Below are 118,559 nucleotides of genomic sequence, written 5' to 3' on the forward strand. Positions count from 1 at the left end.
ACAGCCTAGGCCTAGGCCCTATTTGCTATAGTACAGCCTAGCTACACTGTAAAAAATGTCTGTGATATAACAGCTTTACACCGTTCATCTACTAAAATTAATCATGTTGTTAAAAAAAATTGTTGTCCATTTACAAAATGTATTGTAACAACATTTTCTGTATATGGGAACAAAATCTTCATAACAATACATCAACTGCTGTGTCGGAACAAAAGCATCAGGCTCGATCCAAGTTTTCATTATGCGGTCGAAGTGATCGCGAAAACGTTACACCGAATCTTGCATCATGAAACGAGAACCGTATTTTACATGTTGTTGGAATTTTAGAAAGGAGCATATACGTTTAGTCTTACGCAATCAATGAGTTTTTTCCGAAATAGTAAAGTTAACAACTGTGTCGCAAAGTTGTAGATGACCTTTGTACACTACTTACAGTTGAATGACGCTGGGCGCGCACCGATGGTCCGAAACCGCTGTAATTACGGTAAGTTATGATTTCAAAGCTTTTCAGTCCTTTTTAATCTAACATGAGTGCAACTATAGTGAATTGAGTCATATGAAACTGTTACTTTTTACGTAAGCATTTATTAAACGTTCGTTCGTTTGTTGGTTTGTTTGTTTTGAAATAAGCGGCAAAGCAAGAAGGCTAGGCCGAAAGCACAGCTCTCTGTCGGTCCATTGTGTACATACTAGCACAAGATGCTATGGCAGTTCTTTGTTTGGCGAGCATATACGATCGCTTACTTCTAGCATATCGTCGTAGCTGTTTTGACAGTCATACCAAACCTAAGCTTACATTCATTCTTTGGCGGTATCGTTTCTATTGGCTATGATATAACGCAGCCTAGACACAGGTCTCCAATCAGTGTCTATGCTTTACTATATAACATAGATTCTCTTAGGAAACTTCTTGATATCACTTTTACTGTTTAGTTTGAAGCCCCCCGATCGGCTTACACTAAATCTTGGGGGAGTCGTGCAGTCCCCTGTCCTGAATCTTGGGGGAGTCGTGCAGTCCCCTATGGCACGCCAAATGGTAAAATTCAGAAATGAACAATCTAGGCTAGGTTTATGGTTAACAAACTCTGGTCTATCACTAAAATAGATCATCGATCAATAAAATAGGTTTTTTTGTCTGATAAATCACGTTTTTCCAGTGATAAATCAGAATTTTACTAATACAACTTGTTTTGTTTTTCTCGCTGAATTTTGAAAACTAATTTTTGGTCGGTAAAACCACTTGTTATTCCTTGTTCAATTCTGAAGGATGCTACTGCATGCAATGGGGAAACCCTGTATGTACTATGTGCCTGTCATTTGATGCCTTGGCGTATAAACACGATATCACAAGAACCAAGATGTTTGAACTCGAAATTTAGTATTTATAGGTATGTTTGAGTGGGAGAGGGCTTATGTGGAAGTTAACTATACAAAAAATTCCTGAAGGAAATTTCTTTGTAAAGGGAAAATGTGAGTATTGCGGGCTAGAAAAAAATTACAGGCAAAGTCTACCTCCTAGCCCTCCTCCCCCCCCCACCCATCCAGAACTGTGCCTGAGCTGCTAATTGCCCCTAGCCTACTTTAAGTATCATGATCAGTTGATGTATGCACTGTTGTATGCTATACTAACCTGGTCTTAGCATGAATGTGTTGATTGTGGGTGTTATGAATTATGCCAAACTGTAGCCTACTTACAGTATTAACTGATAAGATTTGTCATCTGTCAATATATATGTAACCAAAAGTGTTTTATTGTTTTCCTTTCATAGGATAGGCTTCGGCTAAACCTGAGATGGAATAGTCAGGGGCACCGGATTTGTAATGTATTGTTGGAGAGCCTGACCCATTTCCGAAAGGTTTTAATTTCCATATGTTTTACTCTCTTGCAGATGGTTACTTGTTCATGTGGTGTTCACTCTGATACTGCAGCTAGAAAGATGTGTCACTACAGGCTTCATCAAAATCAACCAAATTTTCAATTTACGTGTCATGAAGAAAGTGCAACAGAATTTTTGTAAGTTATTCAGACTATAATAAGACTATGATTGGTCTCACATATCTATGCACTAGATCATCGGGTTTCACTTTTTTCGTGGTAAAGTGCGTCACGGTGACCACTGGACTCATCCAGAGTGCAAGAGTTTCACTTGCAGGCTACTCTTGCATAATTTCTGAAAGAAATTGCTTTTAAAATTATAATCCATGGATCTTTATACTCTAAGATATTCAAGGGCATAGGAATCGGGGGGCTGGGGGCGCCAGCCCCCCCAGTGAAAAATATGGAGGGGCGGAAGTATCATTCTGCCCCCCCCCCACTTCGCAAGTCAGAAAACCCCTTTTTCATTTCCAAATGAGAAAAAAATCTCATTTGGAGCACCAAATTGCATCTAAGGCCAGGTGAAAATGCAAAATTATATACAAAATCGAGTGGGTGGGTTGAAGTGTGCTATATTGCACCAAATTGCATCTGAGGCCACCTTGAAATGGAAAAAAAATTCCAAAGGGGAGGGGGACACCCCCTCCCCTTAGACCCCTCCCCCAGGCCGGCAATCAGTCTTCAGCCCCCCCACTCAAAAGTACCTTCCTACGCCACTGAAGATATTAATAAAAAATGCTTTTGTTTTTATGTAACAGGTTGCAATCCATTTCTTAGAAACAGAATGGCAATAACAGTTGATCGGGAACCTCTGCTGTATCCTACATCCATTATTGCTGCGTTGAAGATGTTGTTCATGAGCTACTATGTGTTCAACATATGCTATCCCACAGAGGTTCAAGCAACCATGGAATACATACAGAGGTACAGTTTAAACCTAGTTTCTTGACAGATTAACAAAGGAGGTGCATTCAAACTACAGTTCCTCCATCTTGTTGAGATCATGCAAGAAGAACTGCAAAGTCATGTTCAGTTTGTTCAGTAATAGCTTTATGTCAGTGTCAATGCCAACAAATGTTGTGCAACATTAAATGTTTTCTTTAAACTACTAGTGCACCTGTCACGGCATGCAAATTACAACAGTTTATACATAATAAAACGGATAAAAACTTTTACTTATATACATATATATATATATATATATATATATATATATATATATATATATATATATTATATATATATATATATATATATATATATATATTAATATATAAATTTTGTGTGAAGTTTTACTAATTTTGGGGATACTTTTACCAAAATTAAATAAATTTAGGTTTTAAGCACTGGGATGTTTTTGGTAAACAATGATAGATTGGACTCATGAAACTTTTTTCAAATTATTCCCTACAGAATACTGTTCGAGATTGATCCAGGGAGAGGGTCTAGGGCAAAGAAATCTTACAGATGGTGTATAAATCCGAAAGTAACTTCTCTTTATGAGTGGATGAAGGAAAGTAGAGAGTGAGATATGCAGTGAATGTGGCCAAAAGTATTAAGCTACTTGGTTTAACTGCATTTAATTTTGTTTTGTTTAATGCCGTATACTTTTTGTTTTTTGTTTAATGATACCTCCATTTCAAAAGCACTGACTCTGTGAACTATTCTGCTATAAATCACTAAATTTTACAGATTCATGTTACAATGTAACTTAAAGTTGATTTTTAAAATACTTAATAAACAGTAAGGTAATCTGCTTGCTTCAGAAGTATTTTAACCAAACATTGTATATTCTGAAATACAAAATATGATTCTGTACAGAACAACCTCATAGCTTTTGCAGTACAAGTTGGATGTAACTATATAAAAATATCCAAATTTGAGCACTGTCAAGTAGATTTTCTGATTGTTCTATATATTGGAAAGGGTTCATTTTAGCAAAAAAATATCCCAGTTTGCCTGAGCATTTCAATGGAAGTTTCATCACTTTGACATTGACCATCAATCTAACTGTTTTCTTTTTTCTTTCTATTGATTTGGGAGTTGTTCTGATAGCAGTAAAGCTTATATTATTTCCAAGAGTAGCAACAGTTGTCCTCATTCGAAACAAAGTATTTTTACTAGAAGAAATCCTTTTAAGTACTCTAAGCATATAAATAGTATTTGAGTTTCACACTGTTTATAGCTTTTTGTTTCAGGTTCAGTTTCAATGCAACTTAAGTGGTTTCCAGGTTCATGTTATTGTTTTGTTTCTTATTTCTTTAGTACATATGTCATAGAGTAGTATTTTTTAGTCGTTGCTCTTTCATTCTAGACACTATCTCTTTGTAAGAGTGCTAATTACAATGGACAGCAGTATCCTTGGTAGGTTCATAAGGTAAATTGACCCCCTGCTATTCAGCATTTATCAATCTTGCTTAAATAGTATTTTACCTTTGGAAGTCTAATATCATCAGGAAAGTCCAGATTAATATGCTGAGATAGTTTAGTAGTAGTATGATAATATCACTGTTTTTCAACGCACTGGTAGACAAATTCACACTTTATCCCTGTCTTGGAATGATATCTAAACTGTCCATGTTAGTGTAATATATTGTTACATTGTTGTTTGCAGTGCTAATTCCACATTTGCTGTATATGATGTTATCCTAAAAGTCTAAAACACCTGTCAAGATTGCATGTTGGTAAATAAAGATATGTGTGTTTGGTAAATTTGACTCTCTCAATGTGTTCCTCTTGGTATAACGTTTATTTTTTCATCTAAATCTCTTTCATGTACAACAAATTCCTCTCCACATATGATTCGCCCAGGATCACAAATTACTTTACCCATATATAGCAGCTTCATTTGAATAAATAATTTTTACTTTCAACCACAACTTTTTACCGTGTATACAAACTGTTATTTGGTAAATTAACGGAAACATTCTGTCTAGAAACGAAAAAAGTTCGACCAATATACAAAGGGTATTTTGAATGTTACATCACTTTTTCCATGTTGCCACATAAAATTCTACCTGAATAAATAGAAATGAATCTGTTTCTACACAAACCGTAGTTGTGCATTTACAGTTACTGTTGTACACTGATGAAAAAACAGATGGAAACTAATTGACAGCTTTTCTTTTGTAAATATACAGAGAAATTTTTTACAGTGTAGGCCTACCTCGCGCACAAGCCTAGAATAACTAACGTTACGAACTGCCAAGCTTTTATTCTGTATTAATTGGAAAACAACAAAAAACATACATACATACCCTGGCCTGACTTTAGAATCCGTACCATATGAATGTGCAAGCTTACTTCGAATCGGCCGAAGAACAACTATATAATCCGGCTGAACGTGTGTGCTCGCACCGGCTTGGTTCAATAGAATAACAGTCGGTGAATAGGTGCGTCGCGTGAATGATTCGCTTGAATGAGTTAAAGCGGTATAGTAGGAAATAGGGTTAGGGTTAGGAAATAGGGTTAGGAAATAGGGTTAGGAAATAGGGTTAGGGTTAGGAAATAGGGTTAGGAAATAGGGTTAGGAAATAGGGTTAGGAAATAGGGTTGGGAAATAGGGTTAGGAAATAGGGTTAGGGTTAGGAAATAGGGTTAGGAAATAGGGTTAGGAAATAGGGTTAGGAAATAGGGTTAGGAAATAGGGTTAGGAAGTAGGGAATAGGGTTAGGGTTAGGGTAAGCTGGCTATGGATTAACAGAAATAACTATCTAGGGTGACATTATCTCGCTGGAATTAAGAAAATAAGAACGTAGTGAAGACAAATTGTTATTACCTGTAGCCTTTCATAAACACTCCCTTGGACATTTACCAAGCTAAAGTCGTCAGCTTCTCCTTTGTGGAGTCTGTCATATCTCATTGGCTTGGTTATATTTGCTATAGAACGACTATAACTTGGATTCCAAGAGGGCATGGAACTTAACCCATTTTATTAGTTAGGAACTTGGCTACACATTTAACACTAAGGTGTGTCTTTAAACAGAGCTGCTACAAGCTAGGATTATTGAGGTTTAAGCACCTGCTTAAGTCTTAATGCAGTAGACCATCACAAAAGAAGACGTTTCAATGGAAGTCGTTGTCAATTAGAATGTTTATTGGTCGTAAGTTATTACATATTCATTATGTGCTCTTATTTGTGTTAAATATTCATGTTATTTATTACATATTCATTATATATTCATGAAATACTTGCATATTCATTATTTTGCTTTTGTTATATGGTAATGAATATTCAAATATGGTAATAAAGGAAAAGTTAAGGTTTCTATTTTTCTTCCAAACGCCAAATCTTCATCCGGCTCACATGGCCTGATCGGTTAGGAGTATGCGCTATTATTAATTCGCATCCTAACATCCCGGGTTCGATTACTGCTATGTGTTACTCATGTTATTAATCATGTTTTCTCCTCTCTTCTCTTCTCTTCATAGATATGTAGGTCTCATCCGAGAAAACGAGTGAGGAAGACAGAAAGAATAGAGAGAACTACGGTTGAAGGTGTGGGGGATGTGAAACGGGTACAATGAAGTGAAGCGAGTTTACTACTTTCATGAAAACCGCCAAACTCTTTTAGTCCCCCAAAAATATCCAAGCCCCATTTAAAAACGCTCACCCCATCAAAAAGAGCGCCCTCTTTTAGCCTGTCGGATATCGGATGGTACGGATTCTAAATTAGTACCCATACCCTCGAACACTGTTATCACTTCTTCGTGGAAACCTTTATTTGTAAGAAAAGTTCTTAAAGACTCAGCCATTGCTAATTTATAACCTTTACTCTAGCTTAGACATACGGTCGTCTGTCTCGTTCATGCCTAGCTGTGTGTACGGCGTGCGTACGTACAGTACAGCGAGTACCTGGCTAAGCGAAGAATATAGTAGTATATATGTACACAAGTTGTAGCGCTCGTTGTCACACTTATTTTTGTGCAGCGTATTTGCAAGTTTTCGGATGACGTAGGCGCATTTCTGTTCTCTGATTGGATACATTTTTCAGTGGAATACAGAGACTGAAAATGGTAAGATGACATGCCACATGTGATTAGCTGATTGGTTAATAAAGTCAGTCCAAAACAGCGACTGAACGGTGTAACTGATAATACAGTCTAAGTAGAGTGTTTCTCAGTCTAAACTCAGTGTATAACACTGAAAAAAATTTCAGTCTTAAAGAAGACTGAATTCTTCAGTCTAACATTTTAAGAGAGTACATGTTTAAAATTGGCGTTTAATTTAATTATTTTTTTCTCTCTCTTTTTTTTTCTCATTTTTTTTTTTTGGCCAAGAGCAGGGGTGTCCGGACCCCCTGGACCCCCCTCTGGATCCGCGCCTGCTTACTGGATCGGGACTGCCGCGAACGTACGTTAAAAGTGCATCGTGCTCAGTGCTTCCACACTCAAAATTTGTTTTTCCCGAAATGGAATCCAAAATTTCCCGAATCGGCTCGGTATTTCCTGAAATTTCCAAAGTGCCGTACGGCTCACCCTACCCAACACCTACACTTTTGTATACAAATAATTTTCACACTTCGAGGCTCCATATGATTGTTTTTCTTTTAATTTTTACATCACGCATGGGGCCCTTTCCCTCGAACGCGGTAAAAAAAAATCAGGATTTTCAAAAAAGGGGGGGGGGCCGGGCCCCCCTGGATCCGCCCCTGAAATAACTGTATTATTGTAAACAATAAATAAGGGATTAACAGGTAGCCTGGATGTGATAACTGATAAGAATAGATTTTGGACCAGTGGAGCCATCGGCGTACATTCACCCCTTTTTCCAAGAGGGTGCGAAGGCGTCAAGTGGTGTCGAGACCGACTAGCATTATTTAGATTGACAGGCCGAGCAAGCTTTTGAAAAGTAAATCCCCCCAAAAAGCAGCAGTTTGTTTGTAATTACAACTGCACACTGAGATTGAAATACAGTTGGTGGGGCGAAGTCGCCAGCTGCAGCGATTTAAAGTATTTCTTGTTCTCACCGAAGTACATGTGAGGTATACGAAATTCCATTTCTCTTGCATGTATTGAGTCAAACGCCCGGTTGGGGTCCAGGGGGAGAAGCTTTAGCGTTCACCATGATAGCATTTGTTGTTCTTTAGTTTCAATTTTGAAGCACCAAAACAAAATTAATTTATTTTATTTCAACTTTCAAGGGTAAAATGATAAAAACAAAGAAACCGCCCTAATCTTACATGAGGTCCTGAAACCAAAAATTAACAAGTATTCAGAAATCAAAATGTATCAACATTTATATAACAGTGAGCAAAATAAGAATAAAACTCAAAATAAAATCATCAAGAACTCTGAAAAAAAAGAAGTACAACGAGTAGATTAAACATATGAAGGTCTGGTAAATACACCATTACAAAAAATTAGCAATCATTTCTCTAAAACTTACAAGAGTTTTAGCATGTTTTATTTTAGGACTTAGCTCTTTTCATTCTTTGCCGCTAACTGTACTAATCTATGGTATTCAGTATGTCCCCGGTGATGTAGAAATTCTTTGACGATGAGAATCTATAACAAATGGTTATGGAATTCCGTTATCGGGGTAAATAATTCCTTTTAGTAAGATGGGGTAAGATCATTTATAATTTTGTATACCATTATTATTCTTTTATGCTTTATATATCTATCAAAAGTCTTCCATCCTAATTCATCACAGTGGCGGCGGAACCGGGGGGGGGGGGGGGGGGCTTGGGGGGGCTCAGCCCCCCAATAAAAAAGTTGAGGGGGCAAATGCATGATAAGCCCCCCCAATATTTACCAAGGCTCCGAAACGTATACATCTGCCCATTTTTCAATGCATACTTGTCGATCTGTCCGATGCACACGTATACTCTAATAATGTGTAATAATTTTAGTAATTGCTGGGGGACCCTCGGCCCGTCCCTTGGCTATAGACCACATTGTCACCCCAACCGCGTCTTCACGCCCCGTGAAAAGTGGAAACAGTGAGTGTGAGTACCGGTAAGCGTAACACAACTTCGTCTTAGGCCAATGACTTGCCTCATTTCAGCCAGTTCTCCAACATCCCCTTACTTAGTGGCGGATCGAGCGTCCATATATACAGTCAGGGGCGGATGCCCCCCCCCCTGACGGACTCAAATGGACTGCTGGCGCCTTTTTCAGCTTTTCACTACTTTTTACTTATTCGCGATTTTTGACTATTTTATTGCGCTCTCATATACCTATTGACATTTGTCATATTCTGTCGGTGTATTTTCCGACAAAATGGCGACGACACCTATTTATTCTACGTTTATCTGCAAATTAGCAAGGCCCCGGAAAGGGTCATTTCCTGCAATCTCGGGAGTATCTTTACTCAAAAATTTTCTGTACGCTCCGCGCCAACCTGTGGTGGCGCTCCGCTTAAATAGTGTCGAAAGCGCCCCTACAGACCATTCTTGCCCCCCCCGACCAATACCCCTAGCCCCGCCACTGCCCTTACTACACTCAAAAACGTCTTTGCGAGTACACTACGAGTAATAGCTACTCTCTTAAAACACCATCGAATATACAAATTACAATGTTTTTACAGACTTAACGTGCAATCTGAGAAATTGCAGGCTTGAGACCCATATTTTAGGGCCAGGTATTCGCAGCATAAAACACTCGGGAAGTGCCGTTTCCGGCCATCTGGGGGTTTGAAAAAACCCAAAATTTTCTTGTACGCTCCGCGCCAACCGATGGTGGCGCTCCGCTTAGATAGTCCCCACACATTAGCCCCCCCCCCAATAATTTTTCCGTTCCGCCGCGCCTGATTCATCAAATAGCAATGTCGATCTGTCATGGTAAGGAGCATATTTTAAATTATCCTTGCAGCACTTTTCTGTAACTTTAAAATTCTTTCCTTGCTCCCAGCATTGCACGCTCCCCATACGAGACAACAATAATCTAAAAATGGTAAAATATATCCCTTATAGAACAAAATGGAAGTATCATTTTCTAAAAAATGGTTTTTATTCTCCTACGAAGGGCATATCTAGAACTAATCGTGTTACATACATAAGTAACTTGCTCTATATAGTTAATAGCAATATGTAGCTTTTCATCATTCATCGTTTGACGCTGTTTAGAACAGATTAGCATTCATAATTATGCCAGAAAGAGGAATAACAGTTCTTTGGAACGTATTCCAAGCCTTGGTGTGGAATCCTAGGGACTTCAGCTGCAACGTTTGAAGATATTTCTTGTTCCCTTGAAGTGACTTTCAAGCCGACAGCAATTTCTTCGAGGAATTCAAATTCATCGGAATGATTTATGATGCTATACAGTAGGGATCGATTCAGGGGGGGGGGGGGTGTGCCCGCGCTTGCCCTGTGCTGCACTAGCATTATTTAATCAATTATATTATCCATATCTGGGGAGTTAGAGGTAAGGGAGATTCAGGGAGACCATTTTTTTGTTTTTATTACTCTTACGTGAAAGAGTATGATGAATTAGGCTCCTACGTTAGTACAGATTTTGCATCGATTTCATACCAACTTTTCTTTGTGGGAAAAGGTGGTTGGGAAGGGGTGACATTCACCGAGCCTCCGTTTGTGCGTGCGTCCCTGAGTGGAGCCAATGGCGGCGGAACCGGGGGGGGGGGCACAGGAGGCACGTGCCCCCACTTTTTCCTCAGGTTAAAAATGTGCCCTTTTTCTACATAAAAATTGAGGTGTCTGAAGTTAGCAAGAGGCCAGTGTACCAGAATGAACACTCGGGAAGGGCCGTTTCCGGCCATCTGAGGGGTTTAAAACCAAAAATTTTCTTGTACACTCAGCGCCAACTGATAGTGGCGCTCCGCTCAGCCTTGGTCGTGCATACAACTTTGCAGATCTTGGCTACGCCCCTGACTTTCAATGAATTTCTGTGGGTCAAACTCAAAGCTATTTCGAATGGAGAATTTGTTAAGATATTAACAAGAAATAAACTCTAATTGGGAAGATTCCTACATTAGCAACTAGCATGGTTTCACCTCAATTTGTCTCAAAAGTTCCTTGTTTCCCAATTTGCACATTGGATATTGCAGTGCTAGTATGCATATTTTCCTTGAGGGGGGAGGTGGGGGGGGAGTGGGTTGATGGGGTTGGTCGGTGCCCCCCAGATTAAAAGTGCTTCCGCCGCCCTTGGGTGGAGCTAATGTTCCACTTGAATATCATTTGCTCATTAACTGTCCGCTAACATATTCAAGGGAACATTCACCACTAAGTATAATCTGAACATCAAATATGCTGAAGTTTGTTATTATGCCTATGATTTGTTACTAGGCCTATGTGGTTTTCAATTAGTTTCCATTTCCATCACTGGGCATGAGGTATTGTAATCTATGGAGCAATTTTTTTGTGTTCAAAATTGCTGCCTACCTCTAACCCCTTGAGGAACTGAACTGAAACTGTGTGGGTTATCTGACGCAGTTGGGGGGGGGGGGGTGTACCATAGGGCGGCAAAATGACCATGGGTGGACAAAAAAGTGTCACGAACTCCCCCAAACCGTACGACCGATTTACCTCAAAACTTGGTGTTTGTGTGTATGAGATGTAGTTTCTGCAGTTGCGAAGGATAATCATTGGCCCAGGCAGAATTATAGGTAAGTATGGTAGGATAATGGTATTATAAATAGAATGGATAATTCTATTTACCATGCACACATCTATGAATTTAATCAAATATGTTACAAGACCAAAATTATACCACAGAGAGGTGCTAAAGTTGAACATTCATGTATGTTGTCATGTGATGAAGCTCTTCTTATTTCATATACACTCATCTGTGTGGAGCGTGGTGTCGGACTCGTGATCCAAGGATTGCTGATTCGATTCCTGCCTAGTTCATTATGTTGTGTCCTTGGGCAAGATGCTTTATCTCAATTGCCTCCCTCCACCCAGGGGTTAAGTGGGTACATGTGAGGTAATAACTTGTCACTGGGAGCAGTATATAACTGCAGCCGACTGGAGGGATTGTCTCTGGGACAGGTTTTCATTGACCAGGGGTAATATAACGTCTGTAAAGCGCTTTGAGACCTATATTGCTGGTATAAAGCGCTATATAAAAAGAATATTATTATTATTAATTTAACCATAAGCATAACACAAATTTAACAAACAGTCTTCATTCATTTCTGGATAAACACTTCAAGGGTGTGTGAATACCATGATAGAGTTCGTGATCCATTGATGTGACCCTTTCTGCCTTTCTTCAATATGTTGAGATTAAGACCAGAGAGTATAACATGAGAAGTAAATTTCCATCCACCTGTATTGATCTATTTCAGAAGCATCAGTTTATATATAATTTGATAATACTTAATGTTTAAAAAAAAAAGGTTGTTTTTTCCACACTTTCTTGTCTTTTGTCCTTCTGCAGTTATTCCCTACCCTCTTCTCTTAATCCTCTCGTTGTCCCTTTCAGTTAATCTCCTCTTCGTCCTGTTGGTTTCTTTCTTCTCTCCACCCTTTGCCTACTAATCCCCTTACATCTATCTCTTTTGTGGTCACCCTGCTCATTAACATATCTGTATTCTGTGATTCTGATCATCCTGCTAGGATCAAAATGTATATATATATATAAATATATATATATAGCACATTATGTATAAATTGGCACAAACAATTACTCACCACCTTCTAGATACATAAAAGATATATTAAAAAAACCTGATATAGGTATCAGGAACTAGTTTCTTATATATGTGGTTGTTATGACCTTTGCTGGTCATATCTCAGACAAAGTGTACTAAGTCTGTTAGAGAATGCAAGACAAAGTGCATTTACCAGTAAGAAACCTACTTAGAAACTTAAAGAATAGCATTGATTTCCACGGGCGAGTACCAAATACCTTGAAAAATCAGCTCTGTTAGGTATCATTATAGTAAAATCACATATAGGATGTTCTCAGCCATTGTAGACTATCAAGGACTTCATAAGGAAGTTACCATCACAAAGTTATTATTGAAATTTGTTATCATTTACAATTAAATTTCCTTGAGTTCCATAATAAGATTACTTGTATAATAATAATAATAACAAGCCAATCGATAATAATAATAAGCCAATCAATAATGATAAGATATCCACCTTGCCAGCCTACCTCTGCTAAATAAAACACTGCAGTTTAAAACATTGCATAGATGATGTATAATATTTCATTATTTCCTATCAAATTTAATGTAGACTACTGACATTAGAAACTAGTACAGCAGGATCTCCATTATACAATACAAAAGCAACAACCATTGCATTCAAAATGTGTAAGATCTTAAAGCATATATTTTAAGTATATTGTTTGTAAAAGATCATTTCAATATGTCATTTCAAAACAGTATATTGATTTGTGTAAAAGGTTTAATATATGTCCGTTGATTGTGTCAATCACCGGTCATGTTAACACTTGCAGAAATAGCTTGTCATTTAGAAAGGCAAATTGTCAGCAAGCAATGTGTTATGGACATAGAATAAGAATGTGTAAGATCTTAAAGCATATATTTTCAGTATATTTTGGCAAAAGATCATTTCAATATTTTATTTAAAAACAGTATATTGATTTGTGTAAAAGGTTTAATATATGTGCGTTCATTGTGTCAATCACCAGTCATGAGTAACACTTGCAGAAAGAGCTTGCCAATTAGAAAAGGCAATTTGTCAGCAATCAATGTGTTATGGACATAGTATAAGAACCAAGAGAAACAATGCTTTATACAACAATGTATTTACATACAAAGACAGATATAGGCTAGGTTTAAGTAACTAAAGAAATATTAATAGAAATAGAATGTTACCATTAACCCTGATAAATAATTCACTGAATAACTACTTTCTCTTCTGCCCTGTGTTTGATTGTCCTGCTCTGTCGTTTTATCTGACAGATGGAGAGAGCAAAGAGCAATGCAAAAATTGCTATGGCAGATATCATCATTAGTAGGATGAACCAGTCAGTAGAAATCTCTTCATTTTCTGCAAAAAAAGAAATAAGTCAAGCTCAAAACATAGCAAAGTACAGTGACATATGGAGGAGAGAGGTTGGAGAAAGGTGAGGTAAAGGTATAGTGAAGGGGACAAAGACAAATATTTTATGAGTCAGAGAAGTTAAGTTTCATTAATGTTTGCATTGCTATGACTTTTCATGACACCATATAGATTCTACTCTCTGTATAACACTGCAGAATTTGTAATGTGAAGTAGAACTAAATGCACAAATCACACACATCCTACACCTTAGAAATCAGCCTGGCAGAGACATCTTAAGCAGCCTAAGCCGGGTGGCTAACAGACAGCCCTGTAAACAATACACACTAACTAATATCAAAAATTTACAAATACATAATAGTGTGTGCAGGAAGGCACAATGTACAACATACTTAATGATCTACTAGTTTGAGTAACCACACATTCAAAGCATGGCACAATGTACAACATACTTAATGATCTACTGGTTTGAGTAACCACACATTCAAAGCATGGCACAATGTACAACATACTTAATGATCTACTGGTTTGAGTAACCACACATTCAAAGCATTGCACAATGAACAACACACCTAATGATCTACTGGTTTGAGTAATCACACATACAATGGAATACAGACCAAGTCTTCATACTACCAACTCTATGTCTAAGTTAATATTCATGATTCAGAACTTGTCCAACATATAGTCTATGTATGTGCATGCCATCTTTCTCTTGCACATATCAGAATCCACCACCCCATTAAAAACTTACCCGCCACTTCTTCACATGTTTCTCCCTGCCAACCATCGGCACAACGACAAAGTGGATAGAATGAGTTTTCATAGACATGAATGAAGCATTCACCGCCATTGGCACAGTTCCAACCACTGCAAGGGTTTTCTTCTACTGTGATGGGCAAGTCACTCACTGGAAAACGAGATGTAAAGAACAATCCTCAAAACAAGGAAATTTCACAGTCGACTTCAATTAAGCTAACAACAATAACTCTTTGGAAATTTAGCTTGCAGTAGATTTAAATATAGGAGTTAGAAAGGCATGTATACATGTATTACTGTAACTCATAAACCATGCATTCATGGATGGAGAAAATACTGACACTAATTGTATATTAAAAATAATTTGAGAAAAATATCTTACTTTTCGAATCTTCAATGGCACGTTTACCCATAACAGGAACTGCAAAGAGAATGACAAAGACAGATCAAGGTGAAACATAGCAGAAAACCTAGTTTTTTTGGCAACCACTTAACTACATATGTAACCAAATAAAACAGGATTTTCATAGCAATAAAACAAAGATAAGGTGAACCAAATCCACATTCAATATTAGGACTATTTATTGTAACATTGAAGACAAGATTTTAATTTCAAGTTTTGACCTTCAAAGACAACAGTAGCATTCTTGCACTCACTGAATTGGACCCACACACCATGTATGAAGAAATATAATAAACAGCCAATTTGATGTTAATGTCTTTTTTATACATAGTCTTAAATGTGATCTTTCTTCGCATCTGATACTCTGATGACGCAATTTACAAAATATACAAAAGTTACTTACGCTGATTGCCCCGAAACACGTTGATAGTAAATGAGCATTCTGCAGTAATTGCTCTAACTCTATACGCATATGTTAGAGGCGTTGATCCCAGTTGGAAGAATGCACTGTTTGTTGGAGGAGCTGTTAATGGCTGAATGGTGTTACCATTGAATGTAGCTGTTGGAACTGTCCATGTTACTATAACAAAAGTCTCGTTTGTTGGTAGCTCAACAGTCATATCAGTAGGACAATCTGGAATTTGGATTTGATCTGGTGGACGAAAACAAAAGTTGCATTTACAAATTGTTAGACACTATAAGGCATTTTTTGAAGTTCAATGACATAAATACTGCTGTTCTGTACCTACAATAAATGATGAGGTTTGTCTTAACTTCATATTTTGGTGCTAAGTTAACTTTAAGTTTGAAGGGTCAAAGTAACCTAGTACTTTTTTTTTTAAAGGAGTAAGAGACAGACTGGCCCCATCTATTGCTATTACTATATATAAGGTAGCCCTGGTTGTCCATTGCACTCCCTCAAAGGGTAGTCCTTGAAACACCCACAAAGTGTGTCACCATCACAGGTACATAGTGTAGCTAGTTTTTAGGCACCCTTCATGGGTAGCCTTGGTGGTATCCAAAATGGCACCCTCAAATGGCTTTCCTGTTTGTCAGACAAGACACTTGCTCATGATGAATGATTAGAAAAGCATACTTGCAATGATGCAATCAGTTGCGGCTTGTCTGTTGATAAATGTTAACATTCAATTGCACAGTGGATGCGCCAAGCTGCAGTAGTAACACTTGATGCTGTAAAACCTATGACAGGGTATTAAATGAACATTGCAGACACCTAAATATAATTGTCATATCTTTCTTGCACCGAAAAGTAACATTTTCAATGAGCAACATCTCCCTAGCGAAGATCAATATTCAAGGAGACGTACTTGCAACTGTCGTCGAGACTCTCACTTCAAAGGAACAGTTCAATGTGATGACATCTAGGACATTGAAAGAGTAAGTGACTGTTGTAACTCCAACAGGGAAGAAGTCTGCAGGATTATGTGAACTCATCTCCTCAATAGGTATGCTCCCAGCAATATTTGAAAGTTGAGGCTCAATCCAGGTAACACTAACTTCAGGGGTTCCAGAAGGTACAGACCGTATAATATTTGCAGGACAGTTGCTAACAGCGGGTGGACCAGTGACTGAAAAAAAAAATGATGTCATGAATTTGTACCACATTAAAATATACACACAATGGATATTAGATGTTGGTGAGTTTGGTGAATATTAAATTACTGAGACAGCAACTTTAATGGAAATGATACATGATTATAAAGAATCTTCAAGAATGAGCAAGGTTATTGAAAGCAAGGCAAGACTTAGGCTGACAAAGTAAAACCCTTATAGGATAGATGTAAATCAATGAGATGCAGTCAACCAATCACACACTTCATGTAAGTAACCAATATAAAGTAAGTGCTATGCCAAATAGTCTGATAGCTACACACAAAGATAATGCAAATCGCAAAGCCAAGAAGTCCTTCCACATTGTCAAACCAAATCAAATTTGAGAAGTTCTTTTATTTACTGTGCTGCAAATTTTTACTCAAAGGGAAACCTTTGTTATGGACTAACTTGTACACTTGAAATGATTAAAATTGGAAACAAAATGAGAATTTCATCACTTCAAGAAACATATGACTCATAATTGCATGCAACATGAAAACTACAACTTGAAAAAAAAAAAAAAAAAAGATATAACCTTAAGGTCACTCGAACAAATGAGAAAAACTGCAGTGTGGATCAAATCAATTGTAAATACGCTTTGGTAAGTCCAAGGCACATAACAGACACTAGTATTACTCAATTTCAGAAGAAAATGATTAAAATTAAGGAAGTTTGAGATCAATTCAACAAAACCAATCAAATAGAACATGATAGGATTAAAGGTAAAATTATAATTGTCCAATGTGTACTGCAATGGCTATTTCATTTGTCATTTCTGAATGATTGGTAATTTTTTTATTGGGTTACTGAACATCTCTCATGTACTCTGTTAACAGAAAAGGATAATATATAAAACTCTAACACAGAAAGAATATGATACTGCATGCAGCAAGCCTTCAACAAATTGCAAGTTAAAAGGAGTATAGGGAAATGGAGCAAATTTACAACTCACTTCTTATTACTGTGACAGTAAAGGAAATGAATACAGTGTTCTCTGACAAATCACTAAACACATAGAACACTTGAGTAACCCCATCAGGGAAGACACTGCCTGGTTCATGACTTCTTGTAATCAGAGTAGCTGGACCACTTTCATCAAATGCCAATGGCTCATCCCAAGTGACCACTGCTGACTCAGTGGGTGAAAACGTGGCCACAATATCTTCAGGTATTCTAAAAACTACCGGAGGAGTGGTATCAACATTATCTAGGGGGAAAAAAGGAATGAAAACCTTGTTGGAGCAACCATGGCCAAATAAACTTGTTATGTAAATTGCTTGCGTGCTTCCACTTTATGACTTAAAGGACTAGTTCAGGTGTCACAAATGTTTATCTTATATGAAAGAGAACAGTAAAAGAAACCCTATAGTGAAGAAATTATTCAAATATCTTTTTCCGTTTAGGAGATAATCAAGTTTAAATTTCTGTCTGATTGTGTAGAAACTGCTGTGAGCTCATATCCTCACTGTCCTGAAAAGTCTTTGTTATTTTATTAAAATATTTTGTAAGATTTTATGACTTACAACCCAAAGATATGTCAGGAGATATCTTATGTGTCAAGTGAAGTACTTGAGATTTGACATCTGAAGAATGTTTGATTATATTTTTTTAGATTTGTGAAAAAAAATGCAATTATTTTTTAATGAAATATATTGACACATGTTCAGGAAGTGAGGATGTGACATCACACCCTCACAGTTAGTCTTTCTACACCAGTCATTTGCAAAGAAATTTTGAAATCTTCAAAGTGTGATATCTCCTTAACAGGGAATGCTATCGTGGTAGTTTCTTCACTGTTCTGTTTGTCTTTTTAAGCTCTTTCATACAAGGAAGACATGTCAGACACCTGAACCAATCCTTTAATACTAAGTAGAAGTCAAGCACTTCCTATTATTGAAAACAAAAAATAATAATTTGAAATATAACATTGTACATATGATGGACATAGATGGAAATAGGCATTTGTTCATAACACTGAGATTGAAAGTTCAAATCAACATCATTTCATCCCCTTTAAAATTGGTTGTAAAACTCACAAAACAGGATAATAAATAATTCAAGTGTAATCCAAACAAGTTGAGATATGCCGTCTATATAAATAAATGTAATATGTAAAATAAATATAATAAATGGACAACAAATGTCATAAAAAACAAACCATTTATATCATTAACAATCACATCAAATGTAACTGTTAATTGATTCCCTGCAGGGTCAGAATACAAATATTCAACAGCAGTTCTTCCCACACTGAACCGAGATGCCCCAGAGAAATGTGACTGGCGGAGTAGTGTGACAGTTCCTGAGTTATCTGTGACCAAAGGTTCTACCCAATTAGCAGTTACACTAGTTTGTTCAGACCGTAATATTAGAACAATGGTGTCAGGTTGACTGATGACTGAGGGTGGTACATTATCACCAATCACTCCACCTAAGGCAAGAATAAAGCAGTTAGGTTAAGTGAAAAACAGGGTAGATATGATAGGGAGAGAGTGTGGGTTGGTAAAGGGCAAAGATGGTGAAATAAGGACAAACTAACAACAAGATTACAACAAACTGATCCGATGATGGTTTGGATGCTAGTCCCAGTGGAAGAGCTTGCTGGTTTTCTAAATGATACCTGACACATTGTTGGAATCATAAAATCACAACCAACTTAATAGTGACTCAGAGCCTTATGCAAATGATTGATATAAAATCAAAGCAAGCATTGTTTATTTTTCAATTGAATCCAACAAACCTTTTATCTGTCAAGTTTTCTTTCAAATTCTTTTCAAGATTATCACATACAAGCCCCAAATCAGCACAAGTTCTTTTCTGTTCAAAGAGTTTTCTTCTTGAAATTTTCGACCACTTTGATGTGAATCGAGTAACATATTTGTATATACAATGTTATGTAAATTACAAATTTTGATAAGAAAATCAAAAGATATTCACAATTTATTATGATATGGATTGTCACCCTACCACATAACAAATCAAACGGTTGTTTTCCTTGATACAAGCCCAAAATCAGCACAAGTTCTTTTTCGATCAAGAAGTTTTCTTCTTTCAAATTTTCTATTCATGACCACTTTGATGTGCATCAATTAACATATTTGTATTTCCAATGTTATGTAAATTACAAATCTTGATAAGACAATCACAAGATATTCACAATTTATTATAAATTGAATTGTCACCCTACCACATAACAAATCAAAAGGTTGTTTTCCTTGATACAAGCCCAAGATACGCACAGGTTCTTTTTCGATCAAGAAGTTTTCTTCTTTCAAATTTTCTATACATGACCACTTTGATGTGCATCAATTAACATATTTGTAAATCCAACATTATGTAAATTACAAATCTTGATTAGATATTCACAAGATATCCAAGATAATTTAAATTGAATTGTCACCCTACAAAACATATCGAAAGGTTGTTTTCCCGAAAAAGAAATAAAACAAAAACAAAGAAAAACATATGGTCAACATAAACTTTTGTATGTACAGCATTTATATGAAAGACCAATGAGACATTTGGGAGACATCAGATTGTAACTTACCAACTCTAAGAGTGAAAGTACAAGTAGAGATGTCTGTCCCAGAAATGAATGTATAGGTGATCATCAATTCCTGATTTGGGGATAAAAAGACTGGAGGATTCCTATTAGCTTGTGGAATGATGGCATTATTTAGGCTGTCAAACCCTGTGGGTGGTGTCCAGGTGAATTCTGTGCCAGCTCCTCCAAATCCCGCTGGTTGTGTAATATCATTTGGACAGTTCAATATCCGGATTGCAGCTGTAGAAACTAAAAAAACAAGTAAATGGTAAATATTCAATATCTTTCCAAAACAAAGCAATATATATGCATGCTCGAGGTAACTAATTACTGTACTTATTTGGAATTTGCAAATCAAATTTGAGTTTGCATACTTGCTAAAGGTAACTTCAGTATCTTACACGAGAGACATTTATCAATATCACAAACACGTAACTACATTTGAAGATAACAGTCTGTGATGTGCTGATCAAGTGATCTACTTGATTAGCAACAAGCTGTTCACTTTTTACCACAAAGAAGCTGTTGTACCAACATTGCAATACTAAACATACTACAAAAATCTATGCTACTTGACTTTTATAATAATACACTAAAATACAACAAAGAAATATCAAACACAATACCAAACCAGTATCATCATTTAAAAAGTAGTATGATAGTAACTTCTCTGTCATTGACCTACCAGTGACAATTACAGGGAAGATACAGGTCTCCCTGTTTGCAGAGTTATCAGTGAATGTATAGGTGACTGTTGTTGATCCCACTGGGAACGGAGTTCCAGGCCGATGGGTAGATACTCTCATCACGGGAGGATTGGCAGCAGTGCCTTCAGGTTCAGTCCATGTGGCCACTGCTCTCCCGTTAGGATCCGTTGTGGTGACTCTGACCTCAGTTGGACAGTTTCTAATAGATATGCCAGTTTCTTCAAAGAAAAAGGAAAATTGCAATTCATTCAATTACACTGGCCTTTAACACTGCCAGCTGAGTATTAAAATGCATAGCAAAAATATATCGCCTAGCTTAAAACTAGTACCAATGATTAAAACTAATTACTTGAAGATATTATCATGAGTTTAAAAAATAGTAACTATATATGAAGTACTTAGCAAACGATGCCTTTAATTATTCTATCACAGTGTATCATCATATATGTGAGTTTAGGGATACTTATACTGCAACATAAGATCTGTTTGTAGCCTGGCATTCAAATTCTTTTAATACCTTTAATTATTGCATATATAGCTACTGTGTATCATCATGATTTGCAGCTCAGGACACTTTCAATGATATGTTAGATGTCTTCGTGGCCTGATGCTCAAAGTACTTTATAATGCCATTAATCACACTAACATTGGCTATACCAAACAAAAATCTTGCTTTATGTCTTCACATAAAATGTGAATTTAAGGAACATGGGGTTTTCTTCCTTCACAATTATCTATGCCTCTGTATCTACATTGTACCAATGAGTGTTTTTGTATACAAGTCTACTACAGGACATTGCATATGTACTCCGTAACAATGTTACACACAACAACTTACACACTATGAGTGGACTGTCAAGACTTATATTATTTGCGTACTGAGAATGTATCATATAATGCAACCATAATTTGAACCCATTATTCACAAATTATCTACCACCCGAAGCTCCATCGATAGTCACTGACATTCATTGTATTCATCTTCACTGGGTAAAACACTTGACTCAGATCATGTCAATATTGGATTGAATATAGTCCCAAAACCAAGGTTTTCTTTCTTACCAAACGCTACGTTCACAGTGAAGATGCAGGAAGCTTGATTGCCTAAGCTGTCAGAGTAAGTATAGATCACAACGGTTGTTCCCAAGTTGAATGATGATCCACTGAATTGGGATTGCACAGTATTCAAAGTCTGACCACTACTGCTACTTGCTGTTGGACTAGTCCAGAGAGCAACTGCAGAACCTGTAAGAGTTCTTAAATTGATATCACCTGGACACCCAACGATTGAGATGGCTGGGACAGTCACAGCTGAGTAGGAGGAGGAGGCGGAGAAGAAGAAAAAGGGAAGATATATATTGAATTGTACAGTAGGAAATATCTCATTAGATTGCCTACTCTCATGGTTGGGTTAAATTGAAAGAGACAATTATCTTTACACTGATCAAGGATCACCTTAAGCAATGAAACATCATTCTGTTATAGATAACCTTCCTTGTGATAAATGTAAAGGTGTGCAATTTGTTTCAATCTAAGTCAACAATATCATTATTTTTTACTTTTGAATTGTGGTGCATTGGTAAGTGCAGTGTATAGGAGGAAGAGGCAATGCAAGAAAGGAATGGGGTGGGTGAGAGGAAGGGAGGGGTGTTAGCCTGTGTAATGTAAATAAAGTTAAGGGTGGAACGAAGTGCATTAATTATCACGTAATAATTGTAAAGCATGGATATTTAAGTGTCCAGCTTTTTCAGTTCCCTCGGGCTTGGGCACCACCTCGGGTTTGGGCAGCACCTCAGGTTTGGGCACCATCTGGTAGCGTGGCCTAACATTGTTTTTGAAGGTGTATCTGTTATATACTTACATCCAAGAACTGAGACGACAAAGGAGCATGCTGCTTGGTTGTTGGATGGATCAACATATATGTAGGATACAGCTGTGTCACCAGGAGGAAACAGGAAACCAGACATGTGGGACACGAATAAGACATCAACAAATCCGCTGTCATCAGACGCTGTAGGTGCTATCCAGACACCCACCACAGGCTCATTAAATCGACTGTTCAGTACTATGTTCTCTGGACAGTTCCTTACAACTGGAGCAGTTATGTCCACTGTAATACACAGAATAAAGAGAATAACAAACTTCACCAAACATATGAATACAAAATATAGTGAAAAAGGCAAAGTTCATAAAGATGTAACAATTTACAAATGATGAAAATATAACTAATCTGATGATAGTGAGATCAATATAAGCTCACAACCCATAAAAACTCAGACTAAAGAAAGCAACTATCAAGTTAACCTTACATAATACAACTTATAAAACATGAACACATAATAATAATAATAATAAGTAATATTTATATAGCGCATAATCAGCAAAGCTGCTTAAAGCGCTCTACATATGTAAAACCTAAACCAAAACATTAAAGTAGAACGATAGTGACAGAAAAAAAATCTCTCATTTTCATATATAATGTAGTTTATATGTTACCAAGCAACATATTTTTTTAATTTTCCAAATAGCACACCGGAAAGTTATAAAAAAGGGAATTGAAACATCGTTTTTTCGTCTCCATAATTTAGGAATTTGCAAAAACTGCAACGACCTTGAACAGCCCTCAGGTCAGTGTATGACGTCACTGTGATGATCTTTTCTGTTGTGCACTGTTCAGTACGGAGCTGTGCGTGCATTTCGTGTCAGCATAACTGTTATTTTCCGGCGTAATGTTCAAGACATAAATAGATAATGAATATCATGGTGTTTCTTGATTTCTTCACCACGTGTTTACAGGTTTTTTTTAAAGAAATTTGCGGCGATTTCGCAACGATTTCCCAATATCTGAAGAGGTAACTCGCAAGCTGGCCCAAAGTAACGTAAATCTCAAGATCACGTTTTTGGCGGGTTTTATACAGAGTGATGTATGAATGTGCTCACTTACCAGTCAAACTGGCATAATAACAATAGTGATGATAGTCTCAAACGTAGTTTAGTATAACATCCGAAAGAAAATCCAAAGTTCTAAACAAAGTAGATTCGCTTGTATGCACTAGGCCTACTGTAAAACATAAACGTTGCTTGTTCCGTGCGTCATTAAATCCAACAGAAAGGTTTCACTGAGCTTGAAATACAACCGCATTTGAACTCATAGTCATTAGTCTAGCTCGAACAACTTTCTCACTACATGCAATGCGCCTATTGCGTTTATTCACATGCATGCCTCGTGGTTTGGGCTTCAGGAGGAATCGTATTCTAGCGCAACTTCACGTAGGTCTGCAAACGGTACTTTCACACTGTGCACACATAAGTGACAGTGTGCGCTACCGTAAGTAATACTTACACGATGTTTTGTTTCGCTCGAGCATACATACATTTCCTATTCGTATTACATTTAAAGTGGTTTGGAGGGTATGAACACATCTCTGCCCAAAAAAACTCTGCCTAAGCGACGTCCATGCCCCAATTGAAATTTGCACGTGGATTCTCTCCTCACATAATCATTGGGTTGTTCACGTCTGACATGTCTTCCAGTTCCAACACTTACTGTTGCATTTATCGGGATATATATAAATAATGCGGCATAAAAGCATCAATCTTTCAAACTTTTTTTGCTTTAGTGACCTTGCCACACGCAAATTTCAATTGGGCCCGAGATGGCTCTATGACCGATTATTCCGTAATTTACATTGGGGCAGTCGGCTTCACTAAAACGACAAGAAAAAGCAGGAACAATAACACCTTATTAAAATTAGAGCGTTAAATGTCTCACGCAGTGTATCAAATCTCCTCTCTGGTTTAGGTTGTTTGTCGAGTCCAACATAGAGTAGGTTGCAACTAAACTTACACACTAAGTACACACTGCTGAAGTACACTACGCCGAGCTCACTTTGTTATCATCATAATGACGTCACATGTCAGTGTAGATCACGTGATCATCATATCGCTGTTCGCAAAAAAGCCCAATTTTTGTTTAAAAAATCAACGAGTTAAGGAATTTTTTTTTAAGCCTTTCCCAACATCGGATTGACTTGAATTTTCACATGTGTAATATGGAAACCAACTAGAATACTCTTGAATAAAATCGTATTTTTTCGTCGATGCTGAAAAATCACTATCGTTCATCTTTAAATATATAGAACCATTAAGGCAAAAACTGTAAAAGCAACAATAAAAAAAATATCAAAAAAATAAAAAAACACATGGACTAAACGATACTAAAATAAAAAAAAATTAAATAAAAAAAAAAGTAGCCCAAAACGCAATAGTCCAAAACAAATTTAGAAGTACTTTAATAGTAAAATAGGTTAAATCGTAGTCAATGTTTTAATATAAATAAGTATGGGAAACTATAGTATAGTTAGACAATTAAAGTAAAAGCCTAAAACAGCCTAAATATATATAATGTGTACTCCAAAACAACTGTTGAGTTGTGGGTTACTCACAGGTTGGTATATGACAGAATGTGCCCATGAAACCAACATCACAAGTACATATGAAGTATTCCTGGAAAGAAGTACAAGTTCCTCCAAACTGGCATGGAGCACTATTACAAGGATCAACATCTGATAAAAAAAAAAACAGTCAAATAAAAGATCAATTACTAATGAAGTGATTGATTTGTATTCAATGAATATGATAAACATCCGATGCCATTAATCATGTACATATTGGGTCACATCATAAATAGTATTAAACTTACAGGTAAACTCTTTTGGTCACTGGCCCATTTAAAAATTTCAACCATAGGAATATACATTTCTCGTGATACTGTTTTTTTTTATAGAATTATAGTGGACGTGACACCTCAGGCATTCTATGTTGACAGTAGGTCTGAAAATACTTTGCTTGAGGATATATAGGAATACTCAGACAATTTGCATAGAGATGGAATTAAAGCTGCCAATAACAGCTATCAATATGCTTACATGTCCTCTCACAGTTCTTCCCAGTATATGGTCTTACACAAGTGCAGACATAGTCCACGTCTCTTGAGAAGCTGTTGTAAGTATTAACACACGTTCCTCCGTTCAGACATCCAGGCCCCGTTGACTGACTACAGGGATCCATATCAGGAGCTACCAAGGCTGCAGAGAAATCAGCATCATGTATTACTCTCCATCTCAAGAAGACCTTTGCCTATGAGATTCTTAAAACATCATTGATTCAAATGACAAAAGAGAATAGTCATGTATTACCCTTAATGACAAACCATCTGAAGAAATCCTTTGCCTACCTTATTACATTAATAGCTAATAAAGTGAAAACTATTGTCAAAGCTTTGAGCTTTAACAAATGATACTACCTTAATGATAATGATCATCATATGTGTATGAAACAGTATTAGTTCCTACATGGAGTGAGTCATCTGATTTTACATGCAAGAAGTTCAAGGGCCTAAGTTCAGTTTCTTCTATTTAATCTTATTAATTGAAAAAGATAATTAGTAAACTACCCATCTAATAATGGTTCATCAAATATGCTTGCTATATAAATAGGTAAATAATCATCATTTTATTGTAATTCAATTTCTTAGGTTAACAAGTGGCACATGAATAACAAAGTTATTTTACCAGTATTACTGAAACAGTTGAATCCAGTAAACCCTGCTGCACATAAACAAACATATTGAGGTTGATAGAAAACAGCTGGACTTCCACTATCAAAGCTCACAAAACAGTTGCCACCATTCTGGCAAGTGTTGATTGAACACAAGTCAGCACCAGGAACTGAAAGAAATTAAAGTTAGGGTATGTGGTTTTATGTAGAGATGTTCACTTATTCCATTGTATGTAATGTAAATAAAATCTTATGTAGCGCACTACGCATCTGTGCCCTTTACAAACAATCTTGAATATACAATGACATAAAACAGTAAATACCTAACACAGTAAATACATATACCATATACAGATATATTCAGGAATATGAGATCGAAAAACAATTAAAAGCACTGGTGAAGAGTAAAGCGATAAAACAGATTGACTACAAAATTCACAATTTGAATGCTAAAAAGTGAAAATTCCAATTGAAGCTAGAACCTAAAAACCAACACGACAGAACATTATAAAATCTAAAAAATCCTAAAAACTATCATTATAGTGCGCTTGAAAGAGATGCGTTTCATTAACCAGTAGGGTTACTGTTAAGAACACATTTTCCATCCCAAAAAACAGATATTATACCACAGGCAGTAAGTTTGTTGTACTCTTTGGACATGCTAAATTGCCTGCAATGCTTCAAAAGTCTAATACAGGAAACATGATGAAATAGAATCTTTATTGAGTTTTGTTTGCTGAGGGATAATAAACTTGTACTTCTTATTTATTTTTGATGTTGATGTTTTCAGTGTTGAAATAACATGTGGTATTAAATGAAGCTGTAAAGTAACAACAGAGTTTAATTTAAAAAAGTGAATGTTTTTATGTGCATTACTGCTACAAACAGATGTTTGTATTGGTTCTAAAACAGATATGAGTTTGTATTGTACCTGACATCATATCGCAGTTGATTCCAGAGTATCCAGATCTGCAAAGACAGACATAAGTAGTCTCACCAGGAGCAGACATACACGACGCACCATTCCGGCAAGGGAAGCTGTTACATGGATTCGCCAGTGCTATGACCTCTGTAATAGACAAAAAGATCACTTTAATGCATTGCATTCCAACAATTTACTACATTGATTGGAAGGTAACATAGGGTCTTCTTTAGTTACAGGACAGCAGTCAGTATAGACAAAGATTTATCACTTCCTGCACCATCATTATCTCCATCAGAAGTCAACAATTGTTTTATTTAGATGGTTTAGTATCTTCTTACTCTTCAAGTGATCATCTAGCATTGATCAATACACCAACCTACGTAATTGTCATTGAATGCTGACAAAACTTACATCGAGGATCATCAGAATAATTTAAACTCAGCATAAACTGAATGGCTTACGTTGCTCACAGTTGTCACCATCAAATCCTGTTTGACATCGGCATGTGTAGGAAGCACACACTTCAATATTTCTGGTACACGTTCCTCCATTCAAACAAGGGAAATTATCACATGGGTTTGGTATGGCTGAAAGTGAGAAAAAAAGAACAGTCTTTTTTTAAAAGAATTTTAAATGTTCAAAATGGAAAATATTTGCAAAAGTCAGCAATGGATCAGTCCATATACCTTTCATGGACGTATTATAGCTCTGGATATACTAAAGAAAGGAGCATTGCTTTTAAAGCACAAGGCATTTAAAAATAACTCTAACCTCTTCCATTGTTCACTCCTGCAGGACAATCATTTGACATTTGTTCGGGATAATTTGAATGGTGTACCACATCACAATTGCTTAGGTTCCTTTCTTTATGGAAATTTACACACTAAAACCATGCAATCCGCATTAAACTCCATAATTTGTCCCACAAGTATTGAACTGTTTCAGCGTCTTCTTGAAAGTTATAAAATCTTTGAAGACTCTTAAGTGAGTGCTACCTCCCCATCCTCCCAGCTGTCACAAAGTACATATTAACACATTGTGTCAATATACTGCTATATGATCATTGCGCAGAAAAGAATGCATCGTCACCAGGTTGTATTACTGTGTGTCGAGACAACATAATGAATTGGTGAAGACTGGCGGTATCAGTGAAATGTACTACTAAAGAAATTATCAAAGCAACTGCAACATACGTAGTTCACAGTTATATCCAGAAAAGCAGCCAACGCAATCACACCGATAGGCATTGCACTCCATGATGTTAAGATTTGAACAGATTCCACTATTGACACAAGGGTTTGGAACACATCCATCAGCACCTGTACGAAGAAATCAAAAGCAGAATATATTTTCAAAATTACTGCACGAGAAACCATCCAATATCCATGGACAAACTACAATGGGGTTTGGATAGGTTATTTTGTGCTGGTCAAAACAGATCAAACAATTCAATCAAATACCGACTTGAATTATGAAAACCCTTTTTGGGAATCAGAAACAAAGAAACTAGGACACTATTCTCTGTCTTATCTATGTGATTGGCACAATTACTGCAACATGTCACATTCTCCATATACTAAGCTGTATTGAAATTTTATCTTGGCATTGGGACAAGCTATGGGGACAGGGGTTAAACAAGTGTTTCTTTTCATTTGCCCTGAATTAAAAAACAATGACCGCCTTCAAACCTTTCCTTTGATTTATACTGGCTCAATTCCGGTATCATATCCTTCAAAGTCATATATATGTTCCACCGAAAATATAACTAACATTTCTACTAAGGTCATGTTCAAGATGTTTTGCATATAAAATGTCATCATAGTTTGATGAGGATTATTGCATTTGGTTTAGAGTAGTTGTTGTTCAAACATAATAATAATATGATCATAATAATACATAATTTTTATATAGCGCCAAACAAACTATGAAATAATTCTTGTAGGGCTTAACAGAATAATAATAATTATAACATAGGTGCTTATCATTGGTAGTAATAAAGAACTGGCTACTAACGTTGTTCACAGCTTGATCCAGAAAAGCATGGTGGACACTGGCAGACATACAGAGTACAATCAACTGGATCAGGCTGGCAGACAGCTCCATTGACACAATCATTGGCATCACATACATTACCGACTGAAAAAAAAGTATGAGTTGAATACTGAATCAATTGATCGATAATTTCAACCTATTACATTAATTGCAAATATTTAAAAATGGTTAAAGCAGAGTTCACTTCACAAGCATCTTGATCAAATACAATATTTAAGAGAAGCTGACGCAATTAAGCAATAAACAAGTGAATCAAACGTGAAAAAACTTCATAAAGCTAGAAAAATATGATGATAGGCACCATGCAGCTCTAAACAAGTCAAAATAACAAAGTACCCTGGCAAAGTAATGACTTGGGGTAATTTATTAATTCATATGGTGGCATATGCTGTGACAATACCTTTCAGTTGGAAGAAGACTGTTTTGGCATCCTTATTGTCAAAACTAATACAGTGTTACCTTCTGTACATGGAATTGCTCATTTCCAGAAAAAGTCTCTTCAGTAAGATGCAAACCTTCAAATTACAAAGCAATGTTGCACCTTTATCACTAGTGTACCTTCATCTGCACACAATGTTGAACATGAATGCCAATTAGGGTTAGCGGTTCCTCGTCACATTTTTATGAGAATATTCAATAAGAAAACTGCACAAAAGACTTTTAAATTGTGAATTTATGCTGAGCAAGGATTTCCCCTAGTACGGATCTACCTACATGAACTCCACTCAAGTATTACATTTCAGTTAACTATTTGTGTTTTACAAGGTTTTCAGACTTTTGTTGACCACGAATAACAATTTTTACTAACACTGAATTTAGATTCATGTAAAGTGGACCTTAACACCAAGTATGAATATCATCAAAGGTATTACTGTTGCAGTTATCATGTTAACAATGCTTCCGGTTACATCTTCAACGTACAAAGGTGGATCAACAATCCATGAACAAAGTTTATGCAAGCTATATCTATTGAAGATATCATGTTGCGAGATTCTTAATATTTGATCACTGTTGACCTCAACTGACCTTCAACGTCCTCTAATATTAATAGGGTTCTTATTCTTACCTCGGGGGGTCTACTAACTTTGTTTTGAAGTTCCTGAATTTTACCTGAATTATATACAAGTTGCACTCAGTTCATGTTTACTATGCAACTAGGCCAAATATAGGCAATATTTCTGCTGATGAAATACAGATATCAAATTCATTAATTGAGCTTAGTTGTGAAAGAAATTACCTTCTGTGCAAAATTGTCCAGTGAAACATCTAGGACATTCACAGGTATAGAGGGTACAGCTATCTGGAACAGGGATACAGGTTGATCCTGAACCACAGAGATTACCCTCACATGGATCAATAGCTGAAAGACAAAATCGATTATGATACTCTTTACACAACATCTTGTCATTTAATGAGAAAGTTAAGCAAAATGTAACCAGCTTCTAGTATTGTTAAAGCCATGTGTCTGATACTGTAAGAGTGTGATGCCCTAAGCATCACCCTTTGAGTAGTTTCCAGTAGTTTAATCTGATATAGTATTGTTTTAATTGTTCTCAGTGGTTATGTGACACCCTCCCCCCCCCCCCAACTTTGAGTGTATAGTGTCATGCTTTGGCTTCATATGCTAATTTGTTTGTTCTCTCCTCTTGTCAGCTGTCCAGCTCTCGTGACAATATCCTTGGTAATGGATCCTATATAGCCATGTGGAATGTTCAAGCCACACTAGGACAGATGTCTCTTGAAGTTCTGTTTAGTAAGAACACTTGTGTCATTGGTCTCTAAAAGAGCATTTTCGCTGTATATGTATGAAACGATGCCCAATGATGTCCAGTGGCCAGTTCGTCATGTAACTTTATGTTTGTCATAGTTTAAGCAAGCCCAAGTCTGTGTTCTCATTGTACTATGGGCGTATTGCTCTTAAAAGTATTACTACAAACCTAAGTTTTAGGAGCCAGGTAGAGTGAAATTATCTCCATGCACTGTGAAGTTTTGTTGTGTTTGTTGACTTATGGGTGGGTTCCAGTTTGGGTTAATTAATGATTTTCATTTTAAATGAATATTATTGTTTATGTGGATTGTTACTTTGTATTGTTACTCGTGAAATATTGGTCAAATTATACAGTTGTTTGGACTGCAATACCGCCCCAAATTGTATGGCTAACTACAGACGGTATCATAAAGAGCTTAGTGTGTTGGTTAGTATTCTGGTCGTACAGTAAAAGAATGTGTTTGTGCTGGAGCGTTGTTCTATCATCATTATACAACTAGCAATGTTGTGGCTTAAGGAGCATGGACCTCTGTGTCAGCTGTGCAGTCCAAATCTATTGCATGAATTGACATATTGACTATTATTTATATAGTTGACCTAGTAGTAATGGTGCTCCTTATTACTGTTACATACATATTAAAGGTTACTGTAATGACCTCAAGATATAAAAGTTACATAGCTTCATATTTGTAGACACTTTGGTGGCAGTTCAGTATCACATTTCCTTTGTCTGTGAAATTCAATTTATTTGTTTTTGTTTTATTAGTTTGCAAATTATAATTGTCCCACTTTCATCCTGACCAAGGGTGGCCATACAACTGCTTCATCCAATTCACAACTTTTTGGCAAGTTTAACCCTGTTAGGGGCGTTACAAGAGTAATATCCTGAGACTGTCTTTGTAATATTTCATGCACACTATTTATCCAGCAAATGGTGGTAACAGGAATAACCTTGTGAAGAACCAAATGAAATAACCTACATCCTTTATTTTACATACTCACCAAACTGGCAGATATCTCCTTCAAAACAGCGTGGACAGACGCACATAGTAGTATCCAAGTCCAAAGCAATACACGATCCACCGTTCAGGCATGTATTTATTTGACATGGATTGTCTGGAGGAAAGTCAATACAAATGGACAGTTGAAGTGTGTCTTAAACAGGTGATTGAAATATAAAAACAGTTATCGTAACTTTGTTACTCACTGTAACCTTTACGCACAATACTCCAGTAACTGGTATTAGTAGCCGACTCCATCTCACTAGTTTATATCATATAATTTTAATACTTTTTTCTCGCCCAAAAAAAAAACTGGATTGTGGAATAGTCTAAAACTAAAGTCTATGGTGAGTGAACATACAAAAGAATGTAGGTTGTTTTATATAACAAAATACCAGGCGCGTAGCCAAGGGGGGGGGGGCAAAGGGGGCGCCCGCTCCCCCCTTGAGCATTTTGTGGTATGTTTTTATGATATCGCTAGTAATTTCAAGCTTAGATGCAACATACAAGGCCTGGAAAGTGCCATTTCCAGCGATCTGGGAGGCATTTTCAGCCAAACTTTTCTTGTACGCGTAGTGCCAACTTATGGTGGCGCTTCGCTTAGATAGTTTCAATGCCGAATATACGGCTCTGATAGTTTGCCTACAGGTTTGCCCCTCCCTTGGCAAATTCTCCTCGCTATGCGCCTGCAAAATAAATCTATTAAATATCATCTCATCAAATGTATGAAAATTATCAATTTTTAAAAGTGTTACCTGTGACAATAATGATGTCAAAACTGCAAGTTGCAACATTTCCAGATGGATCTTGATAGGTGTATAACACTGTAGTTGTTCCCACAGGAAATGAATCTCCTGACCGGTGAGACTGGCTTGCCAATGACACAGTGCCAGAGTTATCCATTACGACAGGCTCAACCCATGATACAGATCTCTCTGTAACTCCTTCCAGTACTGTCAATACTATGTTTCCAGAGCAAGTCAGTGAAGGTCTTTCGGAATCAACTAAAAACAACAATAACATGACAATATGATAACTTTGTAGAACAAGCACTGGGATCACAGAATATTAAAGAATGAAGGATGACAAGTAGAGCAAGCAATGGGATGAATAGAACCTTACAATCATCATCTATATATTCATACTTCCATGTTCAATATTTCATCATTGAATATTAAAGAATGAAGGATGACAAGTAGAGCAAGCACTGGGATGAATAGAACCTTACAATAATCATCTATCAATTCATACTTCTATGTTCAATACTTTAATATAGAATATTAAAGAATGAAGGATGACAAGTAGAGCAAGCACTGGGATGAATAGAACCTTACAATCATCATCTATATATTCATACTTCCATGTTCAATATTTCATCATTGAATATTAAAGAATGAAGGATGACAAGTAGAGCAAGCACTGGGATGAATAGAACCTTACAATAATCATCTATCAATTCATACTTCTATGTTCAACACTTTAATATAGAATATTAAAGAATGAAGGATGACAAGTAGAACAAGCAATGGGATGAATAGAACCAATACAATCATCATCTATCAATTCATACTTCCATGTTCAATATTTCATCATTGAATACTAAAGATTGAAAGATGACAAGTAGAGCAAGCACTGGGATGAAAAGAACCTTACAATCATCATCAATCAGTTCATACTCCCATGTTCATTTTTTCATCATAGAATATTAAAGAATGAAGGATGACAAATAGAACAACACTGGGATGAATAGAAACTTACAATCATCATCTATCAATTCATACTCCCATGTTCAATATTTCATCATCTATAGCAAACTTATTGCCAAGTTTATCTTCTCTCTGCTAGATGGTAACCTATATTTGTTTGTATGATGGTAGTCTATATTTATACATGTCAGTATCCATACAAGTGTTGCATTGATTATACTTTTGAGCCACCAATATAGCAAAAATGATCAAATTTGATATACTCACTCTCCTCCACAGTGACAACAAAAGAACACTGAGCAGAATTCCCAGAAGGGTCACTAAAGATATAGGTGACAGTAGTATCCCCAGTCCTGAAGAATACTCCAGGTGTAGCTGTACTGGAAACAACACTAGCTGTACCTGAATTATCAGTTGCAGTGGGTGCTGGGAAATCAACCACAATTCCACCGCTATTGATAGGGGCAACAGCAGTGAAGTCAATACACACAACTTGTGGGGGTTCATCATCAACTGCAAAAGATAATAATCAAATATCAATGCAAAGTTAGAATAAAAAACAACATAACTTTAGAGTAACACTTTTCACAGAAGATGACTAAAGATCAGTGCAACATCACTGCAAAGTTAAGATTACAAAACTGACCGAAATTGTATACACCACTGACCAGCATGGCAACATATTAATGCTGAGTATCTAATGTTTTACCTTTCTATCAGAATGTGATTTTTTTCATATACTTAAAGTGATACAACAAAGTGTGTTTGGATAGTTCTCCAGAAATTATTTAAAGTGCTTGGTATACTGCTACCACATTAGAAAACAATAAATTAGACTCAAAACTAGAAATTACTTTGTTTAAAATTGTGAAAATATTGTAAAAATAAGTTATCCATGCCCTAAGTGGCAGTAATTATACTTCTTATTTACTTTTCATTAATATTTCATTTTACCACTACAACAGCAGTGGACTACTATTTATAGAAAAGTACATCATGCAACATATCGCTAAAAATGTTCAAGATCAGTTGATTCTAAGGAAGCAACCTTTTTGTTTCAACCACACATTTACTCTTACTGTTTTTATCCTAACAGCTTTTTTATCTCTCATAAAACACTTTCCAATACGAGACACAACTCTATACACTGTATTGCTAACTTATCTTATTTGTTAGCAACAACGCTATTTGTTCTGCTGTATATGTTGTAGTTTAATTGGTTCTATTCTAACTTATGTACTTTCTCACCAGCCACTGTGTCTGATTTGCCTAAAACATTTCTTAAATTTCTTTTCAGGTAAAATTCTTCTCATGGATGAACCTTGATTTGACAAAAATTTGTACAAAGGGCCAGCTACAGTAGATAGGACGGATAGAAGAGATATGATAACGGTGATAGGGGACATACACATGAAGTGTGCTTCAGATATGTAAATGATACCTCACCTTGCGTAATGGTAATTGGGAATGAACAAGACATCTGAAAATTGTCACCATCAGCAAAGGTCAATGTCACTTCTGTTGTGCCAACATTGAAGGTCTGTCCAGAACGGTGGGAGGATGAAATTTCTTGAATATTGAATTGCTCAAGATTGCACACCACTACCCATTCAACAGCGATTCCTCCAGAATTCAATGGCACTTCCCGAAAAATTGGGGAGGGACAGCAACTTGTCACTGAACCTGATGAAAAAATGAATATATACCATCCACTAAATCAACTGAAAACAAAATCACTGAAAACAAACTGAAACACAGACAGATCTTCTTCCTGGTATAATAATTACAGAGCATTGTTCTTACCTTTTTATTTGGGCAGAATGATTTGCTGTTTAAGATATTTAGCGACTTTCAAAGTATACTTAGTTGTACATACATCACAGAGCAAAGACAGTAAATTGACTATACACAGATCTTTCATGGTATCAAATGTCAACATCATATTAACCTGTTGAAGTGAAATGTGGAAATTGTATATAGATAGCTTTCTCCTTCCCTCCATCCACCATGTACTGTATATGGCATACTATTATTTTGTTGTATTTATTTCCAGTTCAGCTGTCACTCTGTGCTCCACTGTATCATACATACACAATGTACAGGCTAAATGCAGTACCATTCTAACACAGATTCAGTTTTATCTAGGAGTTGAGGATAGTTTATTTCCTGAATGTAATCCTTGGGTCACTCCTTTATCTCTCAAGAAGCTCTTCTGTACAGCAAGTAGATCAGGTAGTGAGAGGAAATCACATTAATTTACATAACTCCCCTAGTCACATGACTGATGCTCTTACACAGAAGGAAAACATATTTCTCTAAGATATTGTTATTAGGGTTTCAATTCAGTAAATTTATGTTTCATTAATGTTTATTGAGAAACAGAACTAAGGAGTCATATGCTAAAACTGTCCTTTTGTCAAAGTGTTATGTTTATGGCCATGCATGTTGCAAGAGGTGTACATATTTTAATCTCAGTGAGTCAGTGCACCGGGCCATATGATCTAAATTCCTAAATACCTTTGGTGAGCACTACCTTCGTTCACTGCCATTGTTTATAGGAGATACATATTTTGCTCATATGGAAGATTTGATAAAATTGCTGTAACTTTACTGACTTGACGTATTGAGATTGGTCATTATAAAATGGTAAGTGCTTAATTATTTTACTAAGAAGGCAATGATTTCACTATTCTTGTTATTAGTTATTAGTTAGAATTATTGGCCAAGAAAAATTTACAACCATTAACAAATTTACTATTACCCGATTTAGAGCTCTTTTCAATGGAATGTCAGAATTATTTGCTCTGTGATCCCAGAAATAGTGTGTATTTAACAAATTAAACTAATTTTGATACTTGCATCACAATGTATGGCCCACTCTTGCAGAAATTCAGTCGACATGCTGGTGTTCGTGTTATGATTACGCAAGAACTAAATGTATTAGGGTATCTATCGAGAATTAAGAATCTGTTTATCAAATACTGTTAATTCTTCAAGGTGGGAATTTTGAGTGGTTTTCAACTTTTGTATCATGAGGTAACACACTTTATTTGGTTTTATCAAGATTGCAAATATTCTGTATCAGGATTATATGGACTATAAGCCTCGCCATATGCCTGTGTACTAAGAATTTGTTTGTCTATTATCATTCTAGTTTTCCTCGGGTGACAATCAAATTGTCAGTTAGGAGAGTATACTTTCACTCTAAGTGTCATGGTAGTTCTTAATTGACATTGGGATCATTCAGTTTTGTGTATGTGAGCTATGGTGTAGTAGATTTGATATTAATAATCATAAATTCTGGTATGTATGGGCATATCAGTAGGAACATATAGCATTTTTTGTTTTATGGTTGGCTGACTTAGTTTAGATTAGCCACTTTCACTATATTTAGTGTATGTTAGTAAACTGAGGGAGCTAGACCAGTAATGGAAGGGCGATGATTCAAAACGGCAACCTCTCAATATGGCTGCCCCTATTATTTAACAAAATGGCTGCCAAGTACCAATTTCCTTTTTTATGACTGACAGGTCTCGGTAAAAGTTAACATCAGCTGCATTCACAATTACTTTTAAACATACCATATCTTCGTACCAAAGCAAGACTTTGACTCATAAAAGTCACAAACATATTACCCAAGTTTATTGAGATGCAAAACTTAAATAACCAAAACCAAAACAAGATGTTCCTATATGTAAACTACATTAAACCTAAGAAGGACGTCCATCAAAAGTGTCAGATACCAGACTACTTAAGATGAGTCTAACATATATCAAACTTGTTTACAGAGTGAAGAAAAAAATTACTTGAACCAACATTGACAATGACATCAAGAGTGTCAGATACCAAACTACTTGAGATGAGTATAACATATCAAACTTGTTACAGAGTAAAGAAAAAACTTACTTGAACCAACATTGACAATGAATGAGCATACAGCACTGTTTCCAGCTGCATCAGTGAATGTATGTATAACATTAGTGACTCCAAAGGGAAACTGATCTCCTGAATTATGGCTCCTGTCAACTGCAGGTGGTTGACCTGAATTATCTGTAGCAGTAATGGGTGGCCAGGCCACACTAACTGTTTCTCCAAATACCAAGATGCCACTAATAAAGTCGGGGCAGTCTTGAATAACAGGCGGAGTATTGTCACCTTATGGGAAGAAAGGATATCAATAACAACACTCAATGAAATAAATGGCTTTTGAAAGCAAGTTATATAGAGATCTCCAACAGTTAACTACTTGTAATAGAGCTGGGGATTTAAAAAAAAATTGATGGCTGCCCAAACTGAAGTTACAATAACCTATTGTCTAGTACCACTAAATAACTTAACTAGTTAAATCTCAATATTTGCAAGATATTGTATTTTAAAGTTAACCAGGTATGCTAAATTTCCAAAGCAGATGAGGTCCTCTTTGAAAGTAGGTAGACATGGCCTGGCAAGAACCAATAAGCTTCTTGAATTTGAACTAACAATTCTAGTCCAGAGTATAATAACTGTATTTAAATCAGTTTTACTTACTGGCTATCACAGTCACTGGAAATGAGCATGTTCCTATGTTACCAGCAGCATCTGCATATATGTAGGTGACTGTTGTAGTTCCAATAGAGAATAAATTCCCAGACGCGTGCGATTGACTTTGTAAGACCACTGGTACATTAAGGTCGAATGTAACTGGCGCAGACCAAGTCACAATGACACCTGTTGTACCAATCTCAATTTCAATGTCAATAGGCGTAGGGCAGGTTACTTGTGGAGGTGTATTGTCCACTGTTTAAGGGAGTAATGAAAACATGCATATGGCAACGTAATTAGGTAAAAATATAAGGGGAAAAAACAAAACAAATTTTATTTTAAAAATAAAAATAACTATCAGCTAAACAAAGCCGGTAGCATTTGCATTGCTTCCAATCAGCTCACTAAAGTTAATGAGAGTTTTGTCTATTTTCTCTTTCATCAAAAAGTTTAGCATTGATTGGTATGCAAAGTATGCTAGACTAGGTGGACATTTACATTAAGAGCATGGCAAGTCTAGACTATGTGTGAACAGATTGGTACAAAAACTAGCAAACTTCCTGAGATGTAAACTGTCTATAATGACATTCTACCAACAGAACTAGCAATAGAGGCAATTCCAAGGTACTTTGCAATAAAATGTTCATTGTTTTCATTCAACCTAGATGTTTTAGTTTAATATGAGTTAGTTTTGCTGCCCCCTCTTTTTGTGGTAATAACCATCACATTTCAGGGCATTTTAATTTGTAACAGTAAACAATGGTGACATGTGCTCCTCTTTAAGTTATGTTGCTGTGCTCACTTGCATTTCAAAACCAGAAAGTCAAGAGGAGGCATTGTGATTCCTCACCTTTGCAGTTTATATATATGGAATCACCTGATAGCAATACAGCAACTAAGGAAAATGTGTCCTAAAGTCAAGTACCAAAAAATCAGAATAGTTCCAGATAACTTGACCCAAATGAAAATTTTATGACAGCAAGATCATTACCTGGGACTTACAGTAGGTTCCAGAAATGTTCACCAATATAGGGTAACATCTTCAAGTAGCTCCAAGTGTGAAATGTGGCAAATCGTTAATTCAAGCAAAATATGAATTTTCCAAAGAACCCCAAACAACCAACCCCTTCTCAAAACAGATAAAAAAGTAAACCATTGTGACCTGTGCAACTTTGTCGAGGAAGGTATTTTAATCTGTGGGTATTTGTTTTGCTTAAATGCAGACAGTACACATTAAGGGTAATCAGTCTCCCAACTACAATTTTTACCAACTCTGTAGTTGGGTAAGTTATTTAACTTCATTTTGCTCACTGATCACCTCAAATGGCATTTGGCCTCTGTAGAAACAGAAGGGTTCTTCTACTCAATAAGATGGGTCTACATACCAAGTATATAGTAAATCCAAGCTTTCCTTTTTAAGTTAGAGTGTATATAAAGTGCATCCATGTACTTCATATGGAGATCATCCAACTTCTGCTCTGTGAATTAACATTCTTACAAGGTTTTTGGACATTGACCTCTGTTGACCTCATATGACATTTGAACTCACAGACAGCAATGAGTTCTTCTACCCAATATTGTGCATCCACCTACTAAATATGAAGTTCATCCACTTGTTTTGAGTTATCGTGTTTTGACCTATCGGAAAACATACTCAGAACACTATACCAGACCCTGGTTGTCCCGCATCTCACTTATTGTTCCATTATTTGGTCTGGTACATACAACACCAACCTTAACAATCTTATAATACTCCAAAAGGCAGCCATTCGCCACATAACACATTCAGCCCCACGTGAGCACACCAGTCCCCTATTTAAGAAACTCAACTTACTAAAAGTGCACGATCTCATTAAAGTTAAGCTTGCATTATTTGCCTACAAGACCTGGAATGGATTACTACCAGCTGCCTTTGACAATTTTTTAACCAGTAACAGAGATGTACATAATCATAACACGAGGCATGCTAATCATGCCCACTATAATCTCTACAATACCACCATTGGAACTTTAAGCCTACAAAACCGTGCAACAAAAACATGGAATCTTCTAATGAACGATTTAAAGAGTAAAAAGTCAGTCACATCCTTTAAGAAGTGGTTTTGTAAGGAAATAATAGCTAGTTACTGACTAAAACTAAATTATACCTGTATGTAATTACTATATATATATATATATATATTGAACATTTAATTTGTACTTATATCTATGTATGTATTCATACACATATATATATTTTGTTTTTTCTTTTCTTTTCTTTTCTTTCTTCAGGGAGTCTTCCACATTGTTAAGCTTTTAAGCTTTATGGAAGACTTCCTCCACTTTGTACTTTTGTGGCAAACAAATAAATAAATAAATAAATAAATAATCAAGTAGAACACCGTTGAACGTTGAGTATTAACATGTTATCTTTTATTGTGTAACATAGTCATGCTGAACAGGCATAGGTGTAGGAGCCCAATTTGATTTGGGGGGCTGTAAAGACTTGCCCGAAAATATAACCAAAATTTTTCGCACGCTCCGGGTGCATTCAACAAGTTAATGTGCATATCACATAGGCAATCATCGGTTATTACATCATATGCCAGTAACATACAATCATATTCCATGTTATTACCTTCCATTTTGGTTATAATTATTGGGGAAGTCGTTACAACAATATTGATAATAACAATATAAGTTTAACCATTGAAAAACACATTGCAAATTATTCTTCTTTCAGTAGGTGCCCGAAAAATTCTCGGCATATTGCCCAAATTTTGCACCAAAAAATTTCAAAACACTGCAAATTATCCTTCTCTCAGTAGGTGCCCGAAAAATTCTCAGCATATTGCACGAATTTTCACCCAAAAAATTCAAAACACATTGCAATTTCTTCTTCTTTCAGCAGGTACCCGAAAAATTCTCACCATATTGCCCGAATTTTCACCAAAAATTTTGGTTGTTGGGGCTGCAGCCCCCCGCCTCCTACGCCTATGTGTACAGGACAGATATTGGACAACATGTCCAAGATTACGTGTTGACAGATGTATGTTGAAATGTACTCATAGTTTTGGCAACTGGTGACCTCAACATGACCTCTCCCAATATCTCAGCTGAGAACTCAACATAAGCGGCTATATATAACAAGTATGAAGTTCATGCAAGCTATGCCCAATGAGTCATCATATTTACAGGCCAAGTGTAGTACATGTATACATATGCACAGACTTGCAGCCAAAACATGTGATCACCTTGTATATTCCTTCTGCATTCAGCAAAGGAATCAAAATTGTCATCTTGCACAAATTCTTCTTTTGATATCACTTTAATTTATGCTTGACAATATAAGACCCAGTAGGCTGAATAAATACTGTAACTGTTTATTAACTGATTTTAGAAATTGGAAAGAGAAATTTTGTAAAGACCAAGGCAATCATACAACACACTACAGGTATAAATAAGACTTTTCACAACTAATTGCAAACCTCCAGTCCTGAAATCTCCAAATAATCCTGATTCTCATTGAGACAATCTACAGGCCATACAAACGTCTGTAAAAAATTACGATAAACTGTTCTTTGGCTAAAGTAGTGCACAGAGTCCGGTCAGCCTTTCAAAAGTTGGATACATGAATACCATCTTTCTAAACACATGTATGGCAACATTTTAACAGTTAACATAAGTAATGGAAAGAAAGAACAAATTAGTGTCAATTTCAATCTGCATTTCATGTCTCAAGTGTATTTATTCCATCTCCATGTCAATAGTAGTTAACAGGCTTTTAGGTCTAGCAAACAGCACAATCTTACACTTCCTTCATTAAATATATCTATTCAATGCCCTTACTCAACCAATGTCATCAAACTGTTCCTAACAACATATCTGAATGAGTACACATACTTTACACTTTGTCATTTCTGCATTGAGGAAGCATAGTTTTACTTACCCTCCACTACTATGATATCAAAAACACAATCCGCTGTGTTTCCATTTGGATCTGCAAAGATGTAAGTCACTGTTGTTGTTCCTGTTTGAAAGAACTGTCCGGGTCTTCGTGTAGCTGACAGAACTGATGCTGTTCCCGAATTGTCTGTAGCCGTTGGCTCTGTAAACTGTACAACAACACCGAAGCTATTTAGCGGTATCTCTCGTGTAATATCATTGATGCAGCTGACCACAGGTGGTATATTGTCCACTGAGGATGAGAAAAGAGTAAAATGAAGGATTTTTTGTGTGTATGCAAATAGTACTTTATTACTAAATTTGTAATACAGTGAGATATAAATAAAGGTGGCATTTTTTAATATAAAATAGCTTCTCTTTATGAATTGAGCTTGAAAAATTCAATGGATAGAGACCAAAAGCCAAAATGGATAGAACATTTTAATAATTGCTTGAAAACATATACATAGAAGACCCAGAAGGCTGAAAACTACCCAAATTTATTAACTGAATTTACAAATCATAAACATGCCACAAAGTAGACTATTATTACTCTGTTTAATTGTCACAAAAATTAATTACAAGAATAAAAGTTTTACTACATCTTCGATGCACAATTATTTGAACAATTTCACAAGCCTGTACTTGCTTGCAACCATAGCATAGCTCTATAGTTCAAAGCTAGTAGTACAAACTGGATAAGGGTGTCAGTTGTATTCATTACATAGAGAAAAGACAACAAAGCTATGACATACCTTCAGTAACGATGATGTTAAATGAACATTCAGCTGTATTTCCTGATAGATCTGCAAACACATATGTTACTTGTGTGGTTCCACTCTGGAAGAATTGTCCAGGAGTATGTGTTCTTGATTGGACATTTGCAGTCCCAGAGTTATCAGTAGCAGTAGGTTCACGGAATTGAACCGTGGTGCCAAATCCATTCAGAGGTATGGTCTCAGTTACATCTAGTCCTACACAAGCTATCACTGGTGGTACTTGGTCGACTGAAGATTTCAAAGTTGAAATTTTTAATCAAATTCCCAGCTAAACTTTGAAACTATTTTTGCTAAGAGCATATATTTACAAAGAGCGCCAATTGTAATATTTCATCAAGAATTTGCTTCAAGTTGACTTTGAAAGAGGAAGGAAATTGTCAATTCAAAAACAGTTTAAACTAAAATTACAGCATAAATAAATGATGAAATCAACTTAGATTTGGCTGATACAAAAACTAACAAAGTTTGCAAGCTGTTAAACTACTTCAGACAAACTGATGATGCTTTGTTCAAAATCATTACCATCTACTATATCAGCAACACAATCATTGAGTGTGATTTGTATTGTGGACCTGCAAAGCTTAGCTTTTAAATTATTCGTATGTAAAAAGACTTACTTTCAGTGACAATGACCCTGAATGTACATTCAGCAGTGTTTCCAGCAGGATCAACAAAGATATAATTTACTTGTGTTACTCCTGAACTAAAGAAGGTTCCTGGATTGTGGGTTCTTTGCTGAAGTGAAACAACTCCAGAGTCATCTGTTGCTGTTGGCTCAGTATAGAAGACGAGTCTTCCTCCTGTTCCTAATGCTGTTGTTTCAGTCACATCTGGAATACAGCTCACAACCGGTGGGACATTGTCCTCTAAAATATGGAAAGACAAAATGTTGTTTTGGAGATTGCAGATGTCTAGCTTTGATTTCAAGTAGAGTTATCAGTATAATGTTACTCACATTGATCTTGTCATTTATTAGCACAACGTTACCCATAAAGGTGTGTTTCTCTGTCAACAGCTTTACATCTTAAGCTATTACATGATAGTACACATACCTGGAGTAACTGTGACAGTAAAAATGCAAAATGCTGTTTGTCCACTTGGGTCAACAAAGATGTATGTCACTTGTGTTGTTCCTGGGCTGAAAAAGTCTCCAGGTGCATGACTTCTAGACTGAAGAGAAACAACTCCTGAGTTATCAGCAGCTGTTGGCTCTGTCCAAGACACAGTGATACCAGTGCTGTCAATTGTCACTATTCTTGTGATGTCTTGTATGCAGGTAACATCAGGTGGTGTATCATCAACTGAAAAGATCAAAGGAAGAGTCTAAAAGCTAACGGAACTGGCTTGAACTATTAAAAGTCATTTCAAACTTTCAGAATTAATGATATTTCTTTAAGTAGCTAATGCCAGGGCCAGAAGTAAAAACAGTCACAAATTGTGACAGTATTCTGATATATTTAACAAACTCATGTCAAAGTGCTGAAATGATGATTCTCAGCAATTATCTGTTTTCATAGCATACCAATGCTAAACACCAATATTTCCTAGGTGAATCCCAATGAATTCTGATAGAAAGAACGGCTTTGATTACCCCAAATGCTCAGAATAATGTGATTATTAACTGCTTCAAAATAACCACAAGGTTATTAAATGTAAGATATATCAGCTTACTTATATCCATTGTCACAACTTTAAGCTATGCATAGCATCAAGTGATATTTGCAGTTGCTAACTGATATGCATAGTTTTTACCGCCATAACTTATAGTCAACTATCTATGAAAACAGTTCTCACACTACTTCAGAAATGTTGATCAAATAGTTGAATGTAATCAACACTTTTCTGTCTGTTATTGTTACAAATGATAAATTTGACCTTTCTGATTCCAATGATGTACTAAGTTAACAGAATCATGAACAGAATTTTGTTTTCTCCTCACCTTTCTGTCTTTGTCCTTCTCTAGTTTATTCCCTACCTCCTTCCCTTAATCTTCTCTTTGTCCCTCTACTGTTTATCTCCTACCTCTCCTCTTCCCCTGTTGGTTTCCTTCTTCCTTCTCTCCTACTTTGTCTACTAATCCCCTAACATCTATCTCTTTGTGTTCACTATGCTCACTAACCTGTTTGTATTCTGTGGGTGTTTTTGTCGCTTCTGTTACTGTTACTTGTCATTTAGCCTCTGAAGAAGATCCTGCTAGGATCGAAACGTCAGGCCAACTTACTTTTACAGAATCATGTATAGTTAGAGAACCATTTAATATCTTTAGCTGCATCATCAAAGCTGGCATCTGTCAAGATTACTAAACTGTTTCTTAAGCAAATTACATGTTTGCTTGGTATAAATACTTTAACTGGTTCTTAGAACAAACAAACAGGAAGATCATACACTTCATTCATTAAACACTTCCATGTCCTGTCTTTACTCCACCAAAGCCATGCCATAAGTCAACAAACTTTCCTAACCACAACTTGGAATGAATATACATCTGTTACACTATGTAATATCAATATTGACGAACAAGCACAGGTTAACTTACTCTCCACTACTATGATATCAAAAACACAATCAGCTGTGTTCCCACTTGGATCTGCAAAAATGTAAGTCACTGTTGTTGTTCCTGTCTGAAAGAACTGTCCAGGTCTTCGTGTAGCTGACAGAACTGATGCTGTTCCCGAATTGTCTGTAGCTGTTGGCTCTGTAAACTGTACAACAACACCGAAGCTATTTAGCGGTATCTCTCGTGTAATATCATTGATGCAGCTGACCACAGGTGGTATATTGTCCACTGAGGATGAGAAAAGAGTAAAATGAAGGTTTTTTTGTGTGTATGCAAATAGTACTTTATTACTAAATTTGTAATACAGTGAGATATAAATAAAGGTGGCATTTTTTAATATAAAATAGCTTCTCTTTCTGAATTGAGCTTGAAAAATTCAATGGATAGACCAAAAGCCAAAAATGGATAGAACATTTTATTTATTGCTTGAAAACATATACATAGAAGACCCAGAGGGCTGAAAATTAACCAAATTTATTAACTGAATTTAAAAATCATAAACATGCCACAAAGTAGACTATTAATACTCTGTTAAATTGTTACAACAAATAATTACAAGAAAGAAAGATAAACTACATCTTCCATGCACAATTGAACAATTTCACAAGCCTCTACTTGCTTGCAACCATAGCATAGCTCTATAGTTCAAAGCTACTAGTACACACTCTATAAGGGTGACAGTTGTATTCATTACATAGAGAAAAGGCAACAAAGCTATGACATACCTTCAGTAATGATGATGTTAAATGAACATTCAGCTGTATTTCCTGATGGATCTATAAACACATATGTTACTTGTGTGGTTCCACTCTGGAAGAATTGTCCAGGAGTATGTGTTCTTGATTGGACATTTGCAGTCCCAGAGTTATCAGTAGCAGTAGGCTCACTGAATTGGACCGTGGTGCCAAATCCATTCAGAGGTATGGTCTCTGTTACATCTAGTCCTACACAAGCTATCACTGGTGGTACTTGGTCGACTGAAGATTTCAAAGTTGAAATTTTTAATCAAATTCCCAGCTAAACTTTAAAACTATTTTTGCTAAGAGCATATATTTACAAAGAGCGCCAATTGTAATATTTCATCAAGAATTTGCTTCGAGTTGACTTTGAAAGAGGAAGGAAATTGTCAATTCAAAAACAGTTTAAACTGAACAAACAGCGTAAATAAATGATGAAATCAACTTAGATTTGGCTGATACAAAAACTAACAAAGTTTGCAAGCTGTTAAACTACTTCAGACAAACTGATAATGCTTTGTTCAAAATCATTACCATCTACTATATCAGCAACACAATCATTGAGTGTGATTTGTATTGTGGAGCAATAAGGCTTAGCTTTTAAATTATTTGTATTTAAAAAGACTTACTTTCAGTGACAATGACCCTGAATGTACATTCAGCAGTGTTTCCAGCAGGATCAACAAAGATATAAGTTACTTGTGTTACTCCTGAACTAAAGAAGGTTCCTGGACCGTGAGTTCTTTGCTGAAGTGAAACAACTCCAGAATCATCGGTTGCTGTTGGCTCAGTATAGAAGACGAGTCTTCCTCCTGTGCCGAATGCTGTTGTTTCAGTCACATCTGGAATACAGCTCACAACCGGTAGGACATTGTCCTCTAAAATATGGAAAGACAAAATGTTGTTTCGGAGACTGCAGATGTCTAGCTTTGATTTCAAGTAGAGTTATCAGTGTAATGTTACTCACATGACATTGATCTTGTCATTTATTAGCACAATGTTACCCATAAAGGTGTGTTTCTCTGTCAACAGCTTTAAATCTTTAGCTATTACATGATTGTACACATACCTGGAGTAACTGTGACAGTAAAAATGCAAAATGCTCTTTGTCCACTTGGGTCAACAAAGATGTATGTCACTTGTGTTGTTCCTGGGCTGAAAAAGTCTCCAGGTGCATGACTTCTAGACTGAAGAGAAACAACTCCTGAGTTATCAGTAGCTGTTGGCTCTGTCCAAGACACAGTGGTACCAGTGCTGTCAATTGTCACTATTCTTGTGATGTCTTGTATGCAGGTAACATCAGGTGGTGTATCATCAACTGAAAAGATCAAAGGAAGAGTCTAAAAGCTAATGGAACTGGCTTGAACTATTAAAAGTCATTTCAAACTTTCAGAATTAATGATTTTTCTTTAAGTGGCTAATGCCAGGGCCTAATAAGGAACAGTCACAAATTGTGACAGTATTCTAATATTTTGAACAAACTCATGTCAAAGTTTTGAAATGATGATTCTCAGCAATTATCTGTTTTGATAGCAAAACTAGGTTTCATAGCATACCAATGCTAAACACCAATATTTCCTAGGTGTATCCCAATGAGTTCTGACAGAAAAAGGGCTGTTATTACCCCAAATGCTCAGAATTATAATTGATCTGGTGAAACTATATAGAAATGTCAATGTGATTATTAGCTGCTTCAAAATAAACCACGAGGGTATTTAAAAGTAAGAGGTATCAGCTTACTTATATCCATTGTCACAACTTTAAGCTATGCATAGAATCAAGTGATATTTGCAGTTGCTAACTGATATGCACAGTGTTTACCGCCATAACTTATAGTCAACTGTCTATGAAAACAGTTCTTACATTCAGATATGTTGATCAAATAGTTGAATGTAATCAACACTTTTCTGTCTGTTATAATTACAAATGATAATTTTGACCTTTCTGATACCAATGATTTACTAAGTTAACGCAATCATGCATAGTTCGAGAACCATTTATTATCTTTAGCTGCATCATCACAGCTGACAACTGTCAAGATTAAAAATGTTTCTTAATCAAATTTAACTACAGGAATGCTTGGTATAAATACTTAAAATAGTTCTAAAAACAAATAAACAAGAAAATTTTACACTTCCTTCATTAAACACTTCTATGTCCTGTCTTTACTCCATCAAAGTCATGCCATAAGACTTCAAAACTTTTCCTTACCAAAAATTGGAATGAATAAACTGTATTTAAATCAGTTTTACTTACTGGCTATCACAGTCACTGGAAATGAGCATGTTCCTATGTTACCAGCAGCATCTGCATATCTGTAGGTGACTGTTGTAGTTCCAATAGAGAAGCTTTGCCCAGACGTGTGCGATTGACTTTGTAAGACCACTGGTACATTAAGGTCGAATGTAACTGGCGCAGACCAAGTCACAATGACAGCTGGTGTACCAATCTCAATTTCAATGTCAATAGGCGTAGGGCAGGTTACTTGTGGAGGTGTATTGTCCACTGTTTAAGGGAGTAATGAAAACATGCACATGGCAACGTAATTAGGTAAAAATATAAGGGAAAAGAACAAAAGCTAAACAAAGCCTGTAGCATTTGCATTGCTTCCAATCAGCTCACTAAAGTTAATGAGAGTTTTGTCTATTTTCTCTTTCATCAAAAAGTTTAGCATTGATTGGTATGCAAAGTATGCTAGACTAGGTGGACATTTACATTAAGAGCATGGCAAGTCTAGACTATGTGTGAACAGATTGGTACAAAAACTAGCAAACTTCCTGAGATGTAAACTGTCTATAATGACATTCTACCAACAGAACTAGCAATAGAGGCAATTCCAAGGTACTTTGCAATAAAATGTTCATTGTTTTCATTCAACCTAGATGTTTTAGTTTAATATGAGTTGCTGCCCCTTCTTTTTGTGGTAATAACCCTCACGTTTCAGGGCTTTTACTTTGTAACAGTAAACAATGGTGACATGTGCTCCTCTTTAAGTTATGTTGCTGTGCTCACTTGCATTTCAAAACCAGAAAGTCAAGAGGAGGCATTGTGATTCCTCACCTTTGCAGTTTATATATATGGAATCACCTGATAGCAATACAGCAACTAAGGAAAATGTGTCCTAAAGTCAAGTACCAAAAAATCAGAATAGTTCCAGATAACTTGACCCAAATGAAAATTTTATGACAGCAAGATCATTAACTGGGACTTACAGTAGGTTCCAGAAATGTTCACCAATATAGGGTAACATCTTCAAGTAGCTCCAAGTGTGAAATGTGGCAAATCGTTAATTCAAGCAAAATATGAATTTTCCAAAGAACCCCAAACAACCAACCCCTTCTCAAAACAGATAAAAAAGTAAACCATTGTGACCTGTGCAACTTTGTCGAGGAAGGTATTTTAATCTGTGGGTATTTGTTTTGCTTAAATGCAGACAGTACACATTAAGGGTAATCAGTCTCCCAACTACAATTTTTACCAACTCTGTAGTTGGGTAAGTTATTTAACTTCATTTTGCTCACTGATCACCTCAAATGGCATTTGGCCTCTGTAGAAACAGAAGGGTTCTTCTACTCAATAAGATGGGTCTACATACCAAGTATATAGTAAATCCAAGCTTTCCTTTTTAAGTTAGAGTGTATATAAAGTGCATCCATGTACTTCATATGGAGATCATCCAACTTCTGCTCTGTGAATTAACATTCTTACAAGGTTTTTGGACATTGACCTCTGTTGACCTCATATGACATTTGAACTCACAGACAGCAATGAGTTCTTCTACCTCAAATGGCATTTGGCCTCTGTAGAAACAGAAGGGTTCTTCTACTCAATAAGATGGGTCTACATACCAAGTATATAGTAAATCCAAGCTTTCCTTTTTAAGTTAGAGTGCATATAAAGTGCATCCATGTACTTCATATGGAGATCATCCAACTTCTGCTCTGTGAGTTAACATTCTTACAAGGTTTTTGGACATTGACCTCTGTTGACCTCATATGACATTTGAACTCACAGACAGCAATGAGTTCTTCTACCCAATATTGTGCATCCACCTACTAAATATGAAGTTCATCCACTTGTTTTGAGTTATCGTGTTTTGACCTTAACAGAAACAATAGGGTTCTTCTACCAAATAAGGTGCATCTATGCACCATGTATGGAGTTCATCCAACTTCTGCTTTGTGAGGTAACATGTTTTACATAAGTTTTTGACTTGACCTCTGTTGAACTCTGACCTTAACAGAAAACAATAGGGTTCTTCTACCCAATAAGGTGCATCCACATACTAAATATTGAGGTTCACCAACCATATATACTTTCTGAAACAATCATTTCAAATAGTTACCTGTATGAAACAGAAATATGAAAAGCCCATGCAATCATTTCAGAAGTTAACAGCTAAACCAAAATCATACACTTGCAAAGGTGAATCTAGAGTGTGAATGTTTGACTTCAAGGAAAAGATTTAACAACTGAGAGGATCAAACAGTTTCTCTAGAGATTGTAATTGCATCAATTTATAAAATGAGCATGGTTGGTAACTATCAAAGGTTCATACATACTTATCATGTGAAGCTGACTGAAGAAAAATCTTTGTTTTATTGTATTTCTTGGTGTTGGCCACCACTAATTAATTTTGGTACAAAAGGTACTTCATATGAAACATATGTTCAACTAAGGCAAATCACAGCTAACAATGCTAAGACATGTACATCAATTTGGACCTTGAAAACAGGAAGAAATAACTGCCTGGGAAGCAATGATCATCACTTTAATGAAAACAAATGATCATTTGTTGAAAAAGCAATATCACTGATGATTTATTCATGAACTAAGATTAAGTCACTATTCTTTTTGCCCCCAGCATCCTCTTTTAAAAAACATTATGTTTTCAACTTGATCATAAGACAGACATAAGGGAAGGTACATAATGAAAATCTTACCTGTACTAACGATCACATTGAATGTACAATCAGCTGTATTTCCACTGCCATCTCTATAGATGTACATAACTTGTGTTTCTCCCACAGGGAACATTGAATTGGAAAAATGACTTTGTGTTACAAGTTCCACAACCCCAGAGTCATCTGTGGCAACAGGAGCTGTCCATGTAGCAGTGCCACGAGATAGGCCAAGTTCAACAGTCACACGGACATCTGGAGGGCAGATGACCTGAGGTGGTTGGTCATCCACTGCAAACCAAAATGAACAGTAACCAAAATCACATCTGATTTTGACCTTATACTTATACATACATACTTATACATTCAGATATGTTGATCAAATAGTTGAATGTAATCAACACTTTTCTGTCTGTTATAATTACAAATGATAATTTTGACCTTTCTGAAACCAATGATGTACTAAGTTAACGGAATCATGTATAGTAAGAGAACCATTTATTATCTTTAGCTGCATCATCAGAGCTGACAACTGTCAAGATTAAAAATGTTTCTTAAGCAAATTTAACTACAGGAATGCTTGGTATAAATACTTAAACTAGTTCTAAAAAACAAATAAACAAGAAAATTTTACACTTCATTCATAAAACACTTCTATGTCCTGTCTTTACTCCATCAAAGTCATGCCATAAGGCTTCAAAACTTTTCCTAACCACAAATTGGAATGAATAGACATCTGTTACACTATGTAATATTAATATTGACAAACAAGCACAGGTTAACTTACCCTCCACTACACTGATATCAAAAACACAATCAGCTGTGTTCCCACTTGGATCTGCAAAGATGTAAGTCACTGTTGTTGTTCCTGTCTGAAAGAACTGTCCAGGTCTTTGTGTAGCTGACAGAACTGATGCTGTTCCTGAATTGTCTGTAGCTGTTGGCTCTGTAAACTGTACAACAACACCGAAGCTATTTAGCGGTATCTCTCGTGTAATATCATTGATGCAGCTGACCACAGGTGGTATATTGTCCACTGAGGAAAAAGAAACATTATAAAGTCAAATATTAAGGTCACCGGTTCTTATTTGATACAATAATTACTTGCAGGGGTAATGGTAACTTTATACAGAAGGGTAATTATCATAGAAAAGAGACAACAGTGGCTAACAGCTGTTTCAAATAATCCCGTGTAAGACATAATAAGGTGTCATCTTATCTCCTTTACCCAACGGAGAGTTATAATGCACAAAAGTGTTTTTTCATCTCCTTTTCTGATAACAGAATGTGATAACTCAGTTCTTCCCCAAAACCTAAGACTGTTAATGATAAGTCATAGATCAGATACTAAAGCCGATGTACCAAACTGTGAAAGGTTTATCTATTTCAAAACTTACTCATTCCTGTACAGGCTTTAATATCAAAATAATATGAAATGAGGTCTTGTTAAAAGACAGACCCATTGATAGCACAATCTCTTAAACAATTACAATACAGGTTAAATCTCTTATTTAGCCTACATACAACATTGGTTATTTCTGTGCAACCATCAGGTGCATGCAACTGTATCTAATGCTACACATCAGAAAATGATCACTTGAAAATACTTTATCCAAAGGCTAAAATGAAGAAAAATTACTACTTACATAAAATAAGTACCAGCATGAAATCAGTACATGAACTGTCTGAACCAACTTCAATAGAAACATTAGTATCAAAGGGAAGTGTTCCCTCTTCTGCTGACCTTATGTGAGGTTTCCATGTCTTTTGTTGCTATTCATACATTTGAATAAAGTTTTGATAATATGTCCACTTTTGACTTTCATTCTCCAACAACACTCACTTGTAAATATTGAGTAATTGTTTGTCTCCATCTGATCTCAGATAACCTTCACATGCTCCCCTTTTAGCTAAGGAAAGACTTCACTTGATACATTTGAAACTGTCGTCAAGTTCAATTTACTTCATTTCCAGACAAATAGTCATTGGCAGACAAAGTTAACCCTATAGATGCTGCTTACTGTACTTTTTCTGAGACACCAATCAATGATAGTGCATCTGTATTTATATAACTTAACGCATAAATCTTTATCTTTGGCAATTTTGAGCAATTAACCATTTTTATCAAATCTCCTTGAAAGCTGACCTCAGTAGCCAGGTTGTTAAATGTCACATGTCAATTCTTGCTTGAGACCATAGCATAGATCTAGTTCAAAGCTAGTAGGAAAAACTGATACAGGTGACAGTTGTATTCATTACATAGAGAAAGGACAACAAAGCTATGACATACCTTCAGTAATGATGATGTTAAATGAACACCGGGCTGTATTTCCTGATGGATCTATAAACACATATGTTACTTCTGTGGTTCCACTCTGGAAGAATTGACCAGGGGTGTGTGTTCTTGATTGGACAGTTGCAGTCCCAGAGTTATCAGTAGCAGTAGGTTCACGGAATTGGACGGTAGTGCCAAATCCATTCAGAGGTATGGTCTCTGTTACATCTAGTCCTACACAAGCTATCACTGGTGGTACTTCGTCAACTGAAGATTTAAAAGTTGAAATTTTAATCAAATTGGCAACTCAACTTTGAATTAACTATTATGGCTAAGAGCATATATTTACACAGAGCGCCATTTGTAACATTACATCAAGAATTTGCTTCAAATTGACTTTGAAAGAGCAAGGAAATTGTCAATTTAATTACAGTTTAAACTGAACATACAGTATAATAAATGATGACATCAACTTAGAATTGGCTGATGTAGAAATTACAACGTTTGTAAGCTGTTAAACTACTTCAGACACACTGATGATGCTTTGTGCAAAATCATTTCCATCTACTATATCAGCAACACAATCATTGAGTGTGATTTGTATTATGGAGCAATAAGGCTTAGCTTTTAATTATTTGTATTTAAAAAGACTTACTTTCAGTGACAATGACCCTGAATGTACATTCAGCAGTGTTTCCAGCGGGATCAACAAAGATATAAGTTACTTGTGTTACTCCTGAACTAAAGAAGGTTCCTGGACCGTGGGTTCTTTGCTGAAGTGAAACAACTCCAGAGTCATCGGTTGCTGTTGGCTCAGTATAGAAGACGAGTCTTCCTCCTGTTCCTAATGCTGTTGTTTCAGTCACATCTGGAATACAGCTCACAACCGGTAGGACATTATCCTCTAAAATATGGAAAGACAAAATGTTGTTTTGCAGACTGCAGATGTCTAGCTTTGATTTCAAGTAGAGTTATCAGTGTAATGTTACATCACAGTAATCTTGTCATTTATTAGCACAATGTTATGCATAAAGGTGTGTTTCTCTGCCAACAGCTTTAAATCTTAAGCTATTACATGAATGTACACATACCTGGAGTAACTGTGACAGTAAAAATGCAAAATGCTGTTTGTCCACTTGGGTCAACAAAGATGTATGTCACTTGTGTTGTTCCTGGGCTGAAAAAGTCTCCAGGTGCATGACTTCTAGATTGAAGAGAAACAACTCCTGAGTTATCAGTAGCTGTTGGCTCTGTCCAAAACACAGTGGTACCAGTGCTGTCAATTGTCACTGTTCTTGTGATGTCTTGGATGCAGGTAACATCAGGTGGTGTATCATCAACTGAAAAGATCAAATGAAGAGTCTGAAAGCTAATGGAACTTGCTTGAACTATTAAATTCATTTCAAACTTTAAAAATGATTGAATTTTCTTTCAGTGGCTAATGCCAGGGTCTGACGTTAAAACAGTCACAAATTGTGACAGTATTCTGATATATATTTAACAAACTCATGTCAAAGTTCTGAAATGATGATTCTCAGCAATTATCTGTTTTCATAGCAAAACTAGGTTTCATAGCATACCAATGCTAAACACCAATATTTCCTAGGTGTATCCCAATGAATTCTGATAGAAAGAACGGCTTTAATCACCCCAAATGCTCAGAATTATAATTTGATCTGATAGAAATGTCAATGTGATTATTTACTGCTTCAAAATAACCACAAGGTTATTTAAATGTAAGATATATCAGCTTACTTATATCCATTGTCACAACTTTAAGCTATGCATAGAATCAAGTGATATTTGCAGTTGCTAACTGATATGCATAGTTTGTACCGCCATAACTTATAGTCAACTATCTATGAAAACAGTTCTCACACTACTTCAGATATGTTGATCAAATAGCTGTATGTAATCAACACTTTTCTGTGTGTTATAATTACAAATGATAACTTTGACCTTTCTGATACCAATGATGTACCAAATTAACAGAATCATATATAGTGAGAGAACCATGTAATATCTTCAGCTGCATCATCAAAGCTGGCATCTGTCAAGATAACTAAACCGTTTCTTAAGCAAACTACATGAGTACTTGGTATGAATACTTTAACTGGTTCTAAGAACAAATAAAACAAAAACATCTTACACTTCCTTCATTAAACACTTCTATGTCCTGTCTTTACTTCATCAAAGTCATGCCATAAGTCATCAAAACATGTCCTAACCACAAACTGGAATGAATATACATCTTTTACACTATGTAATATTAATATTGACAAACAAGCAGAGGTTAACTTACCCTCCACTACACTGATATCAAAAACACAATCAGCTGTGTTCCCACTTGGATCTGCAAAGATGTAAGTCACTGTTGTTGTTCCTGTCTGAAAGAACTGTCCGGGTCTTCGTGTAGCTGACAAAACTGATGCTGTTCCTGAATTGTCTGTAGCTGTTGGCTCTGTAAAGTCTACCACAACACCAAAGCTATTTAGCGGTATCTCTCGCGTAATATCACTGATGCAGCTGACCACAGGTGGTATATTGTCCACTGAGGAAAAAGAAACATTATAAAGTCCAATATTGAGATCACTGGTTCTTTTTTGAAACAATAATTACTAGCAGGGGTAATGGTAATTCTATACAGTAGAGTACTTATCATAGAAAGAGACAACAGTGGCTAACAGCTGTTTCAAATAATCCTGCATGAGACATAATAAGGTTTCATCTTATCTCCTTTACTGGACAACGTAGAGTAATAATGCACAAAAGTGTTTTCTTATCTCCTTTTCTGGTAACCGAATGTGATAACTCAGTTCTTCCCAAAAACCTAAGACTTTTAATGATCAGTAGCTCAGCTACTAAGCCGATGTAGCAAACTGTGAAAGGTTCATCTATTTCAGAGCTTACTCATTCCTGTACAGGCTTTAATATCAAAATAATATGAAAAGAGGTCATGTTAAAGGACAGACCCGTTGATAGCACAATCTCTTAAACAGTTACGATACAGGTTAAACCTCTTATTTAGCCTACATGCAACATTGGTTATTTCTGTGTAACCATCAGGTGTGTGCAACTGTATCTAATGCTACACATCAGAAAAAGATCACTCATATAAATATTTTATCCAATGACTAACCCCCCTAAAAATGAAGAAAAAAATTACTACCTATATAATATAAGTACCAGCATGAGCTCAGTACATGCACTGTCTGAACCAACTTCAATAAAAAGATTAGAATCAAAGAGAAGTGTTCCTTCCTCTGCTGACCTAATGTGAGGTTTACATGTCTTTTGTTCCTATTCATACGACCATTTGAATAAAGTTTTGATAATATGTCCACTTTTGACTTTCATTCTCCAACAACACTCACTTGTAAATATTGAGTAATTGTTTGTCTCCATCTGATCTCAGATAACCTTCACATGCTCCCCTTTTAGCTAAGGAAAGACTTCACTTGATACATTTGAAACTGTCGTCAAGTTCAATTTACTTCATTTCCAGACAAATAGTCATTGGCAGACAAAGTTAACCCTTTAGATGCTGCTTACTGTACTTTTTCTGAGATACCATTCATTTCACTTATGACGAGATCCCTAAATATAATATTCGTTCACCATTAAGTTAAACAGCATTTGGACACTTGAAAAGCGTTTTACAAAATATGACAACGGTTCCCTGCATTGAACTCAGATAACAATGACAGGATTTTATTAAACAAACTGAATTTGTTCATCACCAACTTTGCTACACACTACACAAGCACATAAACAAAATAAAGAGGTATGTCCTGGTTTAACCATTTTGGTTTAATTTAATTTTCAGTGCAGACCCCTACCATATATTGATATGGCATTATAATTAACTCTGATTATAGAACATCACCCTCTTTGAGAAACAAAAACGAAAAAGATAACAAAGGTGAAAGTGTTTCTTCGTATAAATTCTGGTGGCTATTTTTCTCAAGAGTTTTGGTTTATTTCCCACGACATCCAACTTAGAAGATATGCAGCACATGAGCCAAATTTATACACACCCATAAAGGCCCATATATGTAACTATCTTTCAACCTTACTGGATGGAAAAAATACAATATGGTTTGGGACAAAGACTATGACTAACCTTTGACATAAACATGACACTCACCTTCCACAACATCAACACAGAAGGTGCAAGTAGCTGTGTTACCAGAGGGATCTTCAAAAATATAGGTCACTGTTGTACTTCCACTCTGGAAGAATTGTCCAGGATTATTAGTTCTTGATTGAAGATTTACAGTCCCAGAGTTATCAGTAGCAGTAGGTTCACGGAATTGAACCGTGGTGCCAAATCCATTCAGAGGTATGGTCTCTGTAACATCTAGTCCTACACAGGCTACAACTGGTGGTATGGTATCAACTGAGGTGAAGATAAACACATTTATCAAAGTACAGTGTTGCTGTCAAAAGATTAACTATGACACTGTGCAGCTTTAGGGTGCTCTTACACTAGATCCGGATCAGATTCCCTGACATAATCAGACGATCATCTCTACATGGGGTAAACTTATGCATTGATCCGGATGCATTTACAGTTGAGTCGTACTCTGATCCTCCATAGCTATGACTGGATGTTGGTAAAAATATTAGATTGGAAATGTGTCATACGCAGCCACAGATCGCGTAGTACGTATACTCCAAAAATTTCATTGCCATGCCAGCATCGCCTTTGGGTGGCAATACTACGTATGCACGGCCTACATGCACTCAATCTATGTAGAAATTAGCACATGCATGATACAGGCAGAAACACAAGCTAAACTAGCAAGATGGAGATTCAAAGGCTAGTTGCTGATTCTTATTGTACCATATGTAAGGATGATCAGGATGCAGGCTTTTGACAATGAAAATCAAAGGAGAAGACTTGCCCTGTTCTTCCCCGAGGCAAGAAGACGTACTTCACACATGTTTGTTTGAAGACGTACTTTACACAAGTGCTGCAGATATTACTTGCCGAAGTCATGATGGAAGAACAACACCATTTACAGAGGGCAAGGTGGATGGAACCAAGCACAGATGCAAACTGGGATCACATGCTTCAGCATTTAAACGGTGAATGACGAATTTCAAACTTACATAATAGCTTCTACAAATATTTAGGAAAAGTCACACCTACAATAGGGATAGATCCAGCAATCAAAACGGGAACTAAACTCTAAAAGTGACTACGCAGAGATATAGCTGCGTAGAAAATGCAATGAGAAATATGTGACTGTGAAGGACTAGAAATTCACGCCAGAATGCATGTAACATAATGAGGTCACCAGAGATCTCGGGTCACTGTTGATGCGGGAGTGTTTACATTACAAAATTGATCTTGACATCTGTATCAGATCCTGGTCTCTGCCAGCATCAATATAGGAGGATCAGATCCGGATCTGAATTCTGTTTACACTCCAGCCGTGATCTCGACGTCAGGATCAGATCATGATCTAGTGTAAAAGCACCCTAAGGCTCTAAACATGTTGTGATCATGAAAGTTGTAGTAGAAAAAGAGATATATTTTGAAAGAGATGACAGAATAAATATTATTCAGTTTGTAACTTGTGGGAATTTCTTGTCGAGTGCATATAGAGGATAATCATATGCCCTTGCTAGTAACAGAAAGAAATTTAGATAAACTTGTATCATGCAAATGCAAGACACAACAGCAGCCTATAAAGTAGCACGCATACTTGTAGCATATACATAATTTTGTTTAGCTGTTCATAACTTTTGAACATACTAGCAGCTTAATATCCCTGTAACCTTAGTGTAATATATGAACCATGAGCATCTGCACAGATATGTAGAGGGGCGGTGGTGGAGGGGGGGGATGGTTTCTACTCTGAAATGACATACCTGAACAAAAGTGATTTGGCTGCTTTCCAAATTACAAAGTTTGCAAGCTGTTAAACTACTTCAGACAAACTGATGATGCTTTGTGCAAAATCATTTCCATCTACTATATCAGCAACAACAATCATTGAGTGTGATTTGTATTATGGAGCGATAAGGCTTAGCTTTTAAATATTTGTATTTAAAAAAACTTACTTTCAGTGACAATGACCCTGAATGTACATTCAGCAGTGTTTCCAGCGGGATCAACAAAGATATAAGTTACTTGTGTTACTCCTGAACTAAAGAAGGTTCCTGGACCGTGGGTTCTTTGCTGAAGTGAAACAACTCCAGAGTCATCGGTTGCTGTTGGCTCAGTATAGAAGACGAGTCTTCCTCCTGTTCCTAATGCTGTTGTTTCAGTCACATCTGGAATACAGCTCACAACCGGTAGGACATTATCCTCTAAAATATGGAAAGACAAAATGTTGTTTTGGAGACTGCAGATGTCTAGCTTGATTTCAAGTAGAGTTATCAGTGTAATGTTACTCACATGACATTGATCTTGTCATTTATTAGCACAATGTTACCCATAAAGGTGTGTTTCTCTGTCAACAGCTTTAAATCTTAAGCTATTACAGGATTGTACTCATACCTGGAGTAACTGTGACAGTAAAAATGCAAAATGCTGTTTGTCCACTTGGGTCAACAAAGATGTATGTCACTTGTGTTGTTCCTGGGCTGAAAAAGTCTCCAGGTGCATGACTTCTAGATTGAAGAGAAACAACTCCTGAGTTATCAGTAGCTGTTGGCTCTGTCCAAAACACAGTGGTACCAGTGCTGTCAATTGTCACTGTTCTTGTGATGTCTTGGATGCAGGTAACATCAGGTGGTGTATCATCAACTGAAAAGATCAAATGAAGAGTCTGAAAGCTAATGGAACTTGCTTGAACTATTAAAATTCATTTCAAACTTTAAAAATGATTGAATTTTCTTTCAGTGGCTAATGCCAGGGTCTGACGTTAAAACAGTCACAAATTGTGACAGTATTCTGATATATATTTAACAAACTCATGTCAAAGTTCTGAAATGATGATTCTCAGCAATTATCTGTTTTCATAGCAAAACTAGGTTTCATAGCATACCAATGCTAAACACCAATATTTCCTAGGTGTATCCCAATGAATTCTGATAGAAAGAACGGCTTTAATCACCCCAAATGCTCAGAATTATAATTTGATCTGATAGAAATGTCAATGTGATTATTTACTGCTTCAAAATAACCACAAGGTTATTTAAATGTAAGATATATCAGCTTACTTATATCCATTGTCACAACTTTAAGCTATGCATAGAATCAAGTGATATTTGCAGTTGCTAACTGATATGCATAGTTTGTACCGCCATAACTTATAGTCAACTATCTATGAAAACAGTTCTCACACTACTTCAGATATGTTGATCAAATAGCTGTATGTAATCAACACTTTTCTGTGTGTTATAATTACAAATGATAACTTTGACCTTTCTGATACCAATGATGTACCAAATTAACAGAATCATATATAGTGAGAGAACCATGTAATATCTTCAGCTGCATCATCAAAGCTGGCATCTGTCAAGATAACTAAACCGTTTCTTAAGCAAACTACATGAGTACTTGGTATGAATACTTTAACTGGTTCTAAGAACAAATAAAACAAAAACATCTTACACTTCCTTCATTAAACACTTCTATGTCCTGTCTTTACTTCATCAAAGTCATGCCATAAGTCATCAAAACATGTCCTAACCACAAACTGGAATGAATATACATCTTTTACACTATGTAATATTAATATTGACAAACAAGCATAGGTTAACTTACCCTCCACTACACTGATATCAAAAACACAATCAGCTGTGTTCCCACTTGGATCTGCAAAGATGTAAGTCACTGTTGTTGTTCCTGTCTGAAAGAACTGTCCGGATCTTCGTGTAGCTGACAAAACTGATGCTGTTCCTGAATTGTCTGTAGCTGTTGGCTCTGTAAAGTCTACCACAACACCAAAGCTATTTAGCGGTATCTCTCGCGTAATATCACTGATGCAGCTGACCACAGGTGGTATATTGTCCACTGAGGAAAAAGAAACATTATAAAGTCCAATATTGAGATCACTGGTTCTTTTTTGAAACAATAATTACTAGCAGGGGTAATGGTAATTCTATACAGTAGAGTACTTATCATAGAAAGAGACAACAGTGGCTAACAGCTGTTTCAAATAATCCTGCATGAGACATAATAAGGTTTCATCTTATCTCCTTTACTGGACAACGTAGAGTAATAATGCACAAAAGTGTTTTCTTATCTCCTTTTCTGGTAACCGAATGTGATAACTCAGTTCTTCCCAAAAACCTAAGACTTTTAATGATCAGTAGCTCAGCTACTAAGCCGATGTAGCAAACTGTGAAAGGTTCATCTATTTCAGAGCTTACTCATTCCTGTACAGGCTTTAATATCAAAATAATATGAAAAGAGGTCATGTTAAAGGACAGACCCGTTGATAGCACAATCTCTTAAACAGTTACGATACAGGTTAAACCTCTTATTTAGCCTACATGCAACATTGGTTATTTCTGTGTAACCATCAGGTGTGTGCAACTGTATCTAATGCTACACATCAGAAAAAGATCACTCATATAAATATTTTATCCAATGACTAACCCCCCTAAAAATGAAGAAAAAAATTACTACCTATATAATATAAGTACCAGCATGAGCTCAGTACATGCACTGTCTGAACCAACTTCAATAAAAAGATTAGAATCAAAGAGAAGTGTTCCTTCCTCTGCTGACCTAATGTGAGGTTTACATGTCTTTTGTTCCTATTCATACGACCATTTGAATAAAGTTTTGATAATATGTCCACTTTTGACTTTCATTCTCCAACAACACTCACTTGTAAATATTGAGTAATTGTTTGTCTCCATCTGATCTCAGATAACCTTCACATGCTCCCCTTTTAGCTAAGGAAAGACTTCACTTGATACATTTGAAACTGTCGTCAAGTTCAATTTACTTCATTTCCAGACAAATAGTCATTGGCAGACAAAGTTAACCCTATAGATGCTGCTTACTGTACTTTTTCTGAGACACCAATCAATGATAGTGCATCTGTATTTATATAACTTAACGCATAAATCTTTATCTTTGGCAATTTTGAGCAATTAACCATTTTTATCAAATCTCCTTGAAAGCTGACCTCAGTAGCCAGGTTGTTAAATGTCACATGTCAATTCTTGCTTGAGACCATAGCATAGATCTAGTTCAAAGCTAGTAGGAAAAACTGATACAGGTGACAGTTGTATTCATTACATAGAGAAAGGACAACAAAGCTATGACATACCTTCAGTAATGATGATGTTAAATGAACACCGGGCTGTATTTCCTGATGGATCTATAAACACATATGTTACTTCTGTGGTTCCACTCTGGAAGAATTGACCAGGGGTGTGTGTTCTTGATTGGACAGTTGCAGTCCCAGAGTTATCAGTAGCAGTAGGTTCACGGAATTGGACGGTAGTGCCAAATCCATTCAGAGGTATGGTCTCTGTTACATCTAGTCCTACACAAGCTATCACTGGTGGTACTTCGTCAACTGAAGATTTAAAAGTTGAAATTTTAATCAAATTGGCAACTCAACTTTGAATTAACTATTATGGCTAAGAGCATATATTTACACAGAGCGCCATTTGTAACATTACATCAAGAATTTGCTTCAAATTGACTTTGAAAGAGCAAGGAAATTGTCAATTTAATTACAGTTTAAACTGAACATACAGTATAATAAATGATGACATCAACTTAGAATTGGCTGATGTAGAAATTACAACGTTTGTAAGCTGTTAAACTACTTCAGACACACTGATGATGCTTTGTGCAAAATCATTTCCATCTACTATATCAGCAACACAATCATTGAGTGTGATTTGTATTATGGAGCAATAAGGCTTAGCTTTTAATTATTTGTATTTAAAAAGACTTACTTTCAGTGACAATGACCCTGAATGTACATTCAGCAGTGTTTCCAGCGGGATCAACAAAGATATAAGTTACTTGTGTTACTCCTGAACTAAAGAAGGTTCCTGGACCGTGGGTTCTTTGCTGAAGTGAAACAACTCCAGAGTCATCGGTTGCTGTTGGCTCAGTATAGAAGACGAGTCTTCCTCCTGTTCCTAATGCTGTTGTTTCAGTCACATCTGGAATACAGCTCACAACCGGTAGGACATTATCCTCTAAAATATGGAAAGACAAAATGTTGTTTTGCAGACTGCAGATGTCTAGCTTTGATTTCAAGTAGAGTTATCAGTGTAATGTTACATCACAGTAATCTTGTCATTTATTAGCACAATGTTATGCATAAAGGTGTGTTTCTCTGCCAACAGCTTTAAATCTTAAGCTATTACATGAATGTACACATACCTGGAGTAACTGTGACAGTAAAAATGCAAAATGCTGTTTGTCCACTTGGGTCAACAAAGATGTATGTCACTTGTGTTGTTCCTGGGCTGAAAAAGTCTCCAGGTGCATGACTTCTAGATTGAAGAGAAACAACTCCTGAGTTATCAGTAGCTGTTGGCTCTGTCCAAAACACAGTGGTACCAGTGCTGTCAATTGTCACTGTTCTTGTGATGTCTTGGATGCAGGTAACATCAGGTGGTGTATCATCAACTGAAAAGATCAAATGAAGAGTCTGAAAGCTAATGGAACTTGCTTGAACTATTAAATTCATTTCAAACTTTAAAAATGATTGAATTTTCTTTCAGTGGCTAATGCCAGGGTCTGACGTTAAAACAGTCACAAATTGTGACAGTATTCTGATATATATTTAACAAACTCATGTCAAAGTTCTGAAATGATGATTCTCAGCAATTATCTGTTTTCATAGCAAAACTAGGTTTCATAGCATACCAATGCTAAACACCAATATTTCCTAGGTGTATCCCAATGAATTCTGATAGAAAGAACGGCTTTAATCACCCCAAATGCTCAGAATTATAATTTGATCTGATAGAAATGTCAATGTGATTATTTACTGCTTCAAAATAACCACAAGGTTATTTAAATGTAAGATATATCAGCTTACTTATATCCATTGTCACAACTTTTAAGCTATGCATAGAATCAAGTGATATTTGCAGTTGCTAACTGATATGCATAGTTTGTACCGCCATAACTTATAGTCAACTATCTATGAAAACAGTTCTCACACTACTTCAGATATGTTGATCAAATAGCTGTATGTAATCAACACTTTTCTGTGTGTTATAATTACAAATGATAACTTTGACCTTTCTGATACCAATGATGTACCAAATTAACAGAATCATATATAGTAAGAGAACCATTTAATATCTTCAGCTGCATCATCAAAGCTGGCATCTGTCAAGATAACTAAACCATTTCTTAAGCAAACTACATGAGTACTTGGTATGAATACTTTAACTGGTTCTAAGAACAAATAAAACAAAAACATCTTACACTTCCTTCATTAAGCACTTCTATGTCCTGTCTTTACTTCATCAAAGTCATGCCATAAGTCATCAAAACATGTCCTAACCACAAACTGGAATGAATATACATCTTTTACACTATGTAATATTAATATTGACAAACAAGCATAGGTTAACTTACCCTCCACTACACTGATATCAAAAACACAATCAGCTGTGTTCCCACTTGGATCTGCAAAGATGTAAGTCACTGTTGTTGTTCCTGTCTGAAAGAACTGTCCGGGTCTTCGTGTAGCTGACAAAACTGATGCTGTTCCTGAATTGTCTGTAGCTGTTGGCTCTGTAAAGTCTACCACAACACCAAAGCTATTTAGCGGTATCTCTCGCGTAATATCACTGATGCAGCTGACCACAGGTGGTATATTGTCCACTGAGGAAAAAGAAACATTATAAAGTCCAATACTGAGATCACTGGTTCTTTTTTGAAACAATAATTACTAGCAGGGGTAATGGTAATTCTATACAGTAGAGTACTATCATAGAAAGAGACAACAGTGGCTAACAGCCGTTTCAAATAATCCTGCATGAGACATAATAAGGTTTCATCTTATCTCCTTTACTGGACAACGTAGAGTAATAATGCACAAAAGTGTTTTCTTATCTCCTTTTCTGGTAACCAAATGTGATAACTCAGTTCTTCCCAAAAACCTAAGACTTTTAATGATCAGTAGCTCAGCTACTAAGCCGATGTAGCAAACTGTGAAAGGTTCATCTATTTCAAAGCTTACTCATTCCTGTACAGGCTTTAATATCAAAATAATATTTAAAGGACAGACCCGTTGATAGCACAATCTCTTAAACAGTTACGATACAGGTTAAACCTCTTATTTAGCCTACATGCAACATTGGTTATTTCTGTGTAACCATCAGGTGTGTGCAACTGTATCTCATGCTACACATCAGAAAAAGATCACTCATATAAATATTTTATCCAATGACTAACCCCCCTAAAAATGAAGAAAAAAATTACTACCTATATAATATAAGTACCAGCATGAGCTCAGTACATGCACTGTCTGAACCAACTTCAATAAAAAGATTAGAATCAAAGAGAAGTGTTCCTTCCTCTGCTGACCTAATGTGAGGTTTACATGTCTTTTGTTCCTATTCATACGACCATTTGAATAAAGTTTTGATAATATGTCCACTTTTGACTTTCATTCTCCAACAACACTCACTTGTAAATATTGAGTAATTGTTTGTCTCCATCTGATCTCAGATAACCTTCACATGCTCCCCTTTTAGCTAAGGAAAGACTTCACTTGATACATTTGAAACTGTCGTCAAGTTCAATTTACTTCATTTCCAGACAAATAGTCATTGGCAGACAAAGTTAACCATTTAGATGCTGCTTACTGTACTTTTTCTGAGACACCAATCAATGATAGTGCATCTGTATTTATATAACTTAACGCATAAATCTTTATCTTTGGCAATTTTGAGCAATTAACCATTTTTATCAAATCTCCTTGAAAGCTGACCTCAGTAGCCAGGTTGTTAAATGTCACATGTCAATTCTTGCTTGAGACCATAGCATAGATCTAGTTCAAAGCTAGTAGGAAAAACTGATAAAGGTGACAGTTGTATTCATTACATAGAGAAAGGACAACAAAGCTATGACATACCTTCAGTAATGATGATGTTAAATGAACACCGGGCTGTATTTCCTGATGGATCTATAAACACATATGTTACTTCTGTGGTTCCACTCTGGAAGAATTGACCAGGGGTGTGTGTTCTTGATTGGACAGTTGCAGTCCCAGAGTTATCAGTAGCAGTAGGTTCACGGAATTGGACGGTAGTGCCAAATCCATTCAGAGGTATGGTCTCTGTTACATCTAGTCCTACACAAGCTATCACTGGTGGTACTTCGTCAACTGAAGATTTAAAAGTTGAAATTTTAATCAAATTGGCAACTCAACTTTGAATTAACTATTATGGCTAAGAGCATATATTTACACAGAGCGCCATTTGTAACATTACATCAAGAATTTGCTTCAAATTGACTTTGAAAGAGCAAGGAAATTGTCAATTTAATTACAGTTTAAACTGAACATACAGTATAATAAATGATGACATCAACTTAGAATTGGCTGACGTAGAAATTACAACGTTTGTAAGCTGTTAAACTTCTTCAGACACACTGATGATGCTTTGTGCAAAATCATTTCCATCTACTATATCAGCAACACAATCATTGAGTGTGATTTGTATTGTGGACCAATAAGGCTTAGCTATTAAATTATTTGCATTTAAAAAGACTCACTTTCAGTGACAATGACCCTGAATGTACATTCAGCAGTGCTTCCAGCGGGATCAACAAAGGTATAAGTTACTTGTGTTACTCCTGAACTAAAGAAGGTTCCTGGACCGTGGGTTCTTTGCTGAAGTGAAACAACTCCAGAGTCATCGGTTGCTGTTGGCTCAGTATAGAAGACGAGTCTTCCTCCTGTTCCTAATGCTGTTGTTTCAGTCACATCTGGAATACAGCTCACAACCGGTGGGACATTATCCTCTAAAATATGGAAAGACAAAATGTTGTTTTGGAGACTGCAGATGTCTAGCTTGATTTCAAGTAGAGTTATCAGTGTAATGTTACTCACATGACATTGATCTTGTCATTTATTAGCACAATGTTACCCATAAAGGTGTGTTTCTCTGTCAACAGCTTTAAATCTTAAGCTATTACAGGATTGTACTCATACCTGGAGTAACTGTGACAGTAAAAATGCAAAATGCTGTTTGTCCACTTGGGTCAACAAAGATGTATGTCACTTGTGTTGTTCCTGGGCTGAAAAAGTCTCCAGGAGCATGACTTCTAGATTGAAGAGAAACAACTTCTGAGTTATCAGTAGCTGTTGGCTCTGTCCAAAACACAGTGGTACCAGTGCTGTCAATTGTCACTGTTCTTGTGATGTCTTGGATGCAGGTAACATCAGGTGGTGTATCATCAACTGAAAAGATCAAATGAAGAGTCTGAAAGCTAATGGAACTTGCTTGAACTATTAAAATTCATTTCAAACTTTAACAAGAGCATCAATGATGCAGTATCTCAATACTGGAAGTTCTAATTTGGATTCCTAGTTTCATATCTTTGCTCTGTCTCTACAATTATCAATATCAATATATATAATATTTTTGGTCATATAGTTTGACGTCAATGACAACAGTCAAATAAGAAGAGGCGAACAACTCAACCATATTCTTGATGCCCACCTTGAGAAAGCTAGGCCTATCGACCTACTGTACCTTACTGTAGACTGTAGTGGTGACTACCATCAAAACTGTGTACACTTCCAAGTATCAAAACAACCCACGTTTTTCCTTCTCAATAATTTTGACATGAAGATTTCGTGGATTTATGACTTGGAAAAAATAATGTACAAGTAGATTACAAGTTTTTATTTCAAAGTGATGGGTGGCCTCCTCCTCTCCTTATAGCCACCCCAGTTCCTCTCCATTTTAGTATTTTCTTTTAATTCTTTGAATATTTGATGTCAAACATCACAGGTTCAAAAGAAAGCTAAACATACTTCTTATAACCTTATAGTTATACATCTTATATCCTTATAAATAAAACATAACCTTATTTAATTTTTATAGTCTTATAAAAGTTGTGATGCTATGGCTGGCTCCTCTTTTATACATACTCCAGTGAAAATAAAATGTGATAGATTATAATTTTTGTTCTTAATTCTTTCTTTTTTTTGGGGGGAGGGGGGGTTAAAGAAATATACCAAACAAGCTGTTAATTCATAATGATGCTTCATTCTAGAAATGCACAATATACACTCGATTCCAAATTAATAGTTGTTGTTTATACCATTCACATTATGTTAAATTTATGGAGTCACAGTTAAAATGTAAGTTGGAAACTTAAGTTAAAATTAAAACACACTGTAAGGCAATCGAACAAACTTACTGCACCCTGCCCCAAAACTGCCTGAACACCACCAGTACAATGCTAATGTGGCCATTACTAAATGAAAGTCTAATATAGGATGCACTACTGTAGGCCTAGCCTAAACTTGTAAACACAACAATGTGTATACGTAATTATACAAAAATACCTGATGGGCAATCAAACAAACTTATCATGACTCTTGCTCTGAAAAACTACCTGAACAACAGTACAATCCTTAAATTGATATTACTAACACCATGGAGCTATAAACAGACGAAGTCCTAATATAAATTAAATGTAGTACGACAATGTGTATGAAATTAGTGTGCAATACACTACCAGTACCAGCAGCATATCTCACAACAGTATAGAAATTGGTCGCGAGGGTGGCCATTTTCGTATATCTAACATGTAGCTGCCATGTGTCCTAACCAATCTGCTACAAACCAGAATTGGAGGCGGGGCTTGAGTCATTGCCAATCTGCTACAAACCAGACTTGGAGGCGGGGCTTAATTATCAAAAACAAGGAAACAAACAAGTTTTGTAGCGTGTGCAAAAAAGCCTTGTGTTCAACGGTTTATCAGAGGGATTTGGCCAAATTTGGACATAAATCGGTGAAAAAGTCATGGAATGAGATACAATTCTGGAATAAAAAATAGTAACTTTTGTTGGCCTATATGATATATGCTTGCTCTGGAAATTTCAGAGAAAAAGAACTTTGTATGAAGACGCTGAAAAATTTTTAAGAGAAGAGAGAGTCCCACTTACTGTTACAATATCTCTATACATGTAATGTATTGAGATAAAAATGATTGAATTTTCTTTCAGTGGCTAATGCCAGGGTCTGACGTTAAAACAGTCACAAATTGTGACAGTATTCTGATATATATTTAACAAACTCATGTCAAAGTTCTGAAATGATGATTCTCAGTAATTATCTGTTTTCATAGCAAAACTAGGTTTCATAGCATACCAATGCTAAACACCAATATTTCCTAGGTGTATCCCAATGAATTCTGATAGAAAGAACGGCTTTAATCACCCCAAATGCTCAGAATTATAATTTGATCTGATAGAAATGTCAATGTGATTATTTACTGCTTCAAAATAACCACAAGGTTATTTAAATGTAAGATATATCAGCTTACTTATATCCATTGTCACAACTTTAAGCTATGCATAGAATCAAGTGATATTTGCAGTTGCTAACTGATATGCGTAGTTTGTACCGCCATAACTTATAGTCAACTATCTATGAAAACAGTTCTCACACTACTTCAGATATGTTGATCAAATAGCTGTATGTAATCAACACTTTTCTGTGTGTTATAATTACAAATGATAACTTTGACCTTTCTGATACCAATGATGTACCAAATTAACAGAATCATATATAGTAAGAGAACCATTTAATATCTTCAGCTGCATTATCAAAGCTGGCATCTGTCAAGATAACTTAACCGTTTCTTAAGCAAACTACATGAGTACTTGGTATGAATACTTTAACTGGTTCTAAGAACAAATAAAACAAAAACATCTTACACTTCCTTCATTAAACACTTCTATGTCCTGTCTTTACTTCATCAAAGTCATGCCATAAGTCATCAAAACATGTCCTAACCACAAACTGGAATGAATATACATCTTTTACACTATGTAATATTAATATTGACAAACAAGCATAGGTTAACTTACCCTCCACTACACTGATATCAAAAACACAATCAGCTGTGTTCCCACTTGGATCTGCAAAGATGTAAGTCACTGTTGTTGTTCCTGTCTGAAAGAACTGTCCGGGTCTTCGTGTAGCTGACAAAACTGATGCTGTTCCTGAATTGTCTGTAGCTGTTGGCTCTGTAAAGTCTACCACAACACCAAAGCTATTTAGCGGTATCTCTCGCGTAATATCACTGATGCAGCTGACCACAGGTGGTATATTGTCCACTGAGGAAAAAGAAACATTATAAAGTCCAATATTGAGATCACTGGTTCTTTTTTGAAACAATAATTACTAGCAGGGGTAATGGTAATTCTATACAGTAGAGTACTTATCATAGAAAGAGACAACAGTGGCTAACAGCCGTTTCAAATAATCCTGCATGAGACATAATAAGGTTTCATCTTATCTCCTTTACTGGACAACGTAGAGTAATAATGCACAAAAGTGTTTTCTTATCTCCTTTTCTGGTAACCGAATGTGATAACTCAGTTCTTCCCAAAAACCTAAGACTTTTAATGATCAGTAGCTCAGCTACTAAGCCGATGTAGCAAACTGTGAAAGGTTCATCTATTTCAAAGCTTACTCATTCCTGTACAGGCTTTAATATCAAAATAATATGAAAAGAGGTCATGTTAAAGGACAGACCCGTTGATAGCACAATCTCTTAAACAGTTACGATACAGGTTAAACCTCTTATTTAGCCTACATGCAACATTGGTTATTTCTGTGTAACCATCAGGTGTGTGCAACTGTATCTAATGCTACACATCAGAAAAAGATCACTCATATAAATATTTTATCCAATGACTAACCCCCCTAAAAATGAAGAAAAAAATTACTACCTATATAATATAAGTACCAGCATGAACTCAGTACATGCACTGTCTGAACCAACTTCAATAAAAAGATTAGAATCAAAGAGAAGTGTTCCTTCCTCTGCTGACCTAATGTGAGGTTTACATGTCTTTTGTTCCTATTCATACGACCATTTGAATAAAGTTTTGATAATATGTCCACTTTTGACTTTCATTCTCCAACAACACTCACTTGTAAATATTGAGTAATTGTTTGTCTCCATCTGATCTCAGATAACCTTCACATGCTCCCCTTTTAGCTAAGGAAAGACTTCACTTGATACATTTGAAACTGTCGTCAAGTTCAATTTACTTCATTTCCAGACAAATAGTCATTGGCAGACAAAGTTAACCCTTTAGATGCTGCTTACTGTACTTTTTCTGAGACACCAATCAATGATAGTGCATCTGTATTTATATAACTTAACGCATAAATCTTTATCTTTGGCAATTTTGAGCAATTAACCATTTTTATCAAATCTCCTTGAAAGCTGACCTCAGTAGCCAGGTTGTTAAATGTCACATGTCAATTCTTGCTTGAGACCATAGCATAGATCTAGTTCAAAGCTAGTAGGAAAAACTGATAAAGGTGACAGTTGTATTCATTACATAGAGAAAGGACAACAAAGCTATGACATACCTTCAGTAATGATGATGTTAAATGAACACCGGGCTGTATTTCCTGATGGATCTATAAACACATATGTTACTTCTGTGGTTCCACTCTGGAAGAATTGACCAGGGGTGTGTGTTCTTGATTGGACAGTTGCAGTCCCAGAGTTATCAGTAGCAGTAGGTTCACGGAATTGGACGGTAGTGCCAAATCCATTCAGAGGTATGGTCTCTGTTACATCTAGTCCTACACAAGCTATCACTGGTGGTACTTCGTCAACTGAAGATTTAAAAGTTGAAATTTTAATCAAATTGGCAACTCAACTTTGAATTAACTATTATGGCTAAGAGCATATATTTACACAGAGCGCCATTTGTAACATTACATCAAGAATTTGCTTCAAATTGACTTTGAAAGAGCAAGGAAATTGTCAATTTAATTACAGTTTAAACTGAACATACAGTATAATAAATGATGACATCAACTTAGAATTGGCTGATGTAGAAATTACAACGTTTGTAAGCTGTTAAACTTCTTCAGACACACTGATGATGCTTTGTGCAAAATCATTTCCATCTACTATATCAGCAACACAATCATTGAGTGTGATTTGTATTGTGGACCAATAAGGCTTGGCTATTAAATTATTTGCATTTAAAAAGACTCACTTTCAGTGACAATGACCCTGAATGTACATTCAGCAGTGCTTCCAGCGGGATCAACAAAGGTATAAGTTACTTGTGTTACTCCTGAACTAAAGAAGGTTCCTGGACCGTGGGTTCTTTGCTGAAGTGAAACAACTCCAGAGTCATCGGTTGCTGTTGGCTCAGTATAGAAGACAAGTCTTCCTCCTGTTCCTAATGCTGTTGTTTCAGTCACATCTGGAATACAGCTCACAACCGGTGGGACATTATCCTCTAAAATATGGAAAGACAAAATGTTGTTTTGGAGACTGCAGATGTCTAGCTTGATTTCAAGTAGAGTTATCAGTGTAATGTTACTCACATGACATTGATCTTGTCATTTATTAGCACAATGTTACCCATAAAGGTGTGTTTCTCTGTCAACAGCTTTAAATCTTAAGCTATTACAGGATTGTACTCATACCTGGAGTAACTGTGACAGTAAAAATGCAAAATGCTGTTTGTCCACTTGGGTCAACAAAGATGTATGTCACTTGTGTTGTTCCTGGGCTGAAAAAGTCTCCAGGTGCATGACTTCTAGATTGAAGAGAAACAACTCCTGAGTTATCAGTAGCTGTTGGCTCTGTCCAAAACACAGTGGTACCAGTGCTGTCAATTGTCACTGTTCTTGTGATGTCTTGGATGCAGGTAACATCAGGTGGTGTATCATCAACTGAAAAGATCAAATGAAGAGTCTGAAAGCTAATGGAACTTGCTTGAACTATTAAAATTCATTTCAAACTTTAAAAATGATTGAATTTTCTTTCAGTGGCTAATGCCAGGGTCTGACGTTAAAACAGTCACAAATTGTGACAGTATTCTGATATATATTTAACAAACTCATGTCAAAGTTCTGAAATGATGATTCTCAGCAATTATCTGTTTTCATAGCAAAACTAGGTTTCATAGCATACCAATGCTAAACACCAATATTTCCTAGGTGTATCCCAATGAATTCTGATAGAAAGAACGGCTTTAATCACCCCAAATGCTCAGAATTATAATTTGATCTGATAGAAATGTCAATGTGATTATTTACTGCTTCAAAATAACCACAAGGTTATTTAAATGTAAGATATATCAGCTTACTTATATCCATTGTCACAACTTTAAGCTATGCATAGAATCAAGTGATATTTGCAGTTGCTAACTGATATGCATAGTTTGTACCGCCATAACTTATAGTCAACTATCTATGAAAACAGCTCTCACACTACTTCAGATATGTTGATCAAATAGCTGTATGTAATCAACACTTTTCTGTGTGTATAATTACAAATGATAACTTTGACCTTTCTGATACCAATGATGTACCAAATTAACAGAATCATATATAGTAAGAGAACCATTTAATATCTTCAGCTGCATCATCAAAGCTGGCATCTGTCAAGATAACTAAACCGTTTCTTAAGCAAACTACATGAGTACTTGGTATGAATACTTTAACTGGTTCTAAGAACAAATAAAACAAAAACATCTTACACTTCCTTCATTAAACACTTCTATGTCCTGTCTTTACTTCATCAAAGTCATGCCATAAGTCATCAAAACATGTCCTAACCACAAACTGGAATGAATATACATCTTTTACACTATGTAATATTAATATTGACAAACAAGCATAGGTTAACTTACCCTCCACTACACTGATATCAAAAACACAATCAGCTGTGTTCCCACTTGGATCTGCAAAGATGTAAGTCACTGTTGTTGTTCCTGTCTGAAAGAACTGTCCGGGTCTTCGTGTAGCTGACAAAACTGATGCTGTTCCTGAATTGTCTGTAGCTGTTGGCTCTGTAAAGTCTACCACAACACCAAAGCTATTTAGCGGTATCTCTCGCGTAATATCACTGATGCAGCTGACCACAGGTGGTATATTGTCCACTGAGGAAAAAGAAACATTATAAAGTCCAATATTGAGATCACTGGTTCTTTTTTGAAACAATAATTACTAGCAGGGGTAATGGTAATTCTATACAGTAGAGTACTTATCATAGAAAGAGACAACAGTGGCTAACAGCTGTTTCAAATAATCCTGCATGAGACATAATAAGGTTTCATCTTATCTCCTTTACTGGACAACGTAGAGTAATAATGCACAAAAGTGTTTTCTTATCTCCTTTTCTGGTAACCGAATGTGATAACTCAGTTCTTCCCAAAAACCTAAGACTTTTAATGATCAGTAGCTCAGCTACTAAGCCGATGTAGCAAACTGTGAAAGGTTCATCTATTTCAGAGCTTACTCATTCCTGTACAGGCTTTAATATCAAAATAATATGAAAAGAGGTCATGTTAAAGGACAGACCCGTTGATAGCACAATCTCTTAAACAGTTACGATACAGGTTAAACCTCTTATTTAGCCTACATGCAACATTGGTTATTTCTGTGTAACCTTCAGATGTGTGCAACTGTATCTAATGCTACACATCAGAAAAAGATCACTCATATAAATATTTTATCCAATGACTAACCCCCCTAAAAATGAAGAAAAAAATTACTACCTATATAATATAAATACCAGCATGAACTCAGTACATGCACTGTCTGAACCAACTTCAATAAAAAGATTAGAATCAAAGAGAAGTGTTCCTTCCTCTGCTGACCTAATGTGAGGTTTACATGTCTTTTGTTCCTATTTATACGACCATTTGAATAAAGTTTTGATAATATGTCCACTTTTGACTTTCATTCTCCAACAACACTCACTTGTTAATATTGAGTAATTGTTTGTCTCCATCTGATCTCAGATAACCTTCACATAATAATAATAATAATACACAGTTCTTATAAAGCGCAAATACACACTTAAGTCTCAATGCGCTGATTATTATTAACCCCTGGTCATTGGTAACTTGTCACACCCACACACCAAAGTGTGCACAATTCAATCAATCTCTCCTGGGGCACCACAGTGCACCACAACCACGTGTCTCCCGGGGGACTTCCCATAGGGTGCAGCCACAAACCGGCGCAAGCAACTATATTTACAAGTTACCTCGCAGGTCCCCATTTATACACCTGGGTGAAGAGAGGCAATGGAGATAAAGTGCCATGCTCCCCTTTTAGCTAAGCAAAGACTTCATTTGATACATTTGAAACTGTCAAGCTCAATTTACTTCCATTTCCAGACAAATAGTCATTGGCAGACAAAGTTAACCCTTCATATGCTGCTTACTGTACTTTTTCTGAGATACCATTCATTTCACTTATGACGAGATCTTTAAGTATAATATTCGTTCACCATCAAGTTTAACAGCATTTGGACACTTGAAAAGAATTTTACAAAATGTAACAACTGGTTTCCTGTATTGACCTCAGATAACGATGACAGGATTTTATTAAAAAAACTGAAATTGTTCATCACCAACTTTGCTACACACTGCACAAGCACATAAACAAAATAAAGAGGTATTTCCTGGCTTAACCATTTTGGTTTAATTTAATTTTACAGTGCGGACCCCTACCATATATTGATATGGCATTATAATTAACTCTGATTAAAGAACATCACCCTCTTTTGAGAAACAAAAACAAAAAAGATAACAAAGATGAAAATGTTTCTTGGTATAAATTCTAGTGGCTATTTTTGCTGAAGAGTTTTGGTTTTATTTCCCAAGACATCCAACTTAGAAGATATGTAACACATGGGCCAAATTTATACACACCCATAAAGGCCCATATATGTAACTATCTTTCAACCTTACTGGATGGAAAAAATACAATATGGTTTGGGACAAAGACTATGACTAACCTTTGACATAAACATGACACTCACCTTCCACAACATCAACACAGAAGGTGCAAGTAGCTGTGTTACCAGAAGGATCTTCAAAAATATAGGTCACTGTTGTACTTCCACTCTGGAAGAATTGTCCAGGATTATTAGTTCTTGATTGAAGATTTACAGTCCCAGAGTTATCAGTAGCAGTAGGTTCACGGAATTGAACCGTGGTGCCAACTCCATTCAGAGGTATGGTCTCTGTTACATCTAGTCCTACACAGGCTACAACTGGTGGTATGGTATCAACTGAGGTGAAGATAAACACATTTATCAAATTACAGTGTTGCTGTCAAAAGATTAACTATCACACTGTGAAGCTTTAGGCTTTTGACATTAAAATCAAAGGAGAAGACTTGCCCTGTTCTTCCCCGAGGCAAGAAGACGTACTTTACACATATTTGAAGTGCTGCGGACATTACCTGCGGCTGCCATGATGGAAGAACACACCGTTTAGGGAGGGCAATGTGGATGGAACCAAGCACAGATGCAAACTGGGATCACATGCTTCAGCATTTAAACGGTGAACGACGAATTTCAAACTAACATAATAGCTTCGATAAATATTTAGGATAAGTCACACCTACAATAAGGATAAATCCAATAATCAAAACGGGAACCAAACTCTAAAGGTGACTACGCAGAGATGTAGTTGCGGGAGAAAATGCGATGATAAATATGTGACTGTAAAGGACTAGAAATTCACACCAGAATGCATGTAACATAATGAAGTCACCAGATATCTCGGGTCACTGTTGATGCGGGAGTGTTTACATTACAAAATTGATCTTGACATCCATATCAGATCCTGGTCTCTGCCAGCATCAATATAGGAGGATCAGATCCGGATCTGAACTGTGTTTACACTCCAGCCGTGATCTCGACGTCAGGATCTGATCATGATCGGGATCTAGTGTAAAAGCACCCTACGGCTCTAAACATGTTGTGATCATGAGAGTTGTAGTAGAAAAGTAGATATATTTTGAAAGAGATGACAGCATAAATATTATTAAGTCTGTAACTTGTGGGAATTTCTTGTCCGAGTGCATAAAGAGGATAATCATATGCCCTTGCTGGAAGCAGAAAGAAATTCAAAGAAATAAACTTGTATCATGCAAATGCAAGACACAACAGTAGACTATTTAATAGCACACATACTTGTAGCATAGCTACATAACTATGTTTTGATGTTTAGAACATACTAACAACTTAATACCTCTGTCACTTTAATGAAATATATGAACCATGAACATCTGCACAGATATGTAGAAGGATGGTGGTGGGGGGGGGAGGCAAAGCCCCCAGGAGCTGTAGAATTTTGAGATAATTCATGTTCTTTCCTTACTACTTTGGTTTTCCAGGGGGAAAAGGTGCCCCTCACTCCCTCATATCTTTCAGAGACCATGATATCAACATAAAAGGATATGCTCTGTTTTCAATTGGTTCTAGATTTTTATCAAGAAAACTCCAATTTAGTAATACATCCTGCATCTATGTCAGACCATCATAGTAGAATGTACCAAATAATATCAATATAGTTATACTAAATCTCAGTAATAATGACCCTGAATGTACATTCAGCAGTGTTTCTAGCAGGATCAACAAAGATATAAGTCACTGCTGTTACTCCTGAACTAAAGAAAGTTCTTGGACCATGGGTTCAACTAAACAAAAGTGTTTTGGCTGTTATCCAAATTACAAAGTTTGAAAGTTGTTAAACTACTTCAGACAAACTGATGATGCTTTGTGCAAAATCATTTCCATCTACTATATCATCAACACAATCATTGAGTGTGATTTGTATTGTGGAGCAATAAGGCTTAGCTTTTAAATTATATGTATTTAAAAAGACTTACTTTCAGTGACAATGACCCTGAATGTACATTCAGCAGTGCTTCCAGCAGGATCAACAAAGATATAAGTTACTTGTGTTACTCCTGAACTAAAGAAGGTTCCTGGACCGTGGGTTCTTTGCTGAAGTGAAACAACTCCAGAGTCATCGGTTGCTGTTGGCTCTGTAAATAAGACAGTTGTTCCGCCTGTTCCTAATGGTGTTGTTTCAGTCACATCTGTAATACAGCTTACAACTGGAGGGACATTATCCTCTAAAGGACACAATGAAAAGAAAGTTGCCATCAAGAATCAAGTTGAGTCATCATTGCAATGTAACCAATAACCATTTTGAGTCTGTGTCTATAGCTTCAGTTACCTCAAGAAGCATGTTATTGCACACATACCTTGTGTAACTGTGACAGTAAAAATGCAAAATGCTGTATTTCCACTTGGGTCAACAAAGATGTATGTCACTTGTGTTGTTCCTGGGCTGAACAAGTCTCCAGGTGCATGACTTCTTGACTGAAGAGAAACAACTCCTGAGTTATCAGTAGCTGTTGGCTCTGTCCAAAACACAGTGGTACCAGTGCTGTCAATTGTAACTATCCTTGTGATGTCTTGTATGCAGGTAACATCAGGTGGTGTATCATCAACTAGAAAAATGAAATGAAGATTCTAAAAGCAAATGGAACTTGCTGAAATATTGAAATTAATTTAAAACTCTAAAATTTAATGAATTTTTGTTTGAGTAGCTTATGCCAGGGCCTGATATTAAGAAACAGTCACAAATTGTGAGTGTATTTCTGAGATATTGAACAAACTCATGTCAAAGTGCTGAAATTATGATTCTCAGCAAGTACCTGTGTTCATAGCAAAACTAGGTTTCATAGCATACCAATGCTAAACATCAATATTTCCTGGGTGTATCCTAATAAATTCTGGTAGAATGAACGGCTTTGGAAACCCCATACGGTCTGAATTATAATTGATCTGGTGAAACTATATAGAAATGTCAATGTGATTATTAACTGCTTCAAAATAAACCACGAGGGTAGTTAAAAGTATGATGTATCAGCTTAGTCATATCCATTTTCACAACTTTTAAGCTATGCATAGAATCAAGTGATATTTTCAGTTGCTAACTGATATGCACAGTTTGTACTGCCATGACTTATAGTCAACTATCTATGAAAACAGCTCTAACACTACTTCAGATATGTTGATCAAATAGTTGAATGTAATCAACACTTTTCTGTCTTTTATAATTACAAATGATAACTTTGACCTTTCTGATTCCAATGATGTACTAAGTTAACAGAATCATTTACAGATTTTTTCTCCTCACCTTTCTGTCTTTGTCCTTCTCTAGTTTGTTCCCTACCCCCTTCCCTTAATCTTCTCTTTGTCCCTCTACTGTTTATCTCCTACCTCTCCTCTTCCCCTGTTGGTTTCATCCTTCCTTCTCTCCATCTCTTTGCTGCTAATCCCCTTACATCTATCTCTTTGTGTTTACCATGCTCATTAACCTGTCTGTATTTTGTTGGTGTTTTTGTCCCTTCTGTTACTGTTACTTGTCATTTAGCCTCTGAAGAAGATCCTGCTAAGATCATAACGTCAGGCCAACATACTTTTACAAAACCATGTATAGTTAGAGAACCATTTAATATCTTTAGCTGCATCATCAAAGCTGGCATTTGTCAAGATTACTAAACTGTTTCTAAAGCAAATTACATGACTGCTTGGTATAAACACTTTACCTGGTTCTTAGAAAAAACAAACAGGAAGATCATACACTACCTTCATTAAACACTTCCATGTCCTGTCTTTACTACATCAAAGTCATGACATAAGTCATCAAAATCTCCTAACCCACAAATTGGAATGAATATACATCTGTTAAACTATGTATTATTAATATTGACAAACAGCAGAGGTTAACTTACCCTCCACTACTATGATATCAAAAACACAATCAGCTGTGTTCCCACTTGGATCTGCAAAGATGTAAGTCACTGTTGTTGTTCCTGTCTGAAAGAACTGTCCGGGTCTTTGTGTAGCTGACAGAACTGATGCTGTTCCTGAATTGTCTGTAGCTGTTGGCTCTGTAAACTGTACCACAACACCGAAGCTATTTAGCGGTATCTCTTGTGTTATATCATTGATGCAGCTGACCACAGGTGGTGTATTGTCCACTGAGGATGAGAAAACAGTTACACAATTAAGAAAGCCAAAAAAAAATTCTGTACACTATCAAAAAAAGTAACCATATTAAGAATATTTGGTGACTTATATTTAATAATCAGCAACAAATTCAGTTAATCAGATACCTGTGAGAGATTTGGAGAACAGCCATACCGCATGATGCCTCAAGGATTAACACTTTATAAACATTATCAAGCAAAGCTCATGAACCATCAAGCAGTCATTAGTTTGTAGCTTACTCTTCCTGTCTGAGCAGGAGCTTCTGCTAATATCAGTCTTTAGAAATTGATGATATGATATATTTATCACAACCTCAACAAGTACATCAACTCAAGAAGCACACAATCATCAGTATTAGTCGCTGTACTTTGTTTTGCATCACAACATTTAAGGAATTCTTTGTCAGATAACAATAATAATAATAACAAAAGGTTTTATATGCCCACATATTGACACTGCAGAGCACTCAAAGCACAAAGAAAATAAAATCAATTTACAGACAGACAGACAGACAGACACACGCACACAAACTCAAAGAAACGCAATCAAAGAAATTAAGATATGTCATCAAATGCCTTAACCACTGAATAAGTTTTCTATTTCTTCTTAAAAGTACTGATACTTATGACCAACTTTATTTCAAGAGTTAATTCATACTACATTAATGGAACTGTAAAGACAAAAGATATTTCCCTCCACACTCCATATCTTAATAATGCCCATGTAATTAATATTCTAAAAGTGACAGATTAATATATGTTATAATCAATAGTGTTAAATGCTCCATAGCTATCTTGAAGGAATTTTACTTGACAGTGCATCTGTATTTATATAACTTAATGCATAAATCTTAATATTTGGCAATTTTGAGCAATTAACCATTATTCTCAAATCTCCTTGAAAGCTGACCTTCAGTAGGCAGGTTGTTAAATGTCACATGTCTATTCTTGCTTGAGACCATAGCATAGATCTAGTTCAAAGCTTGTAGTACAAACTGGATAAGGATGACAGTTTTCATTACTTAGAGAAAAGACAACAAAGCTATGACATACCTTCAGTAATGATGATGTTAAATGAACATTCGGCTGTATTTCCTGATGGATCTATAAACACATATGTAACTTGTGTGGTTCCACTCTGGAAGAATTGTCCAGGAGTATGTGTTCTTGATTGGACAGTTGCAATCCCAGAGTTATCAGTAGCAGTAGGTTCACGGAATTGGACCGTAGTGCCAAATCCATTCAGAGGTATGGTCTCTGTTACATCTAGTCCTACACAAGCTATCACTGGTGGTACTCCGTCAACTGAAGATTTAAAAGTTGAAATTTTTAATCAAATTGGCAACTCAACTTTGAATTAAATATTTTTGCTAAGAGCATATATTCACACAGAGTGCCATTTGTAATATTACATAAAGAATTTGCTTCAAATTGACTTTGAAATAGCAAGGAAATTATCAATTTAATTACAGTTTAAACTGAACATACAGTATAATAAATGATGACATCAACTTAGATTTGGCTGATATAGAAATAAAAAAGTTTGCAAGCTGTTAAACTACTTCAGACAAACTGATGATGCTTTGTTCAAATCATTTCCATCTACTATATCAGCAACACAATCATTGAGTGTGATTTGTATTGTGGACCAATAAGGTTCAGCTTTTAAATTATTTGCATTTAAAAAGACTTACTTTCAGTGACAATGACCCTGAATGAACATTCAGCAGTGTTTCCAGCGGGATCAACAAAGATATAAGTTACTTGTGTTACTCCTGAGCTAAAGAAGGTTCCTGGACCGTGGGTTCTTTGCTGAAGCGAAACAACTCCAGAGTCATCGGTTGCTGTTGGCTCAGTATAGAAGACGAGTCTTCCTCCTGTTCCTAATGCTGTTGTTTCAGTCACATCTGGAATACAGCTCACAACCGGTAGGACATTGTCCTCTAAAATATGGAAAGACAAAATGTTGTTTTGGAGACTGCAGATGTCTAGCTTTGATTTCAAGTAGAGTTATCAGTGTAATGTTACTCACATCACATTGATCTTGTCATTTATTAGCACAATGTTACACATAAAGGTGTGTTTCTCTGTCAACAGCTTTAAATCTTGAGCTATTACATGATTGTACACATACCTGGAGTAACTGTGACAGTAAAAATGCAAAATGCTGTATTTCCACTTGGGTCAGCAAAGATGTATGTCACTTGTGTTGTTCCTGGGCCAAAAAAGTCTCCAGGTGCATGACTTCTAGACTGAAGAGAAACAACTCCTGAGTTATCAGCAGCTGTTGGCTCTGTCCAAAACACAGTGGTACCAGTGCTGTCAATTGCCACTGTTCTTGTGATGTCTTGTATGCAGGTAACATCAGGTGGTGTATTATCAACTGAAAAGATCAAATGAAGAGTCTGAAAGCTAATCTGACTTGATTGAATGAAAAAACATAAATCGAACACTTTTAAACAGCTTTATTATCTGAGTAGCTACTGTAAGGGACTGAAGAAAGAAACAGTTCAAAACTTATATTTCAGAAATGTTGAAAATGCTTATCTAATATTGCTGAAAACATGATTCTAGCAATTTTCTGAATTCATAGCCAAACTAGGTTTTGTCGCATAACAATTGATGTTAATATTTCCTATGCAAACCCTTATTGTGGTGACAAATCCATTCAGAGGTATGGTTTCTGTTACATCTAGTCCTAGACAAGCTTACACCAGTGGTACTTTGTCAACTGAAGATTTAAAAGTTTAAATTTTTAATAAATTGTCACCTCAACTATGAAACTACATTTTCTAAGAGCTCACATATTTTCACAAACTCCATGTGTAATAGATTTTCACAAACTCCATGTGTATTAAATTTCACAAACTCCTGGCCCAAAATCGGCCTAGAAGTTGTTTTGAGCCCAGATGGCCTACATGTACCAGCTATCAACCAGCAACTTTATACCAAGTTTGGCTACAATTAGACTTAAACTGGCAGATTTATTGCAATATACAGAAAATGTGGACCCAAATGGACCCAAAAATATTGGCCCCACAAATTTGAGCCCAAAGAATGTGTCCTAAAATGCATTTGAGGAAAACTAGAGCAGTAATGCTGCAGTGGCTCAACCCATAATTTGTGAAAGAAAATCCAATCGGTGGCAGGCTGCCATGAGTCTATAATATAGTGTTGTATGTGTGCACTGTTTAATTAACTAAGCTGTACCCCATGACCACTGTGGTACAGCACTGGTAGCTCTTCAATCAGGTTACACTGACTAACAAATTCTGCCCTCAAAATAGCAAATTACTCATGGTCACCAAGCTAAGACCACTTCCCTGCTTAGACAAAGATAATCTGGCATCAAATATCAGTTGAGGGTAAGGGGTGATACACCTTAAGGGCAATAGCCACACCTGTGGTAAGTAGCTAAGTATAACTTTCTGCTGTTCTTTACCCTGATGAGGCTTCCTCCCTCCAGAGAAAGCTCACTTCCATATCCTATATCCACATTATCAAAGGAGTGGGAACTCTAATATAAAGCTAAGATGATTAAAAAATGAAGAAAATTACAAAAGTTTACCACTTTTATCCAATCATCTATTCATGAACAAGATGTATTGCCATCCCAATGTGGCACCTTCACTGCAAATTTCACAAAAGTCAACCAGCAATTGCAGAAGTAGACCTTTCAAATATACATTTTCCCAGCTTCAGTTTTGCATAAGCTCTACCTACATTAATGCGTTGAGCTAACACAATTTGCACCCTCCGGGGCAAAAATGGTACAAATTGTTTTGGCCCAGATGGTCTCAAAATATTAAGGCCTACAATGTACCAGCTATGGACCGACTTACAGTTGCAGAGTTATTGCAATGTTAATAAAATGTGGGCCAAAATGGTCTCATAAGTATTCCAGTAAGGAACCCAAAACTGCCACAAAAGATAATTGATTGCACTTTGTAAAGAGAAATAAAATATACTATATTGAACAATTTCTGCTTGTTCTTTAATTGAGACATCAATCATCCTTGATTCTAATACTTACCTTCAACAACTGTAATTGTGAATGTACATTCAGCAGTGTTTCCAGCAGCATCAACAAAGATATAAGTAACAACTGTTGCTCCAATCATGAAGAAGGATCCTGGTGCATGGCTCCTTTGTTGCAGTGAAACAACTCCTGAGTTATCAGTAGAAGTGGGTTCAGCAAAGAACACTGATGTTCCCTGACTTCCAAAAGGTGTATTTTCACTTACATCTGGAACACATCTGACAACTGGAGCTATATCATCAACTGCAATCCCAAAAAAAAAATTGCTTTCAAGTTTCTAAGCTTTGACTTTGGGTAAAAGGCCTGCTATCTGTAGTTAAAACTAGGAGTAATAAGCTATATATGGACATCTCCTTTCCTGGAAGGTGGATCATTAACAACTGATCTACAGACTGTCAGCATCTTTCAAACTAAGAAACTTAATATGGATGAATAGGTCCACAAAGTGCCACTTAAAAGGTGTGAAGACTCGCACACAAAGAAACGTCTGATGCCCGTAATCTGACCTAGTTTTGAATGAGGTGTAACAGAAGTGTTAAACACCACCATTGATCCCAGAAAATACACACACAGCTTGCTACCGTCGGTAATTAGACACTAGTGTACAGTCAGTACATACAGCTACGGTCAATACCCACAACACAGTGTACACAACAGTGATGGACATCTCAGGTCGGTCTACATCAAAGATAACAAGGTTTCACATACTGTCTGCATTTTGTAGTGACAAGAAAAAAACTTCACTTGCAACTGAAAGTTAACTTTTACAGAGCGCGGTACACGGTTTGGGGTGAGTCTTCAATGCCTTCCAGACACCAACATGTTTATTCCAGTATGAAAGTTTCTACAAGGCTAAGAAGATGGAATTTTTTACATCACATATGGTCAGACAAATTTGAATGGATTTAGAGATTAGCAACAGAAGATAACTTAAACAAGGAAATCTCAATGAAATTCTTTGCAGAAGTTGTATTTCTCAGAATAGCTGAGTGATGAATAAATTCTTCCACTTGACCAAAGTATTCTACAGTTAGTGTGGATGTTAAATACTGTAAAAGGATCAAACTGCTACCCATGGAGAAAGTGCTCCACAAGTGCAACTGCATGCTTTCTCAGCTGCATATGGTGCATCATAGAACAAAAGAAATCACACCATAAATGTAAAATTCAAGCAAGTTTACATCAAAGAAAACAAGATCAGACTTAAACCTACTACAGCTACTACGGCTCCTTCCTTCATACCTCACAAACAGAGTTGTTACCATACTAATTTTATACAGATTATATTTACAGATTATATTTACAGATTATATTTACATTTCAAGTTTATACAGATTATATTTACATTTCAAACTTTATAAAAGAGCTCCTTTGGAAGATAAAAGTTGTTCAATAGAATGAGGTTTATTATAAGCTAAACAGATGGAGGAGTATTTCTAAGGCTATATATGTAGGGTGAAAATGTCTACCGTTATACTTTTTTAGCAAGATAATGATCTGTTGACTCTGATTGCTTGAAGATAACACAGAATACAATACTAACCAGCTTGAACAGTTATAGTAAATATGCAGTCTGCTGTGTTCCCACTAGCATCCACAAAGATGTAAGTTACAGTTGTGGAGCCAACACTAAAGAAAGATCCAGGAGCATGACTCCTTTGCTGAAGTGACACTGCTCCTGACTCATCAGTGGCTGTAGGTTCAGTCCAAAACACTGTAGTGCCCAATGATTCCAGAGGCACTGTTTCCAAAATATCCTGGACACATGCTACCCTCGGTGGGATAACATCAACTTGTGTTTTCAGGAAAAAAGTTAATATTTTATTATCACCACGCTAATAATGACCGAATATACTTACAAAATTTAATTACTTTATTAGGCAGATCTTGCCTATAAGAAAACCCGTTCTAAAAATCCCATCTTTTTCCGTAAAAAGTAATGAGCCATTGGTCGGGTAGGTTGGGTAGCGCACCCCAGTTTTTTTATGGAAAAAGTGGGGTATCTAGGGCTGGTTTTCTCATAGGCAAGATCTGCGTAATGTTAACCACCATTTGTTACAAACTGAATGGTATATGGATGTTTAAACATTGAATCAAATACATCACACTGTTCATCCCCCTTAGAGTTACCAAAGCTGTAACTTAGAAATTATGTACAAAATGAAAATGGGAATCATGCTGATGATTTATGCACAAGCTGAACAATGACTTGCTGTTATGCAATAATGCAGGAAACTAAAAAAATATGTAAATCGTAAAATCTATCACTTTGAGAAAACCTTTATGTTGAACACCAAACGTATCACACAGAGAATACCATCTTATTCTTATAAAATATGCCGAATGGCCTGGAGGAAGAAAATATACACAGCATCATCAGGTTTTGATTTGATCAAACTACCCTGCGGTATTAATGAAATAAGTCCTGGAAAGTTTATAGATTGGCATACCAATTATTTGATGACAATGTATGAAGAGTACCATGGTTTATTTAATTACTCTAAACAATTAATGTACTTACCTCCTACCACAGTGATTAAAAAAGTTGCAGATGCTGTGTTTCCGTTGGGATCAGAAAATGTGTATGTAACTTCTGTGTCACCGATCGGAAAAAAAGCTCCAGGATTTTGTGATCGAGAGATTAAATTGACAACTCCAGAATTATCTTCTGCCGTGCACTCTTGAAAATCAACCATTCTACCTCCGGTGCTACTAGGTGTAGTTTGTACAATGTCTGGGCCACATGTCACAACAGGAGGAATATCATCCACTGTGAGATCATATCAAGATGTGGAAACATCAATTATAAACATTTTCATTAACTTATTAGGCTGTTATGTAACACTGAAAATTGTTTCCATGTCTATAAGCAGACACCTAACTATGACTGCAAATATCCTTTGAGTAACACAGCTTCTGGAAATATTGTAGTCCAAACAGGGCTTCATGTGGTAGGTATCAATGTTGTACATATCTATGGTCATTATATTTGCAATTTAATATTTCTTCATCATGACTGAGTTGACTTCTTGTCAGGCACTATAAAGTAGGGATGTGTTTCAACAATGACCAAGCCAGCTCTTTCCCTACAATACAATACGTTCTTGAATGAGTTCATGATATGCAAACATTATTTACCACCACTGACTGTAATAGTAAAGCTATCAGATGCTCTCAGTCAAGCATTTCAAGAACAAACCCTACAATTAAAGAATAGGTTTGAACATGTGTTATGACGGGGTCATCATTTTCTAGAAATATTAGGGAAATATGCATCCTGCATTTAAGTAATCTTTGCAAGCTTGTACATGTAATTTCAAGACAAAATTTTACCTCCTATTACATTAATAGTGAAACTGTCAGATGCTCTGTTCCCTGCTCCATCAGTAAAAGTGTAGGTAACTATGGTTTGGGTGTCAATTCCAAAGAACTGTCCAGGATTGTGTGTCCGCGATACCAAAGTCACAGTTCCAGAGTCATCAGTAGCTGTACATTCTGGGAAGTTGATGGATAACCCTCCAGAGCTGATTGGTGTTTGTCTAGTAATATCAGGACCGCATGTAACAACAGGTAGGATGTCATCAACTGAAACAAAAGCACAATAAAATGTTTCCTGATTAAATTAATAAATATATCAGTTTCTCTCAATAGTTGCAATAAGTATAAACCCTTATAGAAGCATATTAAATTAACTTTCTTCAGTTTATAATTCACCCTGATTATGGATGATCAATCTCTAAGAACACTCTTTTCAGTTACTAACAAGGGCAAAATTTGATGCCTTATAATGTAATGGTATAGCAATATGGCTGGTTAGAAAGCTGTAGTGCATTTGGAACAAGCCCTGCAATGAAAGCATTGGTTTGAACTGGTGACATGACTGGGTCATCATATTCTACATACAAAAGTACAACAATAGATGGCATTTAAGGAGTCTTTTCAAGTAGGTCTACTGTTTGAGAACTTATTACCTCCTATTACAGTAATAATGAAACTGCCAGATGCTCTGTTCCCTGCTCCATCAGTAAAAGTGTAGGTAACTTCAGTTGTGGTGCCAATTGCAAAGAACTGTCCAGGATTGTGTGTCCGTGATACCAAAGTCACAGTTCCAGAGTCATCAGTAGCTGTACATTCTGGGAAGTTGACAGATAACCCTCCAGAGCTGGTTGGTGTTTGTCTAGTAATATCAGGACCACATGTAACAACAGGTGGGAAGTCATCAACTGAAACAAAAGGACAAATAGAATATTTTCTGATTAAATTAATAAATGGATATATTGTAAATAAAGATGAGAATTGAACAAACAATAATCACAGATTCACTGAAAAGCATATTGAATTTATCAAGCTGATTTCGAGTGATATCATCCTAGTGATTGTAAATAACTCTATCAACATATTCTGTTAAATCATTTTAAAGTGGAAAAATAGAAGTAATGCATTCCAAGAACTAGTGTTTGACCGATTATGATAATCAGATATTACCGATTAGTTCATGGGACAATCGGGCAGATGCCGGGCCGATGCTGATTACTTCCATCGTTTCATCGTTTTTTGGAGTCCTATTGCATGATTTAGTGTGATGCATGATTACCAACTTCTAGGCCTATACAATCAAAGATGTAAATTAACCTCCTTACATTTCACATTAAAGATTTATGGACCAATGAAGATTACTGGAAGAAAAAACAAAGTATTTGTGTCGTTCTTCTTTTGCTTTGCTAACTGAAGTATTGACTAATTGATCACTTCACCATCGAACGTTGGCTCCATGATTGCTCGTAGTTAGTAGTCGTAAACGTTCTCGACTCGTACTCGAGGGCGTAGACTAATAAGAAAAAATACATACAAGGGATGCTGTAGTTGCAACGAAGAGTCGCAATATTGCAATCCCGCCACAACACAGTACATGGCAGTGTTGTACAGACTATAGAAGGGGGAAAATAGTAGCCATTGGTTACAAAATGAAAAAAGGGACAAGTTTTTACAACTGGTATGATAACAATTATCAGTGTTGCAACTCCAATGTAAATAAAGTGAAAAGTAGATGGTAAGGAAATAAGATATTAGTAATTTTGCAATCTGATATCAAGAAATAAAACAATCCCGGACGTTGCTTCAAGTTTTCAATGACTACAATCTGCGAGGGAACCGGCTTCCGATCGAACGTTGTTTCAACAATTATACAAAGTAAGTCAATGGCGCTTCTCCATTGACCTAACTACATGTGGGAGAAATCACACACTAAAGTCCCATTGACTTTGTCGCGCATGTCACTGGAAATCAGACTTGCTTTACTTGGTGGCATTTAAGGAGTTCAATTACTGCAAAGGGGTTATTTTAGCATGTATGTACATGCAGTCAGGAAAAAATTTGCTACTGGTTTTTCGCAAAAATGTGCGTAAGTGTGTTTGCACGCATCACAAAATACTGTTATGCAGTAGAACTATCCTGAGGACTGTTGCCAAACATTTTTAGAGATTGTGTACATCAAGTAGATTTTGTCAGTTCATTTGCTTTTTGAGATAAATAACTGCAACTGAACATTTATGAGGCTCAACCGTTCTCTAGCCAGACTAGCCTATTGTGCATAGAAATCACAATGAGCAAAACCTAATGTTATCGTTTTCACTTTCGTTTTCACGTAGGTCACGGTGATACGGCCAAAGTGGTTAAATAGCATATTGTATTGGTGTGATATTTAGTCAAGACAATAAATCTTTCTTATCAATCAATAAACATGGATAACAGGAGGTTTTGTTTGATGAAAGAGGCGGAGTGAAAAAAAAATAATGAAGTCTTCCCCCCAGTTTATCGTTGGTGTACTGTAAGATGTTAAAGTGGCCATGACACAAAAATTTCAAAGTCCTATATTTTTGGGATCCATCAAAGAATGTTCTCTAGAACATGTATCAACCATTCTGCCAGTTTAAAACTTGATTTTTCAAGTCGAAAATTGAGAATGAATTTACCCTTTTCGGCGTTTGAAACTTTGTTTACTCGAAAATTTTCCGATTCGCATGACGTCATGTGACGTCACGTTTTGAATACATTTACGATCCTCCGAATATACCATTCACGTACACAGTAGACAAGTACACATAACACTAGTAGTTACTAAACAAAACACCGATCACAAGTGCGATATCAAATCAAAATTTCCTGTGAAATGGCGGATCCAGAACCAATTGCGGCAACCGAAGTTCAAAGTGATAATGGTTCTTCACTAGGCAGTGAAATTGGGCTATAATTAGAGTGCCCTTTCTCATATTCGAAGCAGAGAGTGAAGGCGATGATCATTCCAATATTGAACCGAACGTTGAGGGTGGAGCGGAGGTGTTAGAACCGTATCAGTTCGAGCCTGTTAAACGAGCCGAAATTGAAGCTCCACAACATATCGAAGAAGAAATCCGTTCGAAACCATTGCAAGGAACACACAACGTGGTAAGAATTTATTAACGAAGCATTTAAAAACAAAATCCAGTCCATTTTGTGCATGTGTTGTTGGAATTCGCGGAACACCCTAAACCGTATTGTGCGTTGTGTTACGGTAACTTACAACCCATACGTAGAGTGTGTAGTACTAGTAGGGTTGTTGCATACTGAAAGTTTGGCTCGGGGATGTAAGTTGCATTATGCAGCCATGCTAGGTAGGCATATGTGTTATTTCATACTCATTATTACTTGGCTAGTACTTTGGCCTGGAGTTTTGCAAATCAATTTTCTGAAACAAAAGAATGTTTCATGATACACGGAAGGTGTAAAATCACAACAAATGTAACCATAACTGTACATTGTATGCCTGCTTGTTATTGTGGACATCATGGCCAACATTAATACATTTTGAACTTTCATAAATTTTTTCCCAGGCAGTACAGATACATAGCCTACGGTCAACAGGTTCAATGATACTTGGGGTTCCTAGCAAGACACGTCAGGGTTGTGCTACCATCATGTGCAGTCCAAAGGATCAGAAGTGATTTTCCAGCCAATGGTCATTACACTGGATTCAAGTTGCCAGGAGAAAACTCATTGTATAGGAAGCCTTGGTTGAGAAATTCCTCCAGAAACACCTTTTCTAAACTACGATTGTGTTGGATTATCAATCCGTCAGGGTTCCCTCAGTGTTGATTATTGAAATTCAAGACTTTTAATTCAGGATGAAAAGGTTATTTTCCAGACCCAACATCAGCAATGAAAGAAAAGGCATGTTTTGAAGCATTTGGACACAAGTATTGGCGTGACCGTGATGTCATATAATATGTGCATAAGGGAACGGGCATTGACCTTTTTAGGGGCATTTACCTCCCAGACGTTTGATTCGTACCTTTAATCTGGAAGCCAAAATATCCATATCACCAATGATATTTGACAGAAAAGTCATAATAAAGACCAATGGAGGCAGCAGAACTCTTGAATGTTTAGACTTTGTTTCTTCAGCAGCAGTTGGTTTGTTTTGTAGTCTTTCTTCAAAAACTCAGCAGTACACCCTGTTAATGGTCTTCGATTGTTTTAATGCGTGTGATGCTGTGTTTCACATTGCCCATCAGTGTTGTACATGTCGTCAAGCTTGTGTAACATTTTTGCATGTGAGTTACTTCGTGCAGTGTTTCTTGGTTTAAATAACCCTTTATTGTATTTGATTCTGGATTATTCTAATTAATTTGTCACAACAACGATTGATAGCGATGGACATGCAACTGCTTTGTAGGCTTAAAGCAAAAATTCATGTAAGTTGTTTTCTTTTAACCTCCTTTGATGTCACAAATCACATTAGTGTAATTTAAGAATGATAATGTTTATGGAAAGTACAGTTTTACTTTTATGTCATATAATACAATGATTGTTGTTAATGTTAGTTCAGATTGTCCAGAATGACTGTCTAGAACTGATATTGAATAAATTTTGTTCAATGATTTAACACTTGAACTATGTTGTGTGAATTTTTGGCTCTGTGACTTTAAAATAAATCGCTTTGAGATTTAATTAAACACCCTTTGGAATAAAATCTTTTTACCTACCTATTTTGACCCATCCCCATTACCCCCACTCCCTCCACAACATAAAAAATGGTTTTCCTGGAATAGGAATAAGAAATTATTGCTATAACTAACTGATCCAGCATATTCCAGAAATAAATTGGGGCACTGAGATTTGTTCACAAGAAGATGTAACCCATTGCTTCTGAAGCTAACCTCATAGATTATTAGTATACAATAGAGCAATGAAGGGGGTGTTAATTTAGATGATACAGTAAAATCTCTTCGTCTATTGCGACTTCAGTGTAGTAACGCTAATACTATAGTACTACTAGTGCTCGGCGCGCTACCTCCTAAGGATCGCCACTTGCCCCATTGGAGGTTTCCTGCTCCCCGATCTGGTCTTCAGAGTAGTTTTTTGTGGATTACTTGACAGAAGAATGACTCTTTTATGTCGAACCGTTAAAGTCCATTTGTTTTATTTCATAACAAAAAGGAGGGATCGTAGTATGCTTCCGTGAAGTGTTCGCTTCATTCGGAGCTGCATACTGGCTAGGCCCAGTGAAATCGGCGCTGGTGTCATGCACTAACTTGGTCATAATCGCCGTGTTTTTTTCGTCCTTCAGCCATGGATGAAGGCTAATTGCATTGGTAATGATATTTATGCAGCCCCCAACAGCACAACGGACCGGCATTTCTCTCTCATAGTTTACAACAGTTGTAAAACAAACTTGAAATTTCTAACGATATAGCGTAATACAGTGGTTGTTCTCTCAGTGTAAATGTGCATGTATATGGAACGGTATGATCGTCGCGTATCCGATACATGCCTGGGCTTTGCACGTGTGTTCCTAACATGACGTCATCATTGTCTTGTTGTGAAATCGCATTCTCAGATATCTATTTTCGGATGCGAATATTAAAACGTTAATTACTAATTAGTCCTTGGTTTTCAAGGTGTTGAGGATAGTTTTGAACATAGATTTTCTCATAGATTCAGAGGAAGTTACTCTCGATGAGTTGGATTTTTCGTGTCATGGCCTCTTTAACTGACAAAACTGGATATTATATCGAACAGCATTAGTACAATCTCGCATGAGGGATTTGTGATACTGTTAAACTGTAGATAAGCCCACCTTTCCCAGCATTGATTAGCGTTGAATCCAATGATCTATATCCTTCTCCAGTTGTGGTTGTGGTGAATCAAAAGCATATAAGAATACAATCCTTTATGTGTAACGTAATAATCAGTTTTGCATAATTGGACTCAATGGATTTTGCCCATTCTGATTATTTACGTGTTGCCTGATAATCCGCGCGATGCTGATTAACTAACCGATTATCGGTAGAACATCAACAAGAACAAACCCTGCAATGAAACATAGGGATTGAACATGTGTTATAGCTGGGTCATCATATTCTAGAAATATTAGGGAAATATGCATCCTGCATTTAAGTAATCTTTGCAAGCTTGTACATGTAATCTCAAGACAACATTTTACCTCCTATTACATTAATAGTGAAACTGTCAGATGCTCTGTTCCCTGCTCCATCAGTAAAAGTGTAGGTAACTACGGTTTGGGTGTCAATTCCAAAGAACTGTCCAGGATTGTGTGTCCGCGATACCAAAGTCACAGTTCCAGAGTCATCAGTAGCTGTACATTCTGGGAAGTTGATGGATAACCCTCCAGAGCTGATTGGTGTTTGTCTAGTAATATCAGGACCACATGTAACAACAGGTAGGATGTCATCAACTGAAACAATAGGACAATAAAATATTTCCTGATTAAATTAATAAATGGATATAATGTAAATTAACATGAGAATTGAACAAACAATAATTAGATTCACTTTAGTTGCTGCCAATTTTTGTTAATGTTACAACAGTTCCTGTCACAACACCATATTGAATTTATCAAGCTGATTTCGAGTGATATCATCATAGTGATTGTAAAATAACTCTATAAACACATTCTGTTAAATAATTTTGAAGTGGGAAATAGCAGTCAGGCATTTCAAGAACAAACCCTGCAATTAAAGAATAGGTTTGAACATGTGTTATGATGGGGTCATCATATTCTAGAAACATTAGGGAAATATGCATCCTGCATTAAGTAATCTTTTCCAGCTGGTACATGGAATTTAAAGACAAAATTTTACCTCCTATTACATTAATAGTGAAACTGTCAGATGCTCTGTTGCCTGCTCCATCAGTAAAAGTGTAGGTAACTATGGTTTGGGTGCCAATTCCAAAGAACTGTCCAGGATTGTGTGTCCGTGATACCAAAGTCACAGTTCCAGAGTCATCAGTAGCTGTACATTCTGGGAAGTTGATGGATAACCCTCCAGAGCTGATTGGTGTTTGTCTAGTAATATCAGGACCACATGTGACAACAGGTGGGATGTCATCAACTGAAACAAAAGGACAATAACATATTTCCTGATTGAATTAATAAATGGATATAATGTAAATTAACCTGAGAATTGAACAAACAATCATTACAGATTCACTTCAGCTGTTGCCAATTTTTGTTATTGTCACAACAGCATATTGAATTTATCAAGCTGATTTCGAGTGATATCATCCTAGTGATTGTAAAATACCTGAATAAACATATTCTGTTAAATAATTTTGAAGTGGGAAATAGCAGTCAGGCATTTCAAGAACAAACCCTGCAATTAAAGAATAGGTTTGAACATGTGTTCTGTCGGGGTCATCATATTCTAGAAACATTAGGGAAATATGCATCCTGCATTTAAGTAGTCTTTTCCAGCTGGTATATGGAATTTAAAGGCAAAATTTTACCTCCTATTACATTAATAGTGAAACTGTCAGATGCTCTGTTGCCTGCTCCATCAGTAAAAGTGTAGACAACTACGGTTTGGGTGTCAATTCCAAAGAACTGTCCAGGATTGTGTGTCCGCGATACCAAAGTCACAGTTCCAGAGTCATCAGTAGCTGTACATTCTGGGAAGTTGATGGATAACCCTCCAGAGCTGATTGGTGTTTGTCTAGTAATATCAGGACCACATGTAACAACAGGTAGGATGTCATCAACTGAAACAATAGGACAATAAAATATTTCCTGATTAAATTAATAAATGGATATAATGTAAATTAACATGAGAATTGAACAAACAATAATTAGATTCACTTTAGTTGCTGCCAATTTTTGTTAATGTTACAACAGTTCCTGTCACAACACCATATTGAATTTATCAAGCTGATTTCGAGTGATATCATCATAGTGATTGTAAAATAACTCTATAAACACATTCTGTTAAATAATTTTGAAGTGGGAAATAGCAGTCAGGCATTTCAAGAACAAACCCTGCAATTAAAGAATAGGTTTGAACATGTGTTATGATGGGGTCATCATATTCTAGAAACATTAGGGAAATATGCATCCTGCATTAAGTAATCTTTTCCAGCTGGTACATGGAATTTAAAGACAAAATTTTACCTCCTATTACATTAATAGTGAAACTGTCAGATGCTCTGTTGCCTGCTCCATCAGTAAAAGTGTAGGTAACTATGGTTTGGGTGCCAATTCCAAAGAACTGTCCAGGATTGTGTGTCCGTGATACCAAAGTCACAGTTCCAGAGTCATCAGTAGCTGTACATTCTGGGAAGTTGATGGATAACCCTCCAGAGCTGATTGGTGTTTGTCTAGTAATATCAGGACCACATGTGACAACAGGTGGGATGTCATCAACTGAAACAAAAGGACAATAACATATTTCCTGATTGAATTAATAAATGGATATAATGTAAATTAACATGAGAATTGAACAAACAATCATTACAGATTCACTTCAGCTGTTGCCAATTTTTGTTATTGTCACAACAGCATATTGAATTTATCAAGCTGATTTCGAGTGATATCATCCTAGTGATTGTAAAATACCTGAATAAACATATTCTGTTAAATAATTTTGAAGTGGGAAATAGCAGTCAGGCATTTCAAGAACAAACCCTGCAATTAAAGAATAGGTTTGAACATGTGTTCTGTCGGGGTCATCATATTCTAGAAACATTAGGGAAATATGCATCCTGCATTTAAGTAGTCTTTTCCAGCTGGTATATGGAATTTAAAGGCAAAATTTTACCTCCTATTACATTAATAGTGAAACTGTCAGATGCTCTGTTGCCTGCTCCATCAGTAAAAGTGTAGACAACTACGGTTTGGGTGTCAATTCCAAAGAACTGTCCAGGATTGTGTGTCCGCGATACCAAAGTCACAGTTCCAGAGTCATCAGTAGCTGTACATTCTGGGAAGTTGATGGATAACCCTCCAGAGCTGATTGGTGTTTGTCTAGTAATATCAGGACCACATGTGACAACAGGTGGGATGTCATCAACTGAAACAAAAGGACAATAACATATTTCCTGATTGAATTAATAAATGGATATAATGTAAATTAACATGAGAATTGAACAAACAATCATTACAGATTCACTTCAGCTGTTGCCAATTTTTGTTATTGTCACAACAGCATATTGAATTTATCAAGCTGATTTTGAGTGATATCATCCTAGTGATTGTAAAATACCTCTATAAACATATTCTGTTAAATAATTTTGAAGTGGGAAATAGCAGTCAGGCATTTCAAGAACAAACCCTGCAATTAAAGAATAGGTTTGAACATGTGTTCTGTCGGGGTCATCATATTCTAGAAACATTAGGGAAATATGCATCCTGCATTTAAGTAATCTTTTCCAGCTGGTATATGGAATTTAAAGACAAAATTTTACCTCCGATTACATTAATAGTGAAACTGTCAGACGCTCTGTTCCCTGCTCCATCAGTAAAAGTGTAGATAACTATGGTTTGGGTGTCAATTCCAAAGAACTGTCCAGGATTGTGTGTCCGTGATACCAAAGTCACAGTTCCAGAGTCATCAGTAGCTGTACATTCTGGGAAGTTGATGGATAACCCTCCAGAGCTGATTGGTGTTTGTCTAGTAATATCAGGACCACATGTAACAACAGGTGGGATGTTATCAACTGGAACAAAAGGCCATTAGAAAAATTCTGATTACAGAAATAAATGGCATTGTATCATAGTATGAAAACTGGATAAGCTATTATTAGTTGTTTGTGTAGATTCAATTTAGTTTCTCTCAATATTAGTAATTATAATAACACTCCTTATAACAGTAGCAGATTCAATCTCAATCTGCTTTGGAAATTATAGTGTCATCCTGATCATATTAGCACATTTACTTAAAATAATCTACATCAAAAACTTGGATCTTTAACCAACCTGCAATGGAACAGTAACATTAATGTGTAGAAGGCAACAATACATTTAAAAGCAAAACCTGTATTAAAAAAAACACATTTGTTTTAACATTGCTGTGTGATCATATTCTAGAAATAGGTAGGACAACAAAACAAAAGCACCCTGCACTTAATTAATCCTTTGAGACAAGTAAACAGAATTTTCAAGAACTTTCACCTCCTTGTACAGTAATGGTGAAACTGTCAGATGCTCTGTTCCCTGCTCCATCAGTAAAAGTGTAGGTAACTATGGTTTGGGTGTCAATTCCAAAGAACTGTCCAGGATTGTGTGTCCGCGATACCAAAGTCACAGTTCCAGAGTCATCAGTAGCTGTACATTCTGGGAAGTTGATGGATAACCCTCCAGAGCTGATTGGTGTTTGTCTAGTAATATCAGGACCACATGTAACAACAGGTGGGATGTCATCAACTGAAACAAAAGGAAATGCAATATTTCTTTAGAAGTTGACAGATAACCCTCCATATGTGCTTGGTGTTTGGCAATGCCTGACAATACCAGGACCATATCTAACAACAGGTGGGACGTCATCAACTGATCTAACAATAAACAGACAATATTGTGTATCAATAAATTATGAAAACTGAATGAATCTTTTTTAATTATATTTCGGTTTCTCGTAAATTTATATTAGTCTCCATCAATAGTTGCAATTACTATTAAAACCTTTAGATATAAATTAACTTGCATCAGTTTATAATTCATCCTGATGATGGATGATTCAATCTCTAAGAACACTCTTTTCAGTTACTAACAAGGGCAAAATTTGAATGCTTTATAATGTAATGGTATAGCAATATGGTTGGGTAGAAAGCTGTAGTGCATTTGAAGAACAAGCCCTGCAATGAAAGCATTGGTTTGAACTGGTGACATGACTGGGTCATCATATTCTACATATAAAAGTATACTTGATGGCATTTAAGAAGTCTTTCCAAGTAGGTCTACTGTTTGAGAACTTATTACCTCCTAATACAGTAATGGTGAAACTGTCAGATGCTCTGTTCCCTGTTGGATCAGTAAAAGTGTAGATAACTACAGCTGTGGTGTCAACTGCAAAGAACTGTCCAGGATTGTGTGTCCGTGATACCAAAGTCACAGTTCCAGAGTCATCAGTAGCTGTACATTCTGGGAAGTTGATGGATAACCCTCCAGAGCTGATTGGTGTTTGTCTAGTAATATCAGGACCACATGTGACAACAGGTGGGATGTCATCAACTGAAACAAAAGGACAATAACGTATTTCCTGATTGAATTAGTAAATGGATATAATGTAAATTAAGATGAGAATTGAACAAACAATCATTACAGATACACTTCAGCTGTTGCCAATTTTTGTTATTGTCACAACAGCATGTTGATCTAAAATTATTCCTTTAAAATACTCACAAGGCAGCAATTTGCCCCCTTATAAAGTTATGGAATAGCAAACAAGCTAGGTAGAAAGCAATCATGCATTTAAAGAAAAAAAACATGCAATTAGAGCATCTGTTTGAACTTGTGACATGACTGGGTCATCATCTTATTTATATTAAAGTACAGAAAAGACAGCATTATCAGTGATATATGATGTTCCTGTATGACATGTAGCAGCACAACAAGTATTCCATTGAATCTCATTCCATTCTTTCCCCATTGACTTATGCAGTTCCAGCAGTATTGAAGCCTAGCCATATGCAGTCATCTAAAGCTATACAAATTCCAAAATCAGATCTTGATATTCCAAAAAGCCACTAAGTGAATGCTCTGATTTAAGTGCACAAGCTTTACACATCAAACAAATGGATGAATATTGCTGAAAGAGATCGTCAAATGTACAAAAGCAGTGCCATTCAATGTTTGTGGAATAACATTGGGATACTGGTAGGTTTAAAGGAATTGTCTGGTGGAAGATTTTGATACATTGTCCTTGTAGTTATTATTTTTCTCTTTCTAACCATGTAAAAATTGTCCCCATTCGACGTTTTCTTCTTGTAGAAATCTGGTTTTCAAATTCACCAGTTTCTCACCAAAAGTACCGTTTGTTCGAACGCTTCAATATGATGATTGACGTAGTGCTTGCAGATAGGCAAAACAGGCGACTTGAAGATAGCACTCCCATTTCCGCAACAAATACACTCTCACGTGTACGCACATTGGATTGCCTAATATAATGTACATACTCGCGAACGTATATCCTACGATGCCCAGATGGTGTACTTGTATAGCGTTGCACATAATACACTCACACTCAAACCACAGTTCATAAAATGTTCTTCGAAATCGCTGAAATAAAATTCACGGATCAAATTAACAGTAAAAGGAAACTTAAAAAGTATTTGTTATACCGAAAGATGAAACTTGGCGGAATCGTTTTCAGAGCAGAATGTAGCACGGAGAAGCTAACTAAGGCTTCGCAGAACTGTCCGATTGTAAACGTTAGAGTACTATACGTGCTAACATTCTGCTGGAGCTGGATAGCGTGATGTATAAACAACGAAGAGTCTGCTGTTAAAACTTATCTTGTGTTACTGAAAGAACACGAAACCACTGATCTACTACGTATATGGCGGCTTAAGGAGTTTTTTAAATCATATCTAATTTATAAAAAATTTCACCGGAAATTATGGAAGAAATTTATCAGAATCGTTGTCAGAGCAGAATGTAGCACTGAGAAGCTTAGGCTTCGCAGAACTGTCCGATTGTCAACGTTTGAGTATAGCTTACATGCGAACATTCTTCGCATTGGAGCTGGATAGCACGATGTAAAGCCTAAACAACGAAGAGTCTGCTGTTAAAATTTACCTTGTGTTACACAAAGACCACGGAACCACCGATATAATACATGGCAGCTTAAGGAGTTTTTGAAAACATATCTAATTTCTAAGAAATTTCACCGGAAATTAAGGAAGAAATTTATCTGTATACAAACGCGGTTTTTGTTGTGATTACCGCATAGGCACTGTGCGGAGGGTGGGTTATGACGCAATCTGCTATGGCAGAGCTGACGTCACGTATTGTACTGTTCAAATCATATTTGAAATGTCAATCCTTAACGATTAAAAAATCGTTTCTCTGTCAAACGCAATATTAGCGTTCTCATACTTTGACAACATGTTTGGAAAATTATTTACTATTTCTTAAGGTAACTTCTTTGGGCCACCAGACAATCCTTTTAAGTCCTAATCCATGAATATAGCATCTATTCTACAGAAGAGAAGTTGCATTGTGACCACTGTACCTCTTATAACTGTCACAGAAAATGTGCATGTTGCAACATTAAAGTTCAGATCAGTAAATGTGTAGGTGACATCTGTGGTTCCTTCTGGAAATAAGTCCCCCGGTGCATGACTTTGAAATGAAGGAGTCGTTATCAAACCACAACAACCATCATTTGCAAAGGGCTGTTGCCATGTCACTGCTGCTGACACAGGGCGAATGGATGCCACAGTTTCAGTTATAGGTGAAGGGCATTGAGTGATGATTGGTGGACTTGTATCAACTGTGAGGAATGAAAGAATTAAAGAAGATTTCTGAATATTGTAGTATATCTGTAAAAGTGAGTATCTCTAACAAAAAAGTTTTATACAAAGTACCAGATGCTGATTTCCAGTTGACTGTACATGTGTGCAGAGGTGATTTTAGTTAAAGAGAAAAACATTCTAAAATCAGAAAAAAAAAGTATGGTTAGTTTAAATATCTGCTCAACAAAGGCTACAGTCAACATAAAATGACAAATTTAGACACAAACTTATATGTAACACCATAACTATCTTACTTTGATCAAAGCAGGAAGTAGCATGGCATTTACACTCATTTTAAAAAGAGTTCTTTCCTTGCATTTTCACAGAAGGGAAACCAGTGTGATATTGACCACAATCAGTGCATAATAATAACAAAAAATGTAATTTTCCTTGGAAGAATATCAACAGCATTTTAGGAGGACGTTAAAATGAAGCAAAACAAATTTTACTTCAATGGTACCGAACTCATGGAATGGTTACCTTTCAACTCATTTCACCAAAGGAGATCTACATAGCAGATATAAATGTCACCCAAGGTGCTGCTACAGAGTTATGTTTATAAGGTTTTTAGATTTTGACCTCAAATGAGCTTTAACCTCCATCAATAGGGCTATTGCACTCACCCAGGGGGATCAACATACCTACATAAACTTTAACCAGGATGTATTTTTTGAGTTATCATATTTACAAGGGTTTCAGACTGGACCTGTTTCGCTCAACGATTTACCTCCACAGCATTCATGAAACTTCACCAAATTTTAATAATTTGTATCTCCAAGAATGAAAGTGCATTAGGAAAAAACTTGACCTGAAAAACTTCCAGCAATTTAGTTAAACAAACAACTTCAACCATCAAAATATCTCTTTAGCAAAATCTACACACAGTTCTATTTGCATTTTTGCTAAATGCTGAAATGTGCATTGGTGTTATGAAAGGAGGGTATATTGTACATTTAATTTGTGTCATGTTTGATTGAAGAGACATCCTAAAGTAAGAAAAAATAATGCTGGTGGCCAGTGTGTGACATAATTCTGGGTTAAGGACAAAATCAATGAGCTGTGACATGACTTGATGACTTAATTGTAGAGAGTGTTGAGTTTAATCTATATGTTTTCTAATCAAATCAATAGTCATAAGCCAAAATTGGCCTGTTGACCTCCTTGAAGATTATACACATGATGAGGTTCACAGCACTTATTATTATTAATCTGACATGTTTCCTATAACTTTTCATTTCCATTTGAGGTGCAAATGTCATGTAGCTACTGTACAGTCTGGTAGGTGTCTACCCTATCATGTTGGAATGAAGTGAAGGTTGTCATTACATTCAGAATGAAGGAAATTCTTTAAAGGTAAGTTTTTAAGCTATTTATAATTATTTTGCATTATACCCCACTATTCCCATTTTCAGTTAATATTAACCTAACAACCATGCCCAGTTCAGTTTTGCCAATGCCTCTCTTGTCTGAATGGATTGAAGTTGTCTGGGAACATACTAAGGAGGGAATCATGAAGAAAGTTCCCCTTGTTTTTCAATACAGCAGTACAATTCAGCATCCATACAGTAAAACTAAACTGACTCAAATATTAAACCAAGACCTTCTTGCATGAACATTTATGTTCCGGGAAAAACATACACACTGAAATGGAAACAAAGCAAGTACGTTACCTGTAGAATTCCATGTGAGCCGAAATCCAGCAAGCTCTATATTTTTGTCCGTCCCAAAGTAAATCCAAACTGTATCAGTTTCCAGAGCAAAGCTAGCAGGAACTCCTTGATTTGGTACACTAAGAGAGCGGTTATCAAAGTGATATATGTTGCCATTATCCAATTGTCCAACAAAATCACTGGATACTTGATCAATACCAAACTCAAGTCCAACACCCACATAAAGGTCATCTTTCAGAACTTCAACACCAAATGGTCCCTCAAATTGGAAAACAATTCTGGTGGCACCCGGGATAAAGAGGAGAAATATTCTAGCATCCCTTGCTTCGTAAAATCCAGTCCCATCTATATTCCAGTTTGGCGACTGATAGGACCCAGTTCGACAGTTATCTCCATAACAAGAATCGAGTCTGTCAACTGTTAAGAAAAAAATTCAATTATAGTTATGCATTATACCACATTGAAAAACCAAATGATAAAAACCTCTTATTTATAATAACAACAACTTTCTCAAAATATAGTCCCACTCTGATTGTTAGAAACCAATCAAACCACATGACTAGGCTTATTGTGATTATTATCCACATTGAAAAACCAAATGATAAAAACCTCTTATTTATAATAACAACAACCTTCTCAAAATATAGTCCCACTCTGATTGCTAGAAACCAATCAAACCACATGACTAGGCTTATTGTGATTAGTGCATGATCAAGATCATGACTCGTTGCCCATCTCAAAGCATCAACTGTAAGTACTTCACCATCAACTAAGCATTCCAAAAATGAGTGATCTTAACACAGACTGATATACTTAATGGGTTTATGCACCAATTATTATATGATGCACTAATAATAATAAGGCAGTGCACTCTAACCACAATATCTAACACCTCACTACACTCTCAAAATCACTTTCCTTTGTGATTCCATCCTTACCTGTTATCCCATCTGGGGTAGTTTCGCAAGTTGGACCAATCCTGGAAAAGCCATTTCTACTACCACAGTCACAGACATATTCATTTTGTCCAAATCCAGTTAGGTAGCAATCCTGTCCCGTAGGGCAAAGGTCACATCCTGTACAAAGTAAAAAGTTTGCAAATTATATCCAATACGTCTAATAAAAACACTTGCATTAATTTTATCTGTTAACATTGTTTGCACACAGTACGAAGATACAGCAGGCCACCTAAACTTTTTACAGCAAAGCAGAGTTACATATTATTGGGATTTGGAAATCTTTCTCCCTAAAAAAACCTAATATTACCTCAGCATGATACCACGACTCTCTGGGACCTGACCTGTCTGAGCTCAGAGCATAGCAAACAGCATTAAGATTCAATTGTTGTATTGTGTAAATTAAGGGCTATAAAAGAACTTGACACGGCAGACATGTTGTAGTCATATTCTGCTCAATTCTACATTGTATTGTACATGCACAGAACAATAAACATGAGTTCATTACTTTTCTGAGGAACTACACATATAAAGAACACATACATGTTGAGTGATTTGGATTTTTCCTTGATACACATCGTTGATCAAATCCTGGCTTGAGCGTCTATTAATATGAGCCCACCATGCTACATTATTTATACCTAGTCAGTCCTAAGCAGTATCTCCCGTACCACTGTAGTACCCGTCTTAGAAGTATAGCACTAGTCTAAACATACCTGATTGTGAACAGTTCCTGATTCAGAAGACTGTAGTCCTCGGGACTTTCCTTGTTATACTAGTTATACGCCTAGGCCTATAGCCTAAGTCAGAGCTCTGTATATAGAGACGGCTTACATGACATGTAGGCCTAGGCTACATTCAAACACCACTAGAGTATGCAGCGCCTAGGTACAGTCTAGCTGCAATTATTGATAGCAGGTAAATATTTTGTACGTACTAGTACTAGTGCTTTTTACGTGACCCGCCCTGCGGGATCGAAAACGTCACGGCCAAATGGCACTACCTAACATCCCATTCTTACAAAGAAACCTCAAGTCAAGCGAGCCAATGTACTAGTCGATCTCTATAGCGAGCCATAGGCCCATAGCTAAATACGGACTCCATAGTACCTCTCTCTGTTCACTGCAAATGAAAAACAACTAGCCGCAGTATGCAGACGACCAACTGTTCTGCAATTGTAGCAACCTGATTGGCTAAAAGCTGTTGGGTCACATGTTAACTTTGACCAACCAAAGTCATGGCTCAGATCGAGATTGCACAATCCATGCCAAATCCCAAATGAACGGGATGCGAAATTATTTTTCCCACTTCGACGCGGCCATATTAGCATAATGGGCGTGGACTATCGGTCGTTGTTACGGCTTATTGGCCCACGTCACAGACTATGCAGTGATATCTCTCGGGTGTTTGTTTGGGTGCTGAAAGTTCTCAATTAAGTTACATGTCAGGGATTCTAGTACACGTACCAGTACAATAAATAGTATAGTACAGAGGGACATTGCTATTTAGGCATAGTTATGGCAGGGAGCTGCTACTCTAACAGTAACAGCTCCCTGGTTATAGTTAATACAGACGCAAGTGACAACTGTTTAATAAAATGGGTAGAATATTTCAAGTCCGTAACAATACCCAGTAGCGTACGTAAACTAATGATGAAAGCACGTAGGCTCCTTACTGCCGTTTAAAAGGGGGTTCATTTATAAATGAACAAATAATTTAGAATGATGGATAAAACAATATGGGGCACAATACAAAACATGTATCTTTGTAGGTTTCTAGCATTGAAAGGTCAGTGGGCCTACCTGGTGTAATATGAAGTGTAATAATCAATACCACGGGAGGTTCATTTATAACTTTTCCAGACCCTGCTGTCACGGGAGGTTCTTTTCCAAACTTTTCCAGACACGGGAGGTTCATAACACATCTAATAAACAAACACAGTTTGATTTTGTGATGGAATTTACCTCAAGAGCTCCATAAGACCCGATTGACTAGGAGGAGCAGTCGCACATCATCATGGATCTCATGAAGTCATGTCTTAGGCCTGAGTATATTAGGCCTGAGTATATTAGCTGAGTATATTATTAAAGAGCTATACGTAAGAGCTCGAAGTCGAAGTCACAAACTTGCCGGCCTGTGACGTATTTCATAAGCCACGCCCATGTGGCCGCGTCGAAGTGGGAAAAATAATTTCGCGAACGGGATATCTAATGTTCGTATGTTAGTTACTACCGTGTTGTGATATTGGAAGTTGAGCATCTGAAAACACTCTTAACTCCAATTACGATTTTTAGTCATATGCATAAATGGGTTGAACATAATAAAGTACCATGCATAGCGGAAAGGGGACTCAACTCGTCCTTAAAATTCCCTCCAAGTTTGGAACAGTTGGGATCTTTGTCTCTATTACAACATATGGCACTATTCAATCATCTATATATACAAACACCCCTGACGCAATAAACATATACCTTTAACCGACAAGATAATAGAACGAAAATCAAAATAGTTAATGCGTGTAATGTCAACACTATATCCAGGGGAGGACTAGCCCACCGGGAAACCGCGAAATATCCCGGGGCCCCACGTATGTCGGGGGCCTCGGGCCGCTTCTTATGCCATTACCATAATATTCATACAGCACAATTGGAAGGTCACTTGGTCAGTTTACTATATTTACGGTTAATTTCAGATGAAATTGTGAATGCTGATGTAGAGGTCCGGTGCAATTACATATATGCCGAACATACTTAAACAATATTTGACAATTATGTGGTCCAAGTTCAGGGTAGAGGTGACTCTTTTCGATATATTGGGACCCCTCGTGATGAAACTTAACGGTGACAAGTTTGATTCCAGTCCGCCCATTCCTATATCCCTTTAAAGTTGTGTCACTTAGGGGCCTACATAACGAGTACGCGACTGTCCACTAAAAAGAACGAGACAGAAATACAATGAAATAAAACTGCAATTTAGCTAAATCTTTTTTTCTTTTTTTTTTGTGGCGGAGGGCCGGGTGATCGGAATCAATGCCTGGTATAGACACTTCTTAATAAAGGTCTGGTATTCCTTTTTCGAAGACCTGAGCTGACGGGCATTGGCGGTGGATGAAGAGGTTATCTTGCGATGGTCTGGCTGATGGCTGAGGTTGTGGGGTGGGGATGGGGTTGCGGATCCATTGTAGGGCCCTCATTACCACACTCACAGGGGAAGCCCGACAGCGGTTCAGTTTCTGATTGGGGTCTATACTAGGCATACAGTGGTAAACTTGGTTACTTTCAAATCATGCCTCGATGTTAATATTTGCCCAAAATAATGTGCGTGGTATAAAACTTTCCTACCCAATCGGGTGAGGGCTCAGTTACCATGGAGGCGGGGAAATGTGGCGTCAGTATGTAATTCATTGCTTTCCGTATGTCTTATCTTCCCCAGGCGCGTAGCCAGGAATTTGCCAAGGGAGGGGCGAAACTGTTGGCAAATTTTCGAGCCGTAGATTCGGAATTGCAAAATATCTAAGCGTAGCGCCACCATATTTGGCGCGAAGCGTAGCAGAAAATTTTGCCTGAAAATGCCTCCCAGGTCGCTGGAAAGGACACTTCCCAGGCCTTGTAATTTGCATCTTAGCATTTTCTCATTTGAAATTACTAGCGATATCATAAAAACATTAAAAAAAACATTTAATGCTCGGGGGGCGGCTGCCCCCTTCGCCCCCACCCCCTTGACTACGCGCCTGATCTTCCCCTATCTATAGTATCTGGTGAACCTTCAATAAAAATGAAATGAAATTCTAACGAAGAATGGGGGTGGGGGAGGTGTTAACTTTATTCACATGTACATTATAATATTAGTAACACGGGTATTACATGTTTCTCTCCCATCAACCGTTCTGCTTTGTATTCTATAGCATTGTAGTTTGCGTTGGCTCTCAGTGTAAATAGTCAGAAGGGAGGGAGTTGAGGGGAACTGGTTCGGGCCGGATGCATGGTAGAAATATGAAACGTTCGATGTACCAGTGTGATTCAAGAAATGACAACATTGGTGACAAATGAAACGCAATCGAAGGACGAGTCTCACCTCTAAAAGACCTGCGGGGCCTCATTTACAACAGAGTTCAAATATTCTATAGACTGATTCATTCCACCGTTCAAGTGATTACGTGCGTTTTGAAAAAGGCAATACATAGATCATGTTTGATCTTATGTATCTGATGTTTCAATGTATCACCGGTGTTTGTTCATGAATGAAATATGTCAGTTATTGACTGATAATGACAGTGATTGTTGAACTAATGGAAACGGCTTAAAAGCGGTAAAAAATAAATTAAGTATTTTCGCAAAAAAAAAAAAAAAAAACGGTTCTCATTATAAGAGGTAGATCACGCCTACATGTGAGTTTAGTAATGTATATATGTAACACTGAACAGGGACGGTGTCATAGGCGTAACACATGCATACTACTCAACTTCCAGTTTTACGTTCCAAATTAAATGTTGTTATCCATAAGCCATATTTGTAATGGCGTCGTAAAAATAACTGCCTCATGACCTGTATTTATTTATATATTTAGCCCCATTACATGGTCCGGCACTCCGGCAGCAATATTCCGTATACTGATATAGGTAATGCATTGCTAAGGTAGTATGCATACTGTACATATGCATACTACACAATAATCCTGTTTGATAGTATAGTAGGTTTAGTGATACCGTTTGTATTCTCCATCTGTCATTAGGTTTTATTCCAGGACAACTATTTTCATATCATACAGTACTTTGGAAGCGAGTTTATTGCTGAAGGATGTTGGGCAGTATAGGCTATCTCATTTACATAGCCTCTTTACAACTCTGATATTTAGTGAACATGTACAGAACTTGGTACAGTGGTTTATAGACTATTTTCTAAGATATTTAATTATCTTCATATTACTGTAACGGATGATCAGTACAATAGAAGATGGAGCTTGAAGCGTAAGTTTTTTAAGTCAGTTGTCGAGTAACTAGACCACTGAGTACATGTATAGTCCACGTATATACTCTGCTGATTAGATTTTGGTTAAAAACCAAATTGAAGTGAAAGTGATACTGCCAATTTTCTTATCCGACATCTTTCTATATAACCACATCCAGCCCTGTCCTGAAAGCACAAAGTGCATCAAAATTACTATGGTGAGGTATAAGCTGTGTCTGATTTATCTGGCTATGAGAACACCAATATTTCAAAAGAGAACGCGTGTTAACTTCCTCAGGTCACTGTTTACATTACATATAGTAGAATCAATTAAGGTGTTTCTCTTTTTATTTGCATATAAATATCTGCATGCGCTGTGCAAATAATCACGCCAACGATACATGTAGGTTACGCAAGGACCACTGTGTCATAACATCTTGAAGCTTCGACAATGTTCTGTGTAATAACTTGGTCTGGCGCACGAAAACAAAAACTGAAATATGGGAGCAGCCAGATTGGGAAGAATGCAAGCGCGTGTGGCGTAGAGTTCAAATAAAGAAAATAAAAAGAAACAGGAATTACTTAGCTTAATCGAAACACGTCATTTCAGTTGAAAGTTGTCTCGAATAGGTTACGTGGGCAGCTAACACTTATGCACACCTCTGGTCCATAGTTTTTTTTTATTCTATTGCACCAATTCTATGAATGATGGGAAGTACATTGATGATGCTTACGCGTATAACTTAAATGATATTTCAAACAGACTTAATAACAAGCATGAATCTATCATTTTATTCGGTTTAATCGAAACACGTCGTTTTAGTTTCAAGGTTGTCTCGAATGGGCTATGTGGGCAACCATGCACACCTTTGTAACAAATGTTTTGTTTTATAGAACCACTGAATTAAATCTATTCCATGCTGCGGGTAGTGGCGTCGCCAAGGGGTGGCCGAGGGGGGGGGGGGTGGGTGGACGTGCCCTCTCAAGAGAAAATCGTGCCCTCCCTCAGATGCGATTTGTAGTGTGAAAAAAAATCTCAAACAATTTTTTTTTTTACCAAGGACGAAACGTATTATGTTCATCAGTAAAACTTCTTTTCACAGACATCACAATTACCAGTTGTTTTCTCACTAACAAGGTCACAGAGGCCCGACGGGAACCGCTAGTGCTTAAACTTCACTACTACCCTGCATGAAATTAAATTTCCATTTTCAACACTCTTATGAAAACATATTATCAAAGCCAAAAAGTTAATTTCAGTTTTTTTTGTATAACGCTTTTATCCTCCTCAATCGACCATATGAAATCGACATGCTGAGGTTATTTTCAAGTTCATCAGACTACTGCACACAGTACAAAGTATAGTCATAGTACAAAGTATAACAAATACGTATTATGGCTCCCCATGATAACTTTTTTAGAGCTTTTTGTCTTCTCGTCAATGGTGTAACAGGTCAGTGAGTTTATATTGAATAGATTCGCCTGAAACAATGAATGGACTTCTTTCCAGCCGTTTCATTCTTGCCATGCAGTCGTTAAATGTACAAAATTCACCCCAGCTAGTCGTATATATAGGCCCTATATCTCTATAAGACTATGACAGGACAACACACCTCGAGGTTTCAATAAGGCAAATTCAGCTGTGTACTAATAGAGGCAGCGAGCAAAGACGTGTACATGTGTGAACTTTTCACTGCGGTTATTTCATCACAACCTTGGCTGGTGACAATAACCATGGTGTGTCTGAAGTTGATCATTTCATTTCAAGTTAGACTACACGATTAGAACAATGTTTGTTTAAGACGTGTCGCCTTTAGTACAATAAACACAACGACCTGCATGACCTTGCATTTCCATTTACTATAGACACTTAGAGATTCCTGTCAGTATAAACTCATTGTCATCTCAAGGATAACTTCAACGTTTTCTCATCATTTTGTTTGAACTTCTATACACTAATCATGCCAAAACTGTATGTTTGGTTATGACTGCCAGTGTCGGCCCAACGTATCAATAATTTGTCATCATCAGTAGGAACTTACCAACAGAGCTTCCGTCTTAAAAGGTTGTGGCTCCTCAATTCAAGTGGCTGGACTATTTATTCTAACTGAGCTTTACGTCAGATCCTCAAATTCAACTCAAAAGTCGATAAGAAAACATGAGACTTATATGGCCGCAGTTCAAATGTTCACAAATGCATTACAAAATTTGTCAAGAACGAATGGTGTTGACTTAGATCCTTATATCAAGTTGAAAAGAATATTATTTGGTTGAGTTATTACAATTTATAAAAGAGAAGAAAATGAAGAAATATATTAACTTTAACACGTAGACCTTTTGGCTAAGATCATGTGTAGTATATCTGTTCCCTTTCGAGGGGAATGGTGATGCACACCTGACGATGATCACACAGTCACAGTCCCGATGCAAGGGGACTGGGGTTTGGAAGCGGATCAGTCGTTAATTCGGTAGTTTGGTTTTCGTGCCCAGGTTCTTTCCTGGGCGACTTTTTCTTAAAAAGTACCTGCGATTAGGTGCCGATGTCATCATCAATTTAACTTGAAAGGATCATTCCAGAGATTTAGACTATATTTAAGTTGGATATCATGAACACTGAAATAGCTATACAGAAACATTTGAAGCTATCCAATTTGTTCTTCTTTTTTTCCTTGGACAATGACAAATCAAAACTCATCCTTTAATCATGCCCCAGTCACGTGATTCCTTCTATTTCAGAGGATCTGATGTCGTTCATATACTTTAAATGTCACACAATGCATCAGTCCAGCGTTGGTAAAGATATCGATTTATGAAGCTCTGAAAGTTTAATTCATCTTGACGTTCCGGATGAACTATATCTCGGAATAAAAACACTTTTTGAACTAATAACAATGCTTTTGGCTCATGAACTCAAATACTACGGACGAGAGGCAGTAGGGAAATATGACGCCTGATATAACTTATATTAACTAGCAGATGTTTTATATTAGTGTATTTAAATTTAAATATGAAATCAGTATTATGTTACCAAAAGTGCAGAAGACGTTGCTCCTTACAAATTCATATAAGGAAATGTAGCAAAGTCAGCCAAGATAGAGCATCGGAACGATAAAACCTAATTTTTTTTATCCACTCTCAATCTCAAGTCTCATTACATCGGAACAGTAACAAATTCATACATAAGTTCCATTATTACACCGTATAAGCGCGTATCTACTACGTATACGTGGTGGTTTTCATTTGCAGATGTGCCCTGGTCAAACAAAAGAAGGGTTTTGTAGTCAAATATGGCGTGAGAAGGTAGCCCTTTGTCATCATTAAAACTCACTAACTTAGGCCTATATAAGATATTTTCACACAATTTGTATAAAATGAAATCACTGTGATAAGTTGGATTTCATACGAATTCTGCTGAGGTAGTCTTGATTTCTAACTATAGTTATTCTTTAGATTTTAACAAAGACTTGTTTCATATTTAAAAATTTCGTAACGCTATAGAATGAAAACCACCATCCACATCTTAGGATGTTTGATTAGGCCTACACCCCCTCCTTTTGTTTGGTTCATAGAGAACTCGCATGAATGGCTTTCAAATAAACGTTTTCAACCGACCCCTGACCACAGAAGCCCTATAGTCATTATGAAGAGGATAAGCAAAAACTGTTAGCTCAAACTACAATAAAAATGCCGATTATGACGAAAACGGAACAGTTTTTATAAACCCTTTAATCTCCATTTCCTTTGTAAAGAGAGAAAGTGAAGGAATGTAGAAATATATAAATGGCACAACTGTAATTAAAATAAACAAGGTAAAAAACAGTGCCAAAACAATAATTAAAGCAAGTTTCCAAAGGTTAAGAAGATGGCTAAAAATAAAAGTTCAAACCTAATTAGGATAAACAATGGGACTAAACCAAGCGTTGCTTCTGAAGGTTAATTGCTCGTTCCGTAGATTGTGGAGTGTATAGTTTCCACGTTTCTGTGTGTCTGTATGACATGAATAATTTCGACTTCAAAAGACATATAGCCAAAAGACAATGCTTAATTGTTATTTAATAATATCAAACAATTGTCTTAGTCATCGTAGGCTACAGAAAAGTCGACACGGTGTCCAGAACCGGCATCATCAAAACCAAATCGTTAGGTTAAAATGTGTCAAATTGGTCCTATTTTCAGCCCCAGTCACCAGCGGGTTATTGGTTCTATGCGATCAGGATGCATGTTGCTTCACGTAACCAATTAGTCTGCAACGCCTGCCACATATTTGTTCTGGTATGAGAGTCTTTGTGTGAACGCTGTATAATGAACAACACTGTAGACATAAACATATTTCCATGTGTTCACAATGTTTACACACAGAGCCTAGCGGGCTATGTAGGCTAATCTTAGAGCATGAGGTGTATTTCCAACCGTGGTAGGTGGATTACGTTATTCACAAAACTTTCCTAGCTGTAGCGAGCTTTAGTTGGAGCCAATAAAGCAGATCTTTAATGGGTGAAATGACAACTGAAACCCACTACTTAAACTTTGGTTTAATGTAAAATAAAATGATATTATCGATTTCTGTCAATTTCAGTACATCGAAGGTGTCTCCCAAAGTTACATGAAATTAATTTTCGTAAAGCGATATCCTTGTCCAGATATGCCAAGTGTTATAATATCTCATATAACGAAATGTGTTGATTAACTTTAAAATTGTTGTCCTGAAGTTAAAAAGGTAGCGTCACTAATTTACCGCACGTTTAAACCCCACACAAAAAGGTTGAAAGCAGTTTCAATCACGGACCTAATTTATAGCCAAAAGAGGCCGCAGAACGCATCATTTCACTTCTATTATTTTGTCGGGGAAAAAGACCCCAATCATATTTATTGGGAGTAAGCGACCCCAGGGCCACACCACCGATTTAAAATCCTGGATCTGCCCTAGCGGAGTGCAGCGTTTAAATGAATTAATTTCGCGAAGTACTAAATATTACGGACTAAAGAGTGTAAATATTCTTTGCCAAACTGATTTCCTTTCTCTGTCTTGTGAGTAAAGAAAATGTGTGGTAGTATCTGTCTTATCAGATACACACTGTAGTAGATAGCTCACCAACCTTCAACCGAGATCATGTGTAGTATCGTTTCCCGGCGTTTCGAAGGAACTCCTGATATCGCCAAGTGGACGTGTAACGTCGTCATGATCACACGAGTACAGTCTCAATACATAATAAAGAGGTATATGGTGATTGGGATTCATCGTGGATCAAGCTGTTTGGGGTTTCGTGACCATGAGGCTCTATCTAAAGTTGGGGGTGACTTTTCTTCGAGTGATAGTAAAGGAACACTGAGCGTTGTTTCTACTAGAAGGCTTTGTCAAGCAAATCACGATATGAAATTGACAACACATTGTAATGATCAAACTATATGGAGCTGGAATTGTGTGCACCAGTAAAGCCTGCAGGCCTTTTTTATAGTCCAAAAGTTAAGTCCACTGCCGTCAATTGTTTGTTTCAACCTAAAACCAGTTACATATTTGTGTAACGTATGGTGTTAAGGAGAAGCTTGTGCTTGTGCGGTGAACACATGTTCCAAACAGCTAAACCGTAACTTGAAACCGTGTGGGCAAAAGGATATAATTGTTCCTTCACTTACTAGACAGATGATTTGAGTAAGTCTAAAAGTGATGTCGCAGAATCACTGTACTTGAAATTTTGCGTAAGTTTTATGTGCTGCTTCTTCCTTTTCATTACTTGGTTAATTATCATCATTACGGCCGCTGACATTTACAAATAAAGTCGTTTCCTCCTAGTTACAGTAAACAGCAACAAAGAGAGACCAATACAGAAAGACGACCCACAATATCATCACACCTCCCACGCACAACATATTTCTTACTTGATGCATGACTGAGGGGGGGGGGGGGTGCACCACAAAAATCTCTCTATATTATTAAAGCAGCATTTTGCGTTTGGTCGCCGTTTTTCTACTTTTTTGACAAGTCCATCAATTTTTTACATATATCAATCACAAAACAGCAAACTAAGATATTAGCCAAGTTTTTTTTCCTGCCAACAACGTTAATTGGCGAGTAATTAAGGATGTTTGCAGATAATGAGAAGAGTGTCCTCGACAAATTCCACAGTTAAAATTAATCGCATACAGTTCCGCCAAACCCACTAGTTTGAATTCAACCAATCAGAGATGCAGGTTTAGTTATGAGCCGTTGCTAAAAATAGATTTAAGACTTTGCGTTGGTACAACCAGGGAGATGTAATGGAACTCCCTGGTACAACTGCAATATAGACTGTACACAAATCAAGCATGGTGTTGTATTGGTCAATGACGTTCTTAGTGTTTAAATATTCATATTATGGGCGAGGTTTATTGGGTTCTAACGGTAAATATCTTGGAGAAAAACAAAGTTGAAAGTTGCAAATTTTTCGACTTTTATGCCACCATGTGAAGTAAGATTTAAATAGATAAGCTAGTTATGTATGTCGTTATGGCATAGTGGATTCAGTGAGGTTGAGAAAAATCATAGAAAAGGACTCAAAATGCTTTAAAGGCAAAACGCAATAGTTGGGTTTGTCTCTCCTTCAATGCGGTACTTAATTAGCATCATATTGAACAGGATGCCCTCTTTATAAATCGAATAAATAGGTGTATTCATGCGTAAAGTGGCATAACACACTAGTTGGAACTAACGAGTCTTGTATATTTATATTTCATGTAGGCCATTTGCATGATGGAAGAGCTGATTGGTTCAAGTAATCATGAAAAATCTTGATAGTGTTTCCAAAACAAATTGTTCTTTTCATAGAGTATAGGAAACCAACATTTTAATGTCTAATGAACTATTCTCTGTTTATTGTAACGTACCTGCAGATTAGATGACTACCCAGCAAACACAAAAACGTTATTAAAACGTTTCGTCTTTTGTTTTGATAACGTCATTTGTGGTGTAATAAATATGTCACGAAAACGTTTTTCAGGCTGTTAGTTCAAAACATTTTTTCGTTAAAACATTAATATAACATTAATATCTCATAAAAACATAAGGCCGACGTTTTATAACACCACATTTAACGTTATAAAAACATGTTATGATAACGTTTTGTGTTTGCTGGGTAAAACTATACCGCATATGCAATGGATACTTTGTACAGACACGAAACTCACAGCTCTCATGGGTGTGGCGTGCAACATTATTGTAGATTTGAAAAGCTCAAGTCTATAGACAGAGAAGCCTTGGTCGACAAAGTATATAATGGGGGTGCATTAGTCATAGTTTAAACTAACCCAATCATAAACCAAAGGGACCATGGGCCATTACCATATAGTTCACATAGCTGAGCACAAGGAGTAAGGACATAGTTATAGTATTCTGCATTATTCCCAAATATTTTAGAAATTTTAGATAATGGCAATAAACACGGGTACACGTTTTCAGTCCGAAAATAAAATACACGTTTTCAGTCCGAAAAAAACAGTTTTCAGTCCGACACGTTTTCAGTCCGAAAAAAAAAATACAAGTTTTCAGTTCGAAAATAAACTACACGTTTTCAGTCCGACACGTTTTCAGTCCGAAAATGAAATACACGTTTTCAGTCCGAAAATAAAATACACGTTTTCAGTCCGAAAAAACGAGTTTTCAGTCCGACACGTTCTCAGTCCGAAAATAAAATCCACGTTCTCAGTCGGAGCTTCAGTATACACTGTTCATTAATATACCGTTGTTACAACCGTGTGTCGTGATCACTAGCCGAAATGTTCCGAACTCCAACCTTGCATTCCAGGGTTGTTTATTGGTGATATGATGACATTAAAACCGCTTTCATTCCCCGACTGAAAACGTGTATTTAATTTTCGGACTGAAAACGTGTATTTAATTTTCGGACTGAAAACGTGTATTTAATTTTCGGACTGAAAACGTGTATTTCATTTTCGGACTGAAAACGTGTATTTCATTTTCGGACTGAAAACGTGTATTTCATTTTCGGACTGAAAACCTTTCGGACTGAAAACTTGTCGGACTGAAAACTTGTCGGACTGAAGGGGGCACCCCATGAACACTCCCCTCAAACACCAAGCCTTCTGTAGGCACACACACACACGGAGACATTTATATATGTTTAACATGAACACTATAACATATCAACACTTCCGAAGGTCGGGGAATAATTTGCACGGTGAAAGGACCGCAAAGAAAATATTTTGAAAGCTCAGTTAAACACCAAGTTACTAGTAAGCAAGTTTCACATCAATGTGTAAGCATAAAATGATGAACATATTTTGGGAGAGGGCAATATGTGTTGTCGGATTGTGTCACACAGTATTGCTAGTTATTCGCTTTCAAAGAAGCAAGTACAGCCAGTAGCGTACTCAAGGAGGGTTGGGGTCATCACCCACCTCCGATCGTCACTGCAGGGGGATTCTGGCATTCAGGGGAAGAATTGGAGCAAGACTTCCATACACGGACAAACGCTTCGATAACCCCATGACAGCATCCTTCTTTTAAGGTATACTTCATCCACATCTGCCCCCCCCCCTCCCCCGATAAATATTCAGGTCACTACCTAACTCAGTCGGGAGAATCTGGGAGTTTATTATTATTATTTTTAGCCCGATCTTACGTCCAGAGCGGCTTATACAGACCTAAATTATAATATAGATATTCATCAGAATGTACCTTCACGTTTAATTTTTTGGAGGGGATCACCCTCACACCACTCACCCCCCCCCCCTCCCTCCTACGTAGTAATCGCCTTCAATGGTCCAAGTGGAATCCCCCTCCTTTACAACAAATCCTTCTTTCGCCTCTGGCGCTTCCACAAACGTTCAGTCTTAATCATTCGGGTGAAATTTTGAATTTGCACTCTAACTTTTATGTTGTCTATTACCTATATGCATTCTGCATTTAGTGTTGCACTAAAATGATCCATCAAAGTACACTGAGGTAATGATACTATGTGCCTTGACATGCGAAAAACAAGTGTTCAGAAGTTGATTTTCTTACCTTTGAAAACGTTAGAAAAGATAACAAAGGGGTGGAACGATTGTTTTTAGTTTACAACGAATATCAATGAAGACTCTAGGGGTGTAATTGAAATACTACACGAAGCAGAACTGCTATTGATATGTGCACTTGTGTATAATGATCATTCAAGCGTTATTGGTAAAACATTTATGACGAAACTGTCTATAACCGAAAACGGTAAATCAAGCAATATAAACTAAACGGTATCTTTCTTGTTACAAGATGAATGCGAGTTGTACTCACTTTGATTGACAGTTGGTTGACCCACAACAGACGATGCACCAATTGCGAAGATCACAACCACGGCGGTTAGGAGAGCAGTCATGGTGCTTTTGCAGTCCCCTATACTGAAGTCCGTGAATGTTTTCAACCTAAAAGCAACTGAATAAGGCCAGTATAGTTCATACTTCATATACCCAATTTGCAATTGCTCTGCTCACCAGAGCGTGACAAGATTTGCAAACAGCTATTACAAAAGAAAATTTTTACTTTTAGTTTACTGTGTCTTGGAGGTCACGCATATTTTGCAACCTTTTATTAAGTTTCCAATTTACAGTTTACAAATTTTCTGGTAAGTATATATGAACAGAAAAAAACCTGGCT

The 118,559-nt window shown here is 36.5% G+C and overlaps 1 protein-coding gene and 1 long non-coding RNA gene across 19 annotated transcripts; one reads left to right on the top strand and one right to left on the bottom strand.

Moving 5' to 3' along the window:
• Positions 1–335: 335 nt before the first annotated feature.
• Positions 336–4,928, top strand: LOC139965645 (uncharacterized). Of its 3 annotated transcripts, XR_011792354.1 has the most exons (5): positions 433–484; positions 934–1,036; positions 1,890–2,014; positions 2,635–2,800; positions 3,290–4,928. It is a non-coding gene; the product is annotated as an uncharacterized lncRNA (long non-coding RNA). The 3 variants fall into 3 exon arrangements; XR_011792353.1 differs by lacking the exon at positions 934–1,036 and having other exon boundaries at positions 336–484; XR_011792352.1 differs by having other exon boundaries at positions 351–1,036.
• A 7,163-nt stretch (positions 4,929–12,091) lies between these two features.
• On the bottom strand, positions 12,092–118,357 carry LOC139965637 (uncharacterized). Of its 16 annotated transcripts, XM_071968211.1 has the most exons (80): positions 118,200–118,357; positions 103,974–104,111; positions 103,036–103,452; positions 101,083–101,343; positions 98,829–99,080; positions 98,025–98,276; positions 97,319–97,570; positions 96,673–96,924; positions 96,027–96,278; positions 95,369–95,620; positions 94,723–94,974; positions 94,065–94,316; positions 88,555–88,806; positions 87,917–88,168; positions 87,105–87,353; positions 86,127–86,375; positions 84,578–84,826; positions 82,679–82,927; positions 82,239–82,487; positions 81,598–81,849; positions 80,287–80,535; positions 78,748–78,996; positions 78,367–78,615; positions 76,508–76,759; positions 74,367–74,615; positions 73,156–73,404; positions 72,717–72,965; positions 72,076–72,327; positions 70,557–70,805; positions 67,662–67,910; positions 67,223–67,471; positions 66,582–66,833; positions 65,078–65,326; positions 63,866–64,114; positions 63,430–63,678; positions 62,790–63,041; positions 61,271–61,519; positions 60,059–60,307; positions 59,620–59,868; positions 57,695–57,946; positions 55,850–56,098; positions 54,639–54,887; positions 54,203–54,451; positions 53,563–53,814; positions 52,060–52,308; positions 51,315–51,563; positions 48,628–48,876; positions 47,441–47,689; positions 47,001–47,249; positions 46,360–46,611; positions 45,614–45,862; positions 44,130–44,378; positions 43,695–43,943; positions 43,054–43,305; positions 42,303–42,551; positions 38,381–38,629; positions 37,760–38,008; positions 35,300–35,536; positions 34,121–34,366; positions 32,903–33,151; positions 32,149–32,262; positions 30,616–30,738; positions 29,340–29,462; positions 28,520–28,645; positions 27,788–27,913; positions 27,333–27,470; positions 26,416–26,571; positions 25,771–25,929; positions 25,288–25,407; positions 22,704–22,952; positions 21,905–22,153; positions 20,821–21,060; positions 20,139–20,384; positions 18,750–19,022; positions 17,544–17,798; positions 16,306–16,566; positions 15,381–15,629; positions 14,957–14,995; positions 14,570–14,725; positions 12,092–13,803 (listed from the first exon to the last, which is right to left on the bottom strand). In XM_071968211.1, exons 1-80 carry the CDS (start codon positions 118,279–118,281, stop codon positions 13,649–13,651), a joined length of 18,441 nt encoding a protein of 6,146 aa, XP_071824312.1. In that variant the 5' UTR covers positions 118,282–118,357; the 3' UTR covers positions 12,092–13,648. The 16 variants fall into 16 exon arrangements, with proteins under 16 accessions (XP_071824312.1, XP_071824315.1, XP_071824314.1 ...); XM_071968214.1 differs by lacking the exon at positions 94,065–94,316; XM_071968213.1 differs by lacking the exon at positions 88,555–88,806.
• Positions 118,358–118,559: the final 202 nt, after the last annotated feature.

This window comes from Apostichopus japonicus, chromosome 3 (genome assembly GCF_037975245.1).
Source record: "Apostichopus japonicus isolate 1M-3 chromosome 3, ASM3797524v1, whole genome shotgun sequence".
Classification (NCBI taxonomy): Eukaryota; Metazoa; Echinodermata; class Holothuroidea; order Aspidochirotida; family Stichopodidae; genus Apostichopus; species Apostichopus japonicus.

Bases quoted from the DNA above. Each gene is read 5' to 3' on its own strand.
- LOC139965637 (XM_071968211.1), bottom strand. From the start codon at position 118,281: ATGACTGCTCTCCTAACCGCCGTGGTTGTGATCTTCGCAATTGGTGCA. The intron at 96,925-97,318 runs GTAAAATTTTGT...CTTTTGTTTCAG, and splicing joins CACTATTAATGTAATCGGAG to TTGATGACATCCCACCTGTT. The intron at 16,567-17,543 runs GTGAGTTGTAAA...TTTTTTTTTCAG, and splicing joins TACTGTCACAGTAATAAGAA to TCACTGGTCCACCCGCTGTT.